Raw genomic sequence first — 144179 nt, forward strand, 5'->3', positions numbered from 1 at the left:
TGCCGAATGGAATCGCTTCGTAAGAAGCCACCATTTTTCCCAGGACTCTCGTGCATTGATGCACAGACACTGTCCCTGGTTTTAGGAGGTTCCTGACGAGTTCGGATAACTCCCTGGCTTTCTCCTCCGGAAGAAATACCTTTTTCTGAACAGTGTCCAGAATCATCCCTAGGAACAGCAGACGTGCCGTCGGGATCAGTTGGGATTTTGGAAAATTCAGAATCCACCCGTGCTGTTGGAGCACTACTTGAGTTAGTGCTACTCCGACCTCCAGCTGTTCTCTGGATCTTGCCCTTATCAGGAGATCGTCCAAGTAAGGGATAATTAATACGCCTTCTCTTCGAAGAAGGATCATCATTTCGGCCATTACCTTGGTAAAGACCCTGGGTGCCGTGGACAATCCAAACGGCAGCGTCTGAAACTGATAATGACAGTTTTGTACCACGAACCTGAGGTACCCTTGGTGTGAAGGGCAAATTGGGACATGAAGGTAAGCATCCTTGATGTCCAAGGACACCATAAAATCCCCTTCTTCCAGATTCGCTATCACTGCTCTGAGTGACTCCATCTTGAACTTGAATTTTTGTATGTACAGGTTCAGAGATTTCAGATTTAGAATAGGTCTTACCGAGCCGTCCGGCTTCGGTACCACAAATAGCGTGGAGTAATACCCCTTTCCCTGTTGTAGAAGGGGTACCTTGATTATCACCTGCTGAGAATACAGCTTGTGAATGGCTTCCAATACCGTCGCCCTGTCTGAGGGAGACGTTGGCAAAGCAGATTTTAGGAACCGGCGAGGGGGAGACTTCTCGAATTCCAACCTGTAACCCTGAGATACTACCTGCAGGATCCAGGGGTCCACCTGCGAGTGAGCCCACTGTGCGCTGAAATTCTTGAGGCGACCCCCCCACCGCCCCTGAGTCCGCTTGTAAGGTCCCAGCGTCATGCTGAGGCCTTTGCAGAAGCCGGGGAGGACTTCTGCTCCTGGGAAGGGGCTGCTTGCTGCAGTCTCTTACCCTTTCCTTTGCCTCGGGGCAAATATGAATGTCCTTTTGCTCGCTTGTTCTTATAGGAACGAAAGGACTGCGGCTGAAAAGACTGCGTCTTTTTCTGCTGGGAGGGGACTTGAGGTAAAAAGGTGGACTTCCCGGCTGTTGCCGTGGCTACCAAATCCGATAGACCGACCCCAAATAATTCCTCCCCTTTATACGGCAATACTTCCATATGCCATTTGGAATCCGCATCGCCTGACCACTGTCGTGTCCATAGACTTCTTCTGGCAGATATGGACATCGCACTTACTCTTGATGCCAGAGTGCAGATATCCCTCTGTGCATCTCGCATATAAAGGAATGCATCCTTTAATTGCTCTATAGTCAATAAAATACTGTCCCTATCCAGGGTATCAATATTTTCAGTCAGGGAATCCGACCAAGCCACCCCAGCACTGCACATCCAGGCTGAGGCGATTGCTGGTCGCAGTATAACACCAGTATGTGTGTATATACTTTTTAGAGTATTTTCCAGCCTCCTATCAGCTGGATCCTTGAGGGCGGCCGTATCAGGAGACGGTAACGCCACTTGTTTGGATAAACGTGTGAGCGCCTTGTCCACCCTAGGGGGTGTTTCCCAGCGCGCCCTAACCTCTGGCGGGAAAGGGTATAACGCCAATAATTTCTTTGAAATTAGCAGTTTTTTATCAGGGGTAACCCACGCTTCATCACACACGTCATTCAATTCCTCTGATTCAGGAAAAACTACAGGTAGTTTTTTCAGACCCCACATAATACCCCTTTTTGTGGTACTTGCAGTATCAGAGATATGCAAAGCCTCCTTCATTGCCGTGATCATATAACGTGTGGCCCTACTGGAAAATACGTTCGTTTCTTCACCGTCGACACTAGATTCGGTGTCCGTGCCTGGGTCTGTGTCGACCGACTGAGGCAAAGGGCGTTTTACAGCCGGTGTTTGAGACGCCTGTACAGGTACTAACTGGTTTGCCGGTCGTCTCATGTCGTCAACCGACTTTTGCAGCGTGCTGACATTATCACGTAATTCCATAAACAAAGCCATCCATTCCGGTGTCGACTCCCTAGGGGGTGACATCACCATTACCGGCAATTGCTCCACCTCCACACCAACATCGTCCTCATACATGTCGACACACACGTACCGACACACAGCAGACACACAGGGAATGCTCTGATAGAAGACAGGACCCCACTAGCCCTTTGGGGAGACAGAGGGAGAGTTTGCCAGCACACACCAAAGCGCTATAATTATATAGGAACAACCTTATATAAGTGTTGTTTCCTTATAGCTGCTTAAATATATATAATATCGCCAAAAAATGCCCCCCCTCTCTGTTTTTTACCCTGTTTCTGTAGTGCAGTGCAGGGGAGAGCCTGGGAGCCTTCCTAGCAGCGGAGCTGTGTAGGAAAATGGCGCTGTGTGCTGAGGAGATAGGCCCCGCCCCCTATTCCGGCGGGCTCTTCTCCCGGTTTTTCTGAGACCTGGCAGGGGTGAAATACATCCATATAGCCTCATGGACTATATGTGATGTATTCTTTTTAGCCAGAAAGGTATTAACATTGCTGCCCGGGGCGCCCCCCCCCAGCGCCCTGCACCCTCAGTGACCGCCGGTGTGAAGTGTGCCTGAGCGCAATGGCGCACAGCTGCAGTGCTGTGCGCTACCTCATGAAGACTGAAAAGCCTTCAGCCGCCGGTTTCTGGACCTCTTCTTACTTCGGCATCTGCAAGGGGGTCGGCGGCGCGGCTCCGGTGACCCATCCAGGCTGTACCTGTGATCGTCCCTCTGGAGCTAGTGTCCAGTAGCCTAAGAAGCAAATCCATCCTGCACGCAGGTGAGTTCACTTCTTCTCCCCTAGGTCCCTCGTTGCAGTGAGCCTGTTGCCAGCAGGATTCACTGAAAATAATAAAACTATCAAAACTTTTACTCTAAGCAGCTCTTTATGAGAGCCACCTAGATTGCACCCTGCTCGGACGGGCACAAAAACCTAACTGAGGCTTGGAGGAGGGTCATAGGGGGAGGAGCCAGTACACACCACCTAGTGGTCAAACTTTTAAATTTTGTGCCCTGTCTCCTGCGGAGCCGCTATTCCCCATGGTCCTGACGGAGTCCCCAGCATCCACTAGGACGTCAGAGAAATTTCTAGTTACGCCACTGAGCTACACCCTGTATATAACACATGTAACTGTGACAGGGAAGGTTGCCCCTCTCAGCTCTAGGCCCCATAGCAGCTGCACTGCCTGCACCTTTGGTAGCTACGCCCAGTATATAACACATGTAACTGTGACAGGGAAGGTGGCCCCTCTCATCTCTGGGCCCCATAGCAGCTGCACTCCCTGCACCTATGGTAGCTACACCCTGTATATAACACATGTAACTGTGACAGGGAAGGTGGCCCCTCTCAGCTCTGGGCCCCATAGCAGCTGCACTCCCTGCACCTATGGTAGCTATACCTCTGTATATAACACATGTAACTGGGAGAGGGATGGTGGCCCCTCTCAGCTCTGGGCCCCATAGCAGCTGCACTCCCTGCACCTATGGTAGCTACACCCCTGTATATAACTCATGTAACTGTGACAGGGAAGGTGGCCCCTCTCAGCTCTGGCCTCATAGCAGCTGCACTCCCTGCACCTATGGTAGCTACACCCTGTATATAACACATGTAACTGTGACAGGGAAGGTGGCCCCTCTCAGCTCTGGCCTCATAGCAGCTGCACTCCCTGCACCTATGGTAGCTACACCCTGTATATAACACATGTAACTGTGACAGGGAAGGTAGGCCTCTCTCAGCTCTGGGCCCCATAGCAGCTGCACTCCCTGCACCTATGGTAGCTACACCCTGTATATAACACATGTAACTGTGACAGGGAAGGTGGCCCCTCTCAGCTCTGGGCCCCATAGCAGCTGCACTCCCTGCACCTATGGTAGCTACACCCCTGTATATAACACATGTAACTGTGACAGGGAAGGTGGCCCCTCTCCGCTCTGGTCCCCATAGCAGCTGTTCTCCCTGCACCTATGGTAGCTACACCCTGTATATAACACATGTAACTGTGACAGGGAAGGTGGCCCCTCTCAGCTCTGGGCCCCATAGCAGCTGCACTCCCTGCACCTATGGTAGCTACGCCCTGTATATAACACATGTAACTGTTACAGGGAAGGTGGCCCCTCTCAGCTCTGGGCCCCATAGGAGCTACCCTCCCTGCACCTATGGTAGCTACACCCTGTATATAACACATGTAACTGTGATAGGGAAGGTGGCCCCTCTCAGCTCTGGGCAGTGCTGTAACTAGGTGTGTGCTCAGTGTGCCCGGCACACAGCGCACTTGCGGTGGGAGCGCATTGTGCGCTGTGTGCTCCCGACTAGCCGCCCTGGCAGATGCAAAGCTGTTCAACAGTGCGGACACCGTGGTGGGCGTGGCTTGTGCGGCACACAGCCGCAGGCTTCACTGTAAAGTGTCATAACCCCGCCTCCAGGCAGCAGCAAATATCTGCTCCCTCCCCTCCTCGGTCTGCACCCAGGCCGCCGGTGCTCAGAGGCAGCCAGCACCACAGAAGCAGAGTTTGGGAGTAGAGCCCGCTGGTGCTGGGCAGCAGATCGTGACTCCAATGCCTCCTCATCTCCCAGAGACAGATCAGTCTCCGCCTCCAGCCCAGGTGCCCCTGCTGTATGCTAATGTTTTGTGGTTTTGAAAGGGGCGTGGCCACGGAGGTCCGCGATTAGGCCCCGCCTCCGACTTTGCCTGGGGCCTCTGTGGTTGTTTGTGTGTGGCCCAGCCCTGCCTGCTACCTATGTGGGACCTGGAGGTACCGTGTGTGTGCATGTGTTGACTATAGGGGACAGACTGTGTGTGTGTGGTAGCAGGCTGTGTGTGTGTAGTCAGTGACTGGGGGGGGGGAGGGGGTAACAGGCTGTGCGTGTGTATGTGTGGTAACAGGCTGTGTGTGTGTAGTCAGTGACTGGGGGGGGGAGGGGGTAACAGGCTGTGGGTGTGTATGTGTGGTAACAGGCTGTGTGTGTGTAGTCAGTGACTGGGGGGGAAGGGGGTAACAGGCTGTGCGTGTGTATGTGTGGTAACAGGCTGTGTGTGTGTGTAGTCAGTGACTGGGGGGGGGATGGGGGTAACAGGCTGTGCGTGTGTATGTGTGGTAACAGGCTGTGTGTGTGTAGTCAGTGACTGGGGGGGGGGAGGGGGTAACCGGCTGTGCGTGTGTGTATGGTGCCAGGGGGTAACAAACTGTGTGTGTGTGTGTGTGGTGACTGTAGGGGACAGGCTGTGTGTGTACTGACTGGGGGGGTGACAGGCTGTGTGTGTGTGTGGTGACTGTAAGGGACAGGCTGCGTGTGTGTGTGTGTGTGTGTGTGTGTGTGTGTGGTGACTGGGGGGGTTGGGGGGTAACAGGCTGTGTCTGTGTGGTGACTGAGGGGTAACAGGCTGTGTGTGTGTGTTGATTGGAGACGCCAGGCTGTGTGTGTGTATGTTTTAATGGGAGGAACAGGCTGTGTGTGTGCGGTGACTGCGGTAACAGGTTATGTGTGTGGTGACTGTAAGGGACAGGCTGTGTGTGTGTGTGTGTGGTGACTGTAAGGGACAGGCTGTGTGTGTGTGTGGTGACTGTAAGGGACAGGCTGTGTGTGTGTGGTGACTGGGGGAGTAACAGGCTGTGCGTGTGTGTGGTGACTGTAAGGGACAGGCTGTGTGTGTGTGTGTGTGTGTGGTGACTGGGGGAGTAACAGGCTGTGCGTGTGTGTGGTGACTGTAAGGGACAGGCTGTGTGTGTGTGTGTGTGTGGTGACTGGGGGAGTAACAGGCTGTGCGTGTGTGTGGTGACTGTAAGGGACAGGCTGTGTGTGTGTGGTGACTGGGGGAGTAACAGGCTGTGCGTGTGTGTGGTGACTGTAAGGGACAGGTTGTGTGTGTGTGTGTGTGGTGACTGGGGCGGTAACAGGCTGCGTGTGTGTGTGGTGACTGTAAGGGACAGGCTGTGTGTGTGTGTGTGTGTGGTGACTGGGGGAGTAACAGGCTGTGCGTGTGTGTGGTGACTGTAAGGGACAGGCTGTGTGTGTGTGTGTGTGGTGACTGGGGGAGTAACAGGCTGTGCGTGTGTGTGGTGACTGTAAGGGACAGGCTGTGTGTGTGTGTGTGGTGACTGGGGGAGTAACAGGCTGTGCGTGTGTGTGGTGACTGTAAGGGACAGGCTGTGTGTGTGTGTGTGTGTGTGTGTGTGTGGTGACTGGGGGAGTAACAGGCTGTGCGTGTGTGTGGTGACTGTAAGGGACAGGCTGTGTGTGTGTGTGTGTGTGTGTGTGTGTGGTGACTGGGGCGGTAACAGGCTGCGTGTGTGTGTGGTGACTGTAAGGGACAGGCTATGTGTGTGTGTGTGGTGACTGAGGGGTAACAGGCTGTGTGTGTGAGTGTGTATAGTGATTGGAGACGCCAGGCTGTGTGTGTGTATGTTTTTAATGGGGGGAACAGGCTGTGTGTGTGTGGTGACTGGAGGCACACGGGAACGTTGTTTCTGCCACTTCTTTTTTTTCTTTAAACAGGGACCTGCGGCAGTGTGGTGCAGTGAAGGGGCATGCAGCAGCACTGTCAGCGCAGTACTAGCAGGAGGAGGCGGTCCTGCCAATCCAGCCCCTCCTCTCACCTTGTCTTCCTCTCTCCACCGCTGTTGTCCAACGTCATGATCCCACAAAAACCAGGAGAGCGGACCTGCTGCTGCCGGCGCTGAAAGGAGGACCCGTTGCTACTGACACTGATGATAAGGGGGACCCGCCGCTGCCCGAGGTACACAGTGCCGCTTGTACTTAAGGGGACAACGACACACAGTGACACTTGTATCGGGGGTAGGGGGACAGGGCGAGGTACACAGTGCCACATGTATCCCCCCTCTCACTCTACCCTGACCCCCTCTCTCTCTCACTCCTCTTTTTCACCTCTCTCCTCCTTTCTCTCTAGTGGTCTCTCTCTCTCACCCCCACACTGTCTCCCTGCTCTTTCTCTTGCCCCCCCTTTCCCTCTTTTAGCCCTCTCTCTCACCCCCTCTCACTGAACCTTATCTCTCATTCTCCCTCTGTCTCACCTCTTTTTCTCTAACGTCCTAGTGGATGCTGGGGACTCTGTCAGGACCATGGGGAATAGCGGCTCCGCAGGAGACAGGGCACAAAAGCAAGCTTTTAGGATCACATGGTGTGTACTGGCTCCTCCCCCTATGACCCTCCTCCAAGCCTCAGTTAGGTTTTTGTGCCCGGCCGAGAAGGGTGCAATCTAGGTGGCTCTCTTAAAGAGTTACTTAGAAAAAGTTTTTAGGTTCTTTATTTTCAGTGAGTCCTGCTGGCAACAGGCTCACTGCATCGAGGGACTTAGGGGAGAGATTTTCAACTCACCTGCGTGCAGGATGGATTGGATTCTTAGGCTACTGGACATAGCTCCAGAGGGAGTCGGAACACAGGGCTCGCCCTGGGGTTCGTCCCGGAGCCGCGCCGCCGACCCCCCTTGCAGACGCTGAAGATGAAGAGGTCCGGAACCAGGCGGCAGAAGACTCTCAGTCTTCATCAGGTAGCGCACAGCACTGCAGCTGTGCGCCATTGTTGTCAGCACACTTCACAGCGGTCACGGAGGGTGCAGGGCGCTGGAGGGGGGCGCCCTGGGCAGCAATGTATAATACCTGTATGGCGAAAAATACATCACATATAGCCCTTGAGGCTATATGGATGTATTTAACCCCTGCCAGATATCTAAAACTCCGGAGAAGAAGCCCGCCGAAAAGGGGGCGGGGCCTATTCTCCTCAGCACACAGCGCCATTTTCCCTCACAGAAAGGCTGGTGGGAAGGCTCCCATGCTCTCCCCTGCACTGCACTACAGAAACAGGGTTAAAACAGAGAGGGGGGGCACTGATTTGGCGATATGTATATATATTAAAATGCTATAAGGGAGGAACACTTACATAAAGGTTGTCCCTGGATAATTATAGCGTTTTGGTGTGTGCTGGCAAACTCTCCCTCTGTCTCCCCAAAGGGCTAGTGGGTCCTGTCCTCTATCAGAGCATTCCCTATGTGTGTGCTGTATGTCGGTACGTGTGTGTCGACATGTATGAGGAAAATATTGGTGAGGAGGCGGAGCAAATTGCCTGTAATGGTGATGTCACTCTCTAGGGAGTCGACACCGGAATGGATGGCTTATTTATGGAAATTACGTGACAATGTCAACACGCTGCAAGCCGGTTGACGACATGAGAGGGCCGGCGAACAAATTAGTATCTGTCCAGGCGTCTCAAACACCGTCAGGGGCTGTAAAATGCCCATTTACCTCAGTCGGTCGACACAGACCCAGACACGGACACTGATTTCAGTGTCGACGGTGAAGAAACAAACGTATTTTCTTTTAGGGCCACACGTTAAGGGCAATGAAGGAGGTGTTACATATTTCTGATACTCCAAGTACCACAAAAAAGGGTATTATGTGTGAGGTGAAAAAACTACCTGTAGTTTTTCCTGAATCAGATAAATTAAATGAAGTGTGTGATGATGCGTGGGTTTCCCCCGATAGAAAATTATTGGCGGTATACCCTTTCCCGCCAGAAGTTAAGGCGCGGTGGGAAACACCCCTCAGGGTGGATAAGGCGCTCACACGCTTATCAGAACAAGTAGCGGTACCATCTACGGATAGGGCCGTACTTAAGGAGCCAGCTGATAGGAGGCTGAAAAATATCCTAAAAAGTATACACACACATGCTGGTGTTATACTGCGACCAGCGATCGCCTCAGCCTGGATGTGCAGAGCTGAGGTGGCTTGGTCGGATTCCCTGACTAAAAATATTGATACCTTTGACAGGGACAGTATTTTATTGACTATAGAGCATTTAAAGGATGCATTTCTATATATGCGAGATGCGCAGAGGGATATTTGCACTCTGGCATCAAGAGTAAATGCGATGTCCATATCTGCAAGAAGATGTTTATGGACACGACAGTGGTCAGGTGATGCAGATTCCAAACGGCACAAAGATGTATTGCCGTATAAAGGGGAGGAGTTATTTGGGGTCGGTCCATGGGACCTGGTGGCCAGGGCAACTGCTGGAAAATCCACCGTTTTTTACCCTAAGTCACATCTCTGCAGAAAAAGATACCGTCTTTTCAGCCTCAGTCCTTTCGTCCCTATAAGAGTCATATCTGCCCAGGGATAGAGGAAAGGGAAGAAGACTGCAGCAGGCAGCCCATTCCCAGGAACAGAAGCCCTCCACCGCTTCTACCAAGTTCTCAGCATGACGCTGGGACCGTACAGGACCCCTGGATCCTACAAGTAGTATCCAAGGGGTACAGATTGGAATGTCGAGAGGTTTCCCCCCTCGCAGGTTCCTGTAGTCTGCTGTACCAATGTCTCCCTCCGACAGGGAGGCAGTATTGAAAACAATTCACAAGCTGTATTCCCAGCAGGTGATAATAAAATTACCCCTCCGACAACAAGGAAAGGGGTATTACTCCACACTATATGGTGGTACTGAAGGCTAGGTGAGACCTATTCTAAATCTGAAAAATTTGAACACTTACAAGGGTTCAAATCCAGATGGAGTCACTCAGAGCAGTGATAGCAAAGAACAAGGGGACTATATGGTGTCCCGGGACATCAGGGATGCTTACCTCCATGTCCCAAAATTTGCCTTTTCTCACCAAGGGTACCTCAGGTTCGTGGTACAGAACTGTCACTATCAGTTTCAAGACGATGCCGTTGGATTGTCCAAGGCACCCCGGGTCCTTACCAAGGTAATGACCGAAAGGAGGATTCGTCTTCAAAGAAAATGGACGACCTCCTGATAAGAACAAGGTCCAGAGAACAGTTGGAGGTCGGAGTAGCACTATCTCAAGTAGTTCTACGACAGCACGGGTGGATTCTAAATATTCCAAAACCGCAGTTGTTCCGACGACACGTCTGCTGGTCCTAGGGATGATTCTGGACACAGTCCAGGAAAAGGTGTTTCTCCCAGAGGAGAAAGCCAGGGAGTTATCCGAGCTAATCGGGATCCTCCTAAAACCAGGAAAAGTGTCAGTGCATCATTGCACAAGAGTCCTGGTAAAAATGGTGGCTTATTACGAAGCGCTTCCATTCGGCAGATTTCACGCAAGAACTCTTCAGTGGGATCTGCTGGACAAATGGTCCGGATCGCATCTTCAGATGCATCAGCGGATAACCCTATATCCAAGGACAAGGGTGTCTCTCCTGTGGTGATTACAGAGTGCTCATCTTCTAGAGGGCCGCAGATTCGGCATTCAGGATTGGATGCTCGTGACCACGGAGGCCAGCCTGAGAGGATGGGGAGCAGTCACACAAGGAGTGTGATCAAGTCTGGAGAATTCTCTCCACATAAATATACTGGAGCTAAGAGCAAATTTATAATGCTCTAAGCTTAGCAAGACCTCTGCTTCAAGGTCAGCCGGTATTGATCCAGTGGGATAACATCACGGCAGTCGCCCACGTAAACAGAAAGGGCGGCACAAGAAGCAAGAGGGCAGTGGCAAAACTGCAAGGATTTTTCGCTAGGCGGAAAATCATGTGATAGCACTGTCAGCAGTGTTCATTCCGGGAGTGGACGACTGGGAAGCAGACTTCCTCAGCAGGCACGACCTCCACCCGGGAGAGTGGGAACTTCATCGGGAAGTTTTCCGCATGATTGTGAACCGTTGGGAAAGACCAAAGGTGGACATGATGGCGTCCCGCCCGAACAAAAAATGGGACAGGTATTGCGCCAGGTCACGAGACCTTCAGGCGATAGCTGTGGACGTCCTGGTAACACCGTGGGTGTAACAGTCGGTGTATGTGTTCCCTCCTCTGCTTCTCATAACCAAGGTATTGAGAATTATAAGACATAGAGGAGTAAGAACTATACTCGTGGCTCCGGATTGGCCAAGAGGGACTTGGTAACCGGAACTTCGAGAGATGCTCACAGAGGACTAATGGCCTCGGGAGCTAAGAAGGGATTTGCTTTCAGCAAGTACCATGTCTGTTCCAAGAGGAACCGTGGCATCGGCCTTTAAGAAAGGACCTGCTCCAGCAGGGACCTTGTCTGTTCCAAGACTTACCGCGACTGCGTTTGACGGCATGGCGGTTTGAACGCCGGATCCTAAGGGAAAAGGCATTCCGGAAGAGGTCATACCTACCCTGGTCAAAGCCAGGAAGGAGGTGACCGCACAACGTTATCACCACATGTGGTAAAAATATGTTGCGTGGGTGAGGCCAGGAAGGCCCCCCCAAAAAAAAGATTCAACTAGGTCGATTTCTGCACTTCCTGCAAACAGGAGTGTCTATGAGCCTCAAATTGGGATCCATTAAGGTTCAAGTTTCGGCCCTATAGATTTTCTTCCAGAAAGAATTGGCTTCAGTTCCTGAAGTCCAGACGTTTGTCAAGGGAGTATTGCATATACAGCCCTTGTGTGCCTCCAGTGGCACCGTGGGATCTCAACGTAGTGTTGGGATTCCTCAAATCATATTGGTTTGAACCACTCAAATCTGTGGATTTGAAATATCTCACATGGAAAGTGACCATGCTGTTGGCCCTGGCCTCGGCCAGGCGATTGTCAAAATTGGCGGCTTTGTCTTACAAAAGCCCATATTTGATTTTCCATTCGGACAGGGCAGAACTGCGGACTCGTCCCCAGTTTCTTCCTAAGGTGGTGTCAGCGTTTCACCTGAAACAACCTATTGTGGTGCCTGCGGCTACTAGGGACTTGGAGGACTCCAAGTTGCTAGACGTTGTCAGGGCCCTGAAAATATATATATATATATAATTCCAGGACGGCTGGAGTCAGAAAGTCTGACTTGCTGTTTATATTGTAGGCACCCAAAAAGCTGGGTGCTCCTGCTTCTAAGCAGACTATTGCTCGTTGGATTTGTAGTACAATTCAGCTTGCACATTCTGTGGCAGGCCTGCCACAGCCAAAATATGTAAATGCCCATTCCACAAGGAAGGTGGGCTCATCTTGGGCGGCTGCCCGAGGGGTCTCGGCTTTACAACTTTGCCGAGCAGCTACTTGGTCAGGGGCAAACACGTTTGCTAAATTCTACAAATTTGATACCCTGGCTGAGGAGGACCTGGAGTTCTCTCATTCGGTGCTGCAGAGTCATCCGCACTCTCCCGCCCGTTTGGGAGCTTTGGTATAATCCCCATGGTCCTGACGGAGTCCCCAGCATCCACTAGGACGTTAGAGAAAATAAGATTTTACTTACCGATAAATCTATTTCTCATAGTCCGTAGTGGATGCTGGGCGCCCATCCCAAGTGCGGATTGTCTGCATTACTTGTACATAGTTATTGTTACAAAAAAATCGGGTTATTATTGTTGTGAGCCATCTTTTTTAGAGGCTACTTCATTGTTATCATACTGTTAACTGGGTTCAAATCACAAGTTGTACGGTGTGATTGGTGTGGCTGGTATGAGTCTTACCCGGGATTCAAGATCCTTCCTTATTGTGTACGCTCGTCCGGGCACAGTACCTAACTGAGGCTTGGAGGAGGGTCATAGGGGGAGGAGCCAGTACACACCATGTGATCCTAAAAGCTTGCTTTTGTGCCCTGTCTCCTGCGGAGCCGCTATTCCCCATGGTCCTGACGGAGTCCCCAGCATCCACTACGGACTATGAGAAATAGATTTATCGGTAAGTAAAATCTTATTTTCTCTCTCTCTCTCCCAACTCTCTAACTCTGTCTCACTTCTCTTTCTTTATTTCTCTCTCTCGAACCCTTTCTCCCCATCTCTCTCTCTTTCTTTTGCACTATCTTCTTCGTTCTCTTTCCCTCTATTATCTCCCTCTCCCTCACTCTGCTCCCCCACTCTATCAACCCTCTCTTTCACTACCCCTCTCTGTTTCTTTTTTCTCTCTCTCCTCCTCTCTGTCTTTCTCTCCATCCCTCGTGCCTCTCTCTCTCTACTCTCACACTGCTTTCTCTTCCCTGCTATCTCACTCTCTCTCTCTCCCCTCTCTTTCACTCTCACCCCCACTCTGTCTCACCTTTCTTTTTTGCCCCTCCCTCTCTCACACTCCCTGCCCATTGTATCTCTCTCTCTTAACCCTCTCACCCCCTTCTTTCTTTCTTTCTTTCTTTCTTTCTTTCTTTCTTTCTTTCTTTCTTTCTTTCTTTCTTTCTTTCTTTCTTTCTTTCTTTCTTTCTTTCTTTCTTTCTTTCTTTCTTCTCTCTTTTTCCCCTGTTCTCTCTCTCTCTTCCACCTGACCCCTTTCTCAGACCCCGCCTGTCTCACCTCTTTCTTTCTTTCTTTCTTTCTTTCTTTCTTTCTTTCTTTCTTTCTTTCTTCTGTCTCCCCCGCCTATCTCCCCCGCCTTCTTTCTTTCTTTCTTTCTTTCTTTCTTTCTTTCTTTCTTTCTTTCTTTCTTTCTTTCTTTCTTTCTTTCTTTCTTTCTTTCTTTCTTCTGTCTCCCCCGCCTATCTCCCCCAGCTCCCTCTCTCTCACCCCCTCTCAACCTTCTTCCTCCCTTTCTTTTGTTCTTTCTTTCATGCTTTCTTTCTCTCACGCCTTATCTCTCTCTCTCTCTCTGCCCTGCTCTCTCTTCCCCCACCCCCTCTCCCAACCCTTTCTCTCGCCCCGTCTCACCTTTTTCTCTCTTTCTTTCTCTCTCTCTTTCCCTCTTCTCTCTCTCTCTTACACCCTGCTCCCCCTCTCCCCTCTCTCTTAACCCTCTCTCACAGCCCCTCTTTTGATCTCTCTCCTCCTCTCTCTCCCTCTTTCCTCTCTCTCACCCTGCTTTCTCTACTCTGCTGTCTGTCTGTCTCTCTCTTTCTACCCCCTCTCTTTCTCTCCCCCCACTCTCTTTCTCATTTTTTCACCCTGCGGTTTCTCTATCACTCTCTTCCCCCTTTCCGAGAGGTAATGGGTGTTGCTGGCTGCTGCTGTGATCTGTATTGCTGGGTGAAGGGTGCCGGGTCAGATGCAGAACTAGCGTCGATGCACCAGCCAAAATCTTGCCTAGGGCATCAAACTGGTTAGTGCTGGCTCTGTTTGGGTGAGAGCAGCCGTCTTCGCTCTGCGGTAATGGCACAGTGACAGTAGTAGATATTGGTGCTTTTCCATCACCTGAACACACACACACATTTATACTGTCTAAGGCTACACCACACCAGGGTCATAACTATGTGTGTGCGAAGTGTGCTTTGCACATAACGCACTTTAGCTGAGGGTGCATTGTGCACATTGACCCCGATTGGCAGCCCTATTTGTGTTGCAGCGCTGTTTGCTGAAGACAGCACTGCCAAGATCGTAGGTGGAAGAAGAAGTGGTGCCAGGACCATGCGAAGGTCGTGCTCACCTCAAGAGGATCAGAGCATCCATGGAGCTACCGTCCCTAACCGCCACCCAAGCAGAAAGGAACCACCAGCAGTGGGAGTTTGGGAGCCAGTGAGTGGAGTCTGCACTTTCCAGATTACAGCCGGCGCGTTGGAGTGGCAGCAGCGCTGAGGACCCAGGAGCTAACTGCATCTAAGCTGGAGAAGACCCCTATCTGCTTCTGGAGTGTCCTCGGGAGTGCCTGCGCGGGAGAAAGTCATACAGGAGGAGACTGCGGGAAGGATCAAGCGGCTTAGGAGCCGTGGCAGAGGGGAACAAAATGGTGGTGGAGTCCCCTTTTTTCTTGTGGCCACAGAAGACCTGGCAGTGGAGACCCAAGGGCATGCAGGCACCACAGAGGACAACCCCCACTGGCTTCAAGACCCGTGAGGACCCGCGGAAGAACCCCATCAGTGAATACTCGGCCTGAAGAACCCCTTACAGAGGACCCTGTAGAGAGGGCGACAGGAGCACTCCGGTGGGAGTCAGAACGGAGGAGTCGAGCCAGCTGCCAGATAGGAACTGCAAGGACCCTCTGCAAGCCAGAATCAGCACGGTGCAGTGTCATACATCCCGGGCCTGCTCAGGAATTCGGAGGTGGCAGAAGAGCCGCAATGCAGAGTGTCGAGAAACGTTGTTTTTTGTTTTCTGATGCCCTTCCACTGCATACTCTGTCCTGTAAGGCTAGGCCAACCCAGGGGATGGGGGGCGCCGATGCTGTTCCTTGCACACAGCGCTGAAATGTCTAGTTACGGCACTGGCTCTGGGCCCCATAGCAGCTGCACTCCCTGCACCTATGGTAGCTACACCTCTGTATATAACACATGTAACTGTGACAGGGAAGGTGGCCCCTCTCAGCTCTGGGCCCCATAGCAGCTGCACTCCCTGCACCTATGGTAGCTACACCCTTGCTGGTAGGGCATTCTTGGTTCCACAACATTTGCCAAACCACAGGTTTTATATCACCGCCAGTATAAAATAATGCCCTATGTGGTATACATATACAATGGATTCTGTTTTATCTCCCATGTAGCAGAATGCAGGTGATTCTTATCTGCAGTCACTAGTAGGGTAGTGTAGTATCCTATGACCTCTTCTCCGTTCTCTGGACCCCGTGTGTCTGTATTCCAGGATTCCTCCTACACGTAGCATAGACAGCAGCCTAATGAGCTAACTATTTACAGGGGTGGTATTCATGTGACCGCCGGTCAGCTGACCGACAGTCACATGACCTCCTCCACCAGCCCGACGGGTCACTGTCCCGATGGTCGGCATGCCGACCAACAGGGACTATTTCCACTAGTGGGTGTCCACGACACCCATAGAGTGGGAATAGAACCCGTGGCGACCGCAGGTCGCCACCGAGCCCGCAAGGGGCTTGCTGCACTCGCCCCTCCCCGCCGGGATCCCGGCGTCGGTATGCTGCCGGGATCCCGGCGTCGGTAAGCTGACCGGCGGTCAGGAGACCGCCGGTCAGCCGTACTACACCCATTTACAGGGACCTTCACAAACTACACCATGTAAGACAGCGGCAAAGTCACATTTCTAGAGTAATGTAATAAATAGCTTGATATAAAAGTGACACAAGTCAGACAGACCCAAACTGCCTTCGCTCCCATGGTTGGCTGAAGCTGTAAAGGCTTTTTGGAAGACTGGGAAGTGGGCGTGCACCTGTAAGTGAGATGGGCAGGCAGGATGGCACTGTGGCACATATACAGGTGTCGTGATGGTCTGCAGATTGTGGGTCTTATTCTGAGTCGCATGCAAAATCATGTATTGGCAGTTGCCCGTCTAGGGGTTCATGCAAATGCCGCTACAAAGTTCTCATCTGTGCATGCAAATGTGTAAGGACTGAGACACCCACTTTTAGCACCCATGCTGACTGTAATACAGATTGGTACGTCCTTATATGCCAGCATCAGTTGAACCATTCAATTTTGCAGCAACTCTATGGCAGGTGCAGTGCCTTCGTCTGACCACGCCCTCCTACGTCTGCAGCTGTGCATTTGGGAATGTGCAGCTTTCATGGACACGCCCACAACACTCCAAAACATGCCCACTGAGCGGCCCATGTTTGCATACCCATATTAGCCACTGCCCAGTCACTGCCCAGGAACGAGCAGCACTTTTTTTTCCACCAACATTGCTGCTGCTTAAAACTCTGAATAGGGCTTTTAACCACTTGCATGGCTTGGTCAGTGGCGCTGAGAAGGGGGAGTAAGTACAAAGTACCCGGGCTTCTTGAAGGGTCCACGCAGAGGCCTGGGTCCACGCTACCGCCACTTTATCCTTGACATGGTCGCATCTGATGCGACCAGTCAGAAAGGCCACAGTGCGGCTGCAGGAAGAGAATCTTCCTGCAGCTGCCTCTCTGCTTCCTGGGCTCCTCTCCTCTGTGCCTGTGTGCTGCCGATCGGTGAGCACAATAGGACCCCCCACCTGGCGGCTTCACAGAGGAGCAGCCATTTGCGAAATGTAAATGTACCCCCCTCAGGCCTCAGACCCACAGTATGTACCTGTGGCTACACAGATGTGCAGCCACTGGGGAAATCAAAGTTGCGATGTTCCAATGGTGATGTTTATTTGTTCCACTGTTTGAAAAAATTATTTCTCTAACGTCCTAAGTGGATGCTGGGGACTCCGTAAGGACCATGGGGAATAGCGGCTCCGCTGGAGACTGGGCACAAAAGTAAAAGCTTTAGGACTACCTGGTGTGCACTGGCTCCTCCCCCTATGACCCTCCTCCAAGCCTCAGTTAGATTTTTGTGCCCGAACGAAAAGGGTGCACACTAGGTGGCTCTCCTGAGCTGCTTAGTGAAAAGTTTAGTTTTAGGTTTTTTATTTTCAGTGAGACCTGCTGGCAACAGGCTCACTGCACCGAGGGACTAAGGGGAGAAGAAGCGAACTCACCTGCGTGCAGAGTGGATTGGGCTTCTTAGGCTACTGGACATTAGCTCCAGAGGGACGATCACAGGCCCAGCCATGGATGGGTCCCAGAGCCGCGCCGCCGGCCCCCTTACAGAGCCAGAAGACTGAAGAGGTCCGGGAAATCGGCGGCAGAAGACGTCCTGTCTTCAATAAGGTAGCGCACAGCACCGCAGCTGTGCGCCATTGCTCTCAGCACACTTCACACTCCGGTCACTGAGGGTGCAGGGCGCTGGGGGGGGGGCGCCCTGAGACGCAATAAAAACACCTTAGATGGCTAAAAATACATCACATATAGCTCCTGGGCTATATGGATGCATTTAACCCCTGCCAGTTTTTCCTTAAAAAAGCGGGAGAAAGGCCGCCGAGAAGGGGGCGGAGCCTATCTCCTCAGCACACAAGCGCCATTTTCCCTCACAGCTCCGTTGGAGGGAAGCTCCCTGACTCTCCCCTGCAGTCCTGCACTACAGAAACAGGGTAAAACAAGAGAGGGGGGGCACTAAATTTGGCAGATTAATAATACAGCAGCTATATAAGGGAAAAACACTTATATAAGGTTATCTCTGTATATATATAGCGCTCTGGTGTGTGCTGGCAAACTCTCCCTCTGTCTCCCCAAAGGGCTAGTGGGGTCCTGTCCTCTATCAGAGCATTCCCTGTGTGTGTGCTGTGTGTCGGTACGTTGTGTCGACATGTATGAGGAGGAAAATGGTATGGAGGCGGAGCAATTGCCTGTAATAGTGATGTCACCCCCTAGGGAGTCGACACCTGACTGGATGGTCGTATGGAAGGAATTACGTGATAGCGTCAGCACTTTACAAAAGACTGTTGACGACATGAGACAGCCGGAAAAACAGTTAATACCTGTCCAGGCGTCTCAAACACCGTCAGGGGCTCTAAAGCGCCCGTTACCTCAGATGGTCGACACAGACCCAGACACGGACACTGACTCCAGTGTCGACGGTGAGGAAACAAACGTATTTTCCAGTAGGGCCACACGTTACATGATCACGGCAATGAAGGAGGTTTTGAACATTTCTGATACTACAAGTACCACAAAAAAGGGTATTATGTGGGGTGTGAAAAAACTACCCGTAGTTTTTCCTGAATCAGATGAATTAAATGAGGTGTGTGATGAAGCGTGGGTTTCCCCCGATAAAAAACTGCTAATTTCTAAAAAATTATTGGCATTATACCCTTTCCCGCCAGAGGTTAGGGCGCGTTGGGAAACACCCCCTAGGGTAGATAAGGCGCTCACACGCTTATCAAAACAAGTGGCGTTACCGTCTCCGGATACGGCCGCCCTCAAGGAGCCAGCTGATAGAAAGCTGGAAAATATCCTAAAAAGTATATACACACATACTGGTGTTATACTGAGACCAGCAATCGCCTCAGCCTGGATGTGCAGTGCTGGGGTGGCTTGGTCGGATTCCCTGACTGAAAATATTGATACCCTGGACAGGAACAGTATATTATTGACTATAGAGCATTTGAAGGATGCATTTCTATATATGTGAGATGCACAGAGGGATATTTGCACTCTGGCATCAAGAGTAAGTGCGCTGTCCATTTCTGCCAGAAGAGGGTTATGGATGCGACAGTGGTCAGGTGATGCGGATTCCAAACGGCATATGGAAGTATTGCCGTATAAAGGGGAGGAGTTATTTGGGGTCGGTCTATCGGACCTGGTGGCCACGGCAACGGCTGGGAAATCCACCTTTTTACCCCAGGTCACCTCTCAGCAGAAAAAGACACCGTCTTTTCAGGCTCAATCCTTTCGTCCCCATAAGGGCAAGCGGGCAAAAGGCCACTCATATCTGCCCCGGGGCAGAGGAAGGGGAAAAAGACTGCAGCAGGCAGCCTCTTCCCAGGAACAGAAGCCCTCCCCCGCTTCTGCCAAGTCCTCAGCATGACGCTGGGGCCTTACAAGCGGACTCAGGTACGGTGGGGGGTCGTCTCAAGAATTTCAGCGCGCAGTGGGCTCACTCGCAAGTGGACCCCTGGATCCTGCAGGTAGTATCTCAGGGGTACAAATTGGAATTCGAGACGTCTCCCCCTCGCCGGTTCCTGAAGTCTGCTTTACCAACGTCTCCCTCCGACAGGGAGGCGGTATTGGAAGCCATTCACAAGCTGTATTCCCAGCAGGTGATAATCAAGGTACCCCTCCTACAACAGGGAAAGGGGTATTATTCCACGCTGTTTGTGGTACCGAAGCCGGACGGCTCGGTGAGACCTATTTTAAATCTGAAATCCTTGAACACTTACATACAAAGGTTCAAATTCAAGATGGAGTCACTCAGAGCAGTGATAGCGAACCTGGAAGAAGGGGACTATATGGTGTCTCTGGACATCAAGGATGCTTACCTCCATGTCCCAATTTGCCCTTCTCACCAAGGGTACCTCAGGTTTGTGGTACAGAACTGTCACTATCAGTTTCAGACGCTGCCGTTTGGATTGTCCACGGCACCCCGGGTCTTTACCAAAGTAATGGCCGAAATGATGATTCTTCTTCGAAGAAAAGGCGTCTTAATTATCCCTTACTTGGACGATCTCCTGATAAGGGCAAGGTCCAGGGAACAGTTAGAGGTCGGAGTAACACTATCTCAAGTAGTGCTACGACAGCACGGGTGGATTCTAAATATTCCAAAATCGCAGCTGATTCCGACGACACGTCTGCTGTTCCTAGGGATGATTCTGGACACAGTCCAGAAAAAGGTGTTTCTCCCGGAGGAGAAAGCCAGGGAGTTATCCGAGCTAGTCAGGAACCTCCTAAAACCAGGCCAAGTGTCAGTGCATCAATGCACAAGGGTCCTGGGAAAAATGGTGGCTTCTTACGAAGCGATTCCATTCGGCAGATTCCACGCAAGAACTTTTCAGTGGGATCTGCTGGACAAATGGTCCGGATCGCATCTTCAGATGCATCAGCGGATAACCCTGTCTCCAAGGACAAGGGTGTCTCTCCTGTGGTGGTTGCAGAGTGCTCATCTTCTAGAGGGCCGCAGATTCGGCATTCAGGACTGGGTCCTGGTGACCACGGATGCCAGCCTGAGAGGCTGGGGAGCAATCACACAGGGAAGAAATGTCCAGGGCTTGTGGTCAAGCCTGGAGACATCACTTCACATAAATATCCTGGAGCTAAGAGCCATCTACAATGCTCTGAGCCTAGCAAGACCTCTGCTTCAAGGTCAGCCGGTGCTGATCCAGTCGGACAACATCACGGCAGTCGCCCACGTAAACAGACAGGGCGGCACAAGAAGCAGGAGGGCAATGACAGAAGTTGCAAGGATTCTTCGCTGGGCAGAAAATCATGTGATAGCACTGTCAGCAGTGTTCATTCCGGGTGTGAACAACTGGGAAGCAGACTTCCTTAGCAGACACGACCTCCACCCGGGGGAGTGGGGACTTCACCCAGAAGTCTTCCACATGATTGTGAACCGTTGGGAAAAACCAAAGGTGGACATGATGGCGTCCCGCCTCAACAAAAAACTAGACAGATATTGCGCCAGGTCAAGGGACCCTCAGGCAATAGCTGTGGACGCTCTGGTAACACCATGGGTGTACCAGTCAGTGTATGTGTTCCCTCCTCTGCCTCTCATACCCAAGGTACTGAGGATCATAAGAAGGAGAGGAGTAAGGACTATACTCGTGGCTCCGGATTGGCCAAGAAGGACTTGGTACCCGGAACTTCAAGAGATGCTCACAGAGGACCCGTGGGCTCTACCTCTAAGAAAGGACCTGCTCCAGCAGGGACCCTGTCTCTTCCAAGACTTACCGCGGCTGCGTTTGACGGCATGGCGGTTGAACGCCGGATCCTGAAGGAAAAAGGCATTCCGGATGAAGTCATCCCTACCCTGATCAAAGCCAGGAAGGATGTAACCGTACAACATTATCACCGTATTTGGCGTAAATATGTTGCGTGGTGCGAGGCCAGGAAGGTCCCTACAGAGGAATTTCAACTGGGTCGTTTCCTGCATTTCCTACAAACAGGACTGTCTATGGGCCTAAAATTAGGGTCCATTAAGGTTCAGATTTCGGCCCTGTCGATTTTCTTCCAAAAAGAACTGGCTTCAGTTCCTGAAGTACAGACGTTTGTCAAGGGGGTACTGCATATACAACCTCCTTTTGTGCCTCCAGTGGCACCTTGGGATCTAAATGTAGTTTTGGGATTCCTAAAATCACATTGGTTTGAACCACTTTCCACTGTGGACTTAAAATATCTCACATGGAAGGTGGTAATGCTGTTAGCCCTGGCTTCAGCCAGGCGTGTCTCAGAATTGGCGGCTTTATCCTATAAAAGCCCTTACCTAATTTTTCATACGGACAGGGCAGAATTGAGGACTCGTCCTCAATTTCTCCCTAAGGTTGTTTCAGCATTTCACTTGAACCAGCCTATTGTGGTGCCTGCGGCTACTAGGGACTTGGAGGACTCCAAGTTGCTGGACGTAGTCAGGGCCCTGAAAATATATGTTTCCAGGACGGCTGGAGTCAGAAAATCTGACTCGCTATTTATCCTGTATGCACCCAACAAGCTGGGTGCTCCTGCTTCTAAGCAGACTATTGCTCGCTGGATTTGTAGTACAATTCAGCTTGCACATTCTGTGGCAGGCCTGCCACAGCCAAAATCTGTAAATGCCCATTCCACAAGGAAGGTGGGCTCATCTTGGGCGGCTGCCCGAGGGGTCTCGGCTTTACAACTTTGCCGAGCAGCTACTTGGTCAGGGGCAAACACGTTTGCTAAATTCTACAAATTTGATACCCTGGCTGAGGAGGACCTGGAGTTCTCTCATTCGGTGCTGCAGAGTCATCCGCACTCTCCCGCCCGTTTGGGAGCTTTGGTATAATCCCCATGGTCCTTACGGAGTCCCCAGCATCCACTTAGGACGTTAGAGAAAATAAGAATTTACTTACCGATAATTCTATTTCTCATAGGGGGTAATTCCAAGTTGATCGCAGCAGGAAATTTTTTAGCAGTTGGGCAAAACCATGTGCACTGCAGGTGTGGCAGATATAACATTTGCAGAGAGAGTTAGATTTGGGTGGGTTATTTTATTTCTGTGCAGGGTAAATACTGGCTGCTTTATTTTTACACTGCAAATTAGATTGCAGATTGAACACACCCCACCCAAATCTAACTCTCTCTGCACATGTTATATCTGCCTCCCCTGCAGTGCACATGGTTTTGCCCAATTGCTAACAGAATTCCTGCTGCGATCAACTTGGAATTACCCCCATAGTCCGTAGTGGATGCTGGGCGCCCATCCCAAGTGCGGATTGTCTGCAATACTTGTACATAGTTATTGTTACAAAAATCGGGTTATTATTGTTGTGAGCCATCTTTTCAGAGGCTCCTCTGTTATCATGCTGTTAACTGGGTTCAGATCACAGGTTATACGGTGTGATTGGTGTGGCTGGTATGAGTCTTACCCGGGATTCAATATCCTTCCTTATTGTGTACGCTCGTCCGGGCACAGTATCCTAACTGAGGCTTGGAGGAGGGTCATAGGGGGAGGAGCCAGTGCACACCAGGTAGTCCTAAAGCTTTTACTTTTGTGCCCAGTCTCCTGCGGAGCCGCTATTCCCCATGGTCCTTACGGAGTCCCCAGCATCCACTACGGACTATGAGAAATAGAATTATCGGTAAGTAAATTCTTATTTTTTTTTACAAATGTTCATTTTTTTTCTTTTTCTTTTTTTTTAATAACAATCTTTTGGATACATTTTAAATATATGTTCTCAACCTAATTCAATCATAATAAAACCGATAATTTCTGAGCATTTTTTTGAGAAAAAAAAAGTGTCACTTAAGTGGTTAATTTACATTTTACCAAATTCCATTCATAGGGCCTGATTCGGTGTTGTATGCAATTCCGATGGTTTGATGGTGAGAGAACAGCACATGAGCATATATCACCTCCTGTGATATCTCTCGCAGTGCAACAAAGCCGCAGCGCCATTTGGGGGCGGGACATGGGCGGCAATAGTGAGCTGTCAACGTGTTCATTGTGTCAATATTGCCGACAGTCAAGGTGCCGTGCCTGTCGTGAAGGAATCGCATTTATGATCCCTCCACTATTTCTTTGTACTGCTGACCACTCATGAACTATTGGCAAATGCCGGGGAGGAATCCTACAGATCCCTCTGCAGTAGTTTTTGCAAAATGTAGCCCAACGGTCTACAATGGGCTAACTCCATCCTCCTGAGTTTGGTAAAGTCGGCTAAATGCAGCCCCCATACAAACTTATGGGGGCTGCTTTTGCGGCTACATACATTCGGGGGATGCCTATTATTTGCAGTATCCCACAAATAATAATTGATAAATAGGCTCCTAAATGGTTCTCATCCAAAATACACCAGGAAGGTGATTAGCAATCTGTGTAAACAATTCCATTACTAATTAGGAGATATGAATTCACAAACCAATGTGAGTGGGTGGGTGGGATGGAGCAAGGTGGAAGTTTAAAAATAAAATTCTAGATCTGAAACCTTCAGACATTTCTCTGTTCTCAGTGAAAAATAAGATTCTGTTTGTCTGGCTGACACCTTGGTGGTCTGACGATCATCTGGAGATGTTTCCTCTTCTGCTCAATGTGCACGCTGCACCCTCAGGAGGGTCAGAAAAATAAGTTCTGCAATTGTTAAAGTGGGAACTCAGAAAACAAGCGACACTCCGAGGTCTATTTTAGGCATCGGTCCTCGTCACCAGCAACCAGATTTATCATACAAGGGCTGCAGGAAACATCAAACCGCGGCTTAGTCTAACTGACAGGTCAGGAGGAAAACAGAACTTCCTAATGAGCAGCAAACACATGTAACTCAGCCGCCTGCCGCTACTCTATGGACCTCTGGCGTTCTGTGGACATGTTCTCACACTGATGCCTGAGGTAAGACAATTACTATTTCCTTTCCGTGGTTAGTGTACATAGCATAGACGTCCATCCATCGGCCCTCATATACATATGTTAGTAACAATCTCCACAGAAAAATGTGTTCAAATACATAAAGTATATAAATAAATAAATTTGTGGATAAATATCCACACAGGGAAAAAGAATCTGATTCAAAATTATTGATTAACAATAATCAGGATAAACCTGATAACAATTAGGAGCACCTATGGTGAAAATATATGGAAAACATTTATATGCCTAATTGATCAAGATAAAGGGCATAAATAAATATAATTGAAATATAAATCACAATTGTAGTGATAGTTAATTGCTAGAAGTCCATTTGCCTAATTGATCAAGATAGAGGGCACAAGTAAGTATAATTATAACATAAGTCACAATTGAAATGACAATTAACTGCTGGCAATCCTCTGGTAGGGGCTAAGTTTGCTACAAAGAAGATCCTAAGATAAAAAGACGTTTTAAAGGATTTGATTCCAAACAAAATTCATAAGAAAACAACAACAAGATTGCCAAAAATTAAAGTAACGATCTTAGGGTAATTGGGAGAGTAGCCAAGAGTTAGGTACAGACTTTAAGATTCAGAAGTTGCTCTTAGGGGCCCTACACACTGGCCGACCCGCCGCCGAGCTGCCCGACGGCGGATATGGCCGACGAGCGACCCGGCGGCGGGGGGGGGGGCAGTGACGGGGGGAGTGAAGTTTCTTCACTCCCCCCGTCACGCGGCTCCATTGAAGTGCAGGCAAATATGGACGAGATCGTCCATATTGGCCTGCATGCACAGCCGACGGGGGACTAGCGATGAACGAGCGCGGGACCGCGCATCGTTCATCGCTGGAGCCTCCACACTGAAAGATATGAACGAGTTCTCGTTCATTTATGAACGAGATCGTTCATATCTTTCAAAAAATCGGCCAGTGTGTAGGGCCTATAACACTTCTGCTGTTTGTGGTCAGAGGTTAAATCTTTACTGCACCTGATATTCCCAAGTGGTCACCCAACTGGGTACTAATCAGGCTTATCAACGCTTAGCTTCCAAGATCGGATGAGATTGGGCGTTGCCGCTGAAATATGGCAGCACTATGACACAAATGAGAGAGTGTAATAGAGGATGAGCCACAAGAGTACTTCTGCTGTCCAGTTCACAGCGCAGATTCTCTGTTACTACGGGCATTGCAGAGAGTAGTCTCGCATCTGGATGAGAGGGTACAATTCTGTACTAGACCTTGTGTGAAACTACTTCGGCTGTTGTGAAAGTACATCGCACATGCGCAGAAGTGACGCTTTTTTGACTAAACACTTCACTGCGAACGAAAACAGCTGGCGGTCAACTCGGAATGACCACCAATATACATAGTATATACTGGAGATATGTGCTCGGAGTGTCGTGTTTTGGTTTTGGTTTATCCTCGTGTTTTAGTTTTGCAAAACCACCCTCAAGTGTTTTGGTTTGGAATTCGGATTTAAAATCCGAATTTGGGGTTTTGGATTTCTTGAAATAGATAAAAACAGCTGAAATCATGTTATGTTTTTTGCAATCCAAAACCCCAAATTAATATTTAAAATCCGAATTCGAGCCGGGACTCGATCCAGATCGGATCTCTTCAGGACTACACATCTCTAGTATACACCAGAGAATTCAGAGAGGGGGTGGGATGCATCAAAATATATTTTGCTGTCAAACCTCCGAAAATGCCTTTTGAGATTTGGCCGCTTAACGCAAATGCACCAGGCTCCGGAATGCAATACGGAATACGGAGCTTAGACCCAGTGGGTAATGTGTTACCCAGTAGAGGCCTATGGGCTTCTGTTTGTAATTGGATCACTCCCAGCACCGACTGCGGTGCATGCGTCATACAACCCATGACGAACGGTCTAAAACCCGTAAGTCCTCGCCCCGCAAAATACAGCGGTTATCGGGAGAGCTGTCCTTTGCTGAAATATTCATGCATACAGCGTTGATAAACGCCGATACGCATGCGGTGAGTGGCAGGATGCATTCAAAATGTTTATTAGTTGTTGAAAGTCTATTTTATATGTTAAATTATTAAGGGGGACATTTACAAAGCAGTGATAAGAGCGGAGAAGTGAGCCAGTGGAGAAGTGCCCATGGCAACCAATCAGCACTGAAGTAACATCTATAATTTGCATGCTATAAAATTATACAGAGCTGCTGATTGGTCGATGGGGCCACTTCTCCACTGGCGCACTTCTCCTATCTTATCACTGCTTAGTAAATGTCCCCTTATGTCGGTAAAACTTACATAATGCATTGTTTTATCGGACCCATGCTGCCCTCTGTCTATATCTGGCCGAAGGATCACATGTGACCGCACCGATAATGATACGTTCCTCTCCTTATTCCTCTTCTTCATTTTTATGTCACAGTCCAGTCACACAGTTCATGCATCTATGGGGCTGTGACTACTTCTTACTGACTGCCTGAACTTTTAAAGTGATGCAGATGATCCAATTACATTCAATTATATTAAGGGGGAGAGATATCAAACCTTGGAGAGAGATAAAGGGGGAAATGTAGCAAACATTGGAGAGAGATAAAGTAGAGAGAGATAAAGTACTAACCAATCAGCTCCTAACGGCCATTTTATAGGCTGTGTTTGAAAAACGGCGGTGGTATTTATCTCTCTGCACGTTATCTCTCTCCAAGGCTTGATACATCTCCACCAAAGTACCAACCAATCATCAGGGCCGGCAACAGAAATCTTGGGGTAAAATGATATCTCCGGTTCCAGGCTGTGCACTTGAATTGTACATTATAGTGTACATATGTTACCTTATACCCAGGGCCGGTCTGAGGCTAATTTTTTTGGAATGCGAATTTCTCTATCGTCCTAAGTGGATGCTGGGGTTCCTGAAAGGACCATGGGGAATAGCGGCTCCGCAGGAGACAGGGCACAAAAAAGTAAAGCTTTTACCAGATCAGGTGGTGTGCACTGGCTCCTCCCCCTATGACCCTCCTCCAGACTCCAGTTAGATTTTGTGCCCGAACGAGAAGGGTGCAATCTAGGTGGCTCTCCTAAAGAGCTGCTTAGAGAAAGTTTAGCTTAGGTTTTTTACTTTACAGTGAGTCCTGCTGGCAACAGGATCACTGCAACGAGGGACTTAGGGGAGAAGTAGTGAACTCACCTGCGTGCAGAGTGGATTTGCTGCTTGGCTACTGGACACTAGCTCCAGAGGGACGATCACAGGTACAGCCTGGATGGTCACCGGAGCCGCGCCGCCGGCCCCCTTGCAGACGCTGAAGAGAGAAGAGGTCCAAAATCGGCGGCTGAAGACTCCTGAGTCTTCATAAAGGTAGCGCACAGCACTGCAGCTGTGCGCCATTTTCCTCTCAGCACACTTCACACAACAGTCACTGAGGGTGCAGAGCGCTGGGGGGGGCGCTCTGAGAGGCAAATAAAAACCTTATTAGAGGCAAAAAATACCTCACATATAGCCCACAGAGGCTATATGGAGATATTTAACCCCTGCCTAACTTCAAAAATAGCGGGAGACGAGCCCGCCGAAAAAGGGGCGGGGCCTATCTCCTCAGCACACAGCGCCATTTTCTCTCACAGAAAAGCTGGAGAGAAGGCTCCCAGGCTCTCCCCTGCACTGCACTACAGAAACAGGGTTAAAACAGAGAGGGGGGGCACTGATTTTGGCGATATTGTATATATATAAAAGATGCTATAAGGGAGAAACACTTATATAAGGTTGTCCCTATATAATTATAGCGTTTTTGGTGTGTGCTGGCAGACTCTCCCTCTGTCTCCCCAAAGGGCTAGTGGGTCCTGTCCTCTGTCAGAGCATTCCCGGTGTGTGTGCTGTGTGTCGGTACGTGTGTGTCGACATGTATGAGGACGATGTTGGTGAGGAGGCGGAGAAATTGCCTGTAATGGTGATGTCACTCTCTAGGGAGTCGACACCGGAATGGATGGCTTATTTAGAGAATTACGTGAGAATGTCAACACGCTGCAAGGTCGGTTGACGACATGAGACGGCCGACAATCTATTAGGACCGGTCCAGGCGTCTCAGAAACACCGTCAGGGGTTTTAAAAACGCCCATTTACCTCAGTCGGTCGACACAGACACAGACACGGACACTGAATACAGTGTCGACGGTGAATAAACAAACGTATTTCTCATTAGGGCCACACGTTAAGGGCAATGAAGGAGGTGTTACGTGTTTCTGATACTACAAGTACCACAAGAAAGGGTATTATGTGGGAGTGAAAAAACTACCTGTAGTTTTTCCTGAATCAGATAAAATAAAATGAAGTGTGTGATGATGCGTAGGGTTACCCCGATAGCAAATATTGGCGTTATACCCTTTCCCGCCAGAAATTAGGGTACGTTGGGAAACACCCCTTAGGGTGATAAGGCGCTCACACGCTTATCAAGTGGCGTTACCGTCTCCAGATACGGCCGCCCTCAAGGAGCCAGCTGATAGGAAGCTGGAAAAATATCCTAAAAAGTATATACACACATACGGTGGTTATACTGCGACCAGCGATCGCCATCAGCCTGGAGATGCAGTGCTGGGTTGGCTTGGTCGGATTCCCTGACTGAAAATATTTTATTCATGTAGAGCATTTAATAGGATGCATTCTATATATATGTATGTGAGATGCACAGAGGGATATTTGCTCTCTGGCATCAAGATAAGTGCGTTGTCCATATCTCCCAGAAGATGTCAGGGACACGACAGTGGTCAGGTGATACAGATCCCATACGGCAGATGGAAGTATTGCTGTATAAAGGGAAGGAGTTATTTGGGGGTCGGTCCATCGGACCTGGGGACCACAGCAACAGCTGGGAAATCCAACCTTTTTTTTACCCCAAGTTACATCTCAGCTAAAAAAGACACCGTCTTTTCAGCCTCAATCTTTCCTTTCCCATGAGGGCATGCAGGCAAAAGGCCAGTCATATCTGCCCAGACATAGAGGTAAGGGAAGTAGACTGCAGCAGGCAGCCCTTTCCCAGGAAAAGAAGCCCTCCACCGCGTCTGCCAAGTCCTCAGCATGACGCTGGGGCCGTGCAAGCGGACTCAAGGTGGGGGGGTAGTCTCAAGAGTCTCAGGGCGCAGTGGGATCACTCGCAAGTTGACCCCTAGATCGTACGAGTATTATCCCAGGGGTAAAGATTGGAGAGTCGAGACATCTTCTCCTCGCAGGTTCCTGAAGTCTGCTTTACCAACGGCTCCCTCCGACAGGGAGGCAGCATTGGAAACAATTCACAAGCTGTATATCCAGCAGGTGATAATCAAAGTACCCCTCCTACGACAAGGAAAAGGGTATTATTTTTCCACACTATATTGTGGTACTGAAGCCAGACGGCTTGGTGACACATAGTCTAAATCTAAAATGTTTTGAACACTTACATAAAAGGTTCAAATCGAGATAAAGTCACTCAGAGCAGTGATAGCGAACCGGAATGTCCCTGGACATCAAGGATTACCTCCATGTCCAAATTTTGTCCTTCTCATCAAGGGTACCTCTGGTTCGTGGTACAGAACTGTCAATATCAGTTTCAGACGATGCCGTTTGAATTATCCACGGCACCCCGGGCCTTTTTACCAAGGTAATGGCCGAAAAGATGTTTCTTCAAAGAAAAAAGGCATCTAAATTATCCCTTACTTGCACGACCTAAAAAGGGCAAGTTCCAGAGAACAGTTGGAGGTCGGAAGAGCACTATCTAAAGTAGTTCTTCGACGGCACGACTGGATTCTAAATATTCCAAGAATCGCAGCTGTTTTCCGACGATACGTCTGCTGTTCCTAGGGATGATTCTGGACACGGTTCAGAAAAAGGTTTTTCTTCCCGAGGAAAAAGCCAAGGAGTTATCCGACCTGTCAGGAACCTCCTAAAACCAGGAAAGGTGTCTGTACATCAATGCACAAGAGTCCTGGGAAAAATGGTGGCTTTTTACGAAGCAATTCCATTCGGCAGATTCCATGCAAGAATTTTCCAAAGGGATCTGTTGGACAAATGGTCAGGGTCGCATCCTCGGATGCACCTGCGAATAACCCTGTCGCCAAGGACAAGGGTATATCTTCTGTGGTGGTTCCAAAAGGCTCATCTATTGGAGGGCCGCAGATTCGGCATACAGGATTTGATCCTGGTGACCACGGACGCCAGCCTGAGAGGTTGGGGAGCAGTCACACAAGGAAGAAACTTCCAGGGGGTATGGACGAACCTGGAAAAGTCTCTTCACATAAACATTCTGGTACTAAGAGCAATCTAAAATGCTCTAAGCCAGGCGGAACCACTCCTGCAAGGAAAACCGGTGTTGATTCAGTCGGACAACATCACGGCGGTCGCCCATGTAAACAGACAGGGCGGCACAAGAAGCAGGAGTGCAATGGCAGAAGCTGCCAAGATTCTTCGCTGGGCGGAGAATCACGTAATAGCACTGTCAGCAGTGTTCTTCCCGGGCGTGGACAACTGGGAAGCAGACTTCCTCAGCAGACACGATATTCACCCGGGAGAGGGGGGTCTTCATCCAGAAGTCTTCCACATGCTAATAAACTGTTGGGAAAGACCAATGGTAGACATGATGGCGTCTCGCCTCAACAAGAAACTGGACAAGTATTGCGCCAGGTCAAGAGATCCACAGGCAATAGCTGTGGACGCACTGGTAACACCTTGGGTGTACAAATCAGTATATGTGTTTCCTCCTCTGCCTCTCATACCAAAGGTATTGAAGATTATACGGTGAGGAGGAGTAAGAACAATACTAGTGGCTCCGGATTGGCCAAGAAGGACTTGGTACCCGGAACTTCAAGAGTTGGTCACGGACGACCCGTGCCCTCTACTTCTGAGAAGGGACCTGCTACAACAGGGTCCCTGTCTCTTTCAAGACTTACCGCGGCTGCGTTTGACGGCATGGCGGTTGAACGCCAGATCCTAAAAGGGAAAGGCATTCCAGAAGAAGTCATTCCTACCTTGATTAAGGCAAGGAAGGAAGTCACCGCGAAACATTATCACCGCATTTGGCGAAAATATGTCGCGTGGTGCGAGGATCGGAGTGTTCCGACGGAGGAATTTCAACTGGGTCGTTTCCTACATTTCCTACAATCAGGATTGTCTATGGGTCTCAAATTGAGATCTATTAAGGTTCAAATTTCGGCCCTGTCAATATTCTTCCAAAAAGAATTGGCCTCAGTTCCTGAGGTACAGACTTTTGTTAAAGGAGTACTGCATATACAGCCTCCTGTGGTGCCTCCGGTGGCACCGTGGGATCTAAATGTAGTTTTAGATTTCCTCAAATCCCATTGGTTTGAACCATTGAAAAAGGTGGATTTTAAATATCTCACATGGAAAGTGACTATGTTACTGGCCCTGGCTTCCGCCAGGAGAGTATCTGAATTGGCGGCTTTATCTTATAAAAGCCCTTATCTAATCTTCCATTCGGATAGGGCAGAACTGAGGACTCGTCCGCATTTTCTCCCTAAGGTGGTATCAGCGTTTCACCTGAACCAACCTATTGTGGTGCCTGCGGCCACTGGCGACTTGGAGGACTCCAAGTTGTTGGACGTTGTCAGAGCCTTAAAAATATACATTTCAAGGACGGCTGAAGTCAGAAAATCTGACTCGCTGTTGTTACTATATGCACCCAACAAGTTGGGTGCCCCTGCTTCTAAGCAGACGATTGCTCGTTGGATTTGTAACACAATTCAACTTGCTCATTCTGTGGCAGGCCTGCCACAGCCTAAATCTGTTAAGGCCCATTCCACAAGGAAGGTGGGCTCATCTTGGGCGGCTGCCCGAGGGGTCTCGGCATTACAATTCTGCCGAGCAACTACGTGGTCGGGGGAAAACACGTTTGTAAAATTCTACAAATTTGATACCCTGGCAAAAGAGGACTTGGAATTCTCTCATTCGGTGCTGCAGAGTCATCCGCACTCTCCCGCCCGTTTGGGAGCTTTGGTATAATCCCCATGGTCCTTTCAGGAACCCCAGCATCCACTTAGGACGATAGAGAAAATAAGAATTTACTTACCGATAATTCTATTTCTCGGAGTCCGTAGTGGATGCTGGGCGCCCATCCCAAGTGCGGATTATCTGCAATACTGTACATAGTTATTGTTAACAAATTCGGGTTATATTGTTAAGGAGCCATCTTTAAGAGGCTCTTTCTGTTATCATACTGTTAACTGGGTTTAGATCACAAGTTGTACGGTGTGATTGGTGTGGCTGGTATGAGTCTTACCCGGGATTCAAATTGCCTCCCTTATTGTGTACGCTCGTCCGGGCACAGTACCTAACTGGAGTCTGGAGGAGGGTCATAGGGGGAGGAGCCAGTGCACACCACCTGATCTGGTAAAAGCTTTACTTTTTTGTGCCCTGTCTCCTGCGGAGCCGCTATTCCCCATGGTCCTTTCAGGAACCCCAGCATCCACTACGGACTCCGAGAAATAGAATTATCGGTAAGTAAATTCTTATTATATACTGTGGTGCCCCTTCGTGGAATATATAGGGGTGTGGCTTCATGGTGAAGGGGAGTGGCCACAGAACAGTATCAATTCACATTACACTGCACAGTAAAGCTGCTTATACACGTTATGCCACAGTACAGATGTTTATACACGTTAAGCCACAGTAGAGCCGCTTATACACGTTACGCCACAGTAGAGCCGCTTATACATGTTATGCCACAGTGTCACTGCTTATACACGTTATGCCACAGAGGAGACGCTTATACACGTTACACCCCAGAACAGACGCTTATACATGTTACACCACAGTACAGACGCTTATACACATTACACCACAGTACAGCCGCTTATTCACGTTACACCACAGAAGAGACGCTTATACACGTTACACCACAGTACAGACGCTTATACACATTACACCACAGTACAGACGCTTATACACGTTACACCACAGTACAGACGATTATACACGTTACACCACAGTATCGCTGCTTATACATGTTATGCCACAGAGGAACCACTTATACACGTTACACCACAGTACAGACGCTTATATACGTTACACCACAGTACAAACGCTTATACACATTACACCACAGTACAGACACTTATAAACGTTACACCACAGTACAGACGCTTATACACGTTACACCACAGTACAGACGCTTATACACGTTACACCACAGTACAGACGCTTATACACGTTACACCACAGTACAGACACCACAGTACAGACGCTTATACACATTACACCACAGTACAGACGCTTATACACGTTACACCACAGTACAGACGCTTATACACGTTACACCACAGTACAGACGCTTATACACGTTACACCACAGTACAGACACCACAGTACAGACGCTTATACACATTACACCACAGTACAGACGCTTATACACGTTACACCACAGTACAGACGCTTATATACGTTACACCACAGTACAGACGCTTATACACGTTACACCACAGTACAGACGCTTATACACGTTACACCACAGTACAGACACCACAGTACAGACGCTTATACACATTACACCACAGTACAGACGCTTATACACGTTACACCACAGTACAGACGCTTATACACGTTACACCACAGTACAGACGCTTATACACGTTACACCACAGTACAGACGCTTATACACGTTACACCACAGTACAGACGCTTATACACGTTACACCACAGTACAGACGCTTATACACATTACACCACAGTACAGCCGCTTACACACGTTACACCACAGTACAGACGCTTATACACATTACACCACAGTACAGCCGCTTATTCACGTTACACCACAGAAGAGCCGCTTATACACGTTACACCACAGTACAGACGCTTATACACATTACACCACAGTACAGACGCTTATACACGTTACACCACAGTACAGACGCTTATACACGTTACACCACAGTACAGACGCTTATACACGTTACACCACAGTACAGACGCTTATACACGTTACACCACAGTACAGACGCTTATACACGTTACACCACAGTACAGACGCTTATAAACGTTACACCACAGTACAGACGCTTATACACGTTACACCACAGTACAGACGCTTATACACGTTACACCACAGTACAGACGCTTATACACGTTACACCACAGTACAGACGCTTATACACGTTACACCACAGTACAGACGCTTATACACGTTACACCACAGTACAGACGCTTATACACGTTACACCACAGTACAGACGCTTATACACGTTACACCACAGTACAGACGCTTATAAACGTTACACCACAGTACAGACGCTTATACACGTTACACCACAGTACAGACGCTTATACACATTACACCACAGTACAGACGCTTATAAACGTTACACCACAGTACAGACGCTTATACACGTTACACCACAGTACAGACGCTTATACACATTACACTACAGTACATACGCTTATACACGTTACACCACAGTACAGACGCTTATACACGTTACACCACAGTACAGACGCTTATAAACGTTACACCACAGTACAGACGCTTATACACGTTACACCACAGTACAGACGCTTATACACATTACACCACAGTACAGACGCTTATAAACGTTACACCACAGTACAGACGCTTATACACGTTACACCACAGTACAGACGCTTATAAACGTTACACCACAGTACAGACGCTTATACACGTTACACCACAGTACAGACGCTTATACACGTTACACCACAGTACAGACGCTTATACACATTACACCACAGTACAGACGCTTATACACGTTACACCACAGTACAGACGCTTATAAACGTTACACCACAGTACAGACGCTTATACACGTTACACCACAGTACAGACGCTTATACACGTTACACCACAGTACAGACGCTTATACACGTTACACCACAGTACAGACGCTTATACACGTTACACCACAGTACAGACGCTTATACACGTTACACCACAGTACAGACGCTTATACACGTTACACCACAGTACAGACGCTTATACACGTTACACCACAGTACAGACGCTTATACACGTTACACCACAGTACAGACGCTTATAAACGTTACATCACAGTACAGACGCTTATACACGTTACACCACAGTACAGACGCTTATACACATTACACCACAGTACAGACGCTTATACACGTTACACCACAGTACAGACGCTTATACACGTTACACCACAGTACAGACGCTTATACACGTTACACCACAGTACAGACGCTTATAAACGTTACACCACAGTACAGACGCTTATACACGTTACACCACAGTACAGACGCTTATACACGTTACACCACAGTACAGACACTTATACACGTTACACCACAGTACAGACGCTTATACACGTTACACCACAGTACAGACGCTTATACACGTTACACCACAGTACAGACGCTTATACACATTACACCACAGTACAGACGCTTATACACGTTACACCACAGTACAGACGCTTATACACGTTACACCACAGTACAGACGCTTATACACGTTACACCACAGTACAGACGCTTATACACGTTACACCACAGTACAGACGCTTATACACGTTACACCACAGTACAGACGCTTATACACGTTACACCACAGTACAGACGCTTATACACGTTACACCACAGTACAGACGCTTATAAACGTTACATCACAGTACAGACGCTTATACACGTTACACCACAGTACAGACGCTTATACACATTACACCACAGTACAGACGCTTATACACGTTACACCACAGTACAGACGCTTATACACGTTACACCACAGTACAGACGCTTATACACGTTACACCACAGTACAGACGCTTATAAACGTTACACCACAGTACAGACGCTTATACACGTTACACCACAGTACAGACGCTTATACACGTTACACCACAGTACAGACACTTATACACGTTACACCACAGTACAGACGCTTATACACGTTACACCACAGTACAGACGCTTATACACGTTACACCACAGTACAGACGCTTATACACATTACACCACAGTACAGACGCTTATACACGTTACACCACAGTACAGACGCTTATACACGTTACACCACAGTACAGACGCTTATACACATTATGTCACAGAGAAGCCACTTACACCCAGTACATAGATTGCATAGGGGGCACAATGACACACACATATGGTACAGGTCCCAGGGGCACAGTGACACACACACACACACACACACACACACACACACACACACACACACACTGTATAGGGGGAGCTGCCTCTGCCAGGATGGCACTCAACTGGCCAGCTGTCGGGATCCCGGCGCTCAGCATACCAGCACCGGGATCCCCCGACTGCGGTAATGCCGGCAACTATTCTCCCTTGAGGTCCCCACAACAAAATCAAACTAACCAGAGGGACTGCTGACTGCCCCCTCCTCTACCCCTTGGACTGCAGATAATACACACACACACACACACACACACACACACACACACACACACAGTGACTGCTAGACTGCTCCCTCTCTCTCTCCCCCCCAACACACTCACACACACACACACACACACACACACACACACACACACACACAAACACGTGCACACTCGTACTGCAGCTTACACAATGTGACTGCAGACTGTCTCCCCCCATGTCTAACACACAAACTCTGCCTGCCCCACTCCCATACTATAAGTGGAAGCTGGTGGTACCTGGGTACTAGTGGCAGCTGTGCTGTCTGGAATCTGGAGCCAAGGAGGAGGGCACTGTTCAGTGACTGACATGCAAAAGGCCCATGGGAGCTGCCTGTTCCCCTGCACTGCTCGGCAAACAACACGTGGTGGCTGTGAAGAGCGGCCTTGGCGGCTTACATCACAGCCCCAGCGCTCAGTCTCTCTGCGTGTGTGGCGGCAGAACGCAGGCAGTGAGTGGTGAGTAGCAGAGAGAGTGACGGCGGTGACTTCATCAGCGCCCTCACAGGTCTGGCACTCTATGCAGCCGTGTAGTTGGCGTATGCGTAGGGTCGGGCCTGCTTATACCGCACAGGACTATGGTGTACAGTATTTTCTGCAGTGTATTGCTGATATTAATCTGGTACATTGCATGCACTATCAGTATTTACTATATGTACTTATCAAGGGGCCCAGACCATGCACTCTCTAAAGGTTATCCAAACCTCTGTGGAGACTGGCCACACCCCTACATGGTCCCCTATCATTGCATCCCCCGGTGGGCCAACACTGTCACAGACTGACACAGCCGCTATCCAGGCTCCAGGTTCTCCACACTGCCTGACTGGGCCTGTTTTCTGCACACTGTCACTGTCCACCAACCATCCACAGTACCACTCCTCTTATGTAGAGACTGTCGCCACTGCATAGTCCAGACAGAACAGGGAAGGGCAGGGAGGAGGGCGCAGCATCGAATGTCGTCCGGGCACGGAGTATGACGTCATTTCCACACACGACAGGGATCCGGACAGGTGACCTGGGACAGCCAGTGGGGAAGGGGGGTTACCGGAGGGGGGCCTGGTCGGGGGGTGTGTCAGAGTTATCAAATACTGTCTACAGTCTATTCATCTATCCATGCTAGCTACGGAAACTGCCACAGCAGCCACCATGCCCAGACTTGGGGCCCCTCACAATATCAGGGCCCGGTATGGGTATCCCCTTTGACCCCTCCTGTCCACAATTTTCCGTTCTGAGGAGCAATGGAGCAAGTGCAGGAGTCTGGGGGAGTGGTAGAAGAACCTAGTACTGGCCCTGGACATATACATATACATTGGTCTTTTTATACACTGAATATATAGATGGTCTTTAGTATAAGCTCAAACATGTTTAATATAGATAACATAAGTTGTCAGGAAAAGGTTAAGCATGCCATCATATCTAAATACACATCCATAACAGAACCTGAAGGAACTGCACTTGGTAAACACACGTTTTTCCCACCTCATGGTAAGGCTCCTGTCTCTTCTTCCTGGCAGCTGCTCTCATGTCCAGAGCACAGATTAAGCACTCAGATCCACACACACTGTAAACGTGGTAGAAGTTGCTACCACTGGCATGTGCAGCAGCTCTGCTCTGTCCCTTATACTGCATGTTGTGGTGGCAGCTCAAGTAATTACATTATTACTGTTGCTATTGTGGTCCTAATTTGAGCTGTTGGCCAAAAGATTTGCCTACGGTAGGGTTGTGTGCCATCATTCAGACGAACATAATAAACAGATTAAAACGCTGGTTCGGGTGAAACAAACAAGGTCAGAGGGGCCACTAAAACACCATACGGACAATAAATTAAGAATGTGTTGCCATCAACTTAATGTCTTTTGCATACCCCCTTTTAATTGATGGGGTAATTAGTACTTACTGTCTGGTGTTCTCTTGTGATTACGGGACAATGTTACCCCATGCTACAGGAGTTATATGGTTTCTGTATATATGTGTGTGTGTGTGTGTGTGTGTGTGGGGGGGGACTGCTTGTCCTATCTCCCCCCATTATGGCGCCTGAAACAGTTTCGGCACCCATATTTGAAAGCGGAGAGTCCACTCTTTCAAATGATGTCCCCCACCAGTAGCTATCATCTGATGATCACCAAACAATATTACTCTCCAGTATGGTACATAGAAGTTTTCTGTATAGTAGCTGGAGGGCAGTGTGGGCCCTTATCACACTCAAAATGACATTTACATAAATGGGGGCACCCATATAGAAAAAGTGTATTTTGTAAATAAGGAAAGGCATATTGCGCCCTTACTCCCCGATACGGGTGGACACACAAACAGGGCACCCTGCTTTGAGAAGGAAGAGTCTCCTCTTTAAAATGAAGTGACCCTTTACTTGTTATTGTCTGGTGATCACCAACAGTAATTAAAAAAAAAAATCCTCAGATTGGTGGAGATCTACGGCCGATCTCCCCCAGGAGTCCCCTCATTTAATGCAGTAAGTTGTCTATTTAAAAAAAAATATGCTAGGCCTTGTTCTCCCATATTACTCCTACACATAGGTGGTCATAGCGAGTTGTTCGCTCGTTGCCGATTTTCGCTATGCTGCGATTTGTTGCTAAATGCGCACTTAACAGTTTTGCTGTTGTTCGTGCGGCACTTATCAGTCGCACTGCTGATCGGTGAGTGACTGACAGGAAAGGGGCGTTTCTGGGTGGTAACTAAGCGTTTTACGGGAGTGTGCTAAAAAACGCAGGCGTGTCAGGTAAAAACGCAGGAGTGGCTGGAGAAACGGGGGAGTGGCTGGCCGAACGCAGGGCATGTTTGTGATGTCAAACCAGGAACTAAACTGACCGAGCTGATCGCAATCTGTGAGTAGGTCTGGAGCTACTCAGAAACTGCAAGAAAATATTTAGTAGCAATTCTGCTAATCTTTTGTTCGCTATTCTGATACACTCCTGGAGGGCGGCGGCCTAGCGTGTGCAATGCTGCTAAAAGCAGCTAGCGAGCAAACAACTCGGAATGACCACCATAGTAAGAATTAAAATTGAGACAGAACTATTTTTTTATTTATTTTTTAATACATAATCATTTTCAAGGGAACTTTTTCTGTAAATCCTACACGTAGAAGATTGCTGTTTGCATTTTGGAAAGGTGGGTTAATGTCGAAACAAGAACCAAGAATTTCTTTGTAGTGTTTATAAGAAGGAAAAAAAAAATCACATTTGCTTTTGGTTCAGTTTACTGAAACTTCATAAAAAAAAACACCTTTATGTCCACTTTGGTTACGTAATATATGATGTGTTAGAATAAGCAAAAGATCAATGTCTTCTGAAAAAAATAAAATCATGCTATAATACGTGTGGGTAAAAAAATATTGATGTTGGAATGTGACAAAGACTGACGTGGAAAAATGGCCTCAGCACAGGTGTGAGAAAACTCTCAACAAAGTGCTCAACTATTTTCTGGGCAATATTATTATACACATTGGAGAATACAGACATATGTGGGCACACTGGATCCTGATGCTCGTAATATCGACGCCGGGATTCCGATGTGTACGAAGCCAACAGGAATGGGTAAGTGGTGCTCTCCCCCTAACCCTCCCCGCAGCCTAACCCTGACCTGCCTCCTTGGGGCCTAACCCTAACCTCCCCCCGTAGGTGCCAATACCTAACCCACTGTCCCCGCTGCCTAAACCTAACTCTCCCCCCCCTCCTGCAGCTTAACCCTGACCTCCCTCCTTGGGGCCTAACCCTAACCTCCGCCTGTAGGTGCCTAAACCTAACCCACTGTCCCCGCTGCCTAAACCTAACCCTCCCCCCCTCCCCGCAGCCTAACCCTAGCCCTCCGAGGTGGGTGCCTAACCCTGACACCCCCCCCCCTCCTCTCAGCCTAACCCTAACCCTCCCGGGACCCAGCCTAACCCCAACCCTCCCACCCGCCGCCTAAACCTACCCCCCCACCCACCACCACCCCACGCGCGGGATCCCGCTTGTTGGTATTCTCATGCCGGCTGTTATACCCACTCTGGATGCTGGTGTCAGCATTCAGAATAGGGTCTGCATTCTGCCGTCGGTATTCTGACTGCCAGGACACCGACAGCCGGGATCCTGACTGCTTCCCATATTGATGAATATGCCTTGTGACCAGGGCTGGCAACAGAAATTTGGGGTCCAGTACACTCCTATGTCTAGCACCCACTTGCTGAATGGTTACTACTAACAATATCTCACCCTAACCCTCTGTCCCACGCTCGGTCTACCCCATCTGTGTCACTCCTGTCTGTCTGCCCCTCCCCTTTAGAATGTAAGCTCTCACGAGCAGGGCCCTCTTTCCTCATGTGCTTATCCTTTTCTTACTTTAATAATCCTCAACTGCCCAAATCCTGCAGTTCTCGGCCACCCTGATACTTATCTCTATGTCGTCTATGGGTGTAGTTATGCTTAGTTACCCTGTACTTGTCCTATATTGTCTTCTACTGTAAATCACTGGTTTCCTGCTTAGATTATGTGCATATGTACTCTGTACTTGGGCACTGCGGAACCCTTGTGACGCCGTATAAATAAAGGATAATAATAATAATAATAATGTACATGTAAGTCATTGTCAGACAGATTAAATAAAGTATCAAATGTATTATATAAAGCCATTCTATTTGTACTCACCCATCTGTAGGGCTGTTACCTGTAGGCTGCTCAGTGAAGGTCACAGACTCACACTGTACTGCTGTGTACAGCTCCTGCCAGGAATTCCAGGTTACAGCAGGTGTGTGTAATACAGGCACAGCTCACCAGCTCTCAGGTGGATAGCACACTGCTGTGACGCAGTCTGCGGCAGTAGCATCCTCCTTCATCCCAAGTGAAAATCTCCAGTCATGGGACTAGAGCAGAGGTTCTCAAACGCTGTCCTCAGGACCCCACACAGTGCATGTTTTGCAGGTCTCCTCACAGAATCAAAAGTGAAATAATTAGCTCCACCTGTGGACCTTTTAAAATGTGTCAGTGAGTAATTAATACACCTGTGCACCTGCTGGGTTACCTGCAAAACATGCACTGTGTGGGCTCCCGAGGACCGTGTTTGAGAACCTCTGGACTAGAATCTTACAACTATTCCTACGACTATTACTGCTCCCTTGTTCTTTTTGCCATCAAAATACTCCATTCTACTTTTTTTATTTTTATTTTTAATGATCTAGAGTGAATATAGAATTTGTAATTTAAAACAAAACAAAACATATATAGACATATAGGGGGGAATTCAAATGTTCGAAAAGTCGGTTGGTTGTCTGTTATTACCTGTCTATTAGATAGAAAAAAAACAGATACCCAACTGACTTTTCAAACATTTGAATTCCCCCCCATAGGGCCAAATGTAAGAGTGAGAGTTTCAAAAAGTGAGAGATTTGGTAAGGTTTTTCAGTTTTTTTTTTAAAGTGGCAATCATTTACACAGCAAGATCAACCTGATTTTGCAGTATAAATGATTGCCACTTTAAAAAAACCTGAAAAACCTTAGCAAATCTCTCACTTTCTGAAACTCTCACTTTACATTTGACCCATATAGAATGTACAGTATATATAGAATTGCAGAAAAGTAAGTCACAAAGTTCTTAAGCAGAATTAATGCTGTGTTCTTTTGGGATTCATATTATAATTCTCTAGGGTCTGTCCACCTCACGAATTGCAACTAAGGACAGGGACGAAACTAGGATTTCTGTCACCCGGGGCAAGGCAGTAATTTGGGAAAGTACTGGCGCCTTTACGGAATATAATAATGGGGGGTAATGTTAGCGATGAATAAGAAGGCCCAATAAAACTAATGTCAGCCGACCAAATGCATAGCCTTAAAGCCATGTCATATAAGAGTACCCAAAGCCTCAGACAGCATCAGTATGCCTTATTAAATACAGGAACAATGGGGGTAATTCCAAGTTGATCGCAGCAGGAATTTTTTTAGCAGTTGGGCAAAACCATGTGCACTGCAGGGGAGGCAGATATAACATGTGCAGAGAGAGTTAGATTTGGGTGTGGTGTGTTCAATCTGCAATCTAATTTGCAGTGTAAAAATAAAGCAGCCAGTATTTACCCTGCACAGAAATAAAATAACCCACCCAAATCTAACTCTTTCTGCACATGTTATATCTGCCTCCCCTGCAGTGCACATGGTTTTGCCCAACTGCTAAAAAAAATCCTGCTGCGATCAACTTGGAATTACCCCCAATGGCCCTTATTCCGAGTTGTTCGCTCGCTAGCTGCTTTTAGCAGCAGTGCAAACGCTAAGCCGCCGCCCACTGGGAGTGTATCTTAGCTTAGCAGAAGTGCGAACGAAAGGATCGCAGAGCGGCTACAAAAAAAGATTGTGCAGTTTCAGAGTAGCTCGATACTTACTCCTAGCTAGCGATCACTTCAGACTGTTTAGTTCCTGTTTTGACGTCACAAACACGCCCTGCGTTCGGGCAACCATGCCTCCTTTTCCCCCGCCACGCCTGCGTTTTTATCTGGCACGCCTGCGTTTTTCCGCACACTCCCTGAAAACGGTCAGTTGACACCCAGAAACACCCACTTCCTGTCAATCACTCTGCGGCCAGCAGTGCGACTGAAAAGCGTCGCTAGACCTTGTGCGAAACTACGTCGGCTTTTGTGAAAGTATGCCGCGCGTGCGCACTGCGTCCCATACGCATGCGCAGAATTACCATTTTTTTACCTAATCGCTGCACTGCGAACAACGGCAGCTTGCGATCAACTCGGAATGACCCCCATTGTATATGTAGAGCACACCCCATCCTAGCCTACATTTACACACGCACACAGATCACAATAGATCACACCTCTGTTCTATGTGCATATACTGTTAGGAAGTCCATAGAGGGTAGGTCAGAACTCAGTGTACACAAGTGATGAGTGCAGGCATTCGGTCTGGGTCAGTAAGTCAGACCACCTATAGCCATTAGCCAGGCCCTATGATTACCTGTAGAACTCCAATCATTTGCCTTCTGCACACCCTGGCCCTCTGAATTGCTGAATTTTTGTAAAGTCAGTACTCTCCCTACCCCCTAAAATACAGTACCTATCACCACTTTTAAGAACAAGATGGCACACACTATTTTCACTTGCTTTTTTGTGGTTGGGGCTGTTCGTCCAAGATGTGCAGTTCCATTGCGTCACTCCTTTCTGCACACTGACTAAGTTTGAAGGGGCAGGAGGTGGAGGTGGCCCTGGGTCAGGCAGATACAAGGGGTTCGGGAGCAGTTAGGCGGCCAGCAGCTTGTGGCACATGGCGGCAGTGTCGGACTGGGGCATGTAGGACCCACCGGGGGAATGCAGTGGTAGGGGCCTATGTTTAGGGGTGTGTCTGCAGAGGGTGTGTGGCCTGCCAACACATTGGTTTGACTAACCATTAGAGAGTGCAACGTCTTGGACCCTTCATTAAATTCAGTAAATTCAGCTGCTGCATGCATGATAATGAACCAGATTAATAACAGATTAATAACAGCAATGCACTGTAGAGAATACACCATAGTCCAGTATAAGGTAACATATGTATAATGTATAATTCAAGTGCACAGTCTGGAACCTGATCCTTAGAGCAGAAGGTGGGCCCCCATGCAGTGGGGCCCACCGGTGGTTTCCCCTGTACCCAAGCCTGCATGGCGCTGGGCTGAGATAGCATGATAGGCGGGGGGCAATGACTGCACCTCCCTTAAGAGGGGCCGCAGATCCCGGTCACCCAGGCTGCAGGGGAAGGAGGTGCCCTAGATGCCCGGGGAGGAAGGAGAGGATGATGCTGTGTTGCTGCCTGACTGATCAGTACAGAGACTTCAGGATAGGGCAGCATCCTGCTGCAGGCTGTGAGCCACTGACAGTCAGATATCCACGACCCCAAATGCTTAAAGTGTACTGGCCTGGGGGCAGATGTCACCCTGACCCCAGGTCCAGCCCGCCGCTTCCTTCTCTGGTTGGCCAGGTGCTGTATTTATCCGGAACGGCAAGGTCCCTGCGCCCCCCTCTAAGATGGCACCTGGGTCAAGTGCCCCCTTCGCCTCCCCCCTAGTTGTGGCCCTGCTTAGGAGGTTAATTACCTCCAAAACCATGCCGCTCTCGGTAAGAAAGTAGTGTTCCCATCACAAGCAGCGCACCTCTACACTACAAAACTACTAAAATACTGTGCTGTGCTTGCATATTTTTCTCTTATTTTTATGTATGGCGAGAGCAACCTCTTCTTATAATAAAAACCTTTCCCCAGGAAAAATGCCGCTGTAGATATACAATATTATTTTGGTAAAAGTCTGACAGCTGGTGACACAAATTCTCTTCCCTTTTTCGTTTGAGAAGTGGCAATTTAGGGAACATTAAAACGCAGGGACAGCTTAAAGATTCACTTCCATAGACCACGTCTGTCTTGTCATATGGGCTGTTAACTGGCCACTGGGTAGCAAAACATGATACCAGATAAATGATGCACAATTATTACATTAAAGAGCATCTCCACGCAAAATAATTCCCCCCCCCCATAAAGTCATTATACTAAAAGAAAAAGACATGTAAATATAGAATATACAAGTAGGAAAAATTCTCACCCCCATCCCCCCTCCCCAAAAGCAACATCTCTGTGCGTCTTTTAAATCACCCCCCCCCCCCAGTTACCTCCCAGTCACTGTCAATGAACACCTCTTACATTTCTGCTACCGTGCATCTAAATTTGACATGCAATTCTGTATGAATAAAATTGGGACGCAAACGCAGGGGGCGACTCAGACACGTGCGCAGAAGTATAAACATCGGCCATTTGCGTGAACATCGGAATAGTGTCTACAGTGTATCAGAGGGTCAGGGCAGATGCACAGAAATGCAGGGAGATTAGCTGCACACTGCTAGATCAGCTCTGGGTCACCCTCTAGGAAAGCCCGCCCGTGAAGTAATATACCATTATTTTGGGAAGATCAATGATAAAGGGGTATGAGAAATAACAGGATTTTAATACCTACCGGTAAATCCTTTTCTCCTAGTCCGTAGAGGATGCTGGGGTCCACTTCAGTACCATGGGGTATAGACGGTTCCGCAGGAGCCATGGGCACTTTAAGACTTTTCTAGAGTGTGAACTGGCTCCTCCCTCTATGCCCCTCCTCCAGACCTCAGTATAGGAACTGTGCCCAGGGAGACGGACATTTCGAGGAAAGGATTTACTTTAAAGTTAATGGTGAGATTCATACCAGCTCACACTTCAACCATGCCGCACAACATGGCATTCAACATAACACATGCCAACGGGCATGAACTATTGCAGCAACATGCTGAAAATAATTGTAACACAGCACTTGTGTAACTATAACAAAGTAACTGCTGCAGGTAAAGTACGCACTGGGTTGGGTGCCCAGCATCCTCTACGGACTAGGAGAAAAGGATTTACCGGTAGGTATTAAAATCCTACGGACTAGGAGAAAAGGATTTACCGGTAGGTATTAAAATCCTGTTTTCTCATACGTCCTAGAGGATGCTGGGGTCGACTTCAGTACCATGGGGTTATACCAAAGCTCCAGTACAGATGGGAGAGTGCGGATGACCCTGCAGCACCGATTGACCAAACTTGAAGTCCTCATCGGCCAAGGTGTCAAACTTGTAAAACTTAGCAAACGTGTTTGCCCCTGACCAAGTAGCTGCTCGGCAAAGTTGTAAAGCCGAGACACCCCGGGCATTCACCGAAGTCGGTAACGGCAATCCTGCCGTGGAATGAACGTGCTGAATCGTACCTCTGATCCAGCGCGCAATGGTCTGCTTAGAAGCAGGACACCCAATCTTGTTGGGAGCATACAGGACCAACAGAGCCTCTGTTTTCCGTATCCGAGCTGTTCTTGCAACATAAATCTTCAAAGACTTTGACGCAGCGAAGGTGTCAGTAGCCACTGGCACCACAATAGGTTGGTTTATATGGAAAGAAGAAACCACCTTTGGAAAGAATTGCTGACGAGTTCTCAACTCAGCCCTATCCTCATGAAAAATCAAGTAAGGACTCTTGTGAGATAAGGCCCCTAACTCAGACACCCGCCTTGCGGATGCCAAGGCCAACAGCATGACCACTTTCCAAGTGAGAAACTTTAACTCTATCTCCTGGAGAGGTTCAAACCAATCCAATTGAAGGAACTGCAACACCACGTTAAGATCCCATGGTGCCACAGGAGGCACAAATGGAGGTTGGATGTGCAGAACCTCTTTCACGAACGTCTGAACTTCTGGAAGGGAGGCCAATTGTTTCTGAAAGAAAACCGACTAGGCCGAAATCTGGACCTTGATTGAATCCAATCGTAGGCCCGCATCCACACCTGCCTGAAGAAAATGGAGAAAACGTCCTAACTGAAACTCTTCCGTTGGAGCCTTCTTGGTTTCACACCAAGACACATATTTTCTCCAAATACGGTGGTAATGTTTAGACGTTACTTTCCTGGCCTGAATAAGAGTGGGAATGACTTCTTTAGGAATACCCTTTCGGGCTAGGATCCAGCGCTCAACAGCCATGCCGTCAAACGTAGCCGCGGTAAGTCTTGATACACACACAGCCCCTGGAGCAGCAGGTCCTCGCGAAGAGGAAGAGGCAGAGGATCTTCTATGAGCAACTCCTGAAGATCTGGATACCAAGCCCTCCTTGGCTAGTCTGGGACAATGAGGATCGCTCGAACCCTTGTTCTTCTTATGATTTTGAGAACTTTTGGTATTAGTGGAAGTGGAGGGAAAACATATACCGACCGAAACGCCCACTGGGTTACCAATGCATCCACTGCTATTGCTTGAGTGACTCTCGACCTGGAACAATATCTCTGAAGCTTCTTGTTTAGACGAGATGCCATCATGTCTACTTAAGGAACTCCCCAAAGACTTGTCACCTCTGCGAAGACTACTTGGTGGAGGCCCCACTCTCCTGGATTGAGATCGTGTCTGCTGAGGAAGTCTACTTCCCAGTTGTCCACTCTCGGAATGAAAATTGCTGACAGAGCTCTTGCGTGTCTTTCTTCTCAGAGGAGAATCTTTGTCACCTCTGCCATCGCCGCTCTGCTTTTCGTTCTGCCATGACGGTTTATGTACGCTACTGCTGTTACATTGTCCGACTGGATCTGTACGGGTTGATCTTGAAGAAGATGCACCGCTTGTAGAAGGCTGTTGTAAATGGCTTTTAACTCCAGAACGTTTATGTGAAGACAAGTTTCTTGGCTTATTCCCTGTGTGACTACACCCCAGCCTCGAAGACTTGCATCCGTGGTTACTAGGACCCAGTCCTAAATCCCGAACCTGTGTCCCTCTAGTAGGTGAGAACTGTGTAGCCACCACAGAAGCAAAATTCTGGCTTTGAATGACAGGATAATCCTCTGGTGCATGTGTAGGTGGGATCCAGACCACTTGTCCTACAGGTCCCACTGGAATACTCTGGCATAGAATCGGCCAAACTGTATGGCCTCGTAGGCTGCAACCATCTTTCCCAACAACCGAATGAATTGATGAATCGACACTCTTGTTGGTTTCAGAATTTGTTTGACCATTCTCTGGATTTCCAGAGCCTTTTCTACTGGAAGAAATACCCTCTGTACTTCTGTGTCCAGTATCATCCCCAGAAAAGACAACCTTGTCGTCGGTTCCAACTGTGACTTTGGAAAATTTATGATCCAACCGTGTTGTTGAAGTACTGTCAGGGAGAGTGCAATGTTCTGCACTAACCTTTCCCTGGACCTCGCTTTTATCAGGAGATCGTCCAGGTAAGGAATTATATTGACTTCTTTCTGTCGAAGGAGGACCATCATCTCCGCCATCACCTTGGTGAACACCCTCGGTGCCGTGGAGAGTCCAAACGGCAACGTCTGAAATGGGTAATGATAATCCTGTATCGCGAATCTCAGATAAACTTGATGCGGAGGATAAATGGGAACATGTAAGTAGGCATCCTTTATGTCCACTGACACCATGAAATCCCCTTCCTCCAGACTGGAAATCACTGCCCTCAGGGATTCCATCTTAACTTGAACCTTTTCAGGTAGAGATTCAGAGACTTCAGGTTCAGAATCGGTCTGACCGAGCCGTCCGGCTTCGGAACTACGAAGAGGCTTGAATAAAACCCTTCTCCCTGTTGTGACACGGGAACCAGGACAATGACTTGATCCTGACATAATTTTTGTATTGCAGCTGCTACTACTTCTCTGTCTGGGAGAGAAGCTGGTAAGGCCGATTTGAAAATTCGGCATGGGGGAATGTCTTGAAACTCCAGCTTGTACCCCGTGGAACACTATTTGTAAGACCCACAGATCCAGGCCAGATTGAACATAGAACTAACTGAAAAGTTTCAGACGTGCTCCCACCTGAGCGGACTCCCGCAAGTGAGCCCCAGCGTCATGCTGCAGATTTGGCAGAAGCAGGGGTTGATTTCTGCTCCTGTGATCCTGGAGAATCTGTGGACTTTTTTCCTCTTCCCCTTCCTCTACCTGCAAAGAAATGGGAACCTTTACCCTTTTTGTATCTATTGGGCCGAAAGGACTGCATCTGAGAGTGATGTGTCTTTTTCGCCAGCGCAGGAGCATAAGGCAAGAATGTCGACTTACCTGCGGTAGCCGCAGAAACTAAAGCATCCAGCCCATCTCCAAACAAGGCCTCGCCTTTATACGGTGGAGTCTCCATATTCCTTTTGGAATCTGCATCAGCATTCCATTGGCAAATCCACAACGCCCTCCGAGCTGAGACTGCCATTGTAGCGGCTTTCTATCCCAAGAGTCCAATATCTTTCATGGCTTCTAGCATGTATGCAGCAGCGTCTTTGATATGACCTAACATTAGGAGTATCTCGTCTCTATCTATTGTGTCAATGTCTGATGACAAGTTTTCTGACTACTTTTCAATAGCACTACTCACCCACGCACAGGCAATGGTAGGCCTGAGTAGTGTCCCATTGGCCACATCAATAGATTTTAACGTAGTCTCTAACTTGCGGTCTGCCGGCTCCTTTAGTGAAGCCGTCTCAGGCGCAGGGAGAATCACCTTTTTTGGTTAACCGTGACAGGGCACTGTCTAAAACGGGGGGTGACTCCCACCTTTTCCTGTTCTCTGCCGGGAAAGGATAAGCAACCTGAATTCTTTTGGGAATCTGAAATTTCTTTTCAGGGTATGCCCAGACTCCCTCAAAGAGAGTGTTCAGCTCATGAGAAGGGGGAAAAGTTACATTAATTTTCTTTTCCTTATAAAAATAAGCCTTCTCCTGAGGTAAAGGAGGGGCTTCCGTTACCTCTAAGACTTCCTTTATAGCCACAATCATGTACTGAATGTTTTTCGCTAATTTAGGATCTATTCCCCTGGAATCACTAGTGTCGACACAGGAATCAGAGTCCGTGTCGGTATCAGTTCGTACTACATGTGCAAATGACCTTTTATGTGACCCAGAGGGGTCCCCTGTGGATGAAAAGGCAGAACTATTAAAAATCACATCTTCGACTGATTTTCTCCAGCTTTCTGCATGAGACTCATACTTATCCAATCTCTTACTGATATGATTCACACTATCACATAATTCTTTCACCCATTCAGGCTCATGGTGTGCCGGCAGCGCCATCACATTACAACTCTGTGTCCCTAAAATGGTTTCCTCAGGGGAAGAGCTCCCTTCTTCAGACATGTCACACACGTGTACAATCACACCACAGACACTCTGGGGCTTATAGGGGACAGACCCACAGTAAAATCTGTCAGAGGGACACAGGGAGGGATTTTCCAGCTCACAACTCAGCGCTCCTGACAGAAAAATCGCTGCCTGTAGCGCTTAATATGTTAAATCACATAAATTGAGCACAATTTACACCTTGCCCCCCCTTTAATACACCCTGATACTTGATTCAGAAGTGGAGGAGGACCAGCGTTTCTTCCCCAGCAGCTTGCATAGGAGAAAATGGCGCTGAGCAGTGTGCTGACTGACTGAGGAGGAAGCCACATCCCCTGTAATGGCACGTTTCCCCTCAGAAAACCTGAGGTATTTTTTATACTGGCGGGGGTGTAGGATTGTGCCACGGCATAATATGCTACTTTTTTGCCAGTTAGAGTAGGATTTCATGCTGCCCAGGGCGCCCCCCCCCCCATGCCTTGCACCCTGCTGTGCGCTGTATTATGGGAAGTATGTCCGCGCAGCATTCCCGCTCGCTGCACGGTACCTTGAGCTGTCACGATGACCGGAGGTCCCTCTTGCAGATCACCGGTTATAATACTCACGTGAATTCTGACTTCTGGCTCTGTTAGGGGGGTGACGGCGTGTTGTGGGAGTGAGCGCATAGCCGCAGCTAGCGTTCAGTTCCCTTCAGGAGCTAATGGTGTCCTGTCAGCAAGAAGCAGAGCCATGTAACTATTCAGGAAGTTGGTTCCTACTTCTTCCCCCTAAGTCCCACGAAGCAGGGAGACTGTTGCCAGCAGCCTCCCTGAAAATAAAAAACCTAACATACAGTCTTTCAGTGAAACTCAGTAGAGCTCCACTGGAGTGCGACCAGTCTGCCTGGGCACATTTTCTAAACTGAGGTCTGGAGGAGGGGCATAGAGGGAGGAGCCAGTTCACACTCTAGAAAAGTCTTAAAGTGCCCATGGCTCCTGCGGAACCGTCTATACCCTATGGTACTAAAGTGGACCCCAGCATCCTCTAGGACGTATGAGAAATTTACCTGTCTTATTTTTTATGTCGAACCCTATAAATGCATAAATGAGCTGCATCGTACATGTCCCAGAATATATATATATATATATATATATATATATATATATATATATACTGTATATACTTTTGTATTACCATAGAGAATGTCCCCCCGGTAGTTTTGCGTTTTGTGTGCACCTACTAATGATCACATTCCTTTGTGCCTCGTGGCTCATTTGAATAGTTGGATGATGGAATGTCTGTGCACCTCATATTAAATGCCTTGGTTTTGTACTTGTGTGCATGGATGGTCCACCCAATAGGCACACACTTAGGGGTCTATTTTCTAAGCCTTGGATGGAGCTAAAGTCATCAGAGATAAAGTACCAGCCAATCGTCTCCTAACTGCCATGCCACAGGCTGTGTTTGAAAAATGACAGTTAGGAGCTGATTGGCTGGGTCTTTATCTCCACCCAAGGCTTAGTAAATAGATCTCTTCATCTCTGCTCTCGGAAAAGGCCTCTGCAAATTATACAACTGCCTAAGTGTGGGGAGAGGAAGAAGCATTATAAGAGGCTCATAGTGCAACACATCAAAGTCTAAGTGCAACGTAAAATGCTGGCACAATATAAATAAATTCTTCCCTCAGAAACGTTTCCTCTACACCGTACTTTGCGAGATATCATCACTGTACCCAAATAATGCCCTGGAACTGTGCAAAAATTCTTCTCCACCTCAAGTGTCACCATTAGTTTTTGTCAGATATCTAGACCCACTTGGGCAGGATCAAAGACGTCTTTGAGCCCTTTGGTGCTTGGTACGTAACCAGTGTCGGACTGGGACATGAAGGGCCCACTGGGGGATGCTGTTGTAGGGGCCTATGTTTAAGGGTGTGGCCAGGCTCCACTGGGGCGTGGCCAGCCACCACAGAGGCTTGGCTAACCATTACAGAGTACATGTTCTGTTCCCCTTGGTAAATATATAATAAACCATATTCTTGTGAAGTATTATGTAACATCGGTATAATGCATAATTCAAGTGCACTAGGATAGAGTCTGAAACCTGATCTCTAGAGGAGGAGGAGGGCCCACAGGTAGTGGGGCCCGCCGGTGGTTTCCCCCGTTCCCCTGTGGGCCAGTCCGACCCTGTCCGTAACCTGAAGTGGAGGCAGATCAATCCCATATTGAGTCCCCTCACACAGCGTTTTGTTATGAGCATAGCTAGGTGACCTGCCACTGTCAAGTTGTTGGAACCACAGCCACAGTAGGCAGACGTCCAGGTTACCCATGGTCCAGGTTAGGAAAAAGGGAGTCCTTTGGATCCCTCCACCCCTGTTCAGCACCCTGCACTGCTCATCAGGATCTTCGTGTGTATGCGTGAACCCCAGTTCATGCGCATTTGCACTTCCGAGTCTGACTTGACAATGGAAGTAGCGGTGATAGGGAACACGGGATCTGCTGATCTTCGGATCCGCACTGTAGCAATGTTGAATTGCTTCGGAGATTTAGTATCCACTGCTGCTACTCCCAGTGAGCCGGATAGTAACTGAATACCCCCCTTAGGAAGATTTAGTACAGCAAACAAGATAAAGTTTCTGCCATCAAATCTGTCCTATTAATGCATGTATTTAAAACATGGAAAATATAGTGGATAATATTTGGAATCAGCATCCAGTGACCTTTAAGACAACATTCAATGGGGTAAATTTTTTAAGGTGGGAGGTTTTTTTTTAGAACTGCTGATGTTGTCCATAGCAACCAATCAGATTCTATCTATTATCTTCTAGAAGCAGATAGATAAATGTTATGTTGAATCTGATTTGGTTGCTATGAGCAACATCACCAGTTCTAAAAAAAACTCCCAGCTTAGTAAATTTACCCCAATATCTTTTTTTCTTTATTAACATTTTGTAGAATTAGATCAGGTAATTAATATTATGGAATAAGAGACGTGCAGCTGTCCATAAAGAGAAGATAATTAGGGGCACAGTTCTTAGAATTTCCCCCCCACATAGTCATTCGTCATGTCGGCACTGACGAAATGACGTCATGATTAGAATGTAGACAACACATCCATGGTGGCTAGTCGTGCAGAGGCGGCGTTAATTTTGAGAAGGATTTTCAATTTAGTTTTAGTCTTAGTCGTTTACTTAAAATTGTAGCTGGTTTCTAGTCACATTTTAGTATTTCTTTCTTGCTTCTTTTTAGCCAGGATTTAGTCGGTGAACCTCACTTTTTATTTTAGTCTAATTTTAGTCGATGTTTTAGTCATAACTTCTGCAGTTTAATGATGCTATAATGGATTTTGCTGAAGAACATTTCTCTATAATTCCCTTGAGAAGTTTGCATACCTTTAACTATGTGTTTAGTAATCTAGGCTCAGTAGACTGAGAATGTGTTCCATACTGATTCTGATTTACAGTAGTACTGCCATATATCATTAGTAATCTAGGCTCAGTAGGCTGAGAATGTGTTACATACTGAGTCTGACTTACAGTAGTGCTCCCATATATCATTAGTAATCTAGGCTCAGTAGGCTAAGAATGTGTTACATCCTGAGTCTGACTTACCGTAGTACCCCTATATATCATTAGTAATTTAGGCTCAGTAGGCTGAGAATGTGTTACATACTGAGTCTGACTTACCGTAGTACCCCTATATATCATTAGTAATTTAGGCTCAGTAGGCTGAGAATGTGTTACATACTGAGTCTGACTTACCGTAGTGCTCCCATATATCATTAGTAATTTAGGCTCAGTAGGGTAGGCTGAGAATGTGTTACATACTGAGTCTGACTTACAGTAGCGCTCCCACATATCATATACAAATTAATGCCTTAAGTTTGTTTGTTACAACATACAAGTGCAATATACAATCCTATTTCCTTCATAGCAGGTCATATTTATTTTCTGCAAATACCTAGAATACATAATCGTTCTTTAAAAATGTAAAACCTTCCAGTGTTCATTTTGACAAGAATAGAAAATTTAGTTTTAGTCTTTTTTTTTTTTTTGCTTTGCTTTAGATACGACTTAGCAGATCTCAGTTTTCATTTATTTCTAATTTTAGTCCTGAAATAAACTGTAGTCGATGAATACTTTTATTCAGAATTTTCATCGACAAAATGAACACTGCGCCGAGGGGGGTGGTTACTATTTACCCGGACATATTGGAGGGTCCCAGCATGGCCCCGAGACCTGCTGCCACTACCCATCCATTGCAGGCAGCGGCTGAGAAGAGACTACTGCAGAAGTAGCCTCTCTCTCCAGCTCAGCAGACACAGTTGTGCGCTGGGCTGGGGAGAGGGGCTGTTGCAGAAGCCTTTCCTGCATGATGTGTGGGGGGGGGGAAAGCACAAATAAAGTGTCATTTTTATGGGCTCATTTATCAATGAGTGATAAATTTCACTGTGAGTGATAAATTGCACCAGCCAATCAGCTCCCAACTGTCATTTTCAAACACAGTCTGTAACAGGCAGTTAGGAGCTGATTGGCTGAGTTAGCCATCCCCCGCCCCCTCCCCTGTCGGCACTCCCGCTGGTGGCCTAGTGGTGACTAACCTGGTACAACATGTACAACAGCTCCAAAGGTGTCTTCCACGTTTAGCTGGGACGCCATGGTAACTTCCAGAGAATACTGTGCTGTTTGCAGCGGTAAGTGTGACTAATCCTAACCCTGCCCTAGTACCTAACCCTCCTCTCCTGCAGACTAACCTTATCCCTGCCCTAGTACCTAACCCTCCTCTCCTGCAGACTAACCTTATCCCTGCCCTAGTACCTAACCCTCCTCTCCTGCAGACTAACCTTACCCCTGCCCTAGTACCTAACCCTCCTCTCCGGCAGACTAACCCTAACCCTCCCCTAGTATCTAACCCTCCTCTCCTGCAGACTAACCTTACCCCTGCCCTAGTACCTAACCCTCCTCTCCTGCAGACTAACCCTAACCCTCCCCTAGTATCTAACCCTCCTCTCCTGCAGCCTAACCCTCCCCCTAGTGCCTATCCCTCACCCTACTCTCCTGCAGCGCTAACCCTAACCCTACCCTTATTGCCTAATCCTAACCTCCTGCAGCCTAACCCTAACCCAACCCCAGTACCTAACCCTCCTCTCCTGCAGACTAACCCTAACCCTCCCCTAGTACCTAACCCTCCTCTCCTGCAGACTAACCCTAACCCTCCCCTAGTACCTAACCCTCCTCTCCTGCAGACTAACCCCCCCACCAGTGCCTATCCCTCACCCTACTCTCCTGCAGCGCTAACCCTAACCCTAGTTCCTAACACTAACCTCCGGCAGCCTAACCCTAACCCTCCCCCTAGTACCTATCCCTCACCCTTCTCTCCTGCAGCGCTAACCCTACCCCTAGTGCCTAACCCTAACCTCCTGCAGCCTAACCCTAACTCTCCCCCTAGTACCTATCCCTCACCCTTCTCTCCTGCAGCCTAACCTAACCTAACCCTCCCCCTAGTGCCTAACCCTAACCTCCTGCAGCCTAACCCTAACCCATCCCCTAGTGCCTAACCCTTCCCTCCTGCAGCCGAACCCTCCCCCTAGTACCTATCCCTCACCTCATCTCCTGCAACCTAACCCTAACCCTCCCCCTAGTGCCTAACCCTCACCTGCCTCTCTTGCAGCCTAACCCTAACTCTCTCCCTAGTGCCTAACACCTAACCCAACCCCTAGCCCTCTCCCTAGTGCCTAAAGGTGGGTACACACTAGACAATGTGATCAGTGAGTGACTTCGCCTAGTGTTTCCCCTCCCGTCGGCCAGCCGGCGCTCTAACGATATCGCACAATGATGTCATACCACGGCTGGCCAGAGCATGCAGCTTTGGACGATGAGTCCAAATTGAGATGCATGCACGGCCGAAACTGATGGTCGTTAATGAACCGCAGGGCCGCGCATCGCTTGTCGTCAGCTGCATACACACTGGGCGATATAGTAAACTATGGATAAGAAAGAAATGAACCTCTGTTGCGCAGGGCAGAAGCAGCTAAGAAATATCGTCAGGTGCTATCACTACCCGATAAATAAAATGTAGTTATGTAAAAAGAATAATATATCTGCGCTCCATAGATGGATAAACAATGCAGGGTACACTATATTGTTTCACAATCTATTAGTCATAAAATACTCCCCTATTCGGACGAGTTTGGATATTTCTCAAACTTCTGTTATGTACGATATTAGTACTACTTCTTCATTCAATCATATCACAACATATAACTTCAATCCAAAATAGGATATTTTCAGCTGGCCAAAGCTCAGCCACACAGCCACAGTGGTATCTCTGTTCCTCTGTGCCAGGGTGGCACAAGGCCCTTCATCAGGTGTCTCTGCCGCAGAAAGACGGGCAGACCTCAGCTCCCCAGTAATCAAAGAGACGTCTGTCCTGTCTGTATCCCCAGGGTGTATCTCTGGGAATGCCACATGCACTGGGCCACCAAACCATCAGAGAGCATTAAGCTAGGTCACATACCACCACCAGGTGTGTCAGACAATAGCAGGGGTGACGTTTCGGGCTGGAGTGCAGACCTGAGATCTCCGCACAGCAATAACTAGGCAGTCAGCACTGCAGCACCCACATGGCAGCTTCCTCCTGTACAAGGTGTCCTGAGGTCTGTCCGTCTTTCTGGGCAGAGACACCTGATGAAGGGCCTTGTGTCTCCCTGGCACAGAGGAACAGAGATACCACTGTGGCTGAGCTTTGGCTGAATAGGGGAGTATTTTATGACTTTATGAAACAATATATTGTACCCTGCATTGTTGATCCGGTATCCGGACTCCAGGTCGACAACAAAAAGGTCGACACACCTTAGGTCGACGCCAATTGGTCGAAACGCCTTAGGTCGACATGGACAAAGTGTCGACATGGACAAAAGGTCGACAGGAACAAGGTCGACATGGAAAAAGGTCGACATGATTTTTTTATGTTTTTTTTTCTTTTTTCGAACCTTTTCATACTTAACGATCCACGTGGACTACGATTGGAACGGTATTCTGTGCCGAGCGAAGCGGAGCGAAGGCACCATGCCCGAAGCATGGCGAGCGAAGCGAGCCATGCGAGGGGACGCGGTGCACTAATTGGGGTTCCCGGTCACTCTACGAAGAAAACGACACCAAAAAAACATAAAAGACTCATGTCGACCTTTTGCCATGTCGACCTTGTTCCTGTCGACCTTTTGTCCATGTCGACCTAAGGTGTGTCGACCAATTGGCGTCGACCTAAGGTGTGTCGACCTTTTTGTTGTCGACCCTGAGTCCCAGACCCATTGATCCATCCGTGGAGCGCAGATATATTATTCTTTTTATATGGTAAACTATATTGCTCAGGAGGGGGCAAATGAGCGATATAGTTTACTATATCCCTAAGTGTGTATTCACCTTAACCCTCCCCTCCTGCCGCCTAACTCTATCCCTTCCCCTAGTGCCAAACCCTCACCCGCCTCTGCTGCAGCCTAACCCTCCCCCTAATGCCTTACCCTTCCCCCCCTCTCCTGCAGCCTAACCCTCCCCATACTGCCTAACCCTTCCCCTCCTCTCCTGCAGCCTAACCCTCCCCCTACTGCCTAACCCTTCCCCTCCTCTCCTGCAGCCTAACCCTCCCCTCCTCTCCTGCAGCCTAACCCTCCCCCCAGTGCCTAACCCTCCCCTCCTCTCCTGCAGCCTAACCCTAACCCTCCCCCTAGTGCCTAACCCTCCCCTCCTCTCCTGCAGCCTAACCCTAACCCTCCCCCTAATGCCTAACCCTCCCCCTCCCCTCCTGCAGCCTAACCCTAACCCTCCCCCTAGTGCCTAACCCTCCCCTCCTCTCCTGCAGCCTAACCCTCCCCCTAGTGCCTAACCCTCCCCTCCTGCAGCCCAACCCTAACCCTCCCCCTAGTGCCTAACCCTCCCTTCCTCTCCTGCAGCCTAACCCTAACCCTCCCCCTAATGCCTAACCCTCCCCTCCTTTCCTGCAGCCTAACCCTAACCCTCCCCCTAATGCCTAACCCTCCACCTCCTCTCCTGCAGCCTAACCCTAACCCTTCCCCTCCTCTCCTGCAGCCTAACCCTCCCCCTAATGCCTAACCCTCCCCTCCTGCAGCCTAACCCTAACCCTCACTCTAATGCCTAACCCTCCACCTCCTCTCCTGCAGCGTAACCCTAACCCTCCCCCACCTCTCCTGCAGCCTTACCCTAACCCTCCCCCTAATGCCTAACCCTTCCCCTCCCCTCCTGCAGCCTAACCCTTCCCCTAATGCCTAACTCTCCCCTCCTCTCCTGCAGCCTAACCCTAACCCTCCCCCTAATGCCTAACCCTCCTCTCCTGCAGCCTAACCCTAACCCTCACCCTAATGCCTAACCCTCCCCCTCCTCTCTTGCAGCCTAACCCTAACCCTCCCCCTAATGCCTAACCCTCCCCTCCTGCAGTCTAACCCTAACCCTCCCCCTAATGCCTAACCCTCCCCCTCCTTTCCTGCAGCCTAACCCTAACCCTTCACCTCCTCTCCTGCAGCCTAACCCTCCCTCTCCTCTCCTGCAGCTTAACCCTAACCCTCCCCCTAATGCCTAACCCTCCCCTCCTGCAGCCTAACCCTAACCCTCACTCTAATGCCTAACCCCCCCTCCTCTCTTGCAGCCTAACCCTAACCCTCCCCTCCTCTCCTGCAGCCTAACCCTAACCCTCCCCCTAATGCCTAACCCTCCCCCTCCCCTCCTGCAGCCTAACCCTAACCCTCCCCCTAGTGCCTAACCCTCCCCTCCTCTCCTGCAGCCTAACCCTCCCCCTAGTGCCTAACCCTCCCCTCCTGCAGCCTAACCCTCCCCCTAGTGCCTAACCCTCCCTTCCTCTCCTGCAGCCTAACCCTAACCCTCCCCCTAATGCCTAACCCTCCCCTCCTTTCCTGCAGCCTAACCCTAACCCTCCCCCTAATGCCTAACCCTCCACCTCCTCTCCTGCAGCCTAACCCTAACCCTCCTCTCCTGCAGCCTAACCCTCCCCCTAATGCCTAACCCTCCCCTCCTGCAGCCTAACCCTAACCCTCACTCTAATGCCTAACCCTCCACCTCCTCTCCTGCAGCGTAACCCTAACCCTCCCCCACCTCTCCTGCAGCCTTACCCTAACCCTCCCCCTAATGCCTAACCCTCCCCCTCCCCTCCTGCAGCCTAACCCTTCCCCTAATGCCTAACTCTCCCCTCCTCTCCTGCAGCCTAACCCTAACCCTCCCCCTAATGCCTAACCCTCCTCTCCTGCAGCCTAACCCTAACCCTCCCCCTAATGCCTAACCCTCCCCCTCCTCTCTTGCAGCCTAACCCTAACCCTCCCCCTAATGCCTAACCCTCCCCTCCTGCAGTCTAACCCTAACCCTCCCCCTAATGCCTAACCCTCCCCCTCCTTTCCTGCAGCCTAACCCTAACCCTCCACCTCCTCTCCTGCCGCCTAACCCTCCCCCTCCTCTCCTGCAGCTTAACCCTAACCCTCCCCCTAATGCCTAACCCTCCCCTCCTGCAGCCTAACCCTAACCCTCACTCTAATGCCTAACCCCCCCTCCTCTCTTGCAGCCTAACCCTAACCCTCCCCCTCCTCTCCTGCAGCCTAACCCTAACCCTGCCCCTAATGCCTAACCCTCACCCTCCCCTCCTGCAGCCTAACCCTCCCCCTAATGCCTAACCCTCCCCCTCCTCTCTTGCAGCCTAACCCTAACCCTCCCCTAATGCCTAACCCTCCCCTCCTGCAGTCTAACCCTAACCCTCCCCCTAATGCCTAACCCTCCCCTTCCTCTCTTGCAGCCTAACCCTAACCCTCCCCCTAATGCCTAACCCTCCCCTCCTGCAGTCTAACCCTAACCCTCCCCCTAATGCCTAACCCTCCCCCTTCTTTCCTGCAGCCTAACCCTAACCCTCCCCCTAATGCCTAACCCTCCCCCACCTTTCCTGTAGCCTAACCCTAACCCTCCCCCTCCTCTCCTGCAGCCTAACCCTAAACCTCCCCTTAATGCCTAACCCTCCCCCTCCTTTCCTGCAGCCTAACCCTAACCCCCCCACTAATGCCTAACCCTCCCCTGCCAGTCCATGCAGAACATGTGACAATGTTGACATCATAACTACTGGTTTTGAATGTCGACATGACTTGGGGGGAGATTCATCAAATCTTGGAGAGAGATAAAGTGGAGAAAGATAAAATTGTTAGGAGCAACTTCTCAACGTTATCTCTCTCCAAGATTTGATAAGTCTCCCCCCACATCCTGTACAGAAAATATATGGAAGTCATATCAGCCCCTGTCCCACTGGAGGTTGCAGCCTGAATTCTCTAACATACAAGCAAATAGGCCAACACACTTGGATTAATTCTGTCAAAATCAAGTTACCCTAGTATGTACTTTGGAGTGTGGGAGGAAGCATACAAACTCCACACAGATGGTTCACAACCAGGAATTGTTCTGATGACCTCAGTGCTGTGGGGCTGTAATGCTAAGCACAATGCTGCCATGCTGCCCTTGAAGGGCAGGTATGTCTGACATTAATCACATACTGCAGCATGTAAATCCTCTCTTTAATGTAAAGTGTACGGGTAAAGTGACTTGTTTTCATCTCAGACCATCTGAACTGTAACAAAAATAGATCCATCATTTCCTGTCCTAACCATTCATCAGCAGAGGATGACATGAATTGCCGTTACATTGTGCAAGACGGGCCGTTATTCTTACATCAAAGGGTTCCGAGCTGAACCTTGCGGTCTCGTGAGAGCATCGGAGCAAGAAAGATGTAACAGAGCACAGCAATGTCACTCGCAAAACATGGGTCTCAGACGCCCTCAGTACAGGACTTTACACAAACATCTCAGGCCACAGCTTCTCATAAAGTCCTTAAAGGGGCAATCATCTACAAGACTAAGTCACGCCTTGTGCATGATTGCCCCTTTAAAAAACGGACTTCATCACAAGAGATAGGAGGGTGGAGAGAGCTGTAAGTGACACAGAGTGGGTTCCCTGTATCTCTTACAGCTCTCTCCACACCTGGGTGTCTGAGTCCTGTGTAACTTGTTATCTAATGAGGGTCTAGAGAGAGAGAGAGAGAGAGAGAGAGACATACACCCACTCACTCAGAGTCCTCATGAGTCCTGTCCCAGTGTGTAAGTAGTACAGAGGCCGCTGCTATTTGTGCATGTGACAAGATAAATTATAGATTTTATGTTTCTATGTGTATTTTAAGGTTGTTGAAGTTGTCTTTATTCCACTACAAGAACATTCGCTAAAATAGTTGTCTTTCAATTACTGTTGGTGTTTAGTTTTAATCTAATATACACCATTGGGCTAAATGTAGTATACACAATCCATACACATCCCAACATGACCCATTCCAGGAGGGACAAAATGCTCTCTACCTGGACTTCCTTCTTAACTTATGATTGCAATCACCTGTGTTGAAACAACTTTATTATCAATTAATTAGTTCAACACAGGTGACTATAATCCTAAATTAAGAGGGATGTCCATGTAAAGAGCATTTTGTCCCTCCTGGAATGGGTCATGTTGGCAGGTATGCACAATCTTATATACAGCCCCGGGCACCCCGAAGGCTTAATCCGGCCCTGGTGGCACTGCTGACAGTGGATTATTGCTGGCAGTCCTGAGGCATTGCTGGCTGCCAGTCTGCCATGATGGCACTCCAGGGGGGTAAGTTTATCCCAGTCGCCCGGAGACAAGTTGAAATTTGGTGACCACCCCCAACCCTTAAAAACAAGGTTTGTATGCGAGTCTATGACAATGGCCTGCGTGTCAGGGTCAGACACATAAGATTCAGCCGTCTGAAGCATGCAGATTCAGCGATCATTGGTGGGTCCCACTTCACCGTTCCGGAAGCAGCGATGGGTGCACCGTCACTTGCTGCAGAGTAGGCTGAGCAGTACCAGGCGGGAGCCGTCCTACTAGTGCAGGTGCTAGCAGGGCTCCTGGGACTGAAACGATTAACGCTGGGTGCGCCGTAGAGCTCCATTGGAAGAACAGCGGTCACACTTGGATCCCGCTGTGAACCACACAGGGGCTGCTGTACATGCACGTGCCCCTTCAGGGCCTGGAGTCCGGAGGCAGGTGTCTCCATTGCCTCTGGGAGTTACGCCCCTGATGGTACTTGAGGAACCGCAAGTCCACCTGTAAAGAAAATACTTTTTTCAAGTTCTGACTTTTCAAAAGATGACAGTTTTGGGCTGGTTAACGTTATGTCAGGTGGAACCCAACGATGTGTGTCTCCACGCTGTGTGCCTCCCTGCTATAGCGTTACCCCACCACCACCGCCGGATGTTTTTGGAAAGCAGGGGGCTCCCTCTCTACATTTTTCCCCAGATTTTCCAAAGCAAGCCCAGGCTGAGGTTCAGGGCTGGTTATGGGTTGAGAGGGGGGCATATAATATGTAGACCTCTAGATACATTATGTGAACATGGATGGAATTCTGTGTATCTAAACACATTTCCGATAGTAATGCCTCACTGTAAATTTTTTCTGTTTTGGTCATAAAAAACAAGTGTGCTAGTATTTTTGTGACTCATATGTAAATAGTAGGATGATATTAATAACATAATAACGGTGTTAATTGCATACAGTCTGAACAATGGTGTTAATTGCCTAGTGCATGCTGGCACTTGTGGTTCTACAAATGCCATCATGCTTGGGCAGGCTTGCTGAGACTTGTAGGCCGCTGTGACAAACTATTTATAAACCATTAAACCCACACCCGGGGGTGATTGTGGTTCCTCAGGAGAGGGAACCCCATTTTATTTTTGGGGTGCTGACTTTTCGAGGAATTCCAGCCCTGTGTGCCTCCCTGCTATAGCGTTGCCTTCTCCAGCTGGTTCAGCGTCTACCTCTCTTTAGCAACCTTCACCAGTCACAGTACTTCTTTAGATGTCCACCATAGTATATATCCCCCAGTAGATTTAGGGTGTATATTATGAAATCTGTGCAGACAACAGAAGGCTTCAGTGGTTTGAGCTTATACTGTAATTGTTTACTCATTCACCTCAGTATTGTGCTGATCAACCAGGCATACAGTGTAGTGACACACAGAGCGTGACACTTTTCATATCATACAGTATGTATAAACATTTATTGGTGTTTAAATCTGTTCAACCAATAATAAATAATTATTAATCAACCAATTGTCACATGTTCTAAAACATAGCAAGCCATTTTATATATATATATATATATATATATATATATATATACACTGCTCAAAAAAATAAAGGGAACACTAAAAAAACACATCCTAGATCTGAATGAATGAAATATTCTTATTAAATACTTTGTTCTTTACATAGTTGAATGTGCTGACAACAAAATCACACAAAATTTATCAATGGAAATCAAATTTATTAACCCATGGAGGTCTGGATTTGGAGTCACACTCAAAATTAAAGTGGAAAAACACACTAGAGGCTGATCCAACTTTGATGTAATGTCCTTAAAACAAGTCAAAATGAGGCTCAGTAGTGTGTGTGGCCTCCACGTGCCTGTATGACCTCCCTACAATGCCTGGGTATGCTCCTGATGAGGTGGCGGATGGTCTCCTGAGGGATCTCCTCCCAGACCTGGACTAAAGCATCCGCCAACTCCTGGACAGTGTGTGGTGCAACGTGGCGTTGGTGGATGGAGCGAGACATGATGTCCCAGATGTGCTCAATTGGATTCAGGTATGGGGAACAGGCAGGCCAGTCCATAGCATCAATGCTTTCATCTTGCAGGAACTGCTGACACACTCCAGCCACATGAGGTCTAGCATTGTCTTGCATTAGGAGGAACCCAGGGCAAACCGCACCAGCATATGGTCTCACAAGGAGTCTGAGGTTCTCATCTCAGTACCTAATGGCAGTCAGGCTACCTCTGGCGAGCACATGGAGGGCTGTGCGGCCCCCCAAAGAAATGCCAACCCACACCATTACTGACCCACTGCCAAACCGTTCATGCTGGAGGATGTTGCAGGCAGCAGAACGTTCTCCTTGGCGTCTCCAGACTCTGTCACGTCTGTCACATGTGCTCAGTGAGAACCTGCTTTCATCTGTGAAGAGCACAGGGCGCCAGTGGCGAATTTGCCAATCTTGGTGTTCTCTGACAAATGCTAAACATCCTGCACGGTGTTGGGCTGTAAGCACAACCCCCACCTGTGGACGTCGGGCCCTCATACCACCCTCATGGAGTCTGTTTCTGATCGTTTGAGTAGACACATGCACATTTGTGGCTTGCTGGAGGTCATTTTGCAGGCCTCTGGCAGTGCTCCTCCTGTTCCTCCTTGCACAAAGGCGGAGGTAGCGGTCCTGCTGCTGGGTTGTTGCCCTCCTACGGCCTCCTCCATATCTCCTGATGTACTGGCCTGTCTCCTGGTAGCGCCTCCATGCTCTGGACACTACGCTGACAGACACAGCAAACCTTCTTGCCACAGCTCACATTGATGTGCCATCCTGGATGAGCTGCACTACCTGAGCCACTTGTGTGGGTTGTAGGGAGGTCATACAGGCACGTGGAGGCCACACACACTACTGAGCCTCATTTTGACTTGTTTTAAGGACATTACATCAAAGTTGGATCAGCCTGTAGTGTGTTTTTCCACTTTAATTTTGAGTGTGACTCCAAATCCAGACCTCCATGGGTTAATAAATTTGATTTCCATTGATAATTTTTGTGTGATTTTGTTGTCAGCACATTCAACTATGTAAAGAACAAAGTATTTAATAAGAATATTTCATTCATTCAGATCTATGATGTGTTATTTTAGTGTTCCCTCTATTTTTTTGAGCAGTGTATGTATATATATATATATAACAGGCACTCCACTTCGTAAAGACATTATTCCCTTTCTTATGTGTCCTGCTAGGAGCTTCCAAGTATAACCAAGTGTTCACGGGTGGCACTCGCAGGACTTTGAAACGGAGGTAAATTCTGACTAGTAGTCTGTTACATTCCAACGTTTCAGTTTCCCTGTATTGATCCCTGAGGAAAGTCTCTATAAAGAGAGACAGAAACGTTGGAATGTATCGGACTACAGTTCTGCATTTATTTCTGTTTGAAAATCCTGTGAAGTTTTCTGTCTATGAATATTTATATATATCTATAGATAGATAGATCAGTGGTGTAAGTTCCTCCCAGTTGCCCGGAGGCAAGATAAATATTGGTGGCACCCCATATATAGATATATGTATGTATGTATGTATGTGTGTGTGTGTGTGTGTGTGTGTGTGTGTGTGTGTGTATATATATATATATATATACACACTGTATGTATATATATATATATATATATAGTATTCGGAAAAAGAAATGTGTGTGTATATATATATATATATATATATATATATATATACACTTGTTTTCTCATTGCCATTTATTTTAAATCACACATTTCTTACCATTCATACCCAGGATAAGAACCCATGACCTGTTACACTGAAGGCAGACATTTTACTGATACAGCTACTTGCTCCGGCATCGCAAGACTGCAGACTATGGGCCTAATTCAGACCTGATCGTAGCCCTGCAAAATTTTACGATCAGGCACACTGACATGCGGGGGGACGCCCAGCACAGGGCTAGTCCGCCCCACACAGAAGTACAAATGCATCACACAGCGGCGATGCTTTTGCACTTCAGGAGTAGCTCCCGGCCAGCACAGCTTTTGAGTGCTGGCCGGGAGCAACTTGTCGCTGCTCGGGTCGCAGCGGCTGCGTGTGACGTGCAGCCGCTGTGGCCCGCCCCTCGCATGGTCCTCCGTTGGCTGGACCACGCCCACAAAACGGCAGCTAAACGCCAACGTGCCCCCCCCTCTCGCCCAGCAAACTCCTCTGCTTGTCAATCAGGCAGAGGCGATCGCTAAGGAACGGCAGCCGTCGGCTGTCAGCCATGCGACGGCGCATGCGCACTTCTGACCTGATTGCTGCGCTGCGATGAACAGCAGCGTGCGATCTGGTCAGAATGACCCCCTACATGAAGCTACTTAGAGTTGTCAGTTCAACATCATTGCAATTAGACAGATCTTTGTAGTGTGCAGGCACACACTACATGAGGGGTGGGCAATTATTTCAGCTGAGGGGCCACTTGACACTTTCCTGTCAGTATTCGAGGGTGGCACACAAAATAGCAGCTCCCCCACTAGCCAAAAACATAGGGACGTGGCTTCATGTGGAAGGGGCATGGGCAAAAAATAATACAGATTCATATTAGGCTGCACAATAGTCTCCATTATTCAAATTACGCCACACAGGAGCGCCACTTACACACATTACGCCAGGTGGAGCCCCTGTCACACATTACACCAGGTAGAGTCCCCTTTTACACATTACAGCAGGTAGAGCTCTCTTTTACACATTACGGCAGGTAAAGCTCTCTTTTACACATTACGGCAGGTAAAGCTCTCTTTTACACATTACGGCAGGTAGAGCTCTCTTTTACACATTACAGCAGGTAGAGCTCTCTTTTACACATTACAGCAGGTAGAGCTCTCTTTTACACATTACAGCAGGTAGAGCTCTCTTTTACACATTACGGCAGGTAGAGCTCTCTTTTACACATTACGGCAGGTAGAGCTCTCTTTTACACATTACAGCGGTAGAGCGCCCTTTTACGCTCTTTGAAAAAGTCACGTGTAGTTGTGACGAAACGCGTCAGGACTCGCCCACTGTTGCCGCTAGCCAGTCTCAGGTGGACATTACAGACCTCGGCTACGCTGCCTATTATTACAAACCGCTTCAAGCACTGCACGGGAGACGGGCAGAAAATCCCCCTCCAGCTTGTCCGTTTGACCGCAATCCTTATATCTACAAGTAGGACCAAATCATCTGCCATACTCAGTGGCTGTCATCATTGATTGCCGGAGCGGTTCATACACCGCCGATACTTACAGCTCCATCCACTACATATATTTATACAGCATGGATATGGCAGCTTAAGGCACCCCACCGCGGGCAATCTATTTTACATCAGCGGTCACTCACCAATTGGCCCATGTTATCCACCACTTTATGGGACTTGGTAACTATAAATAGCTATTCCATCTCAGCGGCTCTAATCAGCATCATTGCTTTTCCATCATAGCAATCTCTATTAAAAGTCTAATATCAGATCCGGGGACGCCCGGTATTATACCTGAATGACAACATTATTTTTTAACAGCATTATTTGATACAGGGATACAACAACGTTGCAATTGCTTGAAAAATCAGTTTTGTTGTTACAGTATTGCTACATAAACGCATTATGTTTCTAGTCATATAGTATATACAATTGTTTTTAATAGTGTTATTTTATTATTAGTTTTTTGGACTTCTTTGGCTGATACACTTCAGGTGCACAGTATTAGGGCTTATGAGCGCTTCTATTTTATTCCTTAACCATTTCACTATCAAGGATCATTACACAAATCCTTTATAGAGGCGAACGTATACCCATATTGTTCCCCCATTTCTTTTGGACCAAATAGTACATGGTTTATTTATAGTTTGGTTAAATAAGGATTCGGGTGCTGCAATTTTTCAGTGTGGTTGGCCCTTTTGCACATTACGGCAGGTAGAGCTCCCTTTTACACCTTACGGCAGGTAGAGCTCCCTTTTACACAGTATGGAAGGTAGAGTCCCCTTTTTACACAGTACGGAAGGTAGAGCTCCCTTTTACACCTTAGGGCAGGTAGAGCTCCCTTTTACACAGTATGGAAGGTAGAGTCCCATTTTTACACAGTACGGAAGGTAGAGCTCCCTTTTACACCTTACGGCAGGTAGAGCTCCCTTTTACACAGTATGGAAGGTAGAGTCCCCTTTTACACATTAACATTTTATTTAGGATAATTATTGTGCGGCAAGCAAATTTTCCAGTGTCTTATGGCCCCTGGAGAAAAGGTTTGACACAGTGACAGAACACGGTGGGGGTGACACAGTGTCAGAACATGGGCGTGTGACACGGTGACAGAACACGGGGGGTGTGAAACGGTGACAGGACACGGTGACAGGACACGGGGTGTGACACGGTGACAGGACACGGGGGGTGACACGGTGACAGAACACAGGGGTGTGACACGGTGACAGAACATGGGGGGGTGACTCAGTGACAGAACACGTGGGGGTGACTCAGTGACAGAACACGGGGGGTGGGGGGGGGCTGGGGGTGGTACAGCGAGCGCTAAAGATCTCCCCCCTAACCTAAAAACAGTCTGACGCCTCTGCCCGCACACACAACTATATACACAAACACTCTCACACAAATGTACTTTCTTTCTCTCACTGACGTTTTCCATTAACTTACTGATCTGTATCTGGTTGGCAGGAAGGATGGATCTGTAGCAGTGGCTCTTCCCGTGAGCACAGCTACGATCAACTCGGAATGACCCCCTATGTGTATTTATAATAAAGAGGGTTTGATTTAAAAGGTACAGGGAGAAAGAGATAGCGGTGGCTATCAATTAACTTAATTGATTGGTGTTATAGAACCAGAGGAGAGGTCCCCCCCTACAGATCAGTAGCATGGCGGCAGCCGGCTCTGTTGCCTTCCACAGTTATGCCACTGAAATAGATACTATAGACAGATAAATTAATAACAGAAATACAATCAATTAACTATTCATTCTATCCAATGTAAGTAATTTTGGGCATGAAAATAAAATATTACATACACTTACTGACAGAACTATTTCTATTTTTTTTCTTTACTTACCAGATCCCATGATGATAATTTATTAATATAATTCACTTAAATATGTTAATGAAGGATTTAGAATAATGAAAACAATATATCCAATTTAACCCTGTATATAGCCTGGCACCTCTAATAACATATGTAACAAATATGGGGGGTAATTCCAAGTTGATCGCAGCAGGAATTTTTTCAGCAGTTGGGCAAAACCATGTGCACTGCAAGGGAGGCAGATGTAACATGTGCAGAGAGAGTTAAGGGCCCTACACACTGGCCGATCCGCCGCCGAGCTGCCCGACGGCGGATACGGCCGACGGGCGACCCGGCGGCGGAGGGGCAGTGACGGGGGAGTGAAGTTTCTTCACTCCCCCCGTCACCCGGCTGCATTGAAGTGCAGGCAAATGTGGACGAGATCGTCCATATTGGCCTGCATGTACAGCCGACAGGGGACCAGCGATGAACGAGCGCGCGGCCGCGCATCGTTCATCGCTGGAGCCTCCACGGTATCGCGTTCATTTATGAACGAGATTGTTCATATCTTTGACTGATGTCGGCCAGTGTGTAGGGCCTATTAGATTTGGGTGGGTTATATTGTTTCTGTGCAGGGTAAATACTGGCTGCTTTATTTTTACACTGCAATTTAGATTGCAGATTGAACACACCACACCCAAATCTAACTCTCTCTGCACATGTTATATCTGCCTCCCCTGCAGTGCACATGGGCCCTCATTCCGAGTTGTTCGCTCATTATTTTTCTTCGCATCGGTGCGATTTTCCGCTATCTGCGCATGCGCAATGTTCGCACTGCGGCTGCGTCAAGTAAATTTGCTAAGAAGTTTGGTATTTTACTCACGGCATTACGAGGTTTTTTCTTCGTTCTGGTGATCGGAGTGTGATTGACAGGAAGTGGGTGTTTCTGGGCGGAAACTGGCCGTTTTATGGGAGTGTGTGAAAAAACGCTGCCGTTTCTGGGAAAAACGCGGGAGTGGCTGGAGAAACGGGGGAGTGTCTGGACGAACGCTGGGTGTGTTTGTGACGTCAAACCAGGAACGACAAGCACTGAACTGATCGCACTGGAAGAGTAAGTCTCGAGCTACTCAGAAACTGCAAAGAAAAATCTTTTTGCAATATTGCGAATACTTCGTTCGAAATTCAGCTAAGCTAAGATTCACTCCCAGAGGGCGGCGGCTTAGCGTGTGCACTGCTGCGAAAAGCGGCTAGCGAGCGAACAACTCGGAATGAGGGCCATGGTTTTACCCAATTGCTAAAAAAATTCCTGCTGCGATCAACTTGGAATTACCCCCCATGATCCAGTTGGTGTTTTAGGATCAAGTAAATAGTTTTATTTAAATACATTTATTTGACAAATAAGCAATTTGCTGAAAGTTCTGCTACAAATTAAATTAAGATTCTGGTAGACCATTCGGAAATACAGAATCTTCCTCCCATTAACTTTCAGACGTTAGGATTAAATGGAAAAAAATACCCATCCCAAGTAAAAAGCGTGGCTTTGGTGATACTAGGGCATCCCTGAGACCCATCCAGCGCCAATCATTCATAGAAGCTGAACTGCGCCAATAAATTGTATTGGAGAAGGCTCATTGCCTGTTAGTACGTAAACAAATTTAGAGGGAGTTTTATCAAACCTTGGAGAGAGAGATAAAGTGGCCAAATTGCCTTTAGCAACCATTTCTAGCACAGACTGTAAAATGACAGAAGCCTTTGGGGTTGCTATGAGCAACTGCTTCACTTTATCTCTCTCCCCGAGATATAATAAATCTCTCCCTTCGGCTCTGCAACCTAATACAAATCTTAAACATGCAAGTAACAGAATGGCCGAAGTGAAGATGTTTTTTTCCACTTGAAGTCCCGGCTTCGGCCCACATGTATTATTGTGCGGTGATTGGAAGCAAAAGTTAATGAAAGATGCCCAAAAGTTATTATGGAGTTAAAGTAAAAAGAGTTCTGTTGAGAATAACAGACCGCAACCCCTCGGAGCGGACGTGCTAGATTAATCTGCAGGAACCAGAAATCTCTGGTGGATATCGTTGCAGATAAGGAAGGTGCCGCAAGTTAATCCATGTAAAAGATATTATTTCAACAACAAAAAAAACAGCCAATGTCAGAACAAATACAGACATTAATAAGTACATCATTTGCAGGCTATGGAGCTGATGCAGAGTTAGCAAGATGGGCATAAAGAAAAAAACAAAAGTGCATGTAAAAATAGCGTGTTTCCACACACGTGCAGAGCAATGCAGATCTCGGGCGCTCACGCCTCTGCATCAGTTACCGGCACTTAGGGGAAGGTCACATGACATGTTACTTCATGTGAATTCAGGGCAGTACAGATACTGTAATTCTAATAAATGTGATAACCTCCCAGTATGTACGTCACTGAAGCACTTGCTTTGGTCATGCAGAACCCAGGGGGAAAAAAATAAATGTCTGCATCAATAGAAGAGGGTTTGATGGAAAGCGTCAGTAATTCGAAAAAAATGGCCAAAGTGAGGCGTTATACACGGTTTTTAAAGGGCACTCGCTGTTAAAGTTCCAGGTTAATGCAAACAGACTTCAGGCTTGTGACTTCTAACAGAGGGCCTGATTCAGCAGGGATCGCAATTGAGATTTTTCGCAATTTGGGTGATTATCGACAGACTGCACATGCACCAGAGCTGCAATGCGATCACGGTGCATTCGCGGTATTAAAGTGAAGCGATTGCACCGTGATTGGGTAGAAGTGAGTGGTCAGGGGTGGTAACATGGCATTTTGTGGGAGTGGTGGTAAAAACGCGGGCATGTCAAGGCCGTTTGGCGGGAGGGTCTCTGATGTCATCTGCGATCACTTGCATGCAACAGCATGTGCAGATTTGTGGATGCTCTGGCGCAGATTGAATTTACCTCTTTGATGTTCCTGATTTTGTGTCTGGATTGCAATGCATGCGCAGATGAGAATGCATCGCAAACACTGCAGTTCGTCGTCTTTATCCATTTCTGAGTGGCAACTAGTTGTGTGATTCTTTGCAACTGAGTTTGCAAAAAAATTGCACTTTTAGTAGCAACAGCGATCCGTGCTGAATTAGGCCCAGAGACAGGAAATAATGATCACAATCTAAAGTAGAGATGTGCGCTTTGGTTTTCCTGAAATATGAACACACCCGAACTTAGGGGTTCCGAGTCGATTTAAGTCCCAGTTCAGAACCACTTTGGTGTTCCGAGAGGAAGCGATTCCTGGCTCGGGTCTGTTGTTAGTTCGGAACTTGGAGTTAAAAATCGAGCTCGGGTTTTGGGTTGTGTGTAAACAGGTCCGAATTATGATTGTAGCTGTTTTATTAATTGTTATTGATTTTTTTGTTTCACTAAATGTTTATCAATTTTCAAGAGATCCGAAACCGAACCAAAAACCGAATCCGAACCAAAACACTTGAGGGTGATTTTGCCAAAACCAAAACACCATGATGAAGTAAAACCAAAACACAGGGGTTTGCTCACAACTCTAACGTAATGAGTGGGATTGGGAAGCATAGTTGGCGTAGTGGTTAGCGTTACTGCATTACACCTCTGGGGTCATGCGTTCAATTCCTGACCAAGGCCATATCAGTGTGGAGTTTGTATGTTCTTCCTTTGTTTGCGTAGGTTTCCCCTGGGTGCTCCAGTTTCCTCCCACACGTCAGAAACATACTGGCACGTTAAATTGCATCTGACAAAAAATAATAACACTACTATGTATGTGTGTCTATGTGATCGTGAATATATAGAGTGTAAGCTCCACTGGGGCAGGGACTGATGTGAGTTACTGAAATCTTCGCTGCAGAATATGTGTGCGCTATATAAATAACTAGTAATAAATAACTGCAGTATCAGGAATATTGGCTCACTCTACAGAATTCCTGCATCCAGCGTGTGCGGGACAAGGATAAACTCTACACTGCACGTTACTGGCCAAATACATGAGTTTCATGTTAGCCCCCAGCACTGGCCTTTTCATTGGTCATTTATAGTATCAGTGACATATCAAATTGATAATGTGTTTCCTTTTGCTCTAAGGATGGGCTTAATTGGCAGCAAAGCACTCTCCTACAGAAAAGACCATCGATATCACACGGGCCCCCCTGCCGGACAGTTCTACAAACCGTCCCACCCACCAATAGTAAGTGCAATATCCCAGTGTCTACCATGTACATGTAGTGCATCAACTTTACAAAACGAAATATACGTGTGTGTGTGTCTGTGTGTGTGTATATATATATATATATATATATATATATCAGCAATAGACAGGAAGCGGCACTCAGAGACGTAGTATATTGTGCAAAATAAAGCAGCAAAGCTTTAATGTATCATCACATCAACGTTTCGTCATCCTGATGAAGGGGTATAACCCCGAAACGTTGATGTGATGATACATTAAAGCTTTGCTGCTTTATTTTGCACGATATACTACGTCTCTGAGTGCCGCTTCCTGTTTATTGCTGCATGTGCAGGGGCGCTGACCCCTTAAAGAAGGCACCAGAGCAACTACGATCATCTATGTTTGGAGTGCCGGATCCTCTGTATGGATATATATATATATATATATATATATATATATCTCTATCTATCTATCTATCTATCTATCTATCTATCTATCTATCTATCTATCTATCTATCTATCTATCTATATATAAAAAAATATATGTATTTATTTAAATCTATAGGCAAGTTGCTAAAAATGTAGGCCTTTGATATAAATATAGCATATGCTCCCAATAATAGGTAAACTCTTGATTAAAGGACAGACCCTTTATTTGATCCTTATGTTTGTATGAGATCTCAGCCCACAGGACGCTCCTCACCTGTAGATCACTTGTTTCCTTAGGAAATATAACAGGAGCTGCAGGATTGGTGGACAGGATGTGTGCCAATAACTATACATTTACATTTGGTTTTACCAAGGCTTTACCATTAATGTCAGATCACTTACAGAACTTTCTATTAGTACGGTTTGATTTGGTAATTAATAGAAGGACATCGAATTGTACAAGGTTCCCAATAAAAGAATGAAAATAAATAATCTATAATCATCTATAAGTCCCATATTAGAGAATAGAAATTAGTTTGGTAGACGGCGGTACCATATCATCAGTTCTGTCATGCTTTCATACAGTTTCAACTATAACTTTCTAATATATAAAAGTGTTCTGTATGCAAATCACCACGTGACTCTGGAGAGCTGCAGAAGTGTGTCTTTAGTACTACCTGCAACTCATACTGTCCAGTGGCTGCAGTAGCATTTCCTGTATAACAAACACTTCCTGTGTAGCAAACACTTCCTGTACGACAAGTGGCTAGCAAGGATGCAATCCACATACAGCATATACATCTATAGCCATCCTACTCATTGTACAGGGAGTGCTGTACAAGATATCTCAGTAGGTTTTCCTATGTGGGTGGTAATAAGACACATATAATAAAGAATAATTATAAGATTAATTACTGTAGATGAGAGAAGTTCTAATAAAATAAAACATTTATAATGACTCGATCTGATAATTTCAGACATGCCTGAATGTCCTTAAGATCATTAGTTGTTAAAGATGCATATGCAGCCCCGTAAGACGTGCGCAGCTTGCTAAAAATCTTCAGATCCGGCTACATTTGCTGCTTGTGTGTCAGAATCAGCCATTAACGTCTGGGAGCCTGTATGTAGGTAGGAACAGTGTCATACCGTAAGTCTCTCAATTAAATATCTCATTTTCTATCTTGACTTCAGATTCCAGCTAGCCGGCCAAAGAGCTTTGTCCCTCAGCAGAATCAATCAGAGCTCGGTAAGAGGAACATGATGTTCTAAGAGCAATATCTGACATAGTAGAAGGCATTAGTGCTTATTGTTGTAAACTGTAGAATGCAATCTTTACCCACATGCTGTAACCGTCACCTGGACAAAGCGTGTTACAATACAAGGGGTGTAAATGCATGTAGTATGATTGCGTGCAGGGTAAATATTGTCTGCTTTTGCATGTAGCCCACAAATGATGGGCAGCTTTATTGTTACACTGCAGTCAGAGGCAGATTTAGACTTCATGGGGCCCTAAGCAAGATACCGATTTGGGCCCCCCTTCCTCAAACAATACTCAGTGTGCCCCCCCCCCACCCCCCACCCCCCACCAGGCACTGATATATAGTCAATACAGTCACTGTCTGAGGGGTGTAATAATAGGTATTATAAGGTATGGGGGACCTGCTAATAGGGAATGGGGAACGTGCTACAATCAATGGGGGAGGGAGGACTGATATATAATGCAGGCACCCATACCTTCTAATACTTATTATTACTCCTTATCACATTAGTGTTGCATTATATATGAGTGCCTTTCTCCCCTCTTTACTGATTGTAGAAGCCTAGCAGGTCACCCATCACTTATAATATCCATTATTACACCCCTCAGTCATTGTGACTGTATTGATTATATATCAGTGCCCCACTGATTGTAGCAAGCATCTCCTATACATGATAGTATTTAAATAAAATAGAGTATAATAGCATATTGATATATCACCAGTCATTGTGTGCCTCGCCCCAGCCATGATTGTAACAGGACAATTTCGGTGAAGCTCTCGGTCAGCCGGAAATGCCCTTTATACGGCCTTGTCGGCGGGCCCTCCATCCTACAGGGCTCTAAGCAACCACCTTGGTTGCCTTGTAGTAAATCCTCCAGTGACTGCAGTACAGATTTGAGCTAGGAAAAGCCTCTCCCAAATCTAAATCTCTCTGCACATGTTACATCCCCCCCGTCCCCCCTCGCATTGCAGCGTGGATTTGCCCAGGTGCAAAGTTCCTGACTCTTTCTGACCATTCTCCCAACTCAGAACCCCAATTTGTCCAGCAGACTAGCAGTAATAGCATTCTTATAGAGGAGGCCTCTGTAATTGTATACCGTATGTTGCTAAATAATGACCGTATTTGGCATGTAACAAGGATTCTTATTATTTTGTGTGGGTGGACCTGCAGAAGGCAAGGGGAGATGGAAGGAAAGCAGATTGTGCTCAGAGTTTGACTTATATTGTCTGTGCAGTAATAACTGTATATAAAGTTGGGCGTTTACTATACACTATGCTGCTGTGTATATACGGCTACTTAATGAACTTGTAACGCATGTAATCTGCATCCATCCTTTGTTGTGTGGTGTTACCATGGCAATAACTATAAAGGATAATGCCAGATAAATGTCTTTTCATAGATGTCCTTCCCCCTGCCCCCCAACATGCAGAATAGGGGATTCCTATAGTTTGGGAGAATACAGACCTGCTGGGGATAGTAAGCCTTTTCTCTTCTCCTCAACATGATGTGAAAGCTATCAACATAGGCACTGACTGGAGAGCTGCTCCTCACCTTCCCTGGTTCTTTCTCCTACTCCCTCTTTTCCATTTTCTGCCCTCACCTTCAGTTCCCTCTTCTTCCTTCTCTTTGGCATTCTCTCTTCTCCTCATCTCTGTGTCCCTGCTTCCCATCCCACTCTGGTTCTTTCTCCTTTTGCTCCCTGGATGGTTGTCTCTCACTCCCTCTGTGTATTCCCATCCCACCAGTTCCCTGTAACCCCAACTTGTTCCATATATACCCCCATCTCTGGAAATCTCCCCCCAACCTGGTTCTCACTCTTCTCAGCCATCTCTTTCTATGGTTCTTTCTCTTCCTCTTTTGATCAACTTCACCCTTCCCCAGTTCTCAGTACCCCCCCCCCCAGTCTCCATCCCCCCCGCACACACACACTGGTTCCATTCCCCCTAGCCCATCTCTAGTTCTTCCCTCCCCATCTGATCCTCACTCCTCTTCCCCATCTCTGGGTTACCCTCTGGCTTGGTCTTTCTTTCTGCTCCCATCCCCATCCAGTTGGTCATCAGACAGCCCATGTATATACGAGACTTGGAATGGCGACCCACAGGAGCTGCACAGCAGATATTTATTTCAGTCCTTTTCCCAGGGAATCATGCACTTACTTGGCTAATCCTTAAATCATCACTCCGCCCACTTCCTGCCTACAGCCAATCCCCTGCACCCTGGCGGTTTATAAATCAGAAAATTGCACAAACTGACAGAATATTGTGGCCTCTGCCTTGACTCAGTGTTCTCTGACTTGTGACTACCTGCGTATGACCTCGGTGCTTCCTGACCATACTCCCAGCCGTCTGACCCTCACTTTGACCACAGACTGTTGCCAGTCCTCTCCTATTCTCTTTCTACGGTGGGTGTTCTATAAAAGTGGAGAGAACTGAAGACGTCTTAGACGGTACTGCTGCTCAATTCAATACAATATTCTATTAAAAAGTCTTCCATTAGGATTGATGTGGATAGAGGCCTTAATAGGAGAAAATAGATGGCGTTCTAAAGCATTTGCATGTGTCTAGAACAGTTTCACAAGTCTTCTTCTATTTGTACAGAACAAAGGTTTGTGGCCGCCTTATACGATTACGTTCCAGCAAATAATGGAGACTTACAGCTGCACAAAGGAGAGAAACTGGAGCTGCTGTCTGAGTAAGTGCTACTATAATGTATAGACATTCACGTTACACCATTGGGGAAGGTCACCATAAAATGGTGATGATCTTTACTTGGTGCACATAGCTTGGAGAGAGATAAAGTGGAGAGAGTGAGAGAGAGAGAGAGAGAGAGAGAGAGAGAGAGAGAGAGAGAGAGAAAGTACCATCCAACCAGCTTCTGTCATGTTACAGTGGGGCAGATGTATTAACCTGGAGAAGGCATAAGGAAGTGATAAACCAGTGATATGTGCAAGGTGATAAATGAACCAGCCAATCAGCTCCAATATGTAAATTAACAGTTAGGAGCTGATTGGCTAGTGCATTCATCACCTTGCACATATCACTGGTTTATCACTTCCTTATGCCTTTTCCAGGTTAATACATCTGCCCCACTGTAACATGACAGTTAGAAGCTGGTTGGATGGTACTTTATCTCTCTCCATGCTGTGATAAATATTCCCCTAATTGCGATAACAAGAGATAACAAGGGGTGTGTGACTGGTGCAGCTGCCCAGGGCGCAAAGACCAATGGGGGAGGCATCTCACCGCATAGAAAGGTGCAGTATCTTTGAACCCTGCTACGGCACCGAGTACACATGAAAATGTACTTGGTGAAAAGAGTATAAAAGTCACACTGAAGCTCCGCCTATTACCATTATAGTAGAACCACCCACTTCATTGATTTTAACTTCCTTCTTTTGCACATACTGTATAATACAACTTGGTCAAACAACATAAATGTCTCTTATGAATGCTGAGAGGAAACATCAGGAATCACTTTAGCAAGTGTCGGTTTTGTGTGTTTATATATTTTTGTTACCTAGTTATTTGTGCAGATGGAAATAATGACTTGCCTTAATCGGATACACGAGGAAGGATGGTACACGAGCTGTATGACTGACTCTGTGGGAAGGCTCCAATTACAGGCACCTCCTGCGCTCCCTTATATAACCAGGCAGTTCTTGGGTTAGGGAGTCTAATTCAGACCTGATCACTAGCAGGCAATTTTTGCACTGCTGCGATCAGATAGTCACCCCCTGCAGGGGAGTGTATTTTAGCTGTGCAAGTATGTGATCACATGTGTAGCAGAGCTGTACAAACAGATCTTGTGCAGTCTCTGCGCAGCCCAGGACTTACTCAGGCGCTGCGATCACTTCAGCCTGTCCGGGACCGGAATTGACGCCAGGAACCCTACCTGCAGACGCTTGTACACGCCTGTGTTTTTCCAACCACTCCCATAAAATGGTCAGTTGCCACCCACAAACGCCCTCTTCCTGTCAGTCACCTTGCGATCGCCTGTGCGAATGTATTATTTGCACAAACCCATTGCTGAGCGACGAACCGCTTTGTACCCGTGCAATGCGCCTGCGCAGTTTAGACCTGATTTCCCATCTTGTTACATCTACCCATTTGAAATCAAAGACGTTTTACAGCACCAACATGCGGACAGGATGTATAGAGCACAAACATACAACATTGTGGCTGTAATATGTGAACATTGGGGATGATGAATAGATAGTTACAAAATAGGAGTAATTTATGCAAAAAAGCCCGAAAACTCAAACACAAATAGCGCGCGTCTATCTATATGATCTCAAAATGTATACGGCTCCGCACTGGAGGCATATGTACTCAGGCTACGCCATACGTCATGCCCATACGTCACGCCCATATGTCACACCCATACATCATGCGAATGTTTTTAACCATTTTTTTTTTTTTTTTGCTTACAAGTTATTAGGCATCAATAAAACTCTCTAAAATAGACATCCCTCTCATGTGCGGAAAAATAAATGGGCAACACACAAACACTCAAACACCAAAACATAATATGTGCCAGATCAATGAAGAAATCACCAGTCAGCATCTGCAGTGCATCATAAACCCCCCCAAATGCACAGCGGAGTGTGTGTCAGGGGGGACTGACGATCACCCCCCACCTGCTGCAGCAGATCTTTGCGCTTGCACAGATTAGCCAAATAGTGCTCCCCACACTTTGATCCCCTGGTGCATGCACTCCAGAATGCGGCTGCACGGCATTCTGGGGCGTGATTCGGCAGTGAAGTTGATGGTCACAGACTGCTGCATCACTGTAGCAGTTCGGGAAGCCAGAGAAGATCTGTTCTGAACTTGTGCAGCAGAGATCTCGCAATCTACAACCAGGGGCACACAGCGTGGCAGCATGTCACATGTGATGCGACCTGGCCACTGGCCAGGTAACTTACTTCTAGCTCTGGTTGCTTCACATGCGTCTCTGTGCCAGGCAAGGGGATAAATGACAATTTCAGAGACTCCACAGCCTAGTTGGCGGCCACCATGTAGACCTCTATGAGCTTAACAAAGTTCAAACCTAGGTAAAAACCTAATCCTATGTGTATATAATATGAGAGTGTGACAGTATGTGTATATAATATATGAGAGTGTGACAGTGTGTGTATATAATATATGAGAGTGTGACAGTATGTGTATATAATATATGAGAGTGTGACAGTGTGTATATAATATAGAAGAGTGTGACAGTGTGTGTATATAATATATGAGAGTGTGACAGTGTGTGTATATAATATATGAGAGTGTGACAGTGTGTGTGTATATTATATATGAGAGTGTGACAGTGTGTATATAATATAGAAGAGTGTGACAGTGTGTGTATATAATATATGAGAGTGTGACAGTGTGTGTATATAATATATGAGAGTGTGACAGTGTGTATATAATATAGAAGAGTGTGACAGTGTGTGTATATAATATATGAGAGTGTGACAGTGTGTGTATATAATATATGAGAGTGTGACAGTGTGTGTATATAATATATGAGAGTGTGACAGTATGTGTATTGTGACAAGAACACTGGGATAGTGTTTGAGGGCAGGTATATTTGTCCCAGGTTCTTCTCTTACATGTTTTAGAAAATGTTAACTTCTAGGAAAAATGCTTTTTGTTTTGTCTGAACCTTTTCAGTTTGCTGTAAAAGCTGGGTAAAGGCTCTGAGAGAGAGATAAGGCGAGTTCTAGACATTGGGCCCAGTTCGGGTCTTTGGCCTCACAGAGGGCTAATCAGGGTTTCAGCTGTGTAAGAGTGATATAGTGCTTCTAACCTGATTAGTATGGGCAGACTGCCTGGGAAGGCTGCAGGATCTGTGTGTGAGAGACACGCTTTCTGATGCAAGTAAGCTATACAGTATGTACTGACGAACTCTGTGTTTTGTTTAGTGACAGTTAGGAATATCTTATGTTTAGTTAGTGCCGGACAGGCAAGGCATTTTTATTTTGGGGTTTGTTTTATTTTCTGTTTCAATAAAACTGGCCGGGGTCAGTTGTACCAGAAACTGGACTTGTGTTGTTCCTCAGCTGCTGCGTGCGGCCATATTCCCCAGGAAAAGGCGCCTTGCACCCCTACAGTGTTACAACTTGGTGGAGAATGCGAGCACACCGTTCTGCGCATAAGTGAAAGCAGCAGCTTTGTGAGGCCTGCAGAAAACGGTGGTTTATGCAGATACAGCCCAGTGTGAAGTTACTGAGACTCACCCCTGAGGGTTTGATATATGTCTTGGGTGAAAGCAGCTACAAAGCCGCCTGAAAAATCTGTCGACATGGAGGATCTGCTTAAAGCCTTGCTGCAAGCTACAGCGGCTCAGCAGGAGGCCAACCGACAGCAGCAGGTGGCAATGGAGGAAAATAGGAGACAACAGCAGGTGGCAATGGAGGAAAATAGGAGACAACAGCAGGTGGCAATGGAGGAAAATTGGAGACTACAGCAGGAGGCCAACAGACAGCAGCAGGTGGCAATGGAGGAAAATATAAGACAGCAGCAGGTGGCAATGGAGGAAAATAAGAGACAACAGCAGGCAGTTGTTGATGAACTTTACAGGCAACAGCGTCAGGATAGAGAGGCCTTAGCAGAAGTGGTGCAGAGACTTGCAGCTCGGGTTGGAGATGTGGCCGTCAGTGCTCCAACCAGCTCTAGTTCTATACGGGCCAGTCACTTCCTGCAGAAAATGACAGAGGCTGATGATGTGGAGGCCTATCTGACCACGTTTGAAAGGACTGCCGAGCGTGAGAACTGGCCGAAAGCACAGTGGGCCAGTCTGCTGGCACCTTTCCTGTCAGGTGAGCCCCAAAAAGCTTACTTTGATTTAAGCCCTGCTGAGGCTCGGGACTATGATAAACTAAAGACTGAGATCCTGACCCGCCTGGGAGTCACGCTGTCAGTACGAGCACAACGGGTGCACCGTTGGCTGTACGCCATGGAGAAGCCTCCGCGCTCCCAGATGCACGACCTTATTCAGCTAACAAAAAAATGGCTACAGCCAGAGACATTAACTGGTCCCCAGATGGTGGAAAGAGTCGTCATGGACCGCTACTTGAGATCTTTGCCCATGGTCCTGCGCAAGTGGGTGAGCCATGGAAACCCGGGTACTGCTGACCAATTAGTGGACATGGTAGAGAGGTATTTGGCAGCAGAGGAACTACTGATGACCACCCAGCAACCCATAGATCCTCGACAGCGCCCTTCAGTAAAGACTGGTAAGACTGTTCCGTGGGAAAACGTTGCTGGGCGGTTAAGAGAACGCAAGGCTGGAGAGACTGTAAACACTGGCCCTGGAGACAGGCCAATGGGGCTAGAACGGTCTATGCTGCCCAAACGGGTTGATAATCGTGTGGTTAAATGTTTTAGGTGTGGTATGCCAGGTCATGTTATTGCCAATTGCCCAGTCACGCAAGAACCCATGCAATGTGATGCTGCCTTTGAATGTCGCAGAATGTCTTTCTTTGCTAGGTTAGCCTGTACTGTGGTACCTTCACCTGAGCTGGAAAAACAAATGTGTGATGTGTTCTTAGAGGGTAACCGGGTAGAGGCCTTGCTAGATTCAGGAAGTTTAGTTACCCTCGTGAAAGCTGGGTTAGTGAACCCCTTAAAGGTCCAGCAAATACCTATTGGGGTAACTTGCATACATGGGGATACCCAACATTATGCCACTGCTGAGGTGAATATAGAAACTTGTTGTGGGTCAGCAATGGTTAAAGTGGGACTGGTCCCTACCTTGGTGCATGAGGCCATAATAGGGAGGGATTTTCCTCATTTTTGGAAACTGTGGGAATCACGGTTATCAACAGATGTGAGAAGTAAAAAGCCAGTTGATAATACCGGTGATTTTATGGATGTACGTGGGTCTTCGGAACTTTCTGGCCCTTTGCCTTTTGCTAGTTTGGCTGGGGAAGTGACAGATGGGGAGTCCAGTGAGGACCCTCTTGCCGGGAACAGAGACATAGTAGTTAGAACTGAAAGCGTGCCTGACCTGGAGGTAAAGAAGGATCTGTTTGCGTCTGAACAGTTAAAGGATCCTACCTTAATAAAGGCTAGAGAGAATGTTAAGATTGTTAATGGGGAACCTGTGGTACCAGGTGACAGGGTTACGTATCCCCACATGGCCATCTGTAATGAGCTCTTGTACCACATTGTCAAAAGGGGTGAGGATGTGGTGGAACAGCTGGTAGTTCCCCAGCCTTATCGGAGAACGGTACTAGATTTAGCTCATAGTCACGTTACCGCAGGACATTTAGGGGCAGAAAAAACCACTGAAAGAGTTTTACAAAGGTTCTTTTGGCCAGGGGTTTATAAAGAAGTGTCTGAATATTGTTCTTCCTGTCCTGAATGCCAGTATCATGCCCCTAGACCCCATTTCAGGAGCCCACTAGTTCCCATGCCTATTATAGAGGTCCCGTTTGACAGAATAGCCATGGATCTCGTGGGGCCCTTGTTAAAGTCTGCTCGGGGCCATCAGTATATCCTGGTAATTATGGACTATGCCACTCGATATCCTGAGGCTGTCCCTTTACGCACTATCACAACCAAGGCGATAGCTAGGGAGCTGGTGCAGGTATTTAGTAGAGTGGGAATACCAAAAGAAATTTTGACTGACCAAGGTACTCCATTTATGTCAAGGATCATGAAAGAGTTGTGCAAGTTATTTAAGGTCACTCACCTCAGGACGTCCATCTACCATCCCCAAACTGACGGGTTGGTGGAAAGGTTTAATAAAACATTAAAAAGTATGTTAAAAAAGGTTGTTGAGAGAGATGGGAAAAACTGGGATTGTTTGTTGCCCTACTTGTTAATGGCCATCAGAGAAGTTCCTCAGTCCTCTACGGGGTTTTCTCCATTTGATTTGTTGTATGGTAGACACCCCAGAGGGCTGTTGGATATTGCCAAAGAGACGTGGGAAGGACAGCCCACTCCTTATAGAAGCGTTATTGAGCATGTAACACAAATGCAGGATAGGATTGCAGCCGTGGTACCTGTTGTCAGAGAGCACATGGAACAGGCCCAAAGTGCTCAACAGAGGGTCTATAACCGGAGTGCCAAGATACGGGAATTTGCTCCTGGCGATAGAGTTCTTGTTTTGGTACCCACTGTGGAAAGCAAATTCCTAGCTAAATGGCAGGGTCCATTTGAGATTAGGGAAAAAGTGAATGAGGTTAATTACAAAGTATACCAGCCGGGAAAGAGAAAACCCGAACAGATCTACCATGTTAACTTAATCAAACCCTGGAAAGATAGGTTGTCTCTGTCAGCGGAGCCTTGCCCTTCGGTGTCTTCACCCCGGTTGCTTCCCGCAGTGAAGGTGTCAGAGACATTATCAGCTGATCAGAACAATCAGGTTAAAGAATTTCTCATCCAAAATAGGGAGGTATTTTCAGAGCTGCCTGGCCGAACGACCATAATAAAACATGACATTGTCACAGAACCAGGGGTCAGGGTTCATTTAAAGCCATATAGGATTCCTGAAGCTCAGCGAGAAGCTATTTCTAAGGAAGTTAAAACCATGTTAGAACTGGGAGTCATAGAGGAGTCTAACAGTGAGTGGTCCAGTCCCATAGTGCTCATCCCGAAGCCCGACGGTAGCATACGCTTCTGTAATGACTTTCGTAAGTTAAATGAGGTGTCCAAGTTTGACGCATACCCCATGCCCCGTGTGGATGAGCTTGTAGAAAGGCTGGGAACAGCCAGGTTTCTCACCACATTGGACCTGACCAAAGGTTACTGGCAAATACCTTTATCTGATAGCGCCAAAGAAAAAACAGCCTTTTCGGTTCCGGAGGGGCTGTACCAGTATAAGATGTTACCCTTTGGGTTGCATGGGGCTCCAGCAACCTTTCAACGGGCGATGGATAAAATTTTGAGGCCCCATAGAAAATATGCAGCTGCCTATTTGGATGATGTGGTAATTCACAGTACAGACTGGGGGTCCCATTTGGTTAAAGTACAAGCAGTACTGGACTCAATCAGAGAGGCAGGGTTAACTGCTAACCCAAAGAAGTGCTGCCTCGCAATGGAGGAGGTCAAATACTTGGGCTTCACCATAGGCAGAGGTCTGATTAGGCCCCAATTGAATAAAGTTGATGCTATTCAAAACTGGCCTCGTCCAGTGAATAAAAAACAGGTAAGGGCTTTTTTGGGAATTACTGGGTACTATAGACGGTTTATTCCTAATTTTGCGACCACAGCGGTGCCGTTGTCAGACCTTACCAAAGGGAAGCAGTCAAATGTGGTGAAATGGAACCCTGATGCAGAAAAGGCGTTCCAAGCGTTAAAAGTGGCTTTGTGTTCACAACCGGTGTTGATAACACCAGATTTTTCAAAAGAATTTGTGGTACAGACAGATGCCTCAGAGGTAGGGATAGGTGCTGTGCTGTCCCAAACCAGAGATGGGGGACGAACACCCTATCATTTATTTGAGTAGGAAACTCAATGAGCATGAAAAAAGGTATGCCATTGTGGAAAAGGAGGCTTTGGCCATTAAGTGGGCACTAGATACCTTGAGATATTACCTCTTGGGTAGACAATTCAGACTAGTGACAGACCATGCCCCTTTAAAATGGATGTATGTAAATAGAGGCAAGAATGCTCGTGTAACTAGATGGTTTCTAGCGTTGCAGGACTTTAAGTTTACTGTCGAACATAGACCGGGAACACAATTGACCAACGCAGATGCATTGTCTCGCATCTTCTGTTTGGGGGCTACAAGTGTTCCGGCCCCTAGGTCGAAACAGGGGAGGGGGATATGTGACAAGAACACTGGGATAGTGTTTGAGGGCAGGTATATTTGTCCCAGGTTCTTGTCTTACATGTTTTAGAAAATGTTAACTTCTAGGAAAAATGCTTTTTGTTTTGTCTGAACCTTTTCAGTTTGCTGTAAAAGCTGGGTAAAGGCTCTGAGAGAGAGATAAGGCGAGTTCTAGACATTGGGCCCAGTTCGGGTCTTTGGCCTCACAGAGGGCTAATCAGGGTTTCAGCTGTGTAAGAGTGTTATAGTGCTTCTAACCTGATTAGTATGGGCAGACTGCCTGGGAAGGCTGCAGGATCTGTGTGTGAGAGACACGCTTTCTGATGCAAGTAAGCTATACAGTATGTACTGACGAACTCTGTGTTTTGTTTAGTGACAGTTAGGAATATCTTATGTTTAGTTAGTGCCGGACAGGCAAGGCATTTTTATTTTGGGGTTTGTTTTATTTTCTGTTTCAATAAAACTGGCCGGGGTCAGTTGTACCAGAAACTGGACTTGTGGTGTTCCTCAGCTGCTGCGTGCGGCCATATTCCCCAGGAAAAGGCGCCTTGCACCCCTACAGTGTTACAGTATATAATATATGAGAGTGTGACAGTGTGTATATAATATAGAAGAGTGTGACAGTGGCCCTCATTCCGAGTTGATCGGTCGCAAGGCGAATTTAGCAGAGTTACACACGCTAAGCCTACGCCTACTGGGAGTGTATCTTAGCTTCTTAAAATTGCGACCGATGTAATCGCAATATTGCGATTACAAACTACTTTGCAGTTTCTGAGTAACTTCAACCTTACTCTGCCTGTGCGATCAGTTCAGTGCTTGTCGTTCCTGGTTTGACGTCACAAACACACCCAGCGTTCGCTCAGACACTCCCCCGTTTCTCCAGCCACTCCTGCGTTTTTTCCGGAAACGGTAGCGTTTTCATCCACACGCCCATAAAACGCCGTGTTTCCGCCCAGTAACACCCATTTCCTGTCAATCACATTACGATCGCCGGAGCGATGAAAAAGCCGTGAGTAAAAATACTATCTTCATTGTTAAATTACTTGGCGCAGTCGCAGTGCGAATATTGCGCATGCGTACTAAGCGGATTTTCATTGTGATGCGATGAAAAATACCGAGCGAACGACTCGGAATGAGGGCCAGTGTGTGTATATAATATATGAGAGTGTGACAGTGTGTGTATATAATATATGAGAGTGTGACAGTGTGTGTATATTATATATGACAGTGTGACAGTGTGTGTATATAATATATGACAGTGTGACAGTATGTGTATATAATATATGAGTGTGACAGTGTGTGTGTATATTATATATGAGTGTGACAGCGTGTGTGTATAATATATGAGAGTGTGACAGTGTGTGTATATAATATATGAGAGTGTGACAGTGTATTTAATATATGAGAGTGTGACAGTGTGTGTATATTATATATGAGAGTGTGACAGTGTGTGTATATATAGTATATGAGAGTGTGACAATATGTGTATATTATATATGAGAGTGTGACAGTGTGTGTATATAATACACTGACAGCTGGCATCCCGCCTGGTTGTAAAACGCATGTATCCCAGTCTAACATCCGCCTGCTACAACCATGGCTGGGGGAGGCACAGACTGACTGGTGATATATCAGTATGCTATAATATTCTATTTTACGTACTACCGTGTATGGGAGATGCCTACTACAATCAGTGGCGCAGTGATATATAATCAATACCGCCACACTGACTGAGGGGTGTAATAATGAGTATTATAAGGGATGGGGAACCTGCTAGGCTGCTACAATCAGAATGGGGAGCATACACTGACTGGGGGGCGGCATGGACCTGTCTGCTGCAAATGGTGGTGGTGGGGGACACACACTGAGGATTGTTTGAGGAAGGAGGGCCCAAATCGGCATCTTGCTTAGGGCCCCATGAGGTCTAAATCCGCATCTGATACTTCCCTGTCGGGGTTCCGAGCATCAGGATGCTGCAGTCGACATCCCAAACGCTGGCCGATCGAACCCAACCCTGTGACAGTGTGTGTCCCTGACGAATGTTCAAACCTGGGCAAAAACCTAATCCTGATCAAACTACACCACCATACCATTTGCTGGAGCTAGGGACAAAACTCTGGCCTTGCATGAGGACAAATAGAGCTTAGTTGGGTGGCTGCAAATTACTGTCACAATTTACAGACCACCCAGCAGGTGCACAGGGAGAGTTCACCAACTGTCACATTTTCCAGAGCACAATGGTGATGCATTATAAATGGCAGGTGAACTTTTGTCCCATAACTCGGAAACATAGCAACCGATCACAACGCCAATATAATTCTGCACATTTACAGACCAAGAGCTCTTGGTATGAGACATGTCATGCCCAGACAATGAAATGATAGAAATAAGTCACTCATAAAAGTCGTTCTATGTACTGTATAAATATAATTATAATGTATATATTTTTTTTATGGTTCATTCAGTTCCAACAAAGACTGGTGGTTGGCTAAATCTGAGGTCACGGGGGAAGAAGGCTATATTCCTAGTAACTTTGTGACAATTATAAAGAGTTTGGAGGTAGAAAGGTGAGTGGATGGACCATTAGCAAAAAACCTGAGCAGTAAAAAGCAGGTGATTAGTGAATCTAATATTATTTAAAGGGAGATGTACTAACCCTTGGCGAGAGATATGTACCAGCCAATCAGCTCCTAACTACCATGTTACAGGATGCGTATGAAAAATGACAGGAGCTGGTTGATTGGTACTTTATCTCTTTCCACTTTATCTCTCTCCAACCCTTAGTACATCTGCCCCATATAGTTAAAAGACTGTCATAAAAATCATTTGTAATTTTTGTTTCTATAACATAAATTCTTAGAGAGGGAGCAAGAATTGTTTTGCGGTGTGAATATTTTTGAGTTGTCTTTTTCCCCAGGGAAACTCAGCACTGTACCCACCACCCATCACTCTTATTATACTGAGCCCGCATGTAACGCGTCGTTTTCTTTCTGCAGATTCTATTTTAACATCAATCGGAAAGATGCAGAAAGGCAGCTCTTAGCCCCGGAGAACATCCCCGGAACGTTTCTCATCCGCGATAGTGAAACAAGCCTAGGTACCGATACTGTGTTACGTACATTGTCTTACAGAGTCTGGAAAGCAAATTATTTTTAACAGTATTTACATATTGCAGTGTTCCACTTACTAACATTCAATTAGTTTCCTGTCTGAAAGACACTTTGCTCAATGGGTTGTTCTGAAAACTAGTTTATAACTATTTAATTATTTATGGAAACCAGTATGCCCCAAACCTTGCTGATAACTCTGGCTATGCTTTAAGCCCATTCTACATACGGAGTGCCATATATATATATATATATATATATATATATATATATATAGAGAGAGAGAGAATTAACAGAGGCACTCTCCAGATTTGTCTTTAGTGTGCAAAAAAGTCATCATATTCCATCTGATATACGTTACATAAACCATTCGGTACTTGCAATAGTATCCTAGGATACTATTGCAAGTACCGAATGGTTTATGTAACGTGTATCAGATTAAATATGATGACTTTTTTGCACACTAAAGACAAATCTGGAGAGTGCCTCTGTTAATTCTCTATATTTACAATGCTTCTGCATTAGAGTGGACACCCCAGTCGCTGTTTGCTTTTGAAGATGAGAGTGCGACCTATATTGTGTGTGTATATATATATATATATATATATATATATATATATATATAATATGTGCGTGTCATTTTAAAAAGTTATTATATAACAATGTTTTTCCATCACTTTTATCTCAGCTTATAAATGCACATTGTTCATTTTATTTTGCGCGTTCTTTCCAGGGTCACTGTTGGACATCCTTGAGGTGCGGGGTGATACTGGTTACCGAGGGAGAGGCTGTGGTGTCCGGGCAGCTGCCAATGATATCTATCTATCTATCTATCTATCTATCTATCTATCTATCTATCTATCTATCTATCTATCTATCTATCTATCTATCTATCTATCTATCTATCTATCTGGTTGTCTTTTCATGTGGGCTCCATGGGCAGTTGCCCAAGGGCCCCAGGAGTGTAAGGGCCCTAGGCTGATAGCTGAGGTTCCCCTTTTTCCAGGGGTACCAGATTTTTGAAAGATGGCCCTGGGGAACAAGAGATATCAGACTTCAAAGCAGCGGTCCCCATCCAGGCCTGTTTATTGCTCTTCCCAGCCAGATATCTCGGGTTCTGTCTGACTTCGAGTTTTTCTGAGGGTATATTCCAAAAGCTGGAACACTGGCAGCTTGTCTCTACTATGCCCAGAACCAGAGATATCAGCCTTCCAGCAGCTGGACCCTGCTCCAGCTCCACATGCCTGGTAAGCAGTTTTATATTTCTGTTGGTGGATTGCTCTGGCTCCTGAACTCTGACCCCCAAGTCCCCAGTACCTTCTGAAAGATGGGACTCTCTAGTTTGTTATCCAATTGAAAGCTAAGAACTCTATTTCCAGGAACTGGAGATATCTGCAGTCAAGCAAGCTGTCCTCCCACCGGAAAATGATGAATATTAAGCCCTGTCCATTATCCACCCCTCCCCTACATATTAAACACCCCCTACCACCCTGGAAGTCATGTACCAGGGCTTCTTCATTCAGCCCAATGCCCCCTTCTACAGTTTAGTGTACTCCCTCCTGCCCCATCTGCCACCATCTGTGCAGTAAAAGAGTAATTAGCACAAATTACTGCTCCAGGTCCTACATGCTGAGCGGAAGATAGGACACCCCCTACTGCCCGCGGGACATCAAAGCTGCTGCTGATAGCACCCCCACCCCTACTACTGCAGGATGGGTAGGGGCCCTAGTGCATTGCTGTGCCCAGGGGCCTACATTGCTGTTAAGACGGCCCTATCTAAATACACACATTTGTACTATATACTTGTGTATATACTGTAAATGTACCCTTAAATTTGTCTGCACTTCAGTAAGTCGTATTAATATGTTTAAGTTCTATACAATCTCAGTAAAGTTCTCGCTGTGAAAGTGTGATACGTTCTCTGGGCTGTGGTGCACAGGAAACCGCATCTCCTCAGACGTGAAGCTGCTGTTATTTACAGTCAGGTATGCCCCTGGCAGCCTATCACTTCTATAGATCTACGGGTGAAGCTGCAGAGTAACAGGCTTAGGCGTCTTCCTTCATACGTCTACCACACCTATAGTACAGTGCGGCTAGCAGTGATATTCATGTACAGCGCTATGGACACATGGTGGTGCCACATATGTAAAAGATGATAAAGATTTAGCAAAGTTCTTGATTCAAGAGTTACATAGACAAACGTAGTGTCGATGGTTGATCATTTGAAACCATTGGCCAGAAACCATTGATGGTGAGCCATCAGGTGCCATGTGTCTAAATGCTCTTCGTTGTTTTTGGCAACCCACTTGGCTCTGTACCCCTCTCCATATCATGAAGCTACCCCTGGGTCATGCAGCCCCGCGCTTACACAATTACATAAGTGGGTCAGATCGCTGTCTCCTACAAGATCAGGAGTCCAAAATACTCTGTGCTGCTGTGAATATTTAGATTAGACAATCTGACGACTCTAGGTTACTCACATGCACCTTGGCTATTCCAGCCGCCGCAGCAGTGGAACTGCAGAATATGTGCAGTTAATGAGGCAGCCAGAGTTGGAACTAACTGGATGTAGCACTTAAAAAAAAAAAAATACATTATCGAATCACGATGGTAAAAGGCCAATTTACCATTCTCTGTAGGCTGATAAGAGGTCAGAGTGGGTGACGGGTAACGGAGGAGACCATAATTAAATTACATTTGATTGACTTGTGGTCCAGACCTTAACTGAGTGGAGTTGGGTAATATGTAGATACAAAGTACCGGGGTCGGATGGGGGTGCCTATCAAAAATGCCCGGCCATGCCCCCAAATGACGAGACCACGTCACCTTCTTTGTGGCTCAGAATTTACAGATGGCCTTGGAATTCGCAGTGGGTACGCCCACTCACCCACACTTGGGCAGGCCTCCTAGTTCTGGGGCTCAGGAGATCTCATGTTGACCCTATTAATTGCAGCATCTGTGACATTAACACAAACATAATCCGTTGGGTTCTATATCCCTCAATCTTCCAATATCTGCCGATCAAAAAGGAATTGACCTTATACTAACTGCAAGCACATTCATACTTCTAGCCAATCAGTGTACTGAACTTACTGAACCTGAGCTGTCTCTCCATACGCACGGTGATACAAGGTGTGTGCATTTCAAGTGCGACCTCTCTTACTTGACTCACAAAGTTACGACACGCAAATACACTTGTGTCTGACTATGAATAAGGCCTATATCATCGCTTCTCCCCATGGTGTCCTTACTAATGCTTGTACTATGTGAATATTTCCATTTCCTCACCTCAGTAAATACACATTGTGTAACTTCCAAAGGACGCAACTGGGTAACATTGCTAACAGCCAATAACATTGTATCCTCAGGTACATATTCACTTTCTGTCCGCGACAAAGACGCCACCCGTGGAGATATAATCAAACACTATAAGATCAGAATGCTGGACAATGGCGGCTGTTATATTTCACCGGTACTCACTTTTACTTCACTACAAGAACTTGTGAAACATTATTCCAGTAAGTATTACATGTATATATATATATATATCTTATTTCATACCTGCTACCTGCCAGTATTTGTAATCAGCGCCGGCCATAGGCATAGGCAAACTAGGCAATTGCCTAGGGCATTTGATATGCCTAGGGGCATCAGCAGCTTCTGCTGATTAAAATGATATGCGGCATGCCTATATTCTGTGTTTAGCAATTCATATGCAGATACAGCCACAGTCTCACACAGTATATAGGCATGCTGCATATCATTTTAATCAGCAGAAGCTGCTTGTGCATCCTAGCCACATAGCAATGCAAATAAGATGCATTTTCATAAAAAAATGTGCCCGACGTTAGCATTGAGGCAAGATTTATGAGGACACATCTGTATCCAAGCAGAGGCAGAGGTCACAGTGCTAGTGGCAGTGTGAGTGCTGTGTGCATGTGGGTGGGTTGGTTGTGCAGTAGTGTTCAGAATATGTGTAAGGAGCACTATGTGTGTCATGTAAAAATGCTTTATGTGTGTCATTATGTGTATAAGGGCATTAATAATGTGCAGCATATGTGTAACAGGGTACTACTGTATGTGTGTCATTATGTGTATAGGGGCACTAATAATGTGCAGCAAAGGTGTAGGGGGCACTTAGTGTGTCATTATGTGTATAAGGGCATTAATAATGTGCAGCATATGTGTAAGGGACATTATGAGTATAAGGGCATTAATAATGTGCAGCATATGTGTAAGGGACATTATGTTTATAAGGACATTAATAATGTGTCTCATATGTTTAAGGAGCATTACTGTGTGGCATTATGTGTATAAGGTGCTCTACTATGTGGCATTGCGTATAGAAAGGGCACTACTGTGTCGTATAATGTGAACAAAGAGCAATAGGGTGTGGTGTAATGTGAATAAGGAGCAATTCAGTGTGATGCAATGTGAATAAAGGGCTCTACTGTGAGGAGTAACGTTTATAAGGTAAAGTGATACTACTGTGGGAAGTAATATGAATTATGGACACTATCGCATGGTCAAATGTGAATAAAACTGCAGTACTGTGTGGCATAATTGGAATTGGGGTCACTATTGTGTGGCCAAGCCCCTTGCCAGCAAAAACACACCCATTTTTGGGCTGTGCGCCAAATGTGCGAACTGTTCCTATTTAAAATATAGGAGGTACAAACACCAAAATAAGGACTGCTATGTATTAGGGGTGGTGGTGCTGGGAAAGAGGGGCAAGGTCAGAGGCGGAACCAGCGGTGGTGCTAGGGGGCACCAGACAAAATCTTGCCTAGGGCATCATATTGGTTAGGGCCAGCTCTGTATGTAATGAGTGGGGATACCATCAGCTCCTAACTGTCCCTTATCTCTCTCAAAGGTCTGATACATCTTCCACCGATACAGTTCATTCTTTTTTAAAGATTTGAAGGCTGGGGGATGGTGGTGGGTTATGGAATTCGGTATGAACACATTAGGTGGTGGTGGTGGTGGTGGTGTGTGTGTGTGTGTGTGTGTGTGTGTGTGTGTCTGGACGGCTGAGCAGAGGTAATGATTCTGGAAGAAATACGCCATCTCCCCACATGCTGAGTGCCACCCAGCACAGGGCAAAACCGCCCAGCTTGTATGAGGCCGCCTCCCGATGCGTCTGCAATTAGATAGCAGACGCATCGGAACTAAGGTTGACCCCTGGTATTTAAATCGGATCGGCTGTGTGTGACGTCACGAAGTTGCCCCAAAAAGGGTCCCAGTCCGCCCCCGTTTGGCCTGCCCCCTTCCACCAATGCCTGCCGCTGTCAATCACATTCCGGTCGCATCCATCAAAGATGTGTCCGCAATGTGTGTGCCCGCGCAGCCGCTGAATTACCCCCTTACTCTATTTCTGGACATGTTTAAGTTTGCAGATATAGCAGAGACTATACAAAAAAGGGTTTTTTACAGAGGAGTAAAAAGAAAAGAAACTATATGCCTTTTCTGGGGCACACTTGTAAATTAATTGTTTTTTTTTAAATTAACTTTTAATTGATTTACTTTAAAATCCTAGGCTGGTATATGCTTCTTGCTATTTGTGTGATATTTTTTCTCAGTATAACCAGGCTGCCATCTGTTATCAAGATACGTAAGGATTCCTTTTTTGCAAATGCATTTTTCATTATTATTTAGGCAAATGAAATTCACACTCTGACTTCATACCATTTGTCAATACATATGTAATGTATGTTTTTCTGAGGGTTATATACCGAGCTTGTCTCTGAGGGGAGTTTGTTTGTGTCACCCACATGACTGATTTGTGGGGTACCACTCATACTTCGTGCAAAGCACTTATTGCCAGTGACCAAATAACAAAAGGGAGTAGATACAAACTCCAACATTTTGTCTTTTTTTGGGATAAGAAAATTATGAGTTGGTGAATAGAGCGACCATATTTCCCAATATACTCTATTAGTAGACAAACTTATGGTAATCATTTTTCCGGATACCAAATTTCCATATTTTCGTTGCCTTACAAGCAATTTTATGCTAGATTTATTGTTGAATTCAGTATTTAGCTTCTATATGTCGCATTAAAGTAAATCAATTAAAAGTTAATAAAAAAAACAACAACAATTAATTTACAAGTGTGCCCCAGAAAAGGCATATAGTTTCTTTTCTTTTTACTCCTCTGTAAAAACCCCTTTTTTGTATAGTCTTTGGTGACTAATTATCTGGGAGCACCACCAACCTAGTGCCATAAGGAAATTAGATAAGGAGAGTGCCTGACTGGGCACGATATCTATATAAGAGGCTGGTAATTTTGTGATTGGTTAAAGAAGGTCAATTGTTGCTAGGCAGATCAGAGTTTTGAGTGAGTGATAATTGGGTAGGGCCAGCCTATCGGTGAGTGTAGGGGAGTTGTTTAGTACATGTAAGGTAGAAACTTCCAGAGTGCTTCCTCTTGTCGTCTGGAAGCCCACCCACCCGCCCTATTGGCTCACTAATTTGTCCCTTTTCAATTTGGCTTACTATTATCTTTCTTTCAGACTTAGTGGGCGGGAAGGCGCTACTGGCCAGCGGTCACTTGTAGCATAAGTGGTGTTGTGGGGCACTTACCCCTTTTGAAGGACGGCGAGTGTGTCCTGCCCTTGTGGGGGGGCGAGGGGCGCTTCCTTGGGGAGCGTCCTCACTCTGCTATAGGAAGGGGTGGTGAGACCTTCGCAGCACAGGTTATGCTGATATATATAGATGGGGCGTTTCAGTCGCACCCATGACAGTTGGGGCGTTTAGTCGCCGCCATTTTGTAAGATCGTGACTAGAGCTGGTTAGTGGTAGCGTTTTCCTGGCCACCCACTACGAGTGAGGTCATTCCAATTAATAAATTCAATGACCATTTAATCCAACGCAGTTGTGTCCGTGTCGTTATTTTTAGTTAATAAGCTAGCTTAAAGTGTATAGTTAATGTCAAGCACAATAATTGAATAGACGCCTTATATCTTTACATAGCCTATATGTTGGTTTAAAATATTAATTTATCGTACTCAAGGTCCATTGCGGTTTCAAAACCCTCTTTTTTGTTAGAGATAGCAGAGAGACAGACAATTACATGAGATAAGTACTACTTATTACTGCTCTTGTCTTTGCTTACAGAAACGGCTGATGGCCTATGTCGGAAACTGGAGAAGCCTTGCCCAGCAATGATCAGGAGTCAGTGGGAGACAGACGTCTGGGAGATACCACGGGACTCCCTTAGGCTGGTGAATAAACTTGGAGCAGGACAGTTTGGAGAAGTGTGGATGGGTGTGTATTATTTCATGATAAAGGGGTCTATTCATGAAGCAGTGAAAAGAGTGGAGAAGTGAGCCTGTAGAGAAGTTGCCCATGGCAACCAATCAGCTGCTCCGTACAATTGTATAGTATGCAAATTAGAAATGTTACTTCAATGCTGATTGGTTACCATGGGCAACGTCTCCACTGGCTCACTTCTCCACACTTTTCACTGCTTCATGAATAGATCTCAAAGGGGTACATTTACTAGGCAGTGATAAGAGTGGAGAAGTGAGCCAGTGGAGAAGTTGCCCATGGCAACCAATCAGCACTGAAGTAACATCTATAATTTGCATACTATAAAATGATACAGAGCTGCTGATTGGTTGATGGGGAAATATCTCCACTGGCTCACTTCTCCGCTCTTATCACTGCTTAGTAAATGTACCCCAAAGTCTTGTACGGATTTCTCACTTTTGGACAACACCTCTTCCATACAACATGTTACCCTGTACTGTAGAGTCCATACTTATTTCTGAAAAGAGATTTTTACGTGCTGATGTTGCACTACTGATCATTCGTTGCACTTCTATCATTTTAAAGAAAACATTGTAGCAATGGCAGATATAAATATAGCTGTAGCATATGCTTCGCCATGTTCCTACAAAATGCAGTTCTGCCGCTGAGTCTGGGTAAAAGCATACTTGCCTACTTTTGAAAAGTAGTTTCAGGGAGATTGTAGGAGCACCTTTGAGTGGGGCGTGTCATGTTCCACCCAAAGGGGCGTGTCTAGCTCCACCCATGGGCGTATCTATTTCCACTCAAGAGGTGAAAATGAAAGTACGAAGAGCAGCATACCACAGAAGGTGATATAGTATGCACGCAGTGACACAGTGATTAGGGTCCTTAGCACCCTGCATACCCTACTCGCTATAAACATATTATATTACCCTGCGCACCCTATCCACTATATTCCTATTATATCACCACATACCACATGTACCCTACTCATTATCTACCTATTACATCACGCGGAGAGGGTTAGGTTAAGGTGCCACCCAGGGGTGGTTGGGGTGAGGTTTCAGAGGGGAACGTTAGGGTTAGGCTGCGGGGAGGAGGTAGGATTAAGCACCACGGGGGGGGGGGGGGGGGGGAGGTTTAAGCACTAAGGGGGGATGAGTAGGGTTAGGCTGCGGAAAGTGGGGGTCAGGTTTAGGCACTAAGGGGGAGGTTCGGGTTAGGCAATAAGGAGGGAGGTTAAGCTGTGGTATGGGAGTGTTGGGTGGGAGTTTGGATACTTATCTCGACCCTGTCGGGATCGTGACTATCAGGAGGCCAGCATCGGTGATGTGACCCCGTCCCCTGGAATCGCATACTAATCCCCCTTGCTCAAAATATACCTACAGCCCAGGACTTACTCCCACAGTGCGTTGAGAACAGGCTGATCGGGGCTGTAGCTGACGTCACACACCCTCCCTGACAACGCTTGACCACGCCTGCGTTTTCCCGTACACTCCCTGTAAACTGTCAGTTACCACCCACACACGGCCTCTTCCTATCAATCACTTTGCGAACGCCTGTGCGATCGGAATTTTTGCACCATCCTGATGCTGGTTTGCGATGCCTGTCGTTTGGCTATGCATGTGCGCATTGCTGTGCATACGCAAGCACAGTCTAACACTGATCGCGGAAACACACAGCAGTGATTACATCTGATTTACCCCCAGTTTGTTCCCTTTCCCCTGCAACACCCTGCCATACCCAGCCACCATGCATGCCATCCATGATGCAGCTTGGTTTAATTTAATTTCCTTACATTTTACAGAACACTCACCATTGGGGGTAAAGAGGTCACCGCTGCTGCTGATGACACTGCCGCCTTCGCCCCGCGCACACTTCTGCTCAGTCTCTCCCGTGTGCACTGCTGGGCAGCCACCGCTAACCCACAACTCGGCAGTGGCCAGCATTTAAATAACACAACATAAGGGTGACCCCTTATGAATAATAATAATAATAATAATAATAATAATACTACACAGGGAATTTGCAAAAGCAGAGCAGCTGACAGAAGGACAAATGGGACACCAGGGGACAGTGGGTGTAAAACAGCAATTTGCACCAATGCTGACATGCATGCCCACAAATGCCAGGGGTATCGCTGGGCATGCAGCAGCAGGACACAGGGCATGGAGGGGTCAGCCCAGGAAACACAACACCTCACTTGCACCCGCTGCACAGACAGCATGTAATCCATAGGTCACCATACCCTATGTGCCTGTAGTACCAAGTGACCAGGGGAAGCCATTACCCTATTAACTGCCTTACCTGACTCCCAGGGGCTGACTCTGACCACTGTCAGGCGTTACAGGGTAAGCCTTCCCTCTCTAACAGCCGAGAACAGCTCTGCCATTCTGCCCTCCGCTGCTCCCCCCATCGCTGGTCTCCTCCTCCAGCCTTTCTCCGTCACTTCAGCTCACAGACAGCTACAAGAAGCCATGCCCCCTCATGTACCAGCAGCGCTGTCGCACACCAGAGCCCCGCCTCCACCTGTACCCGCTCCGTAGCGCACCGCTACTTTGGTCCTGATAATCAAAGGGTACAGCCCGCCTCCCACCTGGCTGCATACTGTCACTCATGGCCGACTCGTCACTTGTGCAGGCTCCGCCCCCGGCACTGTAGTACTGGCGCATGCGCAGTCTACATTGATGTAAGTCCGTCTGAAAAAACGGGAGGACGCTGAAGATTTGCGGGGCAGCGGGAGGCTCGGTTAAAAAACGTGAGCCTCCCGCTGAATGCGGGAGGGTAGGCAAGTATGGGTAAAAGCAGAGGTGCCGACTGAATACTTGCCAGAGTTACTTCTCCCATACATTCACCCGCACCCTGGGTGCATTATTTTTTGGGGTAGCAAATTTTGAAATTAAATATAACTTAAAGGGGTGTTACCATATTTTTTTTAAATATTACAACAATGCTTTAGTGCCCGTAAGCCGTAACCATAATAGTGATAGAGAAACAACAGAACGGCACTTAGTGGACTTGTTATCAAGAGAAATCATTGCAAAGTATGCAACGTTTCGGTATTTATTACCTGCCAGGCAGTGCATATGTGCCGTTCTGTCATTTCTCTCTCTCTCTCTCTCTCTCTCTCTCTCTCTCTCTCTCTCTCTCTCTCTCTCTATTTATACAGTGTATATATGTATATATATATATATAATATATATATAGAAACACCATACTTCTACACATACATGTGAACGTAACAAAATATACTTCCTAGTGTACTTGTTCAAAATGATGTAATAGTAATGCAATTAAAATAAATCTCTTAAGACTCCATGTTTTTCTGTCCAAGATGCTGACTGTGATTTTAACCCACTGGCTATCTGAATGCCCACAAAGCAAAACAAACAAAAAAAGAAAAAAGACAAAAGGTGCCATTGAATTTGGGATAACTCATTTTAAGAGATGTCCACCTAGGAGTGGCTTCCACATTTCTAAAGTTATGATATAAAGGGGGAGATTCAAATGTATGAAAAGTCGGTTGGGTGTCTGTTTTTTTCCTGTCTATTAGATAGGAAAAAACAGACTCCCAACTGACTTTTCAAACATTTGAATCTCCCCCTAAGAATAATTGCTGCCCTGGAACACGACAATCATTTCCATGTCCTAGTGCAATAAAAATAATTAGGCTAACAGCTGGCATCTTGACCGCATCCCATGCTAACAATCATATCAGGCCAAGAAGACAAAATAACAAGCCAACAATCCACCATATCGAACCAATGAACGTGCATAACAAGCCAACATAAAAAGCCAGCAAGCCAAAGAAAAAAATGCAGGAATACGTATACAAGCCAATAAATGAAAGTCACCTGGGGAAAAATTTACTAAAGGTCGATTTTGGTGATTCAAAGGATTTGGCGTTTTGTTTTCATTTGATTTCCATTCGATTTAAGTTGAACAGATTTACTAAAGACCAACCGAATGTCAAATTGTTTCTATTGCCAAATTCAACTCACATCCCAATAGAAATCGAATTTCTGAAAAACATCAATGTTTTCCCATAGCCCAACATAGAATCCCCTCATTTACTAAAGTTTGATTTGAAATAGAACTCTACATCAAACTCCAAATTGATCCTCAAATCCTCAAATGTTTAGAATGATGTTAGACATTCGTTTTTGGCTTCTAAACTCATTCTAATGGTAGGAAATTGATAGTGATGGCTTTTTAAGTATCCAAATGCATGTAAGGCAGTGTGGAAGTAGTAATAATGGATGTCCAAGGTATGTTGTGCACCTACCTGCATAATGCAAATCACCACCTGACTGAGGTAACCCTGGATGATCAATCAGAGCACCATCAGCAGCTTTATGACTTGAATAGTGTACATATTTATACATAGACATTATACGTATTCCGTTAATGTGCAATAGACAGCATCAGAGCACAATATTGGACAATTTGATTGGAAGATATATAGAAATTTAAAACCATGACTGTTGTAACTGGCTATCCTGATTCAACCCATGATGCAATTCATCCCTGTCTACAAAAATTCTTCTGAGACAAATGCCAGAGGGATGGTTGTTGTGTAAGATACCAGTATGTGCTAATAAAGCAGCTAATAGTAATTGATACTATATTGTTCTAATTTGTTCCCCTACCACCACAAAAGGTTATTTAGGCTATGGCTGTTGCTCTTGGCTTCTGACTCCATTGTCAAATCCACATGCTCCTTGTGAGCATTAGTATAAAGAGGCACATATAGCCACCCACTCCATGACGGAATGCATTTTTGGTTTAAAAAAAATAATAAATTCGAAAGGCATATTATTATATAATTTGGCAAAAATATTCTATATTGTGCTCTGCTGCCGTCTATTCATAATCCCGCATTAAATAAACCACTTTCCCCAGATTATGCAATAAACAGGGATCAGCCAGAGTTTTTTTTTTTTTAGCAACGACTGACTATGTGTGCACAGAAAGTAGAAGGCAGGAAGGCAGATTAGGGCTAAGATTATTATCAACTATTTAAGATGTAAGTATTTCTTTAAAAATCATCACTTTTCATGTATAAAACACTGTAAAGAAAGAGCCCCTTTCCCCTTTAATTAGTGTGCATGCGATACATTTAGATCAATAGGAAGCAATGAGGAAGTTCTATTTGATTTTGCATTCAATTTTGCTGGGGATTTTAATGGGGATTTGAGGTTCAATTTGGTAAGGGATTTCAGAAATTCAACTCAAAATCCCTTCCCAAAATCGTCCAACAGCAAATTTGATTTGAAAATCAATTGCAAAATCGATTTTTAGTAAATAAGTAAAATTTTCAAAAATTTAGAAGCTCAAAAGGAATCGATTTCAGTCGATTTTGAAGATTCATAAAGTGCTTTTCGAAATCGAATTTTAGTAAATGTATGCTCTAGAGGTATTACTGAAATCTGTTTCATCTACTGAAATTGAGAATTTCTCATTTAAAATTATCCTTACTTTTTATTCATTCAGGATATTATAATGGTAACATTAAAGTGGCCATCAAGACATTGAAAGAGGGAAGCATGTCACCCCTGGCCTTTCTGGAAGAGGCGAACCTGATGAAGATGCTCCGACACGATAAACTAGTGCAATTGTTAGCGGTAGTCACCAAGGAACCCATATACATTGTGACCGAGTATATGTCTAAAGGTAAATAATGATGGACACGCCTTAAAGTGGCAAGTCATGAAACTGTTCGGTCTATCAAGCAGTTAACCAGATTAGGTGGCCCGAGATATGAGCTTTGGGATCACACAGTTCTAATGCATTAATATACACGATGACATCTACTGTATGTCACATGACATAGTTTGGGACTATTTTCAGTGGCTGATATTTTCTCGCCTTTAAATTAATAATAATATTCAGTTTAAGCTAACCTATCATCTACACCACTTGGATGGGTCTATGTTCATTAGCTTTTGGCTACTTCGTTAGAACCGGTGACATCATTGAGGCTATTCTGTCACAATTTTCAAGTGAATTGATTGGCTGCAGGCTCATAAATATTGTTTTATCATCCAACTTGCTGTCTAAGATATAAGAGGGTCCTTCATGTAGATAACAACAGTGTAACCTCAATCGCTTTGAAATAAACAAGGGAGAACCTCCAATTAGAAAATTACAGATGACTACCATCACCACAAGAGTAAATTATAAGGTATAGGGTTTCAGAGCCTTTGGTATCATAAGGTATTTATCTTGTCTCTGGTGGCCAAATTGTTGGGGTGCGTTGAGGTGAAGTTAGAAACATTCCTTTTTAAATGAGACATCTTTCCTTTGTATGACGCAGAGGGGCTCTAGTCCATTCCTTAGTATGGACTCCTGTGAGAGATGTGTCAAACCTTGCATAGAGATAAAATGGAGAAGTTGCCCAAACCAACCAAACAAACAAAAAACCAATTGGTTGCTGTCATTTCAAAACTGTGCTAGATAAATGGCTGTTAGAAGCTGATTGGTTTCTTAGGGTAGCTGCTCCATTTTATCTCTCTCCAAGGCTTGATACTTCTCCCCCAATATCTCTATTATCTCTCTAGGAAGTTTACTTGATTTCCTGAAAACAGACGAGGGATCGTTTCTTCGTTTCCCGAAACTGGTGGACATGGCGGCACAGGTGTGTGGAATCACCCCAATATATATTTACTGTCTGATATATATGTTTGTGATATCTGTGTATTCCCTCTTCTGTGATACTCTCGCCATGGAGTATAACTTTCTGTGCAATATGGATTCTACTTATTCATATCTTTAGCGCTAATGCTGTAAAAGATGGAGCGGACATATGCGTCTTTATCTCTTTGTTGTAAAAATGTCCACGTTATTTTTTCAATATCCTCCGTACCAGCCCTCGCACCGCCTCCGATCACCACTTGCCACATCTTTACTGATCGTAGTATATAAAACATACCTCATTCCAAAAAGAATGCACTGTGTATGGGGTTCGGTGTGATATACCGCTTGTTGGGATGCTGGTGGTCACATGACCAACACCGGCCTCCCGACATTGAAGATCCCAATGTCAGAGGGGATAAAGATTTTTACCCCTACCCCAACCCTATCCTCCCCTAGCCATAACCCTCCGGGGGTGGTGGCTACGGCTTACCCTCCAGTGTGGCGGCTAGGGCAAACCCTCGGGATGTCAGCTGTCGGTCTTCCAGCGCCGGTCTCCCGAGTGATGTCAAGATTCTGGAATCTGTCACATGACCACCAACACCTCATCCATTGGGATGCTGAACGCATCCCTGTTTACGATCCCCCAGTTGAGCCATTATTTGCTACTGTGCATGCACGAGAAAAAGTAACAGAAACTCTTACTGCACCGCCCGAACCCAAGTGTCCAATGGCGTTCGCAAGTTTGTTTGGCATCACTAATACTTGAGAAGGGGATTGCGGTCCATGTACATTTCATGGTGGAGACTGGGAGGTGAGCTAAAGGGAGGAGCACAAAGGGAAGGCTGCAATACCAATTATTTCAGGGCCCTTTGCTACTGGTGAAAACGACTTTATTCTTGGGCAACCTGTTGTACATTTTAAAATATTACATAGCGTTGGAGATTGAAATTATTTATTTCAACAAAATATTTTATGATAAAAAGAAACAGTTTACAGTGAGGGTAAAATTAGCGCATCTGTATATATTTAGTGCTGTGTGGTCTTGCTGAGCGGCTTTGCGGCAGGAAGCTGTCACTCAATTCATTTTCCATTGAAGGGACCGAAAGCTAACGTCAGGCAGCTTTTTATTTTGCTTACTGACAGAATTTCTTGTACACTGAAAGCCACACCTTCTTCTGGAAACAGATACAGATCTTTATAATATATCTACTGATTGTTGCGATGATCATTTTGCAACGTGGGTTATTTACACACGGCTGTTTCTTTCACCCTGATATCTAAATGTAGTTAATAATATAGGCCCGTTATGGGAAAGTAATACTAAACTTTTCTTTTCACCAAATAGTGTTTATTTCATATGAGACAATATGTCCGACACGGTCTAGTGAGCAGCCGACCACAAACGGAGAGAAAACAAATGTAACCTATAACTGATTCACGCCAACGTCGCTCGGCCAAAACAGCTTTTCTAACCATCTGTGTCAACAATCTAAAATGTGCTCACCTATGGTCTCCATCTATAAATGAGGTCCCTTGGTGTTTAGGGGCTTCAGCAAAATACTTTTGTTATTTTGCAAATACACTGACACCACCATCTTACTTTGGGGTAGATTAATCAAGGCTTGGAGAAAGATAAAGTGGAGAGAGATAAAGTACAAACCAACCAGCTCCCAAGTGTCATTTTTCAAACACAGCGTGTGACATGGCAGTTAGGAGCTGATTGGCTGGTACTTTATCCTTACCTCCCAACTGTAGAAACTTGGGAGGAGGGACACAGACACGTGCCTCTGAAATTATGGGGGGTGGCCTCACGGAGGGTGCCGCGATCTCAGGCCACGCCCCCGTTTTCACAGCTGTGGGGGCATGTCCCTCTCTCCCAGTGAACAGACGCTGTGCTGTTATAATTAGAGAACATACAGTATGCATGGGGAAAATGCGCATGCATTGTGTGGAGCGTCCTTGAAGATGCATACAGCTCAAAAACAGTAGCATTTGTATAAGGGCTATGTCAAACATAAAAGTTGTGTGGCATAGACAAAGCTGCATTCCCCTATTTGTACACAATACAATGATCGCCGGGACAAGCTCTTATAGGATCCCGTATCCTGCTGGCCACTGTACTGTAATAAATTCCGGTGGAAAAAGATTATTTCTGCCATTTGTGGTGATAGTATACCTTAATTTTCAGGGGGCACACCGCATTTAATAATATTCCCCAAAGCCTGACAGAATTCTTCTTAGAAACGGATCGTTATCATGCATCCATCTTGTTTAGTGCCAACTGCTGGTATCGCAGCTCTTATTTTAATTAAGCGCTATTTTTATAGCACCTACATAATGCAAAGCACATTACAGAGAGTAGTAGTAGCAAAGGAGTTAGTGCAGGGGGATCCCGCCTGGACCCCGTTGGTCAGGATCCTGGCTGTCTAAATACTGAATCCGGTATCCCGAGATGGATCAGAATGCCCAACATGGGTCAGAATGCTTGCACCGCCATCCTAACAGCCGGGATCCTGATCGAATGACTACCAGGCCGCTGGAGACGAAAGCTGTGTGAGTATGTGTGTGCGTGTGTGGGGGGGGAGGGGGGGTTAACTTTAAGCTGTAGGGGGATTGTTGGGGTTAGGCTGCGGGAAGGAGTGGGGTTAGGTTTAGTTAGTGGGGAGGGGAGTTAGGTTTAAGCACCCCCCGGGAGGGTTAGGCTCCAGGGGAAAGGGGGGGGGGGGGGGTACATTTCTTAAAAATGGAAAGTGGAAGTGTTGCCCATGGTAACCAATCAAATTCTAGCTGTCATTTCTCTATTACACTCTAGAAAATCATAGGCAGAATCTGATTGGTTGCTTTAGAAGCTTCAGTAAATCTACCCCTCAGAGTTTTCATACACTCACTAACCTTTGTCTTACATTTCCTCAGTAATAAGAATGATGAACAGGTAGAGGAACCAGAGCTAGAAAGCAGATGCGACTATTACGGTCTTCCCACAGATCCGGTAATGAGTCAAGTGGTAAAATTCTCACTGTCGCCTATAGGGAAGGAAGCCATAACAAATGTAGCTTAACTCATTTTCACCTATTTACATGAATATTATATTTTTGGCTAAGGGTAACAAAACAAAATGAAACATGCTTGTCGTGTCCCTTACACGATGACCCATGTTTAAATTTGGGGCTAAAAATGATTGAGATCAATCGGACATGATGCAGGATAGGCAACGAATGCGGTTGGTCAGTGACCGAGGTTTGCCAGTGTGTGATGTCATTGGATGATGGCCTCACAATCTGAACTCCAGGTGCCTGGTTTCTTGGTTTGCGCCAGGTCTGCCAGTGGATGGGCCACTTTACATAAAGACTGTTTAGATGAACCACTGTATTCAGCAAGGAACCCATCTGATATCCCAGTTCCACCAGTCATATATTGGAGCATATTGCACCACGTAGAAGACGCTGCCATCTTGACACAAACAAATGGTTGTCTTAATTTGTGCTTGGCAGCTTGGTAAATTAGCCTATTGTTAATGACATTTGTTTAGGTTTTAATTGCGCCTCTCTCCGTTCAGATTGCAGAAGGGATGGCGTACATTGAAAAAAATAATTACATCCACAGAGACCTGAGAGCCGCCAATGTCTTGGTATCGGATATACTTGGCTGCAAAATCGGGGATTTCGGACTTGCTCGAGTCATTGATACGGAGTATATAGCAAAGGAGGGTAAGTGATGGTTGTATGGTGCTTTCGCAGTGGTGTATAATGGTTCACATCTCACCATTTATGAACCCCTGAGGTGGAATTGAACACAGTGTTATGCGTAAACCAGGGACTGCATATCAGTGGCAGCGTCTTCCCATTGGAAGCGCTCCCTGCTGATCACAGACAGGCCGACCCAGGGCGATGTGTTTTCTGAAAAAGGCCTTTTTTTGTGTATAAATGTACACTATTTTTCAGTTTTTGTTAATTTAAACTTTTCTTATTTTTTTTACCCTCTACCTCTTCCACTAGAAGTCTCGGGTCTGACCCGGGATTTGGAACACGGTTCCAAGCCAGGTGAGACCCGAGACGGACCCCTTTTCCACTACGGCGCCGACCTGGGAATATCCCGTGTAGGCGCCGTTTACACTACACCCGGGTACAGTGTCTTCTGTCCGACGCTTGGAGATGACGTCATCTCCAAGCGCCGGGAAAACCGGCAGATCGGGACCCACGGGAAATGGCCTCGGTCCCATTAGGCCACGCCCCCAATTCAATGCTGCCCACGTCATGCTGGGGGCAAGCCCAGCACTCTGGAAGCTGCTGGGCTGCCCCCAGCCTCCGGCACACGCTTTCCCGGCCAGCGCTGCTGTCTGCATAGCAGGAGAGACAGCAGCGCTGACAGCATGCGCTGTCCCCCCCAACCCCCTAACTGCCCGCGAGACCCTGCAGTCAGGGAGGTATGGGATCTTCACATGCTGAAAACGGGTCCCTTGTCGGCTGACACAGGTAACCCATTTACACTACACCTTACCCGGGTCATTCCCGTGTCCTACCCAGGTAGCTCCCGGGTAGGATTCCCAAATCACTTGACTCAGGTTTTTTCAGAGGGAGCCGCTTAAACTAGCAATAAACACGGGTAAATGCGCGCCCCCGTGCAAAAACCCGTGTTTTTTGAGCTAGTGGAAAAGGGGTATCACTAGACTTAAAATGCTTAAATTTGAGATAAAAATAAATATAACAACAGAACAAATGAGGGCGTTCTAAAACTTTTGATCGTTGCGTGTGTGAATATATACATAAACAGTATTGTGCAAATGTTTTAGGCAGGTGTTGAAAAAATTCTGCAAAGTAAGAATGCTTTCAAAAATAGAAGTGCTAATAGTTTATTTTTCAACCCTTTGCAAAATGCTAAGTGAATGAACTCAAGAGAAATCTAAATCAAACCAATATTTGGTGTGACCCCCCTTTGCCTTCAAAACAGCATCAATTCTTCTAGGTACACTTGCACATAGTTTTTGAAGGCACTCGGCAGGGAGGTTGTTGCAAATATCTTGCATAACTAACCACAGATCTTCTGTGAATGTAGGCTTGCCCAAATCCTTCTGTCTCTCCGTGTCATCCCAGACAGACTCGATGATGTTGAGATCAGGGATCTGTGGGGGCCATATCATCACTTCCAGGACTTCTTGTTCTTCTTTACTCTGAAGATAGTTCTTAATGACATTGTCTGTATGTTTGGGGTCGTTGTCCTGCTGCAGAATAAATTTGGAGCCAATCAGACGCCTCCCTGATAATATTGCATGATGGATAAGTACCTGCCTGTATTTCTTAGTATTGAGGACACCATTAATCCTGACCAAATCCCCAACTCCATTTGCTGTCAGCAGGGCCGTCTTAACAGCAGTGTAGGCCCCTGGGCACAGCAATGCACTGGGGCCCCTACTCATCCTTCAGCAGTAGGGGTGGGGGTGCTATCAGCGACAGCTTTGATGTCCTGCGGGCGGTAGGGGGTGTTTTATCTTCCGCTCAGCATGTAGGACCTGGAGCAGTAATTTCTGCTAATTACTCCTTTACTGCACAGATGGTGGGAGATGGGGAGAGAGGGAGAACACTAAACTGTAGAAGGGGGCATTGCACTGAATGAAAGGGCCCCGGTACATGACTTCCAGGGTGGTAGGGGATGTTTAATATGCAGGGGAGGGGTGGATAGTGGAGTGGGCTTAATATTCATAATTTTCTGGTGAGAGGGCAGCTTGCCTGACTGCAGATATATCAAATTCCTGGAATTGGATTTCTTAGCTTTCAATAGGATATAAAAGTAGAGAGTCCCACCTGTCAGGAGGTACTGGAGACACCTCTCAGGAGGTTCTGGGGACTTGGGGATCAGAGATCAGGAACCAGAGCAATTCACCAACGAAATTATAAAACTGCATACCAGGCGTGTGGAGCTGGAGCAGGGTCCAGCTGCTTGAAGGCTGATATCTCTGGTATAGTAGAGACAAGCTGCCAGTGTCCAGTGAAAGGGGAGAGTCTCAGCTTTTGGAGTATACCCTCAGAACTACTCTAAGTCAGACAGAGCCCAAGATATCTGGGGGGAAAGAGCAATTAACAGGCTCAGATGGGGATCACTGCTTTGAAGTTGGATATCTCTGGTTCCCCAGGGCCGATTTTCAAAAATCTGGTACCCCTGGAAAGAGCGGACGATCAGCTATCAGCATAGGGCCCTTATACTACTAGGGCCCTTGGGCAAGTGCCCATTGAGCCCATATAAAAAGACAGCCCTGGCTGTCAGGAGTGATTGGGGCGTGCGCCCTGGCTCCCATTGCGCTCACCTGTTGGAGAAGGGACAGACCTTGTATAATTGATAGATTGATAGATAGATAGATAGATAGATAGATAGATAGATCACATTTCTGATAGTTATGAGCAGTGGTTATACATGTGATTGTACATGCATATGTAATGCTGCTTTCGGTCAGGTGTACTTGAAGCATTTCCATATGTAACACAGTATGTGTGTATATGTCATGTTATGATGTGTGTGTGTGTCAGTAGAAGCAGAAGTAAGCGCTCTCCTGCTCATACTGATACTGGCAGTTTGGTGCTAAGTTCCACTTTTACATGTGCAGGAAAGCGGAGACTCGGCCGAATCACGGACTGTGATATCAGACACAATGCTGGAGCTATAGCAGACAAAGGCGACATTTACTAAGCAGTGATAAAAGTGGAGAAGTGAGCCAGTGGATAAGTTGCCCATGGCAACCAATCAGCATTGACGTAACATTTACTATAACTATAACAGTATACAGAGCAGCTGATTGGTTGCCATGGGCAACTTCTCCACAGGCTCACTTCTCCACTTTTATCACTGCTTAGTACATGTCCCCCAAAGGGGTCTATTTACTAAGCCTTGGATGGAGATAAAGTACCAGCCAATCAGCTCCTAACTGCCATGTCACAGGGTGGTTTTGAAAAATGACAGTTAGGAGCTGATTGGCTGGTACTTTATCTCCGCCCACTTTATCTCCATCCGAGGCTTAGTAAATAGACCCCTAAGGTGGAGATTTATCAAAACTTGGAGAGAGATAAAGTACCACCTAACTACCACTTTTTTTTAACGCAGTCTGTAACACAACAAAAGCTGATTGGTTGGTTCTTTATCTATCTAAACTTCATCACTGTCCGAGCTTTGACAAATCTCCCCCAAAATCTCTCTGTCACTTTTATACTCTGAACTGGATATCTGCACACTCAGAAAATCAGTATTGTAATGATCTTAGGTGAATGTATATGATTCATCACCATACATTCACTTATACGACCCCTATTTTATATTATACATAGTATTAATTTAATTAGGGGGTGCAGTCAACTACAGTATGTCAAGACTGTTTAAAGAAAAAAGAGGAAGAAGGGATTCTGTATTGTCGACGCACAGGAAAAAACTGATTCTAAAATATAGCCTTTATTAGATATGTATTAAAATATGAATATGGTTAATTCATTCCCAACTACAGTGAAACATAGAATTAAAATCACAGACAAACAAGTAAGTGAATCAAGACAAAAGATTGAAAATTTGTGAATAAATATTTTAAAAAGCGTGTCCACGTGTGTTTGTAAATATATCCTTGTATTCGGGGTTACTGTATTGGTGTAAATACCATCAATGTTTCTACATCCATCCAATATTATTCGACTACTATCAACATCAATAGTGTCGGTACATACATATGATGTCGACCACTATTAGAATCTATGATGTCTATATCAAATATTCTGAGTTCAAATACTTAGGGATCGTATATAATATGAAACTTCAGGTTACTCAATTTTATTGGTTATGGTGGCTATAAATCATCTATAGATATATTCACAGATCTGATTCCCTTTAAATCTATTTCTCATATATTGAGAGCCTCTCACATTGGCTGTCAATATTATTGGAGTATCAATTTATGCATGGAAACACGTTGCTTCAGAGGGTATAGTATTCCCTGCTTACATAGAAAGCAACTGTCTTATACAGTGATGTTGTTTATATATATGGTGTCCAACTGTATTGCACAGATTTCAAAGATACTGCTTATATTAGGGGTATTGCAGCCCCAATTATACTTCCAAGGCAGACCGTTTATCAATACGGTTTATTCCTTATACATCAAATATTAGCCATACCATTGGTTGCCATAGTTTATCTCCTATCTATGGCAACAGAGTAGGTTCATCTTTCACTTTTTCTTTGCTCACTTTTTTATTTAGTTGTGTTTTCACTCTCGTAGTAATTATCGTCACAACTATATTACTATCCTATCACACTGACATATCATTCATCATATTTACACTATCACTCTGTCACATCTTTTTGAAGCACTGTCAGCACTTAATCTTCCCATTATATATATTTTTTCTCTCTATTACTGACTATGTTCACACTATTACTGTATCACATTCCTTAGTGGCACTGTCACCATGTAGCTTTTTCATTGATTTATTACTGATCATCAGCTTTACTCATTAATATCTAACATATAATTAGATACTTAAATATATTCAGAAGTTTCTCTGTATGGAATTGAATGCCGAACAATACAATTCATGTCACTAGTGTATGAAGCGATAAATATGGTCTCATTAATATAACCTGACGGGCATATACTACTGTGCCATTTACATGATAGGTGAATAAACACTCATGTCATACACGTGTGTATATGAGATCTGGAATAAGCTTGATTACTCTATCTGGGGACTCACTTTACGGTAACACTAACCCTACAACATACTGGACCCCTGAGTGATTAAGTTCACTATGTAAATAATTTACAAATAATCCACAGCCTGATCGGGACCTGAACCCCTAATCGTATTCATATATATATGCTGATATTTGTACATTAGAGATATCTTTTGCAACAAATGCAATATGAATGTGGGACATGGATTATACACAGTGCATGTGACAGGGCTGGAAATAAAAAGGACTGACCCGGAAACATGTATTTATCTATTTAATTATCAAAGAGAAATGAAAATGTTAAAACTTGAACACGTAGGATAGGACTACCTTGTTAGTGTGAGGTGGAGGAAAACAGTGGGGTTTATGCACCTTATAAACTTAAGATCCCATATCGGAATGATGATAGGATTATTCCTTACATAGATACCGGGGCATGATGAGAGTGAAAACCCCGTCCCAATCGATATAACATTGTTTGTACTCAGATGCCGCGATTGGACGATGGCGTCACATGCCCGAACAGGAGAATATCCGATTGGCGGGCGGATGTATGTGACGCATTGAGTCATAGCCGCACTATGATTGGCAGGCGGCATATGACGCTCCGGGCCATAGCCGCATTATGATTGGCAGGCGGCATTACAGTCTGGAATTCACAACGCTGATTTGGCCGCATGAATTCGATTTATGCATGTTCACGGGAAGCGCTCTTGTTGCTCCCTGACGAAGCTGCCAATAAAATTGAGTAACCTGAAGTTTCATATTATATACGATCCCTAAGTATTTGAACTCAGAATATTTGATATAGACATCATAGATTCTAATAGTGGTCGACATCATATGTATGTACCGACACTATTGATGTTGATAGTAGTCGAATAATATTGGATGGATGTAGAAACATTGATGGTATTTACACCAATACAGTAACCCCGAATACAAGGATATATTTACAAACACACGTGGACACGCTTTTTAAAATCTTTATTCACAAATTTTCAATCTTTTGTCTTGATTCACTTACTTGTTTGTCTGTGATTTTAATTCTATGTTTCACTTTTATACTCTACAATATTATGGTAAATGTTAATATACTTATTAATAATGTACTTATATAAGTTATATTACATCTATCAACACCCCCTCCCCCTCCCCTCCCTCCTCCCCAGAAAATAAAATATCTTTTGGGGAACTTGGCAATAACTCTTGTGGGATGCGATCAGGGCCGGCCTGAGCTTAATTCTTTTGGTAAGCGAATTTAGAATTTAGCGCCCCTTGATGGGATCAAATTTTAAAAGAGGTGTGGTCTCACAAGGAAGGGGCGTGGCCACACAATAGTACCCCCAGGGGTCCAGGGAGATTGTCAGTGACAGGGAGAAAGTGCGTGGCTGGGTGGCAGAGGTGATGGAGATAGTGGGTGACTGAGGAGGCTGGGGTCACAGGGAGATAGTGGGTGCCATGTGCCCGCAGTGCTAGATATGTCCCCACAGTGCCACATATGACCCCACAGTGCCAGATACAGATATGCCCCCACAGTGCCAGATACAGATATGACCTCACAGTGCCATGTGCCCACAGCGCCACATATGACCCCACAGTGCCAGATATGCCCCCACAGTGCTGCTCACCGTTTTGCTGCTATGTGGAGAGCGCAGCGTGCACCTCTCCTGCCTGCCGTCCTGCCCCTCAGTCTGGTCTCTGGCGGTGACGGCAGCGTGTGTATCTCAAATCAGGCGCCAGTCCGCAAGCTCTGATTGGCTAATGAACCGGCACCTGATTTGAGCTATACACTCAGCCGTCACTGCCGGAGACCAGACTGAGGGGCAGGACGGCAGGCAGGAGAGGTGCGCCGTGATGGAGCGTGGTCCAGGCTGCCGGCGCCCTCTTCACTGTGGCGCCTTACTTGTGCGCGTACCCCGCGTAACGGGTGGGCCGGCCCTGGATGCAATGCTACCAGATTTACCAACATCCAAAATGCAAAGCATTCCTGAGGTTGGTCCTTGCAGCTGCCGCCATCTGAGAATAAGATATTAGCATGCATAAAATGGGGTATTGATGCAAGGGACGAGAGTGTTATACTCCCATTATATAAATCACTTGTGAGGCCACATCTTGAATACAGTGTACAATTTTGGGCACCATACTACAAAAAGGATATCCTGGAGCTAGAAAAGGTTCAGAGGCGGGTGACCAAGCTAAATAAGGGCATGGAGACGCTGGAATACGAGGAAAGGCTTGCAAGACTAGGCATGTTTACACTGGAAAAGAGGAGACTAAGAGGGGACATGATCAACATCTACCAATATATAAGGGGACAATACACAGAGCTTGCGGGGGACCTGTTTTTGGTAAGATCAGCACAGAGGACACGTGGACACTCGCTTAGGTTAGGTTAGAGGAGATTCCGCACAAAGCGGCAAAAATTTATTTTCACAGTAAGGACAATACGTGTTTGGAATTCCCTGCCTGAGAGAGTTGTAATGGCGGACTCAGTCAACACCTTTAAGAATGGGTTAGATAAATGACTAATGGATAAGGATATCCAGGGTTATGGTGCGTAGTCACACACTATAGTTACTATAAAAAGGGACAAAATGCAACGGCTGACAGCAGCATCAGTCAAAATCAGTCCAAAAATTATACTGCATAGGAGACCACAAATAGGTTGAACTCGATGGACAAATTGTCTTCTTCAACCTCAGATACTATGTTACTACGTTACTATGTAAGCCAATACAATGTTTTTCAAAATAACCTTTATTTCCAATCACAGGCTCTAAATTCCCCATCAAATGGACAGCGCCGGAAGCCATTAATTTTGGCGTTTTCACCATTAAATCAGACGTGTGGTCCTTTGGGATCCTCCTGACTGAAATTGTAACCTACGGTCGTATTCCTTACCCAGGTAACCTTGCGGGTCATTTTTATGTTCACTTACTTGTTTTGAACAATACGCGTTCCTTTGGAATCCGAAAATGTAAATGCACAAACTTTAATCAAGGCTCAAGTTTGTAAAATGATGCATAACATTAAATGACACTGAACTTTCTAATGTGTTTTACTGTTGAAAATATGTTTTATTATGTGTATGCTCTGCTAGAATGCTCCTCCTCTTCAGTATTTGGGATGTCCAGCAGGTGTCCCTGTGTTCCATAAATCTTCACCTGTAGAAATATGCTAGAGAGAAGACATCACTGAATACATGAATAGCAATTCTGTATAGCAGGTACGCAGGGAGGTGATTGTAGCATGGATCAACAGCAAGATAGCAGATGAGGAGTATTCCAGCACAGAATGATGTGTGTGCGGGTGTTGATATTGCAGAGTTATATAGGTACACATGAGCGGATGACTCAAACTATGAGCAGCCCAGTTACTTAACTAGTGGTGCTTGTTTATATACAGGTAGCTGGTACAGCCGTACTCACTGTTACATACTGGTTCTCATGTAGAGGAGCTTCAGCGGAGGGCGATCTCATACAGCTCACCAGCCGGTGAGTGTATGTAGACACTGGGTAGTGGTGCAGGAATACTGGATTCATTGTGAATCGCAGCTCTTTCAGTTGTGAACAGTAAAAAAAAAAACATGGCCCCTGCACATGCTCGGTAGAGATCTTGGCTGCCATCTTGGGATAGAGCATGCAGCCTCCTTGCAAAAACAGGAAGACTGGAGCATGTGTAGCGCACTCATCTTTCAACATCAAGACCTTTGTTTTCTACTAGAATCAGTTGTGACTTAGCATCAAGCAGCGAAAGCACCTCAGTATGAATTGGAAGCCCACATATTTCTCATAGTGAATAACTGAAGAGATTACATGTTACAGACACTGTACCTGTATCTGATTCCAGGAAGATTCCACTTGCACTCATTATAACTTCCAGTTTTACTGTAGTTTTTGTAGTTTTGTATTGTTTTAATATTTGTTCCCCCCCCCCCCCCCCCCCCCCTCCTCCCCAGGCATGAGCAACCCTGAGGTAATACAACTCCTAGATGAAGGGTATCGCATGCCCTGCCCCGAGAACTGCTCAATGGAACTGTACGAGGTTATGATGAAATGCTGGAGGGAAAAGCTGGAGGACAGGCCAACATTCGAGTACTTACAGTCTGTTTTAGAAGACTTTGGCACAGCCACTGAGAAACAGTACGAGGAGGAACCCTGAGTTTTTATTTGGTTCCAACGGTGGAATCTAGCTCTGAATCACGGGCTAATGGACTGGACAGTTACCAGAGTGAACTGACATTTCCATATCACAGTAAAGACAATGGCAATGGAGACCACAACAAAATGGCCTCCCTATCATGTGGTTATGGATCAAACAATGACTTTCCACACTTTTATACAATAACTCCTTCACATGCTTATTTAAAAAAAAAAAAAAGAGGTTATTTGAAGAAAATGAGCTGTAGCCCACAGCAACCAAATTTTAGCTTTTTCATAATAGTCCCCCAGTGTATTTACAAAAATTATACTGGGAGGGTGAGTTACTAGCATGTTAAAAGTTCAACCAATCAGCCATTGGCTATACTCAGTCCAGTAAAAGACAGTGAAAGTAAGTATCTGATTGGCTGCTATAGTTTAATGCTTGTATCTTTGATCTTGGTTAAATGATTTTGAGAAACACAATAATTTGAAATGTGTTACTTTTAAAAAGTTAGAATGTCCTCTACCTGTGGCCATACTCTTGGGTAGTGCTGTCGCTCTATAGGCAATAATATATTATTTATAAGTTGGGTTTATTTCACGTTATTCTTTCTAGAAATGTCCAGTGAAATACTTGGGGCATAACTCTGCACAGAAAACCCAATTCCCTGCAATTATCCATAGTGATAAGACCGCGCTTCCCCTTCGCTGGCTGAGTTTTATATAGGTGTTATTTAGCGGCAGCGTGTGAATGCGCACGACTATGACATCACCAACCTGCACATCTGTAGGCTAGAGTTTGGCTGTTAATTTGTGTATATTGGCACTATATCATGCAATCACAGACTAATGCGGCCCATACATCTACAATTAATTGGGGCAATTCCTCAATTTGCTGATGACCAGGTTGGGTTATCGGTAAAAAACATCATGTTGGAAATCGTCAATTTGCCGATTCCAACCCAAAAAAGATTGTAATCGGTGAGTCTGGGATTTTTTTAACATGCTGTATTTTGCTGATTCCTGGACAAATCGTCGACCATTGGAGTCCGCTGATTGTCAGATCGGATTGCCGACTGGTGGATCGAATTGGCGCCTGGGAATTGGGGAATTACTGGGTAGATGTATGGCTCGCATTAGCTGCTAAATCAGCTTGGGGGTTTTGCCAACCCCTCCACAATATCAAAATGAAAGTTCCTGTATGAGAAATAATTGTATGTATTGTTATGATTTTATTAAACTTTTATATATATTATAAAACAACAACACATGCTATTCACAGCTATTCTGTTACTCCCCATTTGCTCAGTCTAGGACGGTGCATAATTTAAACCACGAACATCATTCTGTAATAGTAAGTGAGAAAAGGCTTGCTAGGCTAGGCATGTTTACACTGGAGAAAAGAAGATTAAGAGGGGACATGATTAACATGTACAAATATTTGAGGGGACAATACACTGAGCCACCGGGGGATTTGTTTTTGGTAAGATCAATGCAAAGGACACGGGGACACCCGCTTAGGTTAGAGGAGAGGAGATTTTGCACACAGAGATGGGAAGATTTCTTCACAGTAAGGACAATACGCATTTGGAATTCCCTGCCTGAGGGAGCAGTAATGGCGGATTCGGTCATTGCTTTTAAGAATGGGCTAGATAAATTCCTAATGGATAAGGATATACAGGGTTATATATAGTAAAACAAAATAAAAAATAAAAGAGGATTAAACATAACGGGCAAACATTCACCGCAGTTAAAATTAGTCATAAAAAATATTACAGTGTAGGAGATCATAAATAGGGTGAACTCGATGGACAAATTGTCTTTTTTCAACCACAGAAACTATAGGGGCAGATGTATTAACCTGGAGAAGGCATAAGGAAGTGATAAACCAGTGATATGTGCAAGGTGATAAACGCACCAGCCAGTCAGCTCCTAACTGTTAATTTACATATTGGAGCTGATTGGCTGGTGCGTTTATCACCTTGCACTTATCCCTGGTTTATCACTTCCTTATGCCTTCTCCAGGTTAATACATCTGCCCCTATGTTAAGTAACACAAAGTATTGGGAATCTGAAAATCTATAAATACAACATTTATAACCAGTAGTTCTTGGAACCGTCCTATTGTGGGTCTGTGTCCCCATTCCTGCCACCATCCTCCTATCGTCTGTCACTGCTACACCATCTGTAACGTCCTCAGTCCTCTTCACCTACACCCACCCGTCTCTGTTCCCCATCCTGTGCTTCACAGGCCAGAGAAAAAGTGTCCAGATGCAGGCCTGTGAGCGAATAATTAGTGGGCAAGATGTGTGAGTGGCCTGATCTCTTCAAAGAACTGGAACAGGACTTACCTAAGCGTCACCTCAAACAGCCTATTCTGAGATATTTTTTCCTCCTATTCTGTATCTGTGGGGTCTATTCATGAAACAGTGAAAAGGATGGAGAAGTGAGCCAGTGGAGAAGTGGCCCATGGCAACCAATCAGCATTGAAGTAACATTTATAATTTGCATACTATACAGTTGTACAGAGCAGCTGATTGGTTACCATGGGCATCTTCGCCACAGGCTCACTTCTCCTCACTTTTCACTGCTTCATGAAAAGGCCCATGTGTCACCCTACATAATCTCCACAGAGAATGTCATCAAAACAGAGGCCATTTTATATGATAGCTATACCACTCATGGGTGCGTGGTCACCTTGGGTGGTGAAAGCACTTGGCCTTCGTCACATTGCACACAAAGGTGTGCATGTATCAGAATATATACTACCTATATACTCCTGTTGCATGAGATTTAATGGGTGATTGGAGTGTTCGCTGTCGGGTTATTCTCTACGTAGGCCGTAATTGGCCATATGGTTTCACAAAGCATTTCTGAAAAATGCTGCCTGGAGTGTTCTCCATCTTACACCTATCTCTATTCAGATTGGCGGTAATGAGAGGAGTAATCAAAATCACAGTTACTAAGTAAAGGCCCACCATACATCTGAGCCCATTGGAACCACCAATCAGTGATCAGGAATCTGCCGGGGGATCAGGGAAATTCTTCATTTCAAAAATTCCTGATTTGCCTATCCCAATCGTTTTCAGATGGGATCAGAGAATCGAGATTTACAGTATATAGAGTACATATTCAATATTTTCGATTCCCTGATCTGGCCCGTCGGGGGACCGGAGAATTGCGGCAATAGGCCGATAATGTATGGGAGCCTTAACAGTTACATCACAGTTACTGATGGTTGGTTTGAACTTTGACCCATCCCTTCAGTGATGTCATTACCAGAGAGTTCCCACACCTACTGAGCATGTCAAAGATAACGGGCCCTGGCAAATGCCGGGTCACCTCAGTCTGACCTCCCGTGCTCAAATTTGACCCCTTTCTATCTGCTGCTCCACCCTCTGGTCTATCCCACCCTGACTCTTCCCTGCTGTTGTGTCCCGAATCCCGCTATGTCACCCACCTCTCTGCTTCAGTCTGCCCCCATACTTATCCCATTCTCTGTGGCACAGCTAAACCTGTCCCGTCTCCAGGCAGTCCCAGTGCCCCTACGTGAATACAGCCCTTATGTAATAAATATACCGTCCTAATGTTCTCCTTCACCTAAACTTGTTCATTCATTTAATACTGGAGTTGGCATCCGGGTTGGATGGAGAATCTCACCCAGGGTGCAGCTGTACTCCCATGGCAGAGCCTAATTTTATGCCACTACCTCTATTGAACCAACATATGAATCTATACATACCCTTATTTAATGAATATACCGTCCTAATGTTCTTCTTCAACTAAACTTGTTCATTCATTTAATACTGAAGGTGGCATCCAGGTGGATGGAGAATCTCGCCCAGGGTGCAGCTGTACTCCCATGGCAGTGCCTAATTTGATGCCACTACCTCTATTGAATCCAATATATGAATCTATGAGAAATCCATAAACAGTAATTATGTTAGAAATTGTGAAAGCCAATCTGTCTTGCACAACACAATGTACATGCATAATGAGAAAGAGAGAGAGAGAGAGAGAGAGAGAGAGGGATAGCGACTGAGCTGATGTAAAACTAATCAGATGATGCTGTATAAAATTATGCCTGCCTCTTTTATAGGTATAGTAAATGCCGTACAATATGCAATGCAGTGCTAAATATGCACAACAAATCTCTATAAAGCAGTAAAAAATAAGAATTTACTCACCGGTAATTCTATTTCTCGTAGTCCGTAGTGGATGCTGGGGACTCCGTAAGGACCATGGGGAATAGACGAGCTCCGCAGGAGACTGGGCACTCTAAAAGAAAGATTAGGTACTATCTGGTGTGCACTGGCTCCTCCCTCTATGCCCCTCCTCCAGACCTCAGTTAGGGAAACTGTGCCCGGAAGAGCTGACACTACAAGGAAAGGATTTGGAATCCAGGGTAAGACTCATACCAGCCACACCAATCACACCATATAACTTGTGATAACCATACCAAGTTAACAGTATGAACAACAACTGAGCCTCAATCAACGGATGGCTCATAACAATAACCCTTTAGTAAGCAATAACTATATACACGTATTGCAGAAGAAGTCCGCACTTGGGACGGGCGCCCAGCATCCACTTAGGACTACGAGAAATAGAATTACCGGTGAGTAAATTCTTATTTTCTCTGACGTCCTAGTGGATGCTGGGGACTCCGTAAGGACCATGGGGATTATACCAAAGCTCCCAAACGGGCGGGAGAGTGCGGACGACTCTGCAGCACCGAATGAGCAAACTCAAGGTCCTCCTCAGCCAGGGTATCAAACTTGTAGAACTTAGCAAATGTGTTTGAACCCGACCAAGTAGCAGCTCGGCAAAGCTGTAAAGCCGAGACCCCTCGGGCAGCCGCCCAAGAAGAGCCCACCTTCCTTGTGGAATGGGCTTTTACTGATTTTGGATGCGGCAATCCAGCCGCAGAGTGAGCCAGCTGAACCGTGCTACAGATCCAGCGAGCAATAGTCTGCTTCGAAGCAGGAGCGCCAACCTTGTTGGCTGCATACAGAATAAACAGCGAGTCAGACTTTCTGACTCCCGCCATTCTGGAAACATAAATTTTCAAAGCCCGGACTACGTCCAGCAACTTGGAATCCTCCAAGTCCCTAGTAGCCGCAGGCACCACAATAGGTTGGTTCAAATGAAACGATGATACCACCTTAGGGAGAAATTGGGGACGAGTCCTCAATTCTGCCCTGTCCATATGGAAGATCAGATAGGGGCTTTTACATGACAAAGCCGCCAATTCTGACACACGCCTAGCCGAAGCTAAGGCCAATAGCATGACCACTTTCCACGTGAGATATTTTAGCTCCACGGTCTTAAGTGGCTCAAACCAGTGGGATTTCAGGAAATCCAACACAACGTTAAGATCCCAAGGTGCCACTGGTGGCACAAAAGGAGGCTGAATATGCAGCACTCCCTTTACAAACGTCTGAACCTCAGGCAGTGAAGCCAGTTCTTTTTGAAAGAAAATGGATAGGGCCGAGATCTGAACCTTTATGGACCCTAATTTGAGGCCCATAGTCACACCTGACTGTAGGAAATGCAGAAAACGACCCAACTGGAAGTCCTCTGTAGGGGCCTTCCTTGCCTCACACCAAGCAACATATTTCCGCCATATGCGGTGATAATGCTTTGCTGTCACATCCTTCCTAGCTCTTATCAGCGTAGGAATTACTTCATCCGGTATACCCTTTTCCGCTAGGATCCGGCATTCAACCGCCATGCCGTCAAACGCAGCCGCGGTAAGTCTTGGAACAGACAGGGCCCCTGCTGCAACAGGTCCTGTCTGAGAGGCAGAGGCCATGGGTCCTCTGTGACCATCTCTTGAAGTTCTGGGTACCAAGTCCTTCTTGGCCAATCCGGAACAATGAGTATTGTTCTCATTCCTTTTTTTCTTACTATTCTCAGTACCTTGTGTATGAGAGGAAGAGGAGGAAACACATATACCGACTGCAACACCCATGGAGTTACCAGTGCATCCACAGCTATCGCCTGAGGGTCCCTTGACCTGGCGCAATATTTTTTTTAGCTTTTTGTTTAGGCGGGACGCCATCATGTCCACCTGTGGCCGTTCCCACCGATTTGCAATCTGCTCGAAGACTTCTTGATGAAGTCCCCACTCTCCCGGGTGGAGGTCGTGCCTGCTGAGGAAGTCTGCTTCCCAGTTGTCCACTCCCGGAATGAACACTGCTGACAGTGCTTGTACGTGATTCTCCGCCCAACAAAGAATCCTTGTGGCTTCCGCCATCGCCATCCTGCTTCTTGTGCCGCCCTGTCGGTTTACATGGGCGACTGCCGTGATGTTGTCTGACTGAATCAGCACTGGTTGGTCTCGAAGCAGGGGCTCCGCTTGACTCAGGGCGTTGTATAAGGCCCTTAATTCCAGTATGTTTATGTGCAGACGAGTCTCCTGACTTGACCACAGCCCCTGGAAGTTTCTTCCCTGAGTGACTGCCCCCCATCCGCGGAGGCTTGCATCCGTGGTCACCAGGACCCAGTCCTGTATGCCGAACCTGCGGCCCTCGAGAAGATGAGCACTCTGCAGCCACCACAGAAGAGACACCCTGGCCCTCGGGGACAGGGCGATCAGCCGAAGCATCTGAAGATGCGATCCGGACCACTTGTCCAACAGATCCCACTGAAAGATCCTGGCATGGAACCTGCCGAAAGGAATGGCTTCGTATGACGCTACCATCTTTCCCAGGACTCGCGTGCAGTGATGCACCGACACCTGCTTTGGTTTCATTAGATCCCTGACCATGGTCACTAACTCCTGAGCCTTCTCCTCCGGAAAAAATACCTTCTTCTGTTCTGTGTCCAGAATCATTCATGCCCAGGAAGGGCAGACGCGTCGTAGGAATCAGCTGCGACTTTGGAATATTCAGAATCCAGCCGTGCCGTAGCAACACTTCCTGAGAGTGCGCTACGCTGACTAACAACTGCTCTCTGGACCTCGCCTTTATGAGGAGATCGTCCAAGTACGGGATAACTGTAACTCCTTGCTTCCGGAGAAGTACCATCATCTCCGCCATTACCTTGGTAAGGACTCTCGGTGCCGTGGATAGACCAAACGGCAACGTCTGGAATTGGTAATGACAGTCCTGTACCACAAACCTGAGGTACTCCTGGTGAGGCGGATAAATGGGGACATGCAAGTACGCATCCTTGATGTCCAGAGATACCATAAAATCCCCCTCTTCCAGGCTGGCAATGACCGCTCTGAGCGATTCCATTTTGAACCTGAACTTTTCATGTAAATGTTCAAGGATTTTAAATTTAGAATGGGTCTTACCGAACCGTCCGGTTTCGGTACCACAAACAGTGTGGAATAGTAACCCCTTCCCTGCTGAAGGGGGGGGTACCATTATTATCACTTGCTGGAGGTACAGCTTGTGAATAGCCATCAGGACTATCTCCCTCCCCGTGGGAGAAGCTGGCAAGGCGGATTTTAGGTAACGGTGAGGGGGCGTCACTTCGAATTCCAGCTTGTATCCCTGAGATACAATTCGTATAGCCCAAGGATCCACTTGTGAGCGAACCCACTTGTTGCAGAAATTTTGGAGACGCGCCCCCACCGCTCCTGGCTCCGCCTGTGGAGCCCCAGCGTCATGCGGTGGACTTAGTGGAAGCAGGGGAGGACTTTTGTTCCTGAGAACTGGCTGCATGGTGCAGCTTCTTTCCTCTACCCCTGCCTCTGGCAAGAAAGGATGCACCTCTGACTCTCTTGCTTTTTTGAGAACGAAAGGACTGCATTTGGTAATACGGTGCTTTCTTAGGCTGTGAGGAAACCTGTGGCAAGAAAGTCGACTTTCCAGCTGTCGCTGTGGATACGAGGTCCGAGAGACCATCCCCAAGCAATTCCTCACCCTTATAAGGCAAAACCTCCATGTGATTTTTAGAGTCGGCATCCCCTGTCCATTGCCGAGTCCATAAGACTCTCCTGGCAGAAATGGACATTGCATTTATTCGAGAGCCCAGCAGGCAAATGTCCCTCTGGGCATCCCGCATATATAAGACGACGTCTTTAATATGGCTAAGTGTTAGCAATACGGTATCCCTGTCCAGGGTATCCAACCCCTCTGACAGAGTATCTGTCCATGCTGCAACAGCACTGCACATCCAAGCTGAAGCAATAGCCGGTCTCAGTAGAGTACCAGAGTGTGTATACACAGACTTCAAGATACCTTCCTGCTTCCTATCCGCAGGTTCCTTTAGGGTGGCCGTATCCTGAGACGGCAGGGCCACTCTTTTAGATAAGCGCATCAGGGCCTTGTCAACCCTAGGGGAGGATTCCCAGCGTAACCTATCCGTTGGCGGGAAAGGGTACGCCATTAGTATTCACCACTTTCTTATCAGGGGAAGACCACGCTTCTTCACATAACTCATTTAATTCATGTGACGGGGGAAAAGTCACTGGCTGCTTTTTCTCCCTAAACATATTTACCCTCTTGTGAGGGACAGGGTCAGCCTCTGAAATGTGTAATATATTTTTCATTGCAATAATCATGTATCGGATGGCCTTAGTCATTTTGGGCTGTAATAGTGCCTCATCCTCGTCGACGCTGGAGTCGGACTCCGTGTCGACATCTGTGTCAACCAACTGAGATAGTGGGCGTTTTTGAGATGCTGACGGCCTCTGAGGCGCCTGGGCAGGCCCGGGTTGAGAGCCCGGCTGTCCCCCGGCAGCAACATAATCAAATCTCTTATGTAATGAGTTTACATTGTCATTTAAGACCTTCCACATATCCATCCAATCAGGTGTCGGCACCGACGGGGGCGACACCACATTTATCTGCACTTGCTCCGCCTCCACGTAACCCTCCTCATCAAACATGTCGACACAGCCGTACCGACACACAGCACACACACAGGGAATGCTCTGACTGAGGACAGGACCCCACAAGGTCTATAGGGAGACAGAGAAAGAGTATGCCAGCACACACCACAGCGCTATATACACAGGGATACACACTACCAGAAGTGAATTTTTCCCAATAGCTGCTGTATCAATACACCTTTTGCCTAAATTTATGTGCCCCCCCTCTCTTTTTACCCAGGAGACTGCAGGGGAGAGCCTGGGGAGCGTCCTTCCAGCGGAGCTGTGAAGAGAAATGGCGCTGGTGTGCTGAGGAAGAAGGCCCCGCCCCCTCAGCGGCGGGCTTCTGTCCCGCTGTTTCTGACTAAAAAATGGCGGGGGTTTTACACATATACAGTCACAGACTGTATTATGTGTCTTTTTATGCCAAAGGTATTCTTATTGCTGCCCAGGGCGCCCCCCCCCCCCCCAGCGCCCTGCACCCTACAGTGACCGGAGTGTGTGGTGTGCAGTGGGAGCAATGGCGCACAGCTGCGGTGCTGTGCGCTACCTTAATGAAGACAGGAGTCTTCAGCCGCCGATTTCATCACCAACTTCTGATCTTCTGGCTCTGCGAGGGGGACGGTGGCGCGGCTCCGGGAATGGACGACCGAGGACCTTTGCCTGTGTTCGAACCCTCTGGAACTAATGGTGTCCAGTAGCCTAAGAAGCGCAACCTAGCTGTGAACAGGTACGTTTGCTTCTCTCCCCTCGGTCTCACGTAGCAGTGAGTCTGTTGCCAGCAGATCTCACTGAAAATAAAAAACCTAACATTACTTTCTTTACTAGCAGGCTCAGGAGAGCCCACTAGGTGCATCCAGCTCTGGCCGGGCACAGATTCTAACTGAGGTCTGGAGGAGGGGCATAGAGGGAGGAGCCAGTGCACACCAGATAGTACCTAATCTTTCTTTTAGAGTGCCCAGTCTCCTGCATCCACTAGGACGTCAGAGTCTGAGAATTTCCATTTCAGCCACTTTGTCCTGCGTGAAATGAATCACACTGGAATGTATGATAAGGGCAAGGAAAACATCACAGTATCATCAGTTTTAATCACATAATCAGTTTTAATCACTCAGTTAAATAAGGTCACAGTAGCTGGTGGAAAACACAGCTTGCTATTTCCATGTCTGCCAGGTGAGGGCGATCACGCTCTACGTAAGCATAAAAGTTACTTCAAACTACAGTACTTGCAATGATGGAAATAGCGTCAATTCCAGATATACAATTGTCCCCTGTATTAATGTCTGTTCATGCATCTTCAATGCAATGCGGAGGTTAAGGGATGGACATTCTATATTTTTAGTATACATAACTCAGTTTCCATTTCACTATTAATGTGCAATTAAACTGATGTTTGTTCATAATAATTTTACTTTTATACATTTAATGAAACATGTTTGTTCACCATTGCTGTCCACTGTCCAATCCCTCTTACCTGAGTTCCAAAGAATATATCGAAACTGTCCCACAGTTATATACAATACATCATATCATTATCCGCCTATGGCAGGCATTCCCAACCACGGTCCTCAAGGCACACCAACAGTGCAGGTTTTAGTGATAGCCAGGCTTCAGCACAGGTGACTTAATTAGTAGCTCAGTTATTTTGATTTAACCATCTGTGCTTAAGCCTGGATATCACTAAAACCTGAACTGTTGGTGTGCCTTGAGGACCGTGGTTGGGAATGCCTGGCCTATGGGAACCAATTAGTACAGTGCCTCACAGTGGCCAAAGCAACATGAAAAACTTTATTGTACATTATTTGGAAATGTACCTCCTGTTTATGGTGCTTTCAATATTCAGTATGTTCAGTCATTTTTTAAGTTGAAAGGTTTTTCTAAAGTGTCCCCCTCCCCAGCCCAACTCATTATAAAAAGCCAACTGTCTGTACTGCAATGGGTCATTACATTTAGGGCTGTCTTAACAGCAGTGTAGGCCCCTGGGCAAAGCAATGCACTGGGGCCCCTATCTGTCCTCCAGCGGTAGGGGTGGAGGGGTGCTTCCAGCAGCAGTTTATATGAATTTAACAACTAAAAAGCAATGGTTTAGAAATAGATGCTTTACAAAATGTAGAAAAAAAATAAATGTCTACTTTAAAAATTCTTTATTCAAAATAAATAATAATAATAATAATAATAATAATAATAATAATAATAATAATAAATTGCTGTCCGGGCCCGTTAGGATAATTTGGGAAGGGGCCTGGTGGTTTTGCCAAAACCAAAACCCCACAAAGATGAATTAGAAGTATAATCAAAACCAAAAATGTCAGCGCACATCTTTAGTTAATTTATGTCTGAAACCAAGTAACCCACTGTACTAGTATGTTTTTGGATTGTGGGAGGAATCTGGAGCATCAGGAGGAAACCCTTAGGAGAAGAACATACAAACTCCACACCGTACTGTTGTAATTCTCCTTGTACTGCACTGCGGACACTTTGTGTAGCCTTATATGTAAAAGATAATAATAATAATAATAATAATAATAATAATAAAAAATAGTAATAATAATAATAATAATAATAATAATAATAATAAATAGTAATAATAATAATAATAATAATAATAATAATAATAATAATAATAATAATAAAAAATAGTAATAATAATAAATAGTAATAATAATAATAATAATAATAATAATAAAAAATAGTAATAATAATAATAATAATAATAATAATAATAATAAATAGTAATAATAATAATAATAATAAATAGTAATAATAATAATAATAATAATAATAATAATAACAACAATAAATTGTCACTTCATTTATATTGAGTTTTAGCCCTAAGGGAGTGCTAAATTGTCATTGCTATTTGTTATGGCTGCACCCAGTGTAATTGGGCTTTGGAGGGGCACATAGATCAAACTACTGTAACTGGCATAAATATTTTTTACTAAATTATTCCATGAGTTTGTGCAGGAACAACTGTACACGCACGTTACATCCACTAGATGGCCCCATATTACCATTAAAAGTAATAAGATAATGTACAGTTTATTTTCTGTTAATACTTTCTGTCCTGTTGTTCACAGTAATTGACCACATTCAGACATGAGAAAATATATGTTTCCATAGACTATACCGCTAATTGAGCTAACTCAGTTAGCAGGCTGCAGAGAAAAAGAAGGTAATAAGTGAAAAATACAAACAAGTGTACAATATAACAAGTACAAGTGTATCTTTTTTCATTTAAAACTAGCAAAATGTGCCCGGTTTATGCCAGGCATACATAAGATATGCCTATGTTTAATACATTGGTTTTGATGCCAAAATACGTATTCACTGTTATGCGTGAACAAAATAAACAAGAGCTACCAGCCTCAGTGGCTACAACTCTCCTTCTCGTGTAGCAATAAATAATAAAAAAAAATATCTTAAATACACACACATAATCATAACACCATATATACAAAAAGCACACTAGCTCTATAGCGGTGAATCTGCAGCCAGCCAACCGGAAGCGGTAGCTGCATCATCATCATTAACCTTCACCAGACATCTGGCACCTGCAAATGATACAGGTTTTACAGGTGTAAATGAATCCCTGTGCCAGTCTGCATCTGTTTACAATTATGCCCTTACCGTACAACTTTAGACCCCCCATTCCCTCCCCCCTGCTTCTCCCATCACTAGTAGTTGCACTGGCGTAACGTTTCTATAATGGGTGCAGTGTGTGCAGTGCACACGGGCCCCTTAGTCTAGAAGGGGTCCCCACCGCACACGCTGCACCCATTTTTAAAATACTCACCCCTCCGGAGTCTTGCACCGTCATCCGCAGCGCTGTTAAAACACAGTGAAAATGGCTCAGTGACATTTTCACGGAGTTCTGCACATGCACAGCAGTGAAATCTCAGGGAAAATGGCCACCGCACTATTTTCCTGGAGATCTGAGTCCTCTAGTGCTCAGACTCTCAGCGCTGCCGGCAGAGAGGGGAGGGGCCCGAACGGAGGAGGCTGAACACGGGCCTCCTACTCTCTTAAAGCGCCCCTGAGTAGTTACGTCAGCTTCATATAAATCTGCATGGCTGCAATTTTGTGTGTCTGTTTCAATGCATGCGCTGAGACAATTTGCATATTTTACAACACACACAAACTGCTGTGTATCCTACTTAGCATCAGCCCTTTGGAAAGAAATCATTTGAAATTATGTATTTTATTAATTTGGCATATTTTACATCTTTGCTTTTGTCTGCTTACTGTTATTTACTGCTCTCCCTCCCTGCGTGTGTCTAAAGCCCCATACACACTAGACGAGAAAGTGAAAGATCTCGCTCAGAAGGGCCAATCTGAGCAAGATCTTTTACAATCTCGTCCGGTGTGTACACTCAATGTCATTAACGATGCACGCTCACGCACATTGCTAACGACCCCCTCCCTCGTCTGAACATGTACAGACGAGGGAGGCCCTCGTTAACGACAGATGCAGCATGGGTGTCGTTCCCCCCACCTCCCCCCGTCGTCGCTCCCTTCCCTGCTGGCATTGTATTTGTGGATTTGGACACCACTGATGTCTCCTATTGCCTCTGCACAAGAGATAGTTGGGTTTAACGATCAGCCAGACTCCCTTTGCCGACGTAAGTCTGATTTACAACACTTATACTGGCTAGGAGCAGTATAGCCCCATACACTCTAAACGAGTCCCAGCTAACGCCGATATTGGCGGCGGCGGGGACCCAGTGGGGTACAGGCATCGGCAAGTACATACACTTGCCGATGCCAGCGGGGAAGGGAGCGATGGGGGGGGGGGGGGGCGCGGCGGGATGAACGACGGCGCAGCATGGCTGTCGTTAACGAGGACCTCCCCCGTCTGTACATGATCATACGAGGGAGGGGGTCATTAACGATGTGTGGGAGCGTGCATCGTTAACGACATTGAGTGTACACACCGGCCGAGATTGTAAAAGATCTCTCTTAGATTGGCCCTTCTGAGCGATATCTTTTACTGTCTCGTCTAGTGTGTATGGGGCTTTAAGGTTAATTTAACATCTTCGCTGGGTTTGCAAATTTGCAAATGTGTGCAAGCGGATTTCCACTTAATAACTAAAAAGTAATGATGAGCGGGTTCGGTTTCTCGGAAACCGAACCCCCCCTGAACTTCAGCCTTTTTACACGGGTCCGAGCCGTACTCGGATTCTCCCGTGTGGCTCGGGTAAACCGAGCGCGCCCGAACGTCATCATCCCGCTGTCGGATTCTCGTGAGATTCGGATTCTATATAAGCAGCCGCGCGTCGCTGCCATTTTCACACGTGCATTGAGATTGATAGGGAGAGGACGTGGCTGGCGTCCTCTCCGTTTATATAGTTATAGTAGTTAGTTGGTCTGATTGCTACTGCTTAGCTTATTGTGGGGAGGATTGGGGAGCAGCTGTTAGGACTCAGGAGGAGTACAGTGCAGAGTTTTGCTAGTTTTTTTTTATCCGTTCTCTGCCTGAAAAAAACGCTCCATACCATATCTGTGCTCAGCCTCAGTGTGCTGCATGATATATCTGACTGTGCTGAGTGCTCACACTGCTTAATTGTGGGGGAGACTGGGGAGCAGCTATAGCAGGAGTACAGTGCACAGTTTTGCTGACAGTGACCACCAGTATACGTTTGTCTGCCTGAAAAACACTCCTGTGGTGTCTTTTTTTCTTTATACTATAAGTATAAACGCAGTCTGCTGACAGTGTCCACCAGGTCCATTATACTGTATATAGCAGTACGGTAGGCCACTGCTGTACCTACCTCTGTGTCTTCAGTCACTCGTCGTCATACATAAAGTATACTATCCATCCATCTACATTGTATACCTGTGGTGTCTTTTTTTCTTTATACTGTAAACGCAGTCTGCTTACAGGGTCCACCAGGTCCATTATACTGTATATAGCAGTACGGTAGGCCAATATGGAGAACAAAAATGTGGAGGTTAAAAAAATAGGGAAAGATCAAGATCCACTTCCACCTCGTGCTGAAGCTGCTGCCACTAGTCATGGCCGAGACGATGAAATGCCATCAACGTCGTCTGCCAAGGCCGATGCCCAATGTCATAGTACAGAGCATGTAAAATCCAAAACACAAAAGATCAGTAAAAAAAATGACCCAAAAATCAAAATTAAAAGCGTCTGAGGAGAAGCGTAAACTTGCCAATATGCCATTTACGACACGGAGTGGCAAGGAACGGCTGAGGCCCTGGCCTATGTTCATGGCTAGTGGTTCAGCTTCACATGAGGATGGAAGCACTCAGCCTCTCGCTAGAAAAATGAAAAGACTTAAGCTGGCAAAAGCACAGCAAAGAACTGTGCGTTCTTCGAAATCACAAATCCCCAAGGAGAGTCCAATTGTGTCGGTTGCGATGCCTGACCTTCCCAACACTGGACGGGAAGAGCTTGCGCCTTCCACCATTTGCACGCCCCCTGCAAGTGCTGGAAGGAGCACCCGCAGTCCAGTTCCTGATAGTCAAATTGAAGATGTCAGTGTTGAAGTACACCAGGATGAGGATATGGGTGTTGCTGGCGCTGGGGAGGAAATTGACAAGGAGGATTCTGATGGTGAGGTGGTTTGTTTAAGTCAGGCACCCGGGGAGACACCTGTTGTCCGTGGGAGGAATATGGCCATTGACATGCCTGGTCAAAATACAAAAAAAAAATCACCTCTTCGGTGTGGAATTATTTCAACACAAATGCGGACAACAGGTGTCAAGCCGTGTGTTGCCTTTGTCAAGCTGTAATAAGTAGGGGTAAGGACGTTAACCACCTCGGAACATCCTCCCTTATACGTCACCTGCAGCGCATTTATCATAAGTCAGTGACAAGTTCAAAAACTTTGGGTGACAGCGGAAGCAGTCCACTGACCACTAAATCCCTTCCTCTTGTAACCAAGCTCCTGCAAACCACACCACCAACTCCCTCAGTGTCAATTTCCTCCTTACCCAGGAAAGCCAATAGTCCTGCAGGCCATGTCACTGGCAAGTCTGACGAGTCCTCTCCTGCCTGGGATTCCTCCGATGCATCCTTGAGTGTAACGCCTACTGCTGCTGGCGCTGCTGTTGTTGCTGCTGGGAGTCGATCGTCATCCCAGAGGGGAAGTCGGAAGACCACTTGTACTACTTCCAGTAAGCAATTGACTGTCCAACAGTCCTTTGCGAGGAAGATGAAATATCACAGCAGTCATCCTGCTGCAAAGCGGATAACTGAGGCCTTGGCAGCCTGGGCGGTGAGAAACGTGGTTCCGGTATCCATTGTTAATTCAGAGCCAACTAGAGACTTGATTGAGGTACTGTGTCCCCGGTACCAAATACCAAATACCATCTAGGTTCCATTTCTCTAGGCAGGCGATACCGAAAATGTACACAGACCTCAGAAAAAGAGTCACCAGTGTCCTAAAAAATGCAGTTGTACCCAATGTCCACTTAACCACGGACATGTGGACAAGTGGAGCAGGCCAGACTCAGGACTACATGACTGTGACAGCCCACTGGGTAAATGTATTGCCTCCCGCTGCAAGAACAGCAGCGGCGGCACCAGTAGCAGCATCTCGCAAACGCCAACTCGTTCCTAGGCAGGCTACGCTTTGTATCACCGCTTTCCAGAATACGCACACAGCTGAAAACCTCTTACGGCAACTGAGGAAGATCATCGCAGAATGGCTTACCCCAATTGGACTCTCCTGGGGATTTGTGGCATCGGACAACGCCAGCAATATTGTGCGTGCATTACATCTGGGCAAATTCCAGCACGTCCCATGTTTTGCACATACCTTGAATTTGGTGGTGCAGAATTATTTAAAAAACGACAGGGGCGTGCAAGAGATGCTGTCGGTGGCCAGAAGAATTGCGGGCCACTTTCGGCGTACAGGCACCGCGTACAGAAGACTGGAGCACCACCAAAAACACCTGAACCTGCCCTGCCATCATCTGAAGCAAGAGGTGGTAACGAGGTGGAATTCAACCCTCTATATGCTTCAGAGGATGGAGGAGCAGCAAAAGGCCATTCAAGCCTATACACCTGGCCACGATATAGGCAAAGGAGGTGGAATGCACCTGACTCAAGCGCAGTGGAGAATGATTTCAACGTTGTGCAAGGTTCTGCAACCTTTTGAACTTGCCACACGTGAAGTCAGTTCAGACACTGCCAGCCTGAGTCAGGTCATTCCCCTCATCAGGCTTTTGTAGAAGAAGCTGGAGACATTGAAGGAGGAGCTAAAACAGAGCGATTCCGCTAGGCATGTGGGACTTGTGGATGGAGCCCTTCATTCGCTTAACCAGGATTCACGGGTGGTCAATCTGTTGAAATCAGAGCACTACATTTTGGCCACCGTGCTCGATCCTAGATTTAAAACCTACGTTGTATCTCTCTTTCCGGCAGACACAAGTCTGCAGAGGTTCAAAGACCTGCTGGTGAGAAAATTGTCAAGTCAAGCGGAACGTGACCCGTCAACATCTCCTCCTTCACATTCTCCCGCAACTGAGGGTGCGAGGAAAAGGCTACGAATTCCGAGCCCACCCGCTGGCGGTGATGCAGGGCAGTCTGGAGCGAGTGCTGACATCTGGTCCGGACTGAAGGACCTGCCAACGATTACTGACATGTCGTCTACTGTCACTGCATATGATTCTCTCACCATTGAAAGAATGGTGGAGGATTATATGAGTGACCGCATCCAAGTAGGCACGTCAGACAGTCCATACGTATACTGGCAGGAAAAAGAGGCAATTTGGAGGCCCTTGCACAAACTGGCTTTATTCTACCTAAGTTGCCCTCCCTCCAGTGTGTACTCCGAAAGAGTGTTTAGTGCCGCCGCTCACCTTGTCAGCAATCGGCGTACGAGGTTACTTCCAGAAAATGTGGAGAAGATGATGTTCATTAAAATGAATTATAATCAATTCCTCCGTGGAGACATTCACCAGCAGCAATTGCCTCCAGAAAGTACACGGGGACCTGAGATGGTGGATTCCAGTGGGGACGAATTAATAATCTGTGAGGAGGGGGATGTACACAGTGAAAGGGATGATGAGGTGGACATCTTGCCTCTGTAGAGCCAGTTTGTGCAAGGAGAGATTGATTGCTTCTTTTTTGGTGGGGGCCCAAACAAACCAGTCATTTCAGTCACAGTCGTGTGGCAGACCCTGTCGCTGAAATGATGGGTTCGTTAAAGTGTGCATGTCCTGTTTATACAACATAAGGGTGGGTGGGAGGGCCCAAGGACAATTCCATCTTGCACCTCTTTTTTCTTTCATTTTTCTTTGCGTCATGTGCTGTTTGGGGAGTATTTTTTTGAAGGGCCATCCTGCGTGACACTGCAGTGCCACTCCTAGATGGGCCAGGTGTTTGTGTCGGCCACTTGGGTCGCTTAGCTTAGTCACACAGCTACCTCATTGCGCCTCTTTTTTTCTTTGCGTCATGTGCTGTTTGGGGAGTATTTTTTTCAAGTGCCATCCTGTCTGACACTGCAGTGCCACTCCTAGATGGGCCAGGTGTTTGTGTCGGCCACTTGGGTCGCTTATCTTAGTCACACAGCTACCTCATTGCGCCTCTTTTTTTCTTTGCGTCATGTGCTGTTTGGGGAGTATTTTTTTGAAGGGCCATCCTGCGTGACACTGCAGTGCCACTCCTAGATGGGCCAGGTGTTTGTGTCGGCCACTTGGGTCGCTTATCTTAGTCACACAGCTACCTCATTGCGCCTCTTTCTTTCTTTGCGTCATGTGCTGTTTGGGGAGTATTTTTTTGAAGGGCCATCCTGCGTGACACTGCAGTGCCACTCCTAGATGGGCCAGGTGTTTGTGTCGGCCACTTGGGTCGCTTATCTTAGTCACACAGCTACCTCATTGCGCCTCTTTTTTTCTTTGCGTCATGTGCTGTTTGGGGAGTATTTTTTTGAAGGGCCATCCTGCGTGACACTGCAGTGCCACTCCTAGATGGGCCAGGTGTTTGTGTCGGCCACTTGGGTCGCTTAGCTTAGTCACACAGCGACCTCGGTGCAAATTTTAGGACTAAAAATAATATTGTGAGGTGTGAGGTGTTCAGAATAGACTGAAAATGAGTGGAAATTATGGTTATTGAGGTTAATAATACTATGGGATCAAAATGACCCCCAAATTCTATGATTTAAGCTGTTTTTTAGTTTTTTTTGAAAAAAACACCCGAATCCAAAACACACCCGAATCCGACAAAAAATTTCGGTGAGGTTTTGCCAAAACGCGTTCGAACCCAAAACACGGCCGCGGAACCGAACCCAAAACCAAAACACAAAACCCGAAAAATTTCCGGTGCACATCACTACTAAAAAGCAATGGTTTCTAGATAAATGTTTTACAAAATGTAGAAAAATAAATTACTAAATGTCTACTTTAATAAATACTTTACTCAAAACAGAGGCAGAAGAATAATGGACGCTACACACTTGGCGATTTGCCCAACGTAACCGACCAACGATCTTATCGTTGGCCGATTTTTCAACAGCGATTTCTAACATACACACTGGACGATATCTATGGCCGATTTGGACGATACGACATTACACACATCGATATCGTCCAAATTGGCTTGCATGTATAAACGATGATCGTTCAACGATTAACAATTGCGGGCACGCGCATCGTTCACCTATGTTGCATACACACTGAAAGATATGAACAATTTATCATTAATATTTGAAAAATATCGTTCATATCTTTCAAAGATATCGCCAAGTATGTAGAACCCATTATACATTCCCGAACGGCCCATTAGGATAATTTGGGAAGGGGCCTGGTGGTGATGGCTCTCCAGCATGTGCATTTGTGAAAGGCCTCCATTCTGTTATTGCTGTCTCAGGACCGGTATCGCAGCGGTAGAGGCAGCCGTTTCCGCTAGCAATAGGGTTCTTCATCTGTTGATAAATACTAATCTGTGTCACTTCCTCGCATGCAACAGTTTCAGAAGAGAGTCAGTGGTGACCGCATTGAGGGCTTCAAAAAGTCAGACCAACGTGGGAAGAACTTTAATAAGCTAGTGATTAAGGAGAAAAAAGAAGACAAGAGGATGTGTTTCCCATAGCAACCAATCACATTCCAGCTATAAAGTTATAATATGTACTAGATAAATGATAGCTGGAATCTCATTGGTTACTATGAGTCACACGTCCCGCAACTGTGGTGGAAAGTGGCCAATGATACTCTTGCTGCCCAGCGGTCCCTTGTGCCTGCTTTTCTTGGGCTATGATAGGCTGTTGGAGTCTCTAACGTGTAAACATTCTTCTGGGGTGGAATTTGCTCTCTTCCCCAGATCCTGCCTGTACCAGGCCACGTGCTCCACACCACCATCATCATTGATTATTTTTCCCTCTATCTGCAGAGCACTTGTTATTTTTTGTTAATGGACTGACTGCGGAGAGGTTATCTCTCTCGGCCACTAACAACTGCTTTTACTGCGCCTTTCATGTCACTTTATAAGAGAAGGATTAGGAGTGATTTGAATATAATGGGGGGTGGGGGTGGACGGGCTATGTGATCTCTTGTGGTCATCAGTTGGCAGATACATTCCGTCGAGTGAGTTATATCACTCCCCTAACTAATGGACGCCTCGGGGAAACCCAGGATTCCGGAGGAAGGATTCCAAATATAAATGCTAGATTTCCATGGGCATAGTCCCACCTTTTCTTTTAGGCCAAGGACACAAGACATTCTGGAATATAGGAGTGTTGTATACAAATACTGTCCTAGTATAGACAACAAATATATGGGGGGTCATTCCGAGTTGTTCGCTCTGTAAATTTCTTCGCATCGCAGCGATTTTCCGCTTAGTGCGCATGCGCAATGTTCGCACTGCGACTGCGCCAAGTAAATTTGCTATGCAGTTAGGAATTTTACTCACGGTTTTTTCCTCGTTCTGGTGATCGTAATGTGATTGACAGGAAGTGGGTGTTTCTGGGCGGAAACAGGCCGTTTTATGGGAGTGTGTGAAAAAACGCTACCGTTTCTGGGAAAAACGCGGGAGTGGCTGAAGAAACGGAGGAGTGTCTGGACGAACGCTGGGTGTGTTTGTGACGTCAAACCAGGAACGACATGCACTGAACTGATTGCAGATGCCGAGTAAGTTTGAAGCTACTCAGAAACTGCTAAGAGGTGTGTAATCGCAATTTTGAGAATCTTTCGTTCGCAATTTTAAGAAGCTAAGATTCACTCCCAGTAGGCGGCGGCTTAGCGTGTGTAAAGCTGCTAAAAGCAGCTTGCGAGCGAACAACTCGGAATGAGGGCCATTGTGTATATTGGTCACAAAAGCTACTATGGTTTTTGTTTTTTTTTATTTGGGATTTCATTTTTGGACAATATTCCTTACCTTTGGGCATTTCAGGCACATGGAACAGTGGGTGGGTAATAGGCATTCGCTCATAGAAGCGTGGGCATGCACTACACATGTAGACAGAGTTGCGACCTATTTTGAGTTGAGCGCATGCGGAATTTACACCATCTTCAGCCAAATTTTCTGCACCAAAAGTAAGTGCTGTTACGTGTGATGACCGCCACAGCGGGTCGGTGCGGTCACATGGATGCATCTGACTCAGAATACAGGCCGTTGCATACAACATGCAAGGTGTAATAGTGATACATTATGTAAGACTCAGTAGCTGGCCCAAAATGTGTATATATCTGCTGCTCCATGCCCCATTCTGTCCCACCCTGCCCCCCCCCCTTCTCTGCCCTGTCCCACCCCCCTGCTCCATCACCTAAACTCTGTGTGCTGACACAAATAGTTGATGAAGTCACCAAGCGAGAATGTGCAGAGTGAAAAGAGTAAGTGGCTAAGGACAGAGCCTTGAGGGACTTCTAACTGAAGCAGAGAGAATGGGGGGAAGGGGCTATTGAGGCAAGTTGGTGAAGGATCAGTTAGAGACATGGGTATAAAACCAAGAAAGGAGTCAACTATAAGGTTGTATGAATGTAGAGTGAAGAAGACGTTGGTGGCCATCTGAGTCAAAGGCTACAGAGAGGCCAAGAAAGAAGAGGACAGAGAAGCTACCCTTGGATTTCTCAGAAAGGACATCATTGATGACTAGGCTCAGGGCAGTTTCTATGGAGAGGACAAAAGCTAGATTACAGAATATTAAGGAGGAAATTTGTAGATAGCAAGGAAGGGAGGAGGGTGTAGACAAGTCTCTGTGTGTTAGACGTGAGGGTACGAGGAGTGGTTGAATGGTAGTTTGACCGAGAGTTAAGGCTAAGTGGTGGTTTTGGGGGTATTGGGGAAACAATATCATGTCTGAAGGAAGAGGGTAAGATGCCAGTAGAGGGGGATAGTCAATGAGCTGTTTGAGGTATAAGCAGATGTTAGAGGAGAGGGAGTGGAGGAGACGGGAAGGGATAGGATATATGTAACATGTTGAGGCATGATTTGATTTCCTGCCTGGTAGAAAAGAAGAGTCAAGGAGGGAGAACTACAGTGAGAGGAGAGGGGGCGAGGGGGGAGGGGCATATCAGGAAGATATTTCTGGCCTGATAGATTTGATTTTGGAGATGAAGAAGGCGATGAAGCCGGAAGTGGAGAGGGAAAGACAGTGAGGTGGAGGAGGCAGATGACAGAGTTAAATGTGATTCCCATAAGAGCCAACAGGGGAAAGTGGATTGGGAGGAGAGTAAAAACTGTTTGGCTAGTGTGAGGGTGCAACTAGAGGAAGAGAGAAAGGATCTGAAGTGAAGAAAGTCAATAATAAAGTGAAATTTCCTCCATAGTCATAAGGGGAATTTTGGAGGAACTTGATCAAGTTGGAGTACCAGGGCTGAGGTATGATCACTGCTGACTTACCGAGGTTGCAGGGGCATCTGAGGCACAGGCAAGAGTTCCACTATCACAGCCTAGTTTGGGCAGGCCAGGGTGTTGATAGGTGAGAAGAAGCATTCAAGTGAGGAGGAGTAGGTGGTAGTGGCTGAAGGGAGTGACAAAGGCTGTTGCTAGGTGCTGATGACCATTGTGATGTGCCAGAAGAGGTCATGAGGGAGAAGTTTGCTGGAAGCAGTGTCTGAGATATTGTTATGGGAAAGAATATTAATGCTGCAGAGGATGAGATAGGGAAGGCCAGAGCAAATGAAGTGGTGGAGATGACCACAACATGAAGTAGGCAAAGGACATAGAATCAAATAGAGCAGATCTTAGAGGAAGACAATGAGAGGGAGCTTTTGGGCAATTTGGCACAGGAGGTACATCTGGAGGAGAGAAGAATGTCCATCGAAGCCCCCCCGTAGGATATTGCTCTAACAGAAGTGGTAACAGAGGGGGAAAAACCTGGTTTCTGTAAGAGCGAATAGGGTAAGGGAATTTGAGTGAATAGGTTGGGGGTGGGAGCTAATTTATTACAGACTGACCTGGCACTTCAGAGGGCACAGGTAAAGGGTAGAGTGGGGAGCAGGTAGATGTGGATTTGGTTGCAAAGGTGGAGGAGCAGTTAGGAAGCAAAGGTTTATGATGGGGTGGGACTGAAAGTGAAGCATTTGAATGGGGCAGCAAGGCATTGTGTGCAAGGTGAGAGCTGGGGAGGAGCAGGGAGTGAGAGGGGTGGGGAATCCAGTGGCAAAGACCATGGAGAGTGTGTGTACATGGCCAAGGAGTTAAGAAAGCATGGTGACAACTGGAAGATATGGGGTTGCAAATAGGTTAGGGAGAAGATGAGATCACAGAGCAGGCAAAATGAGCCCTAGGAGAGTCGGGAAGCAAGGGAGGTAGGAGGGGCCTGGAGCGAAAGCAAAGCTATCAGGGAGCATACAGTACACATTGAGGCCAGACAGATTAGGGGACTCTGGAGTCTATTTACTAAGCCTTGGATGGAGATAAAGTAGACGGAGATAAAGTACCAGCCAATCAGCTCCTAATTGTCATTTGTCAAACCCAGCCTGTGACATGGCAGTTAGGAACTGATTGGCTGGTACTTTATCTCCGTTCACTTTATCTTTCTCCAAGGCTTAGTAAATATACCCCTTAGCCACACATGTATCAAGCCTTGGAGAATGATAATTTGCATGGAGATAAAGTACCAATCAATCAGCTCATAACTGTCATTTTTCAAACACAGCCTGTGACATGACAGTTAGGAGCTGATTGGCTGGTATTTTATCACTCCTTATGCGTCTCAACTTTATCTCTTGTTAAGGCTTTTTACATTTGGGCATGAGCCTGTAAAACAGCAGTTAGGATCTGATTGGCTGGTACTTTTGCAATTTATCACTCTCCAAGGCTTGATAAATCTGGGCCAAAGTTTTAAAAGGTCTACTAAATACACACTTTATTCACATACAGCAGATAAGTGTAATAGTATTATATCTGTATATAGTATATAGCATATTAGGTTTCTCTTTGGCACACTACATGTACATGGTAAATACATAGCGGACCTTTGTACTGACTGATACATGTACAGTATTGTAATGCTCAGTAATGTACAGTTTCATCACATCTGTTAAGCATATAGCCCAGTTACACAACCGTGTACTGGAGTAAATCACTGCTAGTCGGACGGCAACAATTTATTTTTTAATTCACATCCTTCAAGCGAGAGACATTCTTCGCAGGAACATATTTATAAAACCTGGGGGCCAATTTAGTGTAGCCTGTCAGATTCAGCTGAATCACTTTTTCCAGTCAGCGTAAAAAACCAAGATGGGTCTCCACCATCCCCGGGTGACTTGGCGCTAGAGACGGGGTCTTTGCTAACACTCAGTTTCAGAGGGAACCTTAAAGATCATTCCTTTTTTAATAAATCATCTCGCTAAGACAGTCGGTGTATGATCATTATGACGAGGTGGACAGTTCTATCGCCGGCGAGAGCGTGACAAACCCCAGCCGGGGCCAGGCCGCTCACAATAGCAGATTAATCTGTGAATACATTTCAATTTAGCAAATCCTATTTGTATGGGAAATGTAGAAACAAGGTTTTCAAGTGTGTACACAGGAGACTCTCGGAGAGAGAGAGAGCGGTCATTAATCACTCTCTCTCTCTCCCAGCTGAAGGCTGTGTAATGCTCACAAGTGAAAAAAGTAAGAGTAAGAACATGGATTTTATATTATGGAGCAGGGACACCATTGTTTAAGAAGGAACTTTCTCTCGCAAAGTATCGCTGAACTTCCGCTGGCTGGAGCTAGCAACCGACAGCAATCCAAGGAATCGGTCAATGCAGCGAATTCATTTGTCGGGTCATTAGGTGACAAGTTCAACGGAAAGTGAGCAATCTACCTCAGGATGAATGGGCTTGGAAAAGGATACGGCAGTCAAGGAACCGAGATAGGGTCGGGGAGAGTATCCTGGCACAGGTTCCTTCGTCAGTTCATAGCAGACATTTTTTCGTTGAAGTTTGACATTACGGCCCAGGCAGCGTTCCCATGTTCCCAGGCACTAATACAAAAGCACGAAAATAGAGGATGGGGAGCGGGATGCCTGCTGCACAGCACTCTGGGTAGAGGTATGCAAATTGCCACCTTCGTTCAGGTTCATGAAACACTGCAGCCATTTAGATAGATGCGGGCCAATCAGAAAAAGGGGAGGAGGGGTTTATCCTGCAAGCGGATCATTTGAGCGCTGGGTCCAGCTAATCTGTTGCTTCGCCGGCGCTATAGGTAGTTACCCACAGGCTGGATCTGTAGGCTTGGCCGAGCGCAATGCGTCAGGACCACGTTTTCATTTGGCGACAAATTAAATAATTTACAGGAATTTATTGGGGCCAAGCAATTAGTTCACTACGGAACCTTACAGACTTCTGAAGAAGCAGGTCACCAATAGTTGTGCAAGGTGGTGGCGGTTTATTATAATATAGATATCAGCAGATCTTGTATTGTAAAAGACACGTTATATGGCTGCACAGCGCATTTCTGTGGAGTGGACTCCATAAGTCAACTTGTTCTTTTTAACGTGTCTCATAACGGGGAATTTTGGGGTCTGTGTAATTAGCCTTGGATGGAGATAAAGTACCAGCCAATCAGCTCCTAACTGCCAGGTTACAGGCTGTGTTTGAAAAATGACAGTTGGGAGCTGATTGGTTGGCACTTTATCTCTGTCCACTTTATCTCTCGCCAAGGCTCAGTACATAGACCCAATGTCTGTTCATGGTGTAAGTGGAACCAAACACTGACAGCAACTTTGCAGCACTCTGGTGTATAACAGGGTGACCTTATCATGCCTAAAGGTGCATACGCACTTTCCGAGAAAATTAGCGATGTTGCTCATTTTCACCCTTCCTGAGCGACGTCGCTCACTTTCTCGGCAAGTGTGTATGTTGCCACCGACCAGCGATGTGCGTCCCCGTGGGTCGTTAACGACCTTCTCTGTCGGCCATGCAGGCAGCTCAATTTGGACTGTCGTGCAAGGGCTGCCTGCACGGCCTGGACGCTGCGTGACATCACTGAGCAATATGGTCGTCATATTGCTCAGTGCCGCCGACCACCCGGCCCGTGAGGGGGAAACACTAGGAGACGTCGCTCATTGAGCATGTCGCCTAGTGTGTATGCGCACTTTACTTTACTGAAGAAAACAGGAACCAACATCAGGCTCACCTGATTCTCTATAGTCCGTCGCGTTTCACCTCCTACATGAGGTAGGAGGTGAAACGCGATGATCCATAGAGAATCAGATGAGTCTGATCATGACTGTTTAAATAAACTAGGGCTGAGTTCAGCTGGACATAAAGCAGAAAGGATCTGGGGGCCACATGTGAAAGCTCAGGGGCTGGTGTGTGGCCCCGGGAACGTCAGTTGCCGACACTGCTATACAATTATAGGATTATATACTAGAGATGAGCGGGTTCGGTTTCTTTGAATCCGAACCCGCACGAACTTCACTTTTTTTTCCACGGGTCCGAGCGACTCGGATCTTCCCGCCTTGCTCGGTTAACCCGAGCGCGCCCGAACGTCATCATGACGCTGTCGGATTCTCGCGAGGCTCGGATTCTATCGCGAGACTCGGATTCTATATAAGGAGCCGCGCGTCGCCGCCATTTTCACTCGTGCATTGAGATTGATAGGGAGAGGACGTGTCTGGCGTCCTCTCCATTAGAATAGAGATAGATAGATTAGATAGAGAGAGATTGTGCAGAGTCGCAGACAGAGTTAGTTTACCACAGTCAGTGACCAGTGCAGTTGCTAGTTAACTTTTATTTAATATAATATATCCGTTCAGTTCTCTCTGCTATATCCGTTCTCTGCCTGAAAAAAAAAACGATACACAGCACAGTCAGTCACACAGTGTGACTCAGTCTGTGTGCACTCAGCTCAGCCCAGTGTGCTGCACAGTCATCAATGTATAAATTAAAAGCTTATAATTAATTGTGGGGGAGACTGGGGAGCACTGCAGGTTGTTAGCAGGAGCCAGGAGTACAATTATATTAATTAACAGTGCACACTTTTGCTGCAGGAGTGGTGACCAGTGCCTGACCACCAGTATAGTATTGTTGTATACTACTAATATCTCTTTAAATATCAACCAGTCTATATTAGCAGCAGACACAGTACAGTGCGGTAGTTCACGGCTGTGGCTACCTCTGTGTCGGCACACGGCAGGCAGTCCGTCCGACCAGAATTGTATTATTTATTATTATATACCTACCACCTAACCGTGGTTTTTTTTTCATTCTTTATACCGTCATAGTGTCATCCTAATTGTTACGAGTATACTACTATCTCTTTATCAACCAGTGTACAGTGCGGTAGTTCACGGCTGTGGCTACCTCTGTGTCGGCACACGGCAGGCAGTCCGTCCGACCAGAATTGTATTATTTATTATTATATACCTACCACCTAACCGTGGTTTTTTTTTCATTCTTTATACCGTCATAGTGTCATCCTAATTGTTACGAGTATACTACTATCTCTTTATCAACCAGTGTACAGTGCGGTAGTTCACGGCTGTGGCTACCTCTGTGTCGGCACACGGCAGGCAGTCCGTCCGACCAGAATTGTATTATTTATTATTATATACCTACCACCTAACCGTGGTTTTTTTTTCATTCTTTATACCGTCATAGTGTCATCCTAATTGTTACGAGTATACTACTATCTCTTTATCAACCAGTGTACAGTGCGGTAGTTCACGGCTGTGGCTACCTCTGTGTCGGCACACGGCAGGCAGTCCGTCCGACCAGAATTGTATTATTTATTATTATATACCTACCACCTAACCGTGGTTTTTTTTTCATTCTTTATACCGTCATAGTGTCATCCTAATTGTTACGAGTATACTACTATCTCTTTATCAACCAGTGTACAGTGCGGTAGTTCACGGCTGTGGCTACCTCTGTGTCGGCACACGGCAGGCAGTCCGTCCGACCAGAATTGTATTATTTATTATTATATACCTACCACCTAACCGTGGTTTTTTTTTCATTCTTTATACCGTCATAGTGTCATCCTAATTGTTACGAGTATACTACTATCTCTTTATCAACCAGTGTACAGTGCGGTAGTTCACGGCTGTGGCTACCTCTGTGTCGGCACACGGCAGGCAGTCCGTCCGACCAGAATTGTATTATTTATTATTATATACCTACCACCTAACCGTGGTTTTTTTTTCATTCTTTATACCGTCATAGTGTCATCCTAATTGTTACGAGTATACTACTATCTCTTTATCAACCAGTGTACAGTGCGGTAGTTCACGGCTGTGGCTACCTCTGTGTCGGCAGTCGGCAGGCAGTCCGTCCATCCATAATTGTATTATTATTATAATATATACCACCTAACCGTGGTTTTTTTTTCATTCTTTATACCGTCGTCATAGTGTCATACTAGTTGTTACGAGTATACTACTATCTCTTTATCAACCAGTGTACAGTGCGGTAGTTCACGGCTGTGGCTACCTCTGTGTCGGCAGTCGGCAGGCAGTCCGTCCATCCATAATTGTATTATTATTATAATATATACCACCTAACCGTGGTTTTTTTTGCATTCTTTATACCGTCGTCATAGTGTCATACTAGTTGTTACGAGTATACTACTATCTCTTTATCAACCAGTGTACAGTGCGGTAGTTCACGGCTGTGGCTACCTCTGTGTCGGCAGTCGGCAGGCAGTCCGTCCATCCATAATTGTATTATTATTATAATATATACCACCTAACCGTGGTTTTTTTTCCATTCTTTATACCGTCGTC

General features: G+C 46.3%; 1 protein-coding gene and 1 pseudogene across 3 annotated transcripts; one reads left to right on the plus strand and one right to left on the minus strand.

The window, feature by feature from the left end:
- Positions 1-4567: 4567 nt before the first annotated feature.
- BLK (BLK proto-oncogene, Src family tyrosine kinase) lies at positions 4568-116495 on the plus strand. Of its 3 annotated transcripts, none has more exons than XM_063915097.1 (14): positions 4568-4687; positions 6579-6819; positions 72850-72952; positions 74555-74609; positions 77221-77314; positions 87853-87954; positions 88384-88484; positions 91863-92012; positions 95611-95760; positions 101239-101418; positions 102306-102382; positions 105938-106088; positions 113861-113992; positions 115046-116495. In XM_063915097.1, exons 2-14 carry the CDS (start codon positions 6791-6793, stop codon positions 115246-115248), a joined length of 1527 nt encoding a protein of 508 aa, XP_063771167.1. In that variant the 5' UTR covers positions 4568-4687; positions 6579-6790; the 3' UTR covers positions 115249-116495. The 3 variants fall into 3 exon arrangements, with proteins under 3 accessions (XP_063771167.1, XP_063771166.1, XP_063771168.1); XM_063915096.1 differs by lacking the exon at positions 4568-4687 and adding an exon at positions 4737-4837; XM_063915098.1 differs by lacking the exons at positions 4568-4687; positions 6579-6819 and adding an exon at positions 23953-24169.
- Positions 25161-25279, minus strand: LOC134912109 (5S ribosomal RNA; annotated as a pseudogene).
- Positions 116496-144179: the final 27684 nt, after the last annotated feature.

Source organism: Pseudophryne corroboree, chromosome 4 (assembly GCF_028390025.1).
Source record: "Pseudophryne corroboree isolate aPseCor3 chromosome 4, aPseCor3.hap2, whole genome shotgun sequence".
NCBI lineage: Eukaryota > Metazoa > Chordata > Amphibia > Anura > Myobatrachidae > Pseudophryne > Pseudophryne corroboree.

What these genes read in the sequence shown, in the direction of transcription:
- BLK (XM_063915097.1), top strand. Translation starts at nt 6,791, where the DNA reads ATGATAAGGGGGACCCGCCGCTGCCCGAG. An exon ending in GGGACCCGCCGCTGCCCGAG is followed by an intron (nt 6,820 to 72,849) that starts GTACACAGTGCC and finishes TTTTGCTCTAAG; the next exon opens with GATGGGCTTAATTGGCAGCA. An exon ending in CGATAGTGAAACAAGCCTAG is followed by an intron (nt 88,485 to 91,862) that starts GTACCGATACTG and finishes TTGTATCCTCAG; the next exon opens with GTACATATTCACTTTCTGTC.